Raw genomic sequence first — 144,179 nt, 5'->3', positions numbered from 1 at the left:
ATAAATCAAAATGTTTCCAGTGTTATCTCTGGATGATGGTATTTTAAATATTTGTTTTCCTTTGCTGCATTTTCTAGAATGAACATGTATTCTGCATTTATAAGCGTGCATTACTCATGTAATAAAAATCCCAGCAGAGCTAATCATGTATTTTCACCTTGGGTCTACAAAATTAGAGACCATTTATCCAAAGAAGACACACATGGCTCCAAACCTTCTAAAACTGCTCTTATACCGTTGGACAACATTTTATCACGATGATACTTCATGTCCCAGCTTTTACCCAGAAATGATTTTCCTGGGAAAAGTAGGGCTCCAGCCCTCTTTTGTGCTGTTCCGGCCTCAGTTTCATGTGGTGGGAAATTGCTTTTTACTCTTCACCTTAGGCTTTTTGCAATACAAATACCCTCTTAGGGTCATGATTAATGTGTTTTAATGGGCATCCATTTTAAAAATCAATGAAAAGAACTTACATTAAAAATAGAAGGCGATTAGATTGAGTTGGATGACCTATTTTTAATCCACCCCATTATTTATGGATCTGAAAAATTTCAGGACAACTTTCTCTGTAGCATTCAAGGATCAGCTCTTCTCTGTTCCTGTGTATGAATAACTTTAAAACAGGAGGCACCAGGATCATTGATAATTTGCTAAATACTTAAAAAAATTACCTACCTTAGAAATGTCCCAGGATTGCCTCCCCTTTCTTCTTTCATCAACCCATCACCCCATCACAGATCCTTCTTGCTTCCCATGGTTTACTGGAATATGCTTGAAAGGCACAGAAGACACTGTTCTGTTTTTTGAAAAGTTTTAGTGCATGCAGTCCTTACTCAAAATGAACTTTTTGTTAATAGTGTTACCTCTTTTCTCAACCATCCGTATCTCTTTATATTCAACCACTGACACCATTGCTTCTAAGGTTATTTCTTGCAAGAAATAAGAATTATTTCTGTCTGTCTCATTTATCACAATTATTTAGCATCGTTATAAAGCGCACAAAATTTAGATTCTTTTTAAAGATTTTTTTTTTGATGTGGACCATTTTTTTAAAAGTCTTTTGAAGTTGTTACAATATAGCTTCTGTTTCAGTTTTGGGTTTTTTTGCTTTGTTTTGTTTTGGTTTTTTGGCCACGAGGCATGTGGGATCTTAGCTCCCTGACCAGGAATCGAATCTGCACCCCCTGCATTGGAAGGCGAAGTCTTAACCACTGGACCGCCAGGAAAGTCACACAAAATTTAGATTTTTTTTAAAAAAGGAATTCTCACTTGTTTTCTCATTTCTGTATTTTAAATGTCTTGCTTATATCCCAATTTTTTTCTCTTGCTGAATGGGATATGCATTTTAGAACTCTATGAATTTTAAGTCTGTAGTTTTGCAAGTATTTGACAGAGAAAAATAATAACTCCCATTTCAATACCTATTCCTTTCTATGGTCTATTAGTAGTATTTTTACCACATATTGAATTTATTATGAAAATGTTATGTTTTTCATTTGCAGTCATTCTTCTGAAATTAGTAACATAATTTGCTGGTGTTCAGAGGGGAAGAAACTGCAGAAACCAATGTCTCCTTTACCTGGAACATTCTGTAGTCATTTGCAATATGTAAGTTCTATTGAACCTAATTGTCCCCCAAAGAACTGTGAACTCCTTACACTCTGAAGGGTCTTGGAGTTTAAGTTAGTGTGTTTAAGAATATGAACATCCAGCTATAACCGAGACAATGCCCATTATTAGGCAGTGTTGGTGATAGTTTCCCCTCCCATGTGGCCCCAGCTTATGTTTACTGTGGGTTTTTGATTCACCAGACTGGGGCATTGTGATGGTTAATTTCATGTATCAACTTGACTAGGCCACCAGATAACCAGATATCTGGTTAAACATTACTTGTGTGTCTGTGAAGGTGTTTCCAGAAGAGATTAGTATATGAACTGGTAGACTGAGTAAAGCCCCCAATGTGGGTGGGCCTCATCCAATCCATAGAGGGCCTGAATAGAGCAAAAAGCCATACCTTGAGTGGCAGCGAGAGGAGGATGTCTATCCAAGGTACACAGTTAGGAAAGAAAGCTGGTCGGAGATGTTTATTTCCAATTAACATCCCAAATTTCATTGTTTTGCTGAAGCCTGGAAAGAACTACCAACTTATTTTAGAAAATAACTCTTGGATCTAGCTTTATAGTTTTTTTTAAAAATAAATTTATTTGTTTTATTTATTTATTATCTTTGGCTGTGTTGGGTCTTTGTTGCTGCGTGCAGGCTTTCTCTAGTTGTGGCAAGCGGGGGCTACTCTTTGTTGCAATGCGCGGGCTTCTCATTGTGGTGGCTTCTCTTGTTGCAGAGCATGGGCTCTAGGCGCGCGGGCTTCAGTAGTTGTGGCGCACAGGCTCAGTAGTTGTGGTTCATGGGTTTAATTGCTCTGCAGCATGTGGGATCTTCCCGGACCAGGGATCGAATCCATGTCCCCTGCATTGGCAAGCGGGTTCTTAACCACTGCGCCACCAGAGAAGTCCCAGCTTTTTAAAAAGCCAAATGGAAACCAAATAAGTATTAGTGCAGGTAAGAGGGCAGAGATTTCTAAGTGGCTCTGGTACAGAGATGTTAGCTAAATTTCTTTCCTTCTCCTCTTTGTGGAGGGCAACACTTTTGTGTTTTCCAGGTGTCTGCTTCGTGCTTTCTTTCTTGGCTTTTACGGGACACCTACCATGTTGTAGATGGAGCCTAATGGACCAATTTGCCCCAGAGAGGTCTGACATTATCACACTTCTTTGCCACAAGTTTGAAAAGGCTGTGAGCAGGGAATATTGCCTCTCAGGCTGTGGCTTTCCTCCTTACTGTAGCGAAGCCTTTTTCTGACATTTCTGATGGCTTTGAGGATTATGGTGAGGACATTTCTAAGCCATGGTGTTGCTTCGGGTTACATTCCCTCAAGCAGCTCTTCTGTTGGAAAGAAGAGGTTCAGCTCCAGTCACATTGGCTGGAGATTATTATGTCTATGTTGATGTCTACTTGTTCTTTAACTGAATATAAGTTTCAGGAAGGGGAGAGTGTCTATTAATATCACAGAGAGGGTCATTTGATGTGAAACTGACCTTCTGGAAGTTGGGCTCATACATCCCATTGCTGAGAAAAGCAGGTCACAGGGGACCTGATTTCATCACCCATGGAAGCAATTAGACCTGCTGCAGGTCAAGAGGGGAGTCGTTTCATCAGAGCACCTGAGAAAGCCCTCATTGCTACTTACCTACACTGACCTTATCTACAATTCCATCTGTCGGGAAACGTGCGTGAGAACAGTTGGGGACATAGTTGCCTCACAGCTGCAGGGAAAACCTTTCCTTCTTCCTGGTTATTGGAGGGGACAATGGACAGTGATGCCACTGAAATAATAATAGTGACAATAGTGGTGACTTCTTTTGGTTAAATATTTTCCCTTTTAATGTGAGATGGATCACAGAGCGCTGTATAAAACATCCATGTACAGCTGAGAGAATACTCATAAGCAAACACCCCTGCCTATAGCCATGGTGGTAATAAAATTAAAATTTACATGAATTCAAATTAAATTAAATTAAAATTTCAGTTAGTCACACTAGCCACATTTCAAGTGCTCAATAGTCAAATGTGGACAGTGGGTACCGTACTAGACAGAGCAGATATGGGACAATCCGTTGCCATAGAACGTTCTAGGAGACAATGCTGTTCTAGATAGTTGATCACAGCACATAACAGAGGCATCTGTATTTTAAACAAAGACTCATAACTTGACTTGGAAGGGTATCTATTAGTGATCTTATATTATAACTAATAATTCAGCCTCATTTATTGTCATTTGTCTGAAGTGGGGTCTCCAGGTAGAAGCAGGCACTGTTGCTCCAGAGAGGACATGTTTTACATATGTCATAACGATGCTCGAGGTGGGCAGTTCGGACTCAGTAAGACTTTGCTTTCTAAATGCCTCAGTGTTAACTTTACTCTCCCCATGAGACTGTGAGTGCCTACGGACAAGGACCACATTTTTGTGCTCCAGAATGTGCTCCATGGTACTAATCCCAAGGCTCGGCATGAGATAGAAGCTTGCTACCCTAATGATTTATTTTCGGATGATGGACTTCAGAAAGCAAGTCATCTCGTTGGAACCAGAGACAACCTCTCACAATAGAGCTTCAAACAATACTTTAGTTAATGACTGTGTTAATGACAGCTCTGTTAATGTGCTGGCCCAAGTCACCATACAGACATGGTACAGTGCTTTGCTTTAGTGATCAAAAACCCCCAATCCTTGACATGGTCTATGAGACACTATGTGATTTCGATCTGCCTCATCTCACACCACTCTCTTCTCTTTCTAGAATGCTCCAGTGATACTGACCTTCTTCCGGGTCCTTGAATGCCTAGCTTCTCTCTCTGATCCTAGTGGACAAGCTCAGCATCCTGCCCCTTTAGAACAAAATGTCATTCTGATGGGGCTGTCAATCATATGGCCGCACTTTCCTTGCTGCAGAGGTGAGGGTATGACTTACGATGGACCAAGGAGAGTCCTTTCGGGGATTTTATCCAAAGGTAGTGGGAGAGAGAAGTCCTCTTTCTTCTGGATTTGCCAGTTCCAAAGACAAAAGCTGTCTGCAGCTCACTTGCCCCCAGGCTTCTCTCCTTATGGCATCTTGGAAGCCATACGCAGTAGGGGAGAATGAGGGCATCGCTCAGAGAGAAGCAAAGCTGAGTGGGGGGAGTGTGGTGGAGGAGCAGAAGGGTTTCTTAAGTCAAGCACAAAAAATATTAACTGTAAAAAGAAGTAGGGGCTTCCCTGGTGGTGCAGTGGTTAAGAATCTGCCTGCCAATGCAGGGGACACGGGTTCGATCCCTGGTCCAGGAAGATCCCACATGTCGCGGAGCAACTAAGCCTGTGTGCCACAACTACTGAGCCCGCGTGTCACAACTACTGAAGCCCACGTGCCTGCAGCCCATGCTCCGCAACAAGAGAAGCCACCGCAGTGAGAAGCCTGCGCACCGCAAGGAAGAGCAGCCCCCGCTCACCGCAACTAGAGAAAGCCCGCGCACAGCAACGAAGACCCAGTGCAGCCAAAAATAAATAAATAAATAAATTTATATAAAAAGAAAAGAAATGGATACATTTGACTACATTAAAAATTGAAAACTGTTCATTAAAAGACAACATGAAGTAAAGAAATAGAGTAAAGAAAGACATTTGTAACTAAAACAAAAGAATATAGTCTTTTGAATACATAATAATATAGATTAATAACACATATATATTCCAGGTCAATATGAATCCATCCATAAAACTAAGACAGACAACACAATAGAAAAACGGAGCGAAGATTGGAACACACCCCTCTCAGCAGTGGAACTCTGGCCAGTAAACATTACTAGTCAGGGAAATACAAATTAAAACCACAACAAGATACCATTTTGTACCATCTGATTGGTAAAAATTTTAAAGTCTGGTAATAATACCAAGTGTTGGTAAGGCTATGAAGCAACTGGAATTTACTGACAAGAATGTAAATTAGTTCAACCACTGTGGGAAACACTTGGGCATTATCTACACACTTTTAACCAACCACTTTCCTCCTACCTAAGGAGTCTATACCCCAGAGAAGTTCACATGCCCTAGAGAAGCCTAGGAACAGGTGCACCTAGGAACACAGATGAGCATGTCAGTAACAGCCCGAAAATAGAATCACACTGCAGTAGTCTGCAAAGGCTGCTGTAACACTGGAACACAGACTGGGTGGCCTAAACCACAGAAGTTTATTTCCTCCCAGGTCTGGAGCCTGGAAGTATGAGAACAAGGTGTCGGCAGAGTGTTTCTTCTGAGGGCTCTCACCTTGGCTTGTAGAAGGTGTCTCTCCCCTCTGTCTCCATAAGGTCTTCCCTGTGTGTCTGTGTCCTAATCTCCTAATCTCCTCTTATAAGGACCAAGTCATACGGGGTTAGGTCCCACCCCCATGACCTCATTTTCACATAGTTACCTTCTCAAAGTCCTTATCTCCAAATATCAGAGGTGCTGGGGGTTAGGAATTCAACCAATGAGTTTTGCGGGGAGACACAATTCATCTCATAACACAAACCTAATAATGTCAGTCAACAGGAGAATGGATAGATTGTGGCCTGTTCCTACAGTGGAATCGATTGCAGTGCAAACAGCTAAGCTATATGTAACGGAAACCATGGCTGAATCTTAACAAAAGCACCGTTGAGTCTCGGAAGCTGAGTTGGGCCCCTAGATGGACCACGTAGTCTTCTCCTCAAGGAAGGGCCTGGGGTCTCAGCTGCTGGAGTTGCTTCTAGCAGGTGCCTTCAGCCCTCAGCTCCTCCAGGAACTGCTTCAGTTACGGAAGCTGCCTCAGCCGAGGTCGCACCCAACCAGGACGGCCCACACCCAGGACGATCACTGCAGCCATCTTGGCCCAGCTCCAGGCAACTCTGAAGGACCCCGCATGTCAGCCAAGGCTGTCATTGGACCTGAATTGCAGCTCAGTCCTCTGCCCACTCTTGCTTCTGTCCCCCACCTTTCCTTGCACAGGTGTTAGTCCCCAGGGCAGTCTTTAATAAATATCTGGTGCTCTAACTTCCATCTCAGCATCTGTTTCCTGAGGAACCCCACTTGGGACAGCTGGTTCCAGGAGTGGTCCTAGAAAGGAGGTTGTATTCGTTTCCTGGGGCTGCCGTAACAAATTACCATGGACTGGGTGGATTAAAACAACAGATACGCATTCTCTCGCAGCTCTGGGAGCCAGAAGTCTAAAACCAAGATGTTGGCAGGGTTGGTTCCTTCTGTAGGCTCCCAGGGAGAATCTGGTGGCTTCTGGTGGTCCTTGATGTCCATGGCTTGTAGATGCCTCACTCTAATCTTTGACTCCGTCTTCACATCAACTTCTCCTCTGTGCCTTCTCTCCTTCTCTCTCCCTTTTTAATTTTTTGGCCACACCGCGCACCTCGTGGGATCTTAGTTCCCCCACCAGGGATCGAACCCGGACCCCCTGCAGTAGAAGTGCAGAGTCCTAACCACTGGACCACTAGGGAATTCCCCTCTTTTTTTTATAAATACACTTGTCATTGGATTTAGGGTCCACCCTAATCTAGGAGGATCTCGTCTTGAGATTTTTAACTTAACTACATTTTCAAACACCATTTTTCCAAATACAGGTACAGTCCGAGGTTCCAGGACACATACAGTTTTGTGGGGCCACAGTTCAACCTGCTACACAGGTGATAAGGTGGGGTTTTGAACCCTGTCCTGATGGAATCCAGACACAAAGTGGAGCTCTAATTGCTGCCACTTTCTCTGGCAGAGTGTTGGAAGGGAATGCATTAACTGGTGCAGCGTTTCAGGTAGTTGGGAAATACGGGTGAAGTAGCAGCTGTAGGAACAATGGGATTGGGCGGCTGTACTCAGCTGGACACAGACAACAAAGAGCTGAGAGCATAGAAAGAGGCTCATCTCCTGCAGGAAGGCCGAGGCCCAGGTCCAAGACTGAATGCTCAGCGTGGCCGAGCTCCAGAGAAGGCAAAATCGCCGAGCAAGACAGATCTGCTGTGCCAGGTCAGGGTCCTGGTTGGAAAAGAACAGGACCCCAACACACAGGATGGGGACAGCCAGTCTGGTGTCTCCAGCAACCTGGAACTCCCAGACCCTTCAGAAATAGCCCACTTCTCCTTACAAGAGTTTGCACACCCCCCTTTTACTCAGAGCCTATGCAGAGGTGTCATCCTCTCCAGGCAACACATGCTCTCCTAGCGTCTGCTTCCCTCCGCTCCCTCCACCCGTTGCCTATAACTAGAGCTAAGTCAAAACAGAACCCAGTGGGGTTGCCCTGGTGCTGCTAGAGAGCTGCAACACCAAGGCAGCACGTTCCAGAAGGACCTAGGAAACCTGCAGATGTGGTGAGGATGAAATAACCGGGGTATAACTGTTTATGTGGAGAACAAGAAAAGGATGCCTCTTAATATCATTATAATTCAGTATTAATAAAAGCCGTCCAGTGTATTAGGTGTAAAAAAGAAAAGAGTTTGAACATCAGGAAAGAAAAGACAGATGATTTGCAGATGATATGATTGTCTATCGGGAAAATTTAAGAGAGTAAATCCATTGGGAAACGTGCAATCAATACTAAAAAAAAAATTTTTTTTTTTTTTTTTTGCAGTACGCGGGCCTATCACTGTTGTGGCCTCTCCCGCTGCGGAGCACAGGCTCCGGACGCGCAGGCTCAGCAGCCATGGCCCACCGGCCCAGCCGCTCCGTGGAACATGGGATCCTCCCGGACCGGGGCACGAACCCGTGTCTCCTGCATCGGCAGGCGGACTCTCAACCACTGCGCCACCAGGGAAGCCCGGTGAGTTATTTTTTTTTTTACCAACTATGTAAATTTGAAATGAAATCACAATTTAGAATGTTTGTAAGGGGAATCTAATGTGTGAATCATTCGGAAGAAAAGAATTCAAATCTTGAGATTTGAAACTGATGAGGCATTTCTGAGCTTGTCAACAAGGAACAGGTTCCCCTAGGTATGCCCAAGGTTGGCTGCTTTGCCTGTTTTTTGTGAGGTTCATGAATTAATCAGCACAAACCTGACTGCCCTGAGAACACAAGAATGCCCTGAGAATGCCAGGATGCAGAAAGTATCATCTGCACCCCCTTGGAAGTCACAAGACAGGGGGGAACCTGACAAATGAAGTGGCAGTTATGGCCTTGTGATGTAAGATGCGGAGGAACAAAGGGCAGGAAGTGAATGGTGCCCCCTGAGAAAGGTTCTTGAAATAGGAAGTGCTTGACTTGGACCTTCAAGGCTGAGCGTAGAAGGTGGGAGAGAAAACATCGGGTGCCAGAGGAAGGCAACAGGCAAGGCATGGAGGAGAGAAGGCACATGAGGCGGTGGGGCACTGATGGTCGCTCAGCCTGCTGGGAGCATGAGATCAAAGGCAGGTGTGAAAGAGGAGAGGTGCACTGGCCAGCTCCCTGGTATGCAAATAACAGCCAGGAGGCTGAAGGCAACTAGTCTGAACTAGTCTGAGGCAACTGAGCTCATCCTGAAGTTAAAGCACTCTTCCCTAACGTCGCCAATGCTACTGCTTCTATCTTGGAGCCATCTTCACCATTTTTTCCTAATTCTTCTTCCCTGACACTCAGGAAGTTTCTGTTCTGTATACAGCAGGCACCTTTGTTATCATTAGAGAGCCAAGATCTGGAAACAGCACAAAAGTAAAAAGGAAAGAGAATAAAATATCATCAGCTGGACTTGAATTTTGAATTCGTGTTGCCTAGGGGGTTGACCAGATGTCATGAAGAAATCAAGAAAAGCTCTGATCTTTTAATTGTGTGTGTGGCCACAACACCCAATGCGTCACCTAATCAGGAACATATCCACGCTAGGACAATTCCTAAGAGGCCCATTGTGCCGGACCACCAAGGATATTCTTCTTAAGTATAGCATCATCTCTGTAATCAGAGAAGCTAATGGGAAAAAAAGTTGTAAAAATTCTCACCATAACTTTAGGAGTGGGGGGCAGAGGAAGTAACTTCATTGCAAGGACCAGGGGAGTTTTGATCCCAACAGCGTATTCCTCCTTTCCATGTCAGTCATAGGAAAAGAAACCCTTGAAGTGGAATCTATAATCTGTCCTTTTAAAGAACACATTAAAGCAGCCAGTCCTAAGTGGTTTCAAACACACAGCATCACAGGACTCGCTAAATAATTGATTTAAATTAATGGCCAATGAAAGAAACATATCCGCACTGATCTATAATTACTGGAAGCAACCTCATATATTTTTCATAAAAGTGTCTTTTCATTGCAGTTTTTTTTTTCTCTAAAATTCCATGTATTTAGAGTTTAAATTGCTTTCAATAACTGCTTTCAACTGCTTTCAGTGGTGGAGCTTCTCTGTCAATACGGACATCAGAGAAGCCTGTGATTTGGGTGTTCCTTTCTCACCTTCTGATTCTGCCTGACTGTCTGACCTGGAATGGCGACAGCAAAGAGGGAGCTTGGGATGGCTGGGAACACCTGCGGGCACACTTCAGCTGCTGGGTGTTCTGAGTATGGCTCCCCCAGAGCCTCAGGGGGAATGTCATGGCTTCAGAAGTTTGTAGGAGCAGAAGCCAGGTCCACGGTTGGCATGAGAGCAAGTTTACAGCCCAGCCAACTGAGGGTTCCATTGGATCCGGTGTAGACATATGATTCCACAATGAAATGAACCTTTTAGGCAGTGATTGAAGTTTCAGCTAGGGTTCTGAATTAACGTTGCCAAAACAATCATTCGGACAAAACAATAACAACAAAGACCCAGTTCTGATCTGGAAACTGACTTTTTGTTGTTAAGAGCATGGTTTCTGGAGTCGGACCGACTGGTTCGATTCCTGGCTCTGAAACTTGCTAGCTAACCTTGGGCAAGTTACTTCATACTTTTGAGCCTCAATTTCCTCATCTGTGAAATGGAATAATAATACCAATTCCAAAGGGTGATGTTGAGGATTAAATGAACGGAAATATCTAAAGCTTTTGGTATAATGGCTAAAAGTTACCATTTGAAAATCAGTGAAGACCATCGAAATTGGTAATGAGAAAGGATCTATTCCCAAAGTGTGCACGTGCCCACGGATCCAGATGTATCATATGAGGAGAGCAATAAAAGTCCAAAGGCCTCGGAAAGCTTGGCAAATCATGAAAGGACGAGAGTTTTAATAATCAAACTTACCAATGAAGAACCAGTTCATATAGCATTTTTCTTTTGATGTGCTTTTAAATATACCAATTCCGGGCTTCCCTGGTGGCGCAGTGGTTGAGAGTCTGCCTGCTGATGCAGGGGACGCGGGTTCGTGCCCCGGTCCGGGAAGATCCCACATGCCGCGGAGCGGCTGGGCCCGTGAGCCATGGCCGCTGAGCCTGCGTCCGGAGTCTGTGCTCTGCAACGGGAGAGGCCACAACAGTGAGAGGCCAGCATACGGAAAAAAAAAAAAAAAATATATATATATATATATATATATATATATATATATATATACAAATTCCAAATTTTCTGTTAAATATTACACATTGGAAAGTCCTATTTCCTATCATTAAAAATGATTCCCTACCAGTGAAGCCATGTGCTAGGCAACATCCAATAATTATAACCTACGCCTGAGGATTTGGCTAATGGTCAAACAAACAAGAATTCCAGAAAACAAGGGCTTGGGGTATAAACTCACTTTTCTTCCTTCTTTTCTTTCTTCTTCCACCACCTCTTCCTCCCTCCACCCCATTTTTCTTCTTTTGTTCCTGATTGGCCTGGGAAATTGAACCTTTTGTAGCTTAGGATGAAAAAGGGAATTTTTCTTATCTTGATTTTGCCATGAAGCAATAAATGTCATACTGAGGCCACTGAGATAAAGATCAAAGTAAATAAGACCCTTCATTTGCTTTATAGCTTCTGGTAGAAACTGGCTTATGGTTCGCAGACCTCATTTTCTTCTCTTCGTGGTCACACAGCTAGACCATACCTCCCAGCCTCTCTTCAAGGTAGGTGTGTCCACAAGGCTGTGTTCTGGCCGGTGCAATGTCGTTAGAAGTGATATTTGTCACTTCTAGGCACAGCCTCGTGATTTCCCACTTTCCTTCTTGTCTGCTGGATTGACAGGTGACCTTCAGAGGACTCCAAGGGGGTGCAGAGCCACAGAATGGAAGAGACCGGTCCTTGAACACCGTGTGGCTAGCTGCCTCTTGAAGACCAACATTCAACTTGGACGTGAGTAAAAAATAGACATTTTTTGGCATGAATCCTCAGAGAGAGGGTTTGCTTGTCATAGCAGTTAGCCTGCCCTGACTGTTCCAGAAATAGCCACTAGGCACTTTTGCACACACACACACACACACACACACACACACACACACACACATCCCCATTTTATCCTCCCTGTAGCCTGCTGAGGGATAGAGGTTTCCCTGAGGCCCATGCTTGATGTTTGATTCAGCTGGAACTAATCCCCATAGACTCTCCGATTAAGAAGGTACCTTTCGGGCTTCCCTGGTGGCGCAGTGGTTGAGAGTCCGCCTGCCGATGGAAGGGACATGGGTTCGTGCCCCCGTCCGCGAAGATCCCACATGCCGCAGAGCGGCTGGGCCCGTGAGCCACGGCCGCTGAGCCTGCGTGTCCGGAGCCTGTGCTCCGCAACGGGAGAGGCCACAACAGTGTAGAGGTCCGCGTACCACAAAAGAAAAAAAAAAGAAGGTACCTTTCATTTGTTGATTGGTAGATTGACGAGTATAATTCAGCAAGCATTTTGCATGGCCCTCTTTATATGAGGCACAGTGCTAAGTATTGGGAACATAAAAGAAATTGGCCCTCAAAATTTATTTAGTTCTGCTACACTGAATTCTTGAATTCCATCTAAAGTAGTGTCCAAAATCAACCATCTGCCAGGCCCAGGCCGTGATATCAGGCTGAGCAGAAAGTAGGAGGATCTATAGGAAATCGGCGTGTGGAGGCGTCAGACAATGGTGTTCAAATAAAGAATCTTAAAACACTGTGCCGCCCTAACAAAGTGTATATGTGGACGGTGTTCGGCCCACCAGCGCCCATTTGTGACCCCCGCTCTACACCATCCCCAGGGATGGCCTTGTGATGTGGGCTCAAGACGACCAGTGAGTTGTATTTGCTGATAACAGTAATTGCTTAGGGTAGACTCATGACCTCCGTCAGGCCAATCCGAAACCTGAAGATCCACTTCTGAGACTTCTGTTCGTGTGGTCTGGGAAGTGGACACTCTTTCCCCCATCTTCCTTGCTCATGAGATGATGTGAGACCGAGCTTCTCAGGCCATCCTGCAATCGTGAGTGGAAAAACATGTCTGAGAACAAAGCCCAGAGACAGAAGGCTGGACCCAAGAAATACAGAGACAGAGGCCAGGTCCCGGTGATGTCATCTGAGCTCCTGACCAAACTGCTCCTTAAGGCGATATGACCCTGTTACTTTTAGTTTTCTCAGCTAATAAATCCCTTATCAAGCTATCTTGTATTGGGGTGGGCTTTCATTTATCTGCAGCAGAAATTCAAACTGATACACAGATCTCTTTCAAAGGAGATCTGGTGAATAAAAGTTTTCCAAGTCTTTACTATAATAGATATGCCACAGAAGGTAGAGCGAGATCTAGCAACTTCCAAGTCTGAGTATCAGTGGTTGGGTTCAGTGATTATACTGGAATTACCGAGAATCCTGATCCATTGGTGAAAGAGAAAGTATAAAAGAAGGATTAGGAAAGAGAGAGACAGAGAGACAGATAGAGATAGAGACAGACACAGAGAGAAGGAAATCTCCTTCAAGGAAAAAGAATCACGCTGTGAAGAAAAGTACTCATGCATTCCATTCCATTCTGCAGCACGAATAGGATGGGGCCCGTTGTTTGGCCAACTTTGATGACTTTCTGTTACTTGAACCTAGAAATAGAGTTGTTTGTAGGCAAGAGTCTCCTGGTAAAGGAGACTTCTTACCTTCCAAGGTAGGAAAGGGCCTCAGGTTCTACAGGTGGTGGAAGCATAGGCAGAAAGCCTGGGTTTGCTCTCAGTTTCACATCACAGTGTGCGGCCTGGCCATCCGAAGCGGTCCTGGTCGTATGCAGATGACGGAATCAATCAATCAATCAATCAATCAACCAACATGTCTTGGGCACCGACTACGCCAGGAAGCATGGGAGGCACAGGGGTTATGTTGTCACCCTCTCTAAGGCCTAAGGTTGTTCGCACCTGAGATATCACATCACACAGGAACTAATTTTCCATTTGTTTGGGGTTCATGGGAAAATACACAAGAAGACTTCAAATGTATTTGAGCCTGGATTATTGATCCTATTCCAGGATTAGGAAAAAGTTAGTCGGGGGCCAGGACAGTTCAAAACACACACCAGTGCACCTACGGTTCCCAGAACTCCATGTTTATGTGCGTTCAGTCTTGCTTGTTGTCAGAGCTGTGACTTTTTGGGTAAAGGCTGAAGGGGTGTCCACTGGAGCTGATCCTTAACCCGCAGTCTCCAATTGATCAAAGACGATATATTCAAAAGAAAGTACAAGGCTTTCTTCTACTGTGTTTTGTGGCTCTAGCCTTCTCCGTCCCGAGGATCCTGGGTATGGATTTAGGTAGCACTGGGCCCCTCCTCGCGTCCCCTGATGCTCGCTGGGTGAGCTGCCTGCTGTGGCTTCAGCTAAGCCTGATTTAGCATCACTGCGAGCCGGGTGCTTTACTACATGAACTTGGGCAACAGCAGGACAACCCCAGGGAACAAAGAGAAACCAGGCGCAAATAGATGCCACTCCACACGTGGAAAATCGACTTCTGAGCCGCATCCAGGCCGGGAGGTATTACTGCTTTGCCCGCCGCTGAGAGCACTGAGGGCAGAGCAGGGCTGGGGGTTCCAGAGAAAGCACCAAAACTGGCGCTCGGCCCTCAGTTTCTGACCCATTCACTGGCATCTTTTGACAAAGTCATACTGTTGCCAACAAAACATAACCATGTTGCCTGGACTTCTACCACATTTTCTGTCTTTGTTATCATAATTAATGTAATAAAGACCAATAAAAGTAATAATAGCAGAGTCAATCAGTAAAAAGTACTGTGGAAATGTTCTTAATTGGTTTCCGCTTAGGTGAGTCACCAGATGTGAGCTGGTGCTGTTAATCTGCTTCGTAAAATCTGCCGGGTTTGGCCCAGGTCATAGCAAATCCTTGCTGCTCCTAAGTCACTTTTTAGAAGGACCTTGAACCTCTCCTTTCACCACTAAAGGAAGCTGATGAAACCAGCCTTGGACGTGTTTCTTCCCGAATACTGTTTCTGCCAGTTTTACTTGATGTTATAATGATGTAAATTAATTAAATACTCCATACATAGATGAGAAATAAATGTGAGAATTAAGAGTTGCTCTTTCTATGGAACTATATTTGTTTTCAATTGCTGCTGTGACAACTTACCACAAACTTCATGGCTTAAAACCACATAAATTTCATGTATGACGATTCTGTACTGTAGAAGTCCAACACGGGTCCCACGGGGCTAGCATCAAGATGTTGGCCAGGGTGTGTTCCTCTCTGGAGGTTCTAAGGGAGAATTGTTTCCTTGATTTTTCCAGCATCGAGAGGCTGCCCACATTTCTTGACTTGTGGTCTCTTCCTTGTACATCTCTCTGCCTGTTTCCATCATCACATCTCTTTCTCTGACACTGACTCTCCTTAAGAGGACCCTTGTGATTACATTGGCCCCCTGGGATAATCCAGGAAAATCTTCCTACTTTAAGGTCAGCTGACTAGCAACCTTAATTCCTCCTTGTCACGTGATCTAACGTATTCATAAGTTCTGTGCATTAGGACGTGGACATCTTTGGGGGTCGTGATTCTATTTACCATAGCATTTTCAATTGAATGCATCTCAAGTGTCTTTAAATTTTTGCTGCTCTTCAAAGAAACTATATCCTACTACTAGCTCTGATGGTGTTTGCAGGAGGGTTTCTACTGAAATTGCAAGGAGCACAGTGGTAGTGAATTAGAAGTAATTACGTGTAACTCCGCAAGCACGGCCTGTACAGCTTGGTTGATTCCTCCTCTTTCTTATATCCTACCTTCCAGAACTTCTAAGATTATAAAACCCATCCCTCCTCTTCATCACCTCTGTCAATCTCATCTCTTGTTGGGACCAAATTGCTTCTTTGTTTTCATTCTTCGCTTGACCACTGGGGAGACTCAAGGATGACCTTTGTAAAACACAATTCTGGAGATGACCCTGTGATAAAGCTCTTCAGTGCCTGCATGCTCGCAAGATAAATTCCAAACTTGTCTTCCAGGCTCACAAAAGGCCTGTTCAACCTCCTCTCCCTCAACCCAACTACCACCTTTAAACTCCAGCCACACCCATCTGTTTGTTGATGGGCATCCCGTGTTTGGTTCCTGCTCCTGTAGGAATGTGATGGAGAGGCAGTTCTTCTCATCCCCCCGGGCTATGTTGCTGCCCCTTTGGGTATTTCAGTTATCCATTTCTGCATCTTTGACCTCGGCCATGCTGCGATGCTTACAAGCAGGTACCAGGTTGTACTAGCCTAGGTGACCTCGGTGCTCAGCGTTAGGCCGGCATGGGGTTGGTGCTCAGTTATTGTCAAGCTGACGAATGAATCAAACGATGACTAAATAAATAAATTAGTGAGTAAAGAGAGAGGGGAGAGAGGGTAAATATGGGAGGGTGTGTCTGCGCTCAGGCACCAGGGTAGGCTTGCCATTGAACCACAGAGAGTTCTACTCGGTGGCAGCCACGTGAGAACTGCAGAACATACAACACGATGTCAAGACCTCCCGTTAAGGTTTGAGGTGCAGCGACGACTGGACACAAACTTGGGCAGCAGAGTAACAATCCCAGGGAACAAAGAGGGACCTCGCACAAAAGGAGCATTTCTGCACATGAAAAATTGACTTCTGTGAGTTACGTTGTTCTTTCGGCTTTTATCGAGTCCTACCACGTGCTAGGCTCTGCTCCAGGCCCTGGGGAAACCCTTGTGAAAAAGACAAGGCTGCTGCCTCCCTGGTGAAGCTGAATAAAGGCTGGAGGGAGAGAGAGGTGATCGATAACACACAGCAGCACAATCTAATAGCAAGTGGCGATCAATGTAGTGACAGAGAACAAGACAGGGCGATAGGACACAGAGTGATTGGTGTTGGGGCTCAGGGAGGGCTTCTCAGACTAGGGAGTGGTTGAACAGAGACCTGGGAGAGAATGCTATTAGGATTATAATGATGATGAGCATTTCTGTATGCTTACTGGGTGCCAAGTAGTATCCTGAGTGTGTGACATGTATTAACTAATAAAATCCTCACAGAATATCTATGAGGATGGTATAATTATTATCTCCATTTTACAAATGAGAAAACTGGGCACAGAGAAGTCAAGTAACTTGGCCAAGGTCACACAGCCAGTAGTGAGTGGTGGTCTGACTCTCCAGAGTGCAAGCTCACAACTGAGTTGCTATTAATGATGCTAATAATAATAACCACAGTGAACATTGCTTGAGAAAGTGCTTCACTTGGGTTAACAAGAACCCTGGGTAGATACTATGATTATCTTCACCATTTTCTAGGTGAAGAAACAGGTACAGAGAGGCTAAGAAACCTGCCCGAGCTCACACAGGTGCAAGAGTGGTGGCAGTGCCCTTCGGGAGCCTGAGCTCTTAACCTCCACCCCATGCATCCTCGAATTCCACATGCTGGAAGATCTGGGGAAGAGGGTTCTAGATGTGGCAGATGGAAAACACCAAGAGCCTGAGGGAGACAAGAAGGAGGAGGCTGGGGGCTGAGGCCGGCGGTTGCCCCAGGCCATCGCAGGGGCGTGGGTTTTATCCTGATTACGGCAGGAGGCCACCTGAAGGGTGTAAAGCGGGGACAGATACGATCTGACAAGGGCTTTGATGAGATGGCTTTGGAAGAGAGGTGGACAATGGATCCTGGGAGCAGAACGGGAAGCAGATCAGCTTCCAGGAGAGAGACGGCAGAGCCTTGGATGCAGAAATTAGCAGCAGGGATCAGAGAGGTGGCCGGGTTTGGGGTTCACAGGATTGGAATTAGAGGCAGTGCCGACAGGAATTATGGGTGGATTGGGTCACGGGGCAGGGGGGAAGAGAAGATCCGGGAATGACTCCAGGGTGAACACCAGGGTGGAGGAAAACTCCAGGGGACCATGAGCTCTCTGGGGAAGGCAGAGGTTAAGGGTTTGGTGGGAGTGGGTGGCTATGACTCAGACACTATGGTGGGGCCTCTGCTAAGTCTGCAGAACATACAACACAATGTCAAGACATCAAAGGACATCAAGGCGACATCAAGGACAATCCTTGGAAATTCCTGAAAACATAACTTGTCCCACAGAAATATGGCTGGGACAGTCTTGACCTTTCTTTGCATTTGATTAGGGCCAACCTGCCTCTCTGTGCCTCTGCGCTGAGTAACTCTGAGGGCGTGTGTGTGTGTACGTGTAGGTATGTGTTTGTATGTGTGCACGTATCTACGTGTGTGTAGGTATGTGTTTGCGAGTGTGTACACCTGCACGTGTGCCCGTAGCAGAAAAGTCAGACAGAAGAACTCTGGAAACACACAGCCTGGATTCCAAAGCTAGCTCCAGCACTTGCGGGTTACGTAACTCTTGGCAAGTTACTTAAGCTGTCTGTGCCCTAGTTGCATTACCTGTAAAATGGCGTTGGTGATAGTATAGAGAAATATACTTGGTACCTGGTACCTCCTTGCAGGTTTGCTGGGCCGTTCCATGAGTCAGCACACGTAAAGCACCACATGCCTGCCACAGAACAGGCTCTCCACAAATGTTAGCCATTGTCACGGCGAGTGTGTACCCATGCCCCTAACTGGAGAGAGAGTTTATGATGGTAAACTTGTTCAAAATTAGGAATTCTTTATTGGGCGAATGGTCCAGTACTTTCCTACCTGAGATGTCATTGTTACAGAATGGATAAAAGGAGAAAAGCGTAACAGAAATCCTGTCCTTGGTCGTTGGATGGACCGCCTCGCGGCAACTGGCCAGAATCCCACATCAGACACCGGTTTCTTCTGCACAATTCTTACTGACTGAATTTCTCATGTTCAGTCTTTTCCTTCAGTGTGTTTGAATTTGCAGCCCCTAGCCCGGGTCCTGGCGGCCAGCCAATCCTGGTTTGATGGATGTGGGGCTTCTAGGGGTCAGCAAACTGTGGTGCTCACTCTGACCTTGGAAACATGTCTTTCCCGTCAGGTTACTTTTGGGACAAATATTCAGGTATCATTTGGGGTCGCCTGGCTATTTTTGTTTCTGACATTTGAACCATTTTCCACTCAGGGACCACTCTGTGTGATGGTAATACTTATAATAATCCTAATTGTCCACTGTTTTCATGTTTTTTCTTTCCATTACATTTCATCACCCGTGGCCATCATGCTTTTAAGTAACAATCAATCATCCTTTCTGTCTTGGGATGGGTTTCTCATCCCCCAAAGCAGAAAGAAGACAGAGCAGTTCTGCTAATCCAGGTGGGCCTGGAATGTATTTTCATTCTCATGACCATATAATAGTGGTCAGAAATCACTCAGAACTTATTTTGTCTCCTCAAGCAAAGTTTCGGTAATTTGGGTAAAAGGAAAGAGATGGCTTCTTATTGTTCCAGAGCTCTAAAATGGGATGGAGCAGGGTCATATGGGCCAAATGGACCACTGTGTGAATTTTCAGTATACAAGGTAGTTTCATTTCCTCTCGTACGCAGGAGCTGAAGCACACTTGGGCTGGAATCAGGGCAAAAACGTTTCCTCAGAAGACACCCTTCCATCTCACCATCCCATTTGCTTTATCTATTCGAATTGCAGATTTTAAAAGGCAGTTTCCTCTGTAGCTCTTTGAAACGATCTACGTTAAGTCTCATAATCCTGTTTCTAATTCCTGTACGTCACCATTGTTGACGAGCTTGTCCGATAGTCATGGAGTGCTTATGCACTACTGTCAGAGAGCACACCGTCCTGTGTAAGGAGCTTAACCCTCTCAGCACACTCTATACTCACTGATTCTTTACCCTGCATCATGGCATCTGAGCTGAGAGCTTTACAGGTGGTGCTAGAGGCGAGGACACTAGGTCAGGGAGGTCAGGGACCTTGCCCGAGTTTGCCCTGGAGCCTGAGCTTTAAGCCAGACTCATCTTCCAGAGGTGGAGTGCTTGATGGCTACAGTATTCTGCCTCACTCTGAGAGATTTCTTATAAGAGCATAAGGAAAATTGTCATTGTTTACATTTATGTTGGTGAATATCAAATACTTGATCTCTGGGTCTGAGTTATTCTTGGTCCTTTTCACTTTGGTACCTCTATCGTCGCTCTCTCTCTCTCTCTCTCCCTATCTCTATCTCTATCTCTCATCTCTATATCTCATCTCTATCTCCATCTCCATCTCTGTCTCTCTCTACTTTCATCCTCATCCCCATTCCCATCTCCGTCATCTTCATCCCTGTCTCCTTCCCCATCATCTCCATCTCCATCTCTTTACCTGTCTCTATCTCTATTTTTATCTCCATTTTTATTTTGTCTATAAAAACTACTGTTCAGGACTTCCCTGGTGGCGCAGTGGTTGGGAGTCCGCCTGCCGATGCAGGGGACACGGGTTCATGCCCCGGTCTGGGAAGATCCCACATGCCGCGGAGCGGCTGGGCCCGTGAGCCATGGCCGCTGAGCCTGCGTGTCCCGAGCCTGTGCTCCGCAACGGGAGAGGCCACAACAGTGAGAGGCCCGCGTACCGCAAAAACAAAAACAAAAACTACTGTTCATTCTTGTTTCCAGTCCCAGTTCACATGAAAAGCAACTTGGCTGACATAGAAAAATCATTGAGGAGTTTCATTTAGCCTCTTATGTCTGGCCTAACTGAAGAAGGCTATAGCCATGAGCATGAAAGCGTTTTAAGCTCCTACCTCTTATCAAATCACTCAACAAGACCCTGATCTCTAAAGAGGTGTCAAAAAAAAAAAACACACAAAAAATTAAAGAGGTGTCAAGCCCCACAGTTCCCTTGTCAGGTCACCTACAAGGGAATTGGGAAGACGTGAAGTTTAAGTGGCCCAGGGCACGTCAGGCTGAGGCTGGCCAGTGTTCAGATACCTTGAACACGGCTAGAACAGGAGCCTCTCACTTGAGACCAGAGGAGAGACTGGTGCCTTAGCGAGCCGGCTGCGTCTGATTCTGTCCGGGGGAGCAGAGTTCGGGGGGCTGGGGAGATGTCTGAAGTGTGCCAAACCCAGAGGCGTCCCTTCTCCCCTAGACAGACACGGTTCCTGGCTTCACCTGGTGGATCATGTTCAGGTGGGTGGCACTTTATCTGGACCGCTTTTCTGGTTCCTACCTTTCTCATTGCTGCTTGTCTTGAAGCTGACCCTGGTGCTGGCAGAAATCTGGTTCTTTCTGCTAAAGATGTAGCATCCCAGGTCCTGCCCTATCTGTGTGAACCAGAATCTGCCTTTAACAAGATCCTCAGGCGGTTCATGTGTACATAAAAGTTTGAGGCAGGGCCAGGGCCTACCTGGGACTCCAGCTTCCTGCAGGTGGTCAGGGGAGGAGGCAGGTTCGTGGAACTTCACAAGCGCAGCCGCTGCATGTAACGCCCACGTGGGCCCTCCTGCGCTAGGCCAGAGGCCGTGTCCTTCCAACCAGCTCAAGGGGAGCAAACTCAGTCGGAGGGCGTGGCTGCCACGCACAGCTGTGCCCAGTCTTCAGGGGAGGGGGGAGACGGCCCAAGCGCCTGGAGAGGAGGTGGCCCCAGGGGACAAGGAAGTTGGGAGTTTAGAGAAGGAGCATGCTGGGGAGATGGAGGGGAACCAGGGCGAGGCCCTTGAACACCTGCTGACGGCTGGGCTCCAGTTCATGGCCCCTGTGTGTCTCCTACAGGGAACCTGTGTGCTGGAGAGGGCAGGACAACCCTGCTTTCAAGAGGGGTTCTTTGGGGGCACAAATGGCCAAGAGATCTCTCCCATGACCCATGGGGTCTGCAGTAGCTCAGAGCCAGTATATAGTATATACTGTGTATATACTGTATATAGTCTATATGGGCTATTTACTATACTATACTGTACACATATATGCTATACATATATATATGCTACACACATATATATGTGTATACTATATATACATATATATAGTATACTATACAATGTATAGTAAGTAGACAGCCAGTAGAGCAGAAAGAATCCAAGCTCTGGGTGGAAAGTGCACGTGTTGACCTTTTCCTTCCCTTGTAGACAATGAGCTTTGGGGGTCCCCCACAGAGCGTGACCACTTCTCTGTGTGGTTGCCCAGCTCCCGCCGGCTGTCCCTGTCCCCAGGGCAGCACACTCACCACCACCCAGCTGGCTGTGTTTTTGCCTTGTTCTTGCCGGGTGACAGCATTTTTTCAGTTGACACTTGTTTCTTCAGAGCTGAGGTTGTCTAACTCCGCCGAACTTGAGAAACATCAGATTCCTGGTCCAACATGTCTAGGTTGGGGCCTGGCCATCCTTTTCAACCTGTGGCCCTGAAAGGCCGATGTAGGCGGTCATGGGTCACGAAGGGAAACGCCGGTGGAAGCACGCGGTGGCTCATCTTCCTGTTTCAGTGGGCGCTGGGCGACAGAAAGAAAGGCACCCTCTCCCTGCCCCATTTGCAAAGTGGAACCCCAGACACAGGGATGCTGAGCTGGGGGGACAAAAGCAGCCGGAGGAGGATGCTAACACGGTTGGTGCATCTGCCACGGTTGTCCTTTCAGTATTCCCCCCAAATCCTGACACAGCCTGAGACATAGGCACTAGGACCCCACATGGCTGAGAAGGAGCTGGGGTTCGGGGGTTGAGTAGCTTTTTCGAGCTCCCACAGTTAGCAAAAGCTCAGAGCCAATTTCATTCAATTATTTATTTATTTATTTTGTGCGGTACGCGGGCCTCTCACTGTTGTGGCCTCTCCCGTTGCGGAGCACAGGCTCCGGACGCGCAGGCTCAGCGGCCATGGCTCACGGGCCCAGCCGCTCCACGGCATGTGGCATCTTCCCGGACCGGGGCACGAACCCGTGTCCCCTGCATCGGCAGGCGGACTCTCAACCACTGCGCCACCAGGGAAGCCCCATTCGATATTTTTTAAACTATTTTTCGTTGTGGCAAAATACACATAACGTAGAATCTACCGTCTTGCCCATTTTTAAGCATCCGGTTTAGCAGCATCCATTACTTGCATCCACGTTGTTACTCAATCGCCACCACCCGTCCACTTCCAGTTCATTCAATTTTGACATGTTTTCTCACAGCACAAAAAATAGGGAAGCAAAGCTGAGAATCCAGGCTACACATGGAGCTGACGGACTCTGCTTACTGTTTTGGGGCCAAGAGGGCGCTGAAGGGGCAGGCCAGGCCGACGTCATTGTTCACCTGTCAAACCTGCTTTAGGGATAAAGATGGTTGAAAATGTCTCTCCTGCAGCCACTGAATTTGCTCAGAGAAGCCACCTGCTGGCACTGAAAGAGAATGCAACAAGCTCGTATTTAAGCATTCTTTAAAAAATCACGTTTGCCTCCGTAGAGGAATTTGGTCATTTTGTTACGTCTTGGATAAAATGGCAAAGCTGTAGGTTATATACCTGTGCATCTATACCTATACATACAAATCTATGCTATATCTATCTCTGTACTTCTATATCTACACCTATACATCTATATCTGTAACTATACCTATATCTCTACCTATACACCTCTGTTTCCATCTCCACTTCTATCTTCTCCACCTCACTTGGTTAGATGTATTTCGTTGTTGTTGTTGCGGTACACGGGGCTCTCACCGTTGTGGCCTCTCCCATGGCGGAACACAGGCTCCGGACGCGCGGGCTCAGCGGCCATGGCTCATGGGCCCAGTCGCTCCGCGGCATGTGGGATCTTCCCGGACCAGGGCACGAACCCGTGTCCCCTGCATCGGAAGGCGGACTCTCAACCACTGCACCACCAGGGAAGCCCGGTCAGATGTATTTTGAATCTTTCCCTTGTAAACACGGTTCTAAATCACCACGTGCAATGGCTCTACGATGGTGCACCTGATGAGGTCATCCTCCTTCTTCCCGTCTCTCTCATCCCCACCTCTGTGCTCATCCCTCTTCTGCTCTCAGCTTTCCTTCTGCCAGCCTGGGATCGCTCACTGCTCTGCCACCTTCCACAAGGAGTATTCCTCCATAGCAGATCAGTGTGCAGTTGGTACTTCAGTGTCTATAATTTTCTAGCCTTCTGGTCTTTTGCAGTTCACATTTTGGTTTTCAAACTAAACTTTAGGTTCTGCTTTTCAATACCTTTGCATCTCTGAAAATACCTGGAAGGATGCTGTGTAGACTGCAGGCTGAGGACGAAGAGGACCAGATCCACAGCCTGTGTATGTGCATGCATGGGGTGGGGGGCCAGGAAGGAAATTGCAGCAGGTAAGGGTATGGGAGTTTTTAGTCCTACAATCCACATTCAGGGCAATTTTGAGATTTCTCTGATCCTCTCTCTGTTTCTGGCTAGATCTCTTCTCGCATGGGTCCTCATTGAGATGCGGCCCCTGATGTTTCCAACATTCCACAGTCCTTACCCTTCCCTATTGCCTCACACTTGGTCACTCCATTCATTTTCACTACCTGTCTGACTCTTGGAGTATTTGAGTTTGTGATCTTACCTCAAGTTTTTTCTTAAAGATTTTCTTTGTCGAAGGGGTTTTCTCCCTGAATTGAACATGTTTTCTGTAGGAGTAACTATCATTAATGACATCTTATCTCTCCTTACAGATCTTGACCAAATCCCTCTGCCTTTACAACATTGCCCCTGACTCTCATTATGTTTAATCTCTAACCTCTTTGCATTTGTTTGACTGTATAATCAAATTTTAAATTACACGATCTTATTTCTACTTGCCTGAGACATATACTTCATATATGAATACATATTAGAAATAATAGCCAATACTTAAGGAACATTAACTGTAACAAAACTATTTAAATGATGCTTGTGGTACATCATTTAAATAAAATGACTAAAAATTGCCCACTAGGGATTATTATTTTATCTCTCCTAGTGGGATTTTCACAGAGACAAAGTGTAGTTTAAAGGGAGCATGGAAATAACTATAATTTAATAAAGCCAGCCTTGCTGAGTTTTCAGGTCACCCCCCTCAGCCCTGCCTAGCTAGCCCAATGCTGAATATATGTTGGTGTGGATAAAGTTAACAAAATCGACCAAAAAGCAATGTTTGTTAAATTTCCTCTACTTAACAACTTTTTCCTAATCTTAATTAAAAGCTTTTAATCTATTAATTAATTTTATCATGACTTTCCATAATGAGCATTTCCCATTTCATTTGTGGTTTTTAAAATGTGCCACAAATTGTAGAAATTCATCTTTAGTTTGTTTCATACTCTGATACAATTGGCAAGCCAAGAGTGGGGATTTTGTATTCTTACTTTATGAGCATTTAAAATACCCTGTTCTATGAATATGCGTTCTTTACTCATATTCAATTGCTACACTGCTATGGTATCCCATGGTGTTAACTGTCTTTTTTCAGTGGCTTGAGTTTTTTTTTTTCTCCTCCTCTTAAGAGAACCTCAGAGAAGAAGGCGGGGCTGAGAAATCTCAAGTTATAAAAGCCTCTTCCTTTTGCAAGTAGATCAGAGGAGCAGGATCTTTGGAGTGAAAGCAAGTCCTGTCTGTAACCTCCACAGGTACGTTATCAACTTTTGCTTTTCATCTTTCCATAAATGTTGCAGTTGTGTAACTTGTAGAATTGATGTTAGTGTAGTGAATCTGAGGAGGGCATCATTTGTTTTTTTCTATGAAGATAAGAAACTAAAGGAAGACAAAATTTGAAATCTCTCCAGGATCTGCGTGGATAAGCAAAATGCTAGTGCACAGGTATCTTCGGTACTCATTCGGATTTATTTAGGAATGTAGAAATCTGTGCTCGATTTTTGAGCGATTTAAGATATATCTGTAGTTTTTTCTCTTTTCTTCTTTTTTCCTGATTGCCAGAGTCAGACATGTCCTCAAATGAACTTTACTAAAAAAGTCACTGGGATCTTAAGTCTGCAACTGACTATCTTACCCAGTCCTATGGTCTCAAACCTACTGGAAACAGAATAAAACAGGTTGTTCTTAAATCAAGACTATGGTGAAACATAAATTAACATCAAGAAAGGATGCATTCAAATGGTCAATATTCTTTGATAATAAAAGGAGAAAGGTATATTTGACTTATTTTTACATACTGTGGTTCCCTTAGTTTTTTTCAGCTTCTGAAACATGCTCGTTGGTTGTATTATTTAGAAGAAACAGAGAAACGCTGAGGAGTTGGATGAATAATTAAAGGTTTTATTTCTATTTAATTTTGAAGCCATTATTGCTAAAGCTGACTTTTTCAGTGTGAAGATTCTTAAGCTGAAAGTAAGAAAATGGTTATTGCTTAATCTAGTCTATATATGTGCTCCGACAAATATGCTTATCACGATAGGAGTTTTAGCTCATTAGTACCTTAGAGTGTAAAGAACTTTCTTCCAAGGTTATGACATTGGGTTTATAATCCTTTCGAACTTGGAACCAAGTTGTTATCCTCCATTATTAATTTTTAAAGAACTGATGTGACTCTTGGCACCTATAAAGATAATAGGGTTCCAGGCACCATAGGGACTCCCCACTTTTCTCCTTCCAGACAGTACCTTTGAGCATCGTCTCCTGCCCCAGTTCTACCTCCGGTCTCTTGCCTCTACTCTTTGGGATAGGATATATGGGATTGATGACCTCAGGAGCCTCCATTGGCTTTTGCCATTTTCCTGTTTTTTACCCATCTATGCAAATCTCAAAAAATGTGGTCGACAGAGGCAATTAGAAAAACAGGATGATTCTGATAACAAAACAAACCTCATTTCTTCTCTACGGTTGAAAGACATGTGGAGGCAATGGTGTACATTAACCCTTGCAGGTCACTGTAACTCTTGCAGGTACCGCTCTAGCACTTTTGCCAAAATGAGAATTGAGAAGATTTCTCCGGATGGTGTCATTTATATCTGAAGCCTCTGCAAGTGTCACACTCATCATTACAATGAATAATTGATGGAAGCCAAGAGTGGAGATGGCTGGGGTTTGGTACGGGGCCTTTTGGAACATTCTCATCAGAGCATATGAACAATTTAGTTCCTCTCTCATTAAGTGTTAATAAGGAGAGCTTCTTATTTCTTCTTATTTAAAAAAAATTTTTAAACACAGAGAGACTTAGAACTTGAAAATGACATCGTAGGGCTGATTTGAACATGGTGATAGGCAGGCTGAAACACAATTTTGCAAACATGCCAAATGTCATTCTCGTGTTAGGACAATAACATAGCAGATGGATTTTTGCTTTTGTTTTTGTTTTGGGCTCACAGGATGCAAGAGTATTCTGTTGTTGATGGGTGACTTCTAGACCATTTGAAATTATTCATGAGCATCAATGATAAAAATAACACCAGGTCAGCCTCTCCCCCAGCCAACAAAACAAGGTTTCTAATTATTTAAATGTTGATAGTGTATTAATATAGTAAAAATGACAATCTATCCTTTCACAAGGACGTATTAAAGCGGCACAAAGGAACTTAAATTTTAAGGATTGGGCTCTCGGGCCAGCCTGCCTGAGTTTGAACGCCGTATCCTCTACTTATCAGCTGTGTGACTTTCGGGGAAGTTACTTAACCTCTCTGTGCCTTGGTTTCCTCAACAGTTTTAGTGGGAAAATAATAATCCCTATAATTCATGAGAAGATTCAAGGAGCTGACACATGTAAAGAGTGTAGCACAGTGCCTGGCACATAATAGGCGTTATATGAGACAAAGCTGTTATTAGTTATTCTTGGCCTGATGAAGATGTATGTCTCATATGCTATCAGGACAAATCGTGTTGTTCATAAACACAAGTTGCAACCACAGAAGAGCACTCAGCCAAAGTTATGTGATGCCGCCTCTTAAGCCTCTTGTCGATTCCATGCTTGTGTTTGAAGAAGATTTGTGTACAAGCTTTGAAAAAGTCTAACTGGTGTTATGTGTAGCATCCTGGTTTAGCTCAGTGGTTCTCCAGTGTGGGACCCTCACCAGTAGCATCCGCAGCATCTGGAAACTTGTTAGAGATGCAGAATCTGGGTCCCACCCCAGATCTGTGGAGTCCTTGAGGTGGGACCCAGCGGTCTGAGTTTGAGCGAAGTCCCCAGTGATTCGGCCTGCCCAGCCATCATGTGTTTCCCTGAGTGGGAAACTGCAGAAGCTGGGCAGCTGTTAGCATGGAGCAGCTGTCCTGATGTGGATGGTAGTCAATATCCTCACGATCTACAGTGAAGTCTGAAAATGTGAGTGCTGGTTAAGAATCCACTGTGGTTTTAATTTTCACCGAGGTAACCTTCATGATGGGTATTAGGACTCCATTAATTTCGTCAGACCCATCTGCAGTCTGAGGATAAGGACCGTAAGTAAAAATAATTGAGATCTTGATGAAAATATGAAAGCAAAGACTTTGCATCATTCAGCAAGTAAGTTGAACTAAATCTGACCAAACTCTCAGACATTTCTATACCGGGGCCCATCATTTGTCCCTGCTATGGAATTGCCTGCATTGAATTTTACCTTAGTGATGCATCTTCCACTTGCATTCAGGACTTTATAAGAAATAGCCACACAGTTTTGTGCTGTAGGCATTGCAGGGTTATGTCAAGATGTTTCCTATTGTGTGGCCCGGAGTTCTTTTTACATAGAAGTTTATTCCTTCTAACTTATTATTTTGAGATAATAACAGATTCACAGGAAGTTGAAAAAATAGTACAGAGAGGTCCTGGGTAACCTTCACCTGGTTTCCCCCAAAGATAACATCCCACATAACCATAGTATAATATCAAAACCAGGAAACTGACACTGGTATACTCCATAGACTTCATTCAGATTTTACTCACTTGCATGTGTAGACTTTTATGCAATTTTAGCATGAGTAGATTTGTGTAATCACCACAACAATCAAGTTGTTGAACTATTCCATCACTAGAAAAATCACCCACGTGCTGCCCCTTTACATTCTCACTGTCATTCCCCCACCCCCACCACCTACAGGAGCTCTTTGTACATTGGACTCTGGATCGGGGCAGTTGGGTTTGATCTTGCTTTATGGACGCCGTGAAGCTTGCAGTTGACCATGTTTGTTCCCTTGCTTTGGTCCCTTGTAATTAGGTTGCAGCTTCTAACAATGCCCCACAAGCAGGCTTTCCATGTGCTGGATGAGCCCATCACGTTACCAGTTTCTCTCGTTTTACTCTCTGCTCACTTCTTTCTCTTTGGTTCCTTTGTATTCAGTAATATCTTAGGAGGTATCTTCAAATCCTTGTGCACTGAGATGAAATATAAAAAAGAAAAAAAAATTAAAGTCAAGGGACTTCCTTGGCAGTACAGTGGTTAAGACTTTGCCTTCCAGTGCAGGAGATGCGGGTTCGATCCCTGGTCAGGGAGCTAAGATCCCACATGCCCTGTGGCCAAACAACCAAAACTTAAAAAAAATTAGAAGCAATATTGTAACCTATTCAATAAAGACTTTAAAAATAGTCCACATCAAAAAAATCTTTAAAAAAATTAAAGTAAAAAAAAAAGTTCCACCATGTCTTCTCCATTTATTATTTAAAGGCATCGCCCCCTTCAAATTCCTGAACTGCTGGAAGTTGTGTGGGTGCCTTTCTACCACCTCCTCAAACTCCTGAGGGTGCTTTCTGCTGCATTCACATTTGTATTGGCTGAGGATGCAATTCCTAGGTCACAATCTTTGCCTCCAAAAATTGCAAATATTGCCACATCTTCTAGCTTACAGTCCTTCTAGAAGAGAAGTCTGATGTCAGCCTGATTTCCCCCCTTCTGTAATTTACCTTTTTTCTACTATGTGGTTTGTATGGTTTTATGTTTATTCTTACCCTTAAATAATTTCACTGGGTACCTCTAAGCCTATTAATTTGCCTGGTATGAGGCTCTGGGACTTCTTTGTATTGAAGACCCAATTCTTCCCTTAGCCCAGGGAAGAAGATTTCTCCTGTTGACTTTTTTGACTGCTACGTCTCCTGTGTGGAAACTTTTCTTCTTCTGGAAGTCCCTTTGCTTACGTGACGCATCTCCTATACTCTAATACATGTTCCCACGGCTCCACAGAAAGGGGCGAAGCTTCCTGAGGAGCTCCCATCCCCTTGGACAGGTGAAAGCTGGTGCGTGGAGCCTTGTGACAACTCCACCCATGCTGTCGTTACCTAGCAAGCTGCCTGTGTCAGGGGTCCCCGTGAAGGACGCTGTGGGCTGGCATCCCCTGCACATCCGAGCACATCTTCTGGTGTGACATTGGGTCACATGATGATGCCAGTTTTTGCCACCCCTGAGTAGGGTGCCAGCTCCATGCAGAAATAAGGACAGTAGTCCATTCTGGAAGGCAGCACTGTCCTTCTCTCTTTGTCACAACTGCCTTCATTAGACAGTTACTGAACTGGGGAGGCCACAACCTCCCCGGGGTGCTGTCCATGCCCCCGGGAGGCTGTAATCAGAAAACAATAATGAAATAGCAAACTTTCTAGAGCTGAAAACAACAAAACCAAAACTCGAATTTGCATGTAAAAAAGAGCACATAGTGTAAAAAATTTAGACCAATATCTAGTCAGAGTCAATGAAATATTAGAATTTAAGGAAAAGAGGAAGAAGCATATAAATGTTGGACAGAAGGAATAAAAGTGAGGCTGCCTCACTTTTCCTTTACAAGATCAAAACCCTAAAAAGAATGGAACTGTTCTTATGGTGTCAGGGGGGAAAAGTGTTGGTCAAATTATCCATGTGTGAATGCAGTAAAAAGGCATTTGCACGGTAAAAAAAAAAAATAAACAGAAACAGAAGGAATTTCCTGGAGGTCCAGTAGTTGGGACTCCACGCTTTCAATGCCGAGGGCCTGGGTTCAATCTCTGGTTGGGGAACCAAGATCCCTCAAGCCCGGGGGTGAGGTGGAAAGAAAAAAGAAAAAAAATGAAAAAAAACCACATAGAGTTGAGGGACCACAAGGGGGGAGCTCTCACACCCTGTGATGACAACAGAGCCCAATAGGAAGAAGAAGGACTCTTCCTCCCCCCTCTCCCCGAGGGGGCTAAGCCAGTGAAAAGCCAGGGACTCTGTTTACTACAGCCCTCCCTCCCTTTTCCCTCTATATAGGAGTCTCCTTCCCTTGCTGTGCAGGAACTTGCAAGTGGTTCACCATGGTTGCTGACCCTGAATAGCGATTCTCTGCTGGTTCTGAATAAACCCATCTTTGCTGGAGAAATACCTGGCGGTCTATTTGTTTTAGGTCAACAACATGGATAAGAAGCTCCTAACACACACACCTCACTAAAATCATCCCCAGGGACCCTCTGATGCCGACAGAGGAGTCCAATGTGGACAAGTCGGATATGGAAGGACTCACACTGGACTCGTGGACACCAGTGACACTTGCAGGGCTCAGTCTAAATAAGTGTTGAAAATACAGAATAAAAATTAATATGAAGATAGAAATTATTCTCAAAGGGGAAATCTAGAATCTAAAAAGAATAGCTTACTCGTAACAGCATGGATCTAGATCCCAGATTGAGTGGACCACCGTAGTGAGGTTGGGCGATCAATGCTCAGATGGCAGGCCGTCAGTGGATTAAGAAAAAGCAAACTTTTACCCATACCGACTTAGCGTATGGTCATAGGGGGTGTGCAGTTAGAAGGGAGGCTCGTTGCGGGTTCTGTGCCACCATTTATCCTAAAGTTACTCTGATTTCTTCCTCAGGGTTTCTGCTCAGTCAGATACCTTAGGAGTCCTGCTTTGAATTTTACATTTATAAGACCCCCCAAATTGATGAGTCGTACGGCCAGTCTTGGCACAATGCTATATTCAAAAGATATTCAGGTCCAACAAAGCAAGAACACTGGAAATAAATGTGAGTTAAAGGTGCCACGGTAGGTGGGCTTCTAAGATGGGCCCCCCACCTGTGGAATTCATGGCTATTCACGCCCTCGTGTGGTCCCCTCCCCTTGCGTGTAAGTAAGACCTCGTGATTTGCTTCTAACCAACAGAATGTGGCAAAGGTGATATGCAATGTCACTTGCATGATTAGGTTACGAAAGATTGTGACTGTGTCTCGCTGGCAGACTCCGTCTAATGCCTTGTCAGCTTATATGCTTTGATACAGAAGCCGCCACGTTAGAGAGGCCCTGGCAGCCAGACACTGAGGGTGACCTCCCGCCAACAGCCAGTGAGGTACGGGGGCCCCTGGTCCAACAGCCCTCAAGGAGACGTATCCTGTTAACAGCCACGTGAGCTGGGAAGCAGGTCCCCCCAACCCCCACCCCACCAACCCCAGCCCCAGGCTTGAGACAAGACCCCAGCCCCTGCTGGCATCTGAGTGCAGCCTGTGAGAGCCCCCGAGCAGAGAATCCAGCTCCACGGAGCCCAGATGCCTGACCACAGAAACTGCGGGCTCATAAGTGTGTGTCATTGTAAGTAGTCACATTTTGGGATAACTTCTTACACAGCGATAGCAGCTGATACTAATGGCTGGACTCTAAAAAAATCCAAAAGATGCCGTCCACCCGTCTTGCTAAAGCCTTACTCACCGTGGCAGTCGCCTTCCCCATAGAGTCTGTATATATTCTAGCCTCTTCCTCTCCACTCGCCGAGCTCTTCCTGTCTCCCCACCTCTCCCCACATTCTACCTGTGTTCCCTGTGACTGTCTCTGCATCCTTTTGAATGTAAACCTATTTAGCTCCCCTAGGCCACTTCCAAGTTTTCACCCTGCAAGGGCCTCAGGAGCTGAGCAGATAAAACACAAGTTTCCTGGTGACACGGGAGGGAGTGGTCACGACACTTGTGAGTCCCCGTTCCTGACTCTTCCTGCCACAGCGATTTTCCTCCCGCTCCTTCCTGACTCTTCTCGTGGAGCCCCGACGCTAGTAATAGGAGTATTGATAAAAGCACCGATGTCTACATTACTCAAGCACGTGCCAAGCTTGCTGTAGGAGCATCCTCTTCAGTCCTGTCACAACCAAGCCATGGGGCAGGGAGACACATTTTTAGAGATCAACGAGCTGAGACCCAAAGGGGCTAAGTGAGCTGCTAGTCAGTGGTGGAGCTCAGTCCCACGCTTGGATTTTCCTGACTCCCAAACCCAGGCTTTTGTTTTGTTTTGTCTTCTGTATCTCTACAGTCCTCATTGTCCTCCGAGTTTGATTGTATTAATAATAGATGTCTCTTGGTGTGTTTATCTGAATTCCTCTTGACATTGTACTCTTCATTATTGAAGAAAAGTACATGTTTCATTTTTGCCTGAACTTTTGAATCTCTGGCCCGTGTTATGACACTAGCGCTTTCCTGATGCATTGACCTACCCTACGATCTTTTAGAAGTAGAATAACAGGGTGAACTGGGTTTGATTTACATGAAATTCTCATCAGACCTCATATACACGTTGCGGGGCATGCTTGGTGTTGTTTTACTGGTGGATTCTACTTGGGGAGGTCCCCTCGGTGGGGTTAGTCCACATCCAGTGCCACCATTTTCCTGACTCCATTTTCCCACTCCTCAGTGAGAATTTCATTAATTTATAGAAATACATTCAGATACAGTTAAAGGTGAAGCGAGAAGATGGTCTAGCCTTGAAGTTCATGCTCGTCAGCATTATACTCCACTGCCCTCCAAATGGGTGGAACATCAGTGCCAAATACCCCGTTTCCGATCCAGAGAAAGACATAATATCCGAGAGAGAACTTTGGTGAGGTTTTAGGACCATAACAATTATGTATCATGCTTATATCATGTCATGTTACGTTGTGTTATAGTTTGGGAGCTATGAAATCACATATTCCAAGATGTATGTGAAATGCCAACCCCTAATTGTTGGGGTTATTGGGAATAAGTCCATCACCTTTAGCTTCTGGAGCTTGCCAAACCACCTATAAACTTACTTTTCCTCAAGTAAAGTAGTGCTTTCTTACCAATTCCAAGAGACGGAAGCTGCAGATGTCCCCTGGCTGCCTGTGCAGTTAAGGTGACCCGGAGCAAACCTGCAGCAGAGCTCCAGAGCAGATGTGTCCAGCTGCTCTTCAGCAGCAGAAACCTTTCCTCAGGGGGAATCTGCTAGGACCCTGGAGATGTAAGTCTGATGAAGCAGCACTGCTCCCACTGATGTGGGGAGGCATCCCTGAGCCCCTCACAGACGCAAAGCCCTAAGCCCCGCCTTTGAAACCACTACTCTAGACTCAGATTTTTCAACAACTATTTAGTTTTTTTTATTTTTACATCTTTATTGGAGTATAATTGCTTTACAATGGTGTGTTAGTTTCTGCTTTACAACAAAGTGAATCAGTTATACATATACATATGTTCCCATATCTCTTCCCTCTTGCGTCTCCCTCCCTCCCACCCTCCCTATCCCACCCCTCTAGGTGGTCACAAAGCACCGAGCTGATCTCCGTGTGCTATGTGGCTGCTTCCCACTAGCTATCTATTTTACGTTTGGTAGTGTATATATGTCCATGCCACTCTCTCACCTTATCACAGCTTATCCTTCCCCCTCCTCATATCCTCAAGTCCATTCTCTAGTAGGTCTGTGTCTTTATTCCTGTCTTACCCCTAGGTTCTTCATGACATTTTTTTTTCTTAGATTCCATATATTTGTGTTAGCATACGGTATTTGTCTTTCTCTTTCTGACTTACTTCACTCTGTATGACAGACTCTAGGTCCATCCACCTCACTACAAATAACTCAGTTTTGTTTCTTTTTATGGCTGAGTAATATTCCATTGTATATTTAGAGTTTCAGAGCCCTGAAAATGTATGCAGTGTCCCCAGCCAATCTCCTCTCTGGGGCAGACTTGGCATTTTTTCTCTGGAGTACAAGTCAGACAGCCCAGATAAGACCAAGGGCCTGTGGCTGGTGGGATGTCAGTTTCATGTTCGGAAATGATTTCAAAGATATGATGTGAGAGAACAAAAATGCCCCGATTGTCATCAGTATTTATTATGTTATTGTTGACTCTCTTTTCCTTTTACCTTCAATTTATCGTTTATCCTCAATCGATCATTTTAGTGCTGATGGCTTCACCGCTCCTGCCTACCTCCACAAAGTCCTACTCCATGCTCTGCAGTCAACAGAATTATTACATTATTATATTTTCCCTGTGGTTTAATCTCTCCCTCTCTGCTAGTTTTCCTCTGCCAAGATTTAAACATGATCCCACCTCTTGGGAGGAAACAAGTCAGCCACGGACCCTCCCCTCCCTTCTAGCTACCCACCCGCCACGTGCTCTTGTGGATGGAGATGCCGTCTCTGGTGGTCCTCACTCGCTCATCCCACTTACTGAAATGTTCTCACTAAGGTCACTGGTTCTCTTAGCCTTGCCCAGCCTCTAGACACTTTTCCTATTTATTAAATATATTTTCCAGATTATTTAAGAAATATATTTAATTTGGGCAAATATAAAAAGTGAAAGAATAAAATTAAAATCACTCACAGTCCCAGCCCCACATATGGCAATGGTGAACACCTTGGTGTATTTACTTCTGTGTGCCTTATACACATTATACCTAATGCATTTACATCCCTTACTTCGATAGCTGCCCTTCCTGAAGGTGGGTCATATGTCAGCTGCTGAACCACCTTTATAGGGAAGCTGAGAGGGTGAAAGACCCACTCAAGGTCACAGGGTGAGTGACTGAACGCGAGCTGACCATCTCTAAAGCCAGAGCTCCTGACCATGGTGATTTCTTGCCTCCGGCTTTTTTTCTACTCACGATAAATCCTATGACATTTTCCATGTCATTAAAATGCACCCACTTCATGGTATCATCCTCTTACTTCTTCTGGGTGTAATGTGCTCCTACTGATGGAAGTTTAAGTCATTTCTAATTTTTCCTATGAAATGAATATCTTTTGGGTATACCCTTTGATGTGTTTCTGATGATTTCTTTTATCTAGAATTCTCCAAAGCCAATTCACTGGGTCAACGATGATAATACTTGCATGTCTGGCTACCTTATTGCCACATTCTTTTGCAGAGGCAGGAAGATGATTTTACCCCCCCTGCAATGATACGAGAGTGTCTGTCCCACTAAGCTCTTCCCAACATCAAATGCTGTCATCCGAAATATTTCCCCTGGGTGTTTCATCGCCGTTGGACTTTTATTGTTTTTATTACTAGGAAGGCTTAGCATGTTTCTGTGTTTATCAGTGACTCATGTTCCCTTGTTTGGTGGCTTTGGACTCTTTGGCCCATCTTCTCCACTGGATTTTGTGTGGTTCAACCCAGTGGTGTGATTTTATGACTTTTCCTTAGCGTGGGATGCATCGACTGGTTTCTCCCTGGTGTGGCTTTCATTCCCTCCTCCTTCTACTTTTCCAGTTCACTCCCTTTCAGGGGCGGGCCACCCTCTTTCCCAAGGTTCCTGGGGGGGCCCTCTGGACCCTCTCCTCTCCTCTCCAGACCCCCCTGGAAGCCCTTGGTCCTTGGCCTATGTCCCTCCTCCTGGAAACCCCTTTCACACCGAACCCTTAGCTCCTGCCTGTGTTTAGGAGCTGGATAAACAGTACACCTGGAACACCTGGTGTGTGGGATGGGATGAAGAACGCCTGGACTCATAATTCCACACCTTGAACATCCCCTGGCCTCAGAAAACCAGTTCGAAACGAACATCGAATAAAGACATGTGAAATGTCAGAAAAGGGCAGATTCTGCATTTCTCACACAGCTTTCCCATTTCTTATTTGACTGAACTGTGATGAAGAAGCAAAAATACACTTTTCTCCATTGCAACGAAATAAGCAGTTTTTTCACCGTGAGCAAATGAAATCATTTCCTGACTGTCGGTGCCCTACTTAGAAGCCATTTGCTGTATGGGGATCATAGGAAATACCTTGCAGGACTGATTTGCGGTTTTGCCATAATGTATGTAAAGTACCAATTAATACTCTGAGCCTCTCCGTGAAATGCCTGGGGCGAGAAGTAAAAGAAGCGCTCCTTGCTTTAAACAGCCTGGCCTGAGGGTTCTGAGTGGGCTTTGAAGAAGCGTCGGTGTCTGTGGCCTGGGAGGGTTTTGAGGCTGGGACAGGCGACCTGGAGGAGGAGACAGGCTGAGGGCTCAGGAGTCGTGTGGCTGAGGCTTGGGTCTCAGGCCTTTCCTCGTGCAGGGGGTATGGGAGGCGAGTTGGAAGTAATTTGCAAAACTGAAAGAGGATTTTGAGGGTAGGAGGGAGTGTTATGTAATCACTTAGATTATTCGCTCAATCAATATTGGTACAATTCTACTCTCTGCTCTGTGCCAGGCTCTGGGAATACAGTGCTGAACAGATAGATCTGTTTTTGTTTTTGTTTTTTGCGGTACGCGGGCCTCTCACTGTTGTGGCCTCTCCTGTTGCGGAGTACGGGCTCTGGACGCACAGGCCCAGCGGCCATGGCTCACGGGCCCAGCCGCTCCGCGGCATGTGGGATCTTCCCGGACCGGGGCACGAACCCGCGTCCCCTGCATCGGCAGGTGGACTCTTCAACCACTGCGCCACCAGGGAAGCCCCTAGATCTGGTTTTTGACTTAAGTAGGCAGACAGGGGCCAAACAGATCATGTAACAAATCAGGATGCACACGGCTTGGTGGAAGGGATATGGTGCTTCCAGAACAGGCCACCAGGCACCTGCGCCAGCCTGGGCGTCAGAGGTACCTCCCTGAAGAGATGGTGTATAAGGCCCGTAGGATGAGCGGGAGATAAGCAGCTGGGCAGGGTTTGAGGAAGAGGGTTCCAGACAGACGGTGGGACCTAGACGGGAAAAGCGGGGCCCCGTGAGGAACCTGGCCCAGAAGGAGAGGGAGGTGGGTGCAGTCATGCGGGGGAGGCAAGCAGGGCCCAAGTGGCAGCTGCGGGCCACTGGAGGGGCTGGAGAGGGGCGAGGGGGTGCGACTGCCACTTGGATGTGGTGATGATGGAGGCGAGGGTGGGGGCAGAGGTCACAGGCAGCTGGGGGAGCTTGGTCCCAGGAGGAGACACAGGGAGGCGGGGTGTAGGAGAAGGATGATGCTCTTGTTCTAGAAACGTCTTGTTTGCTGTGTCTGCCGGACAGCCTGGGGATGTGGAGTAGCTCTCTGTGGATACAGGTCTGAGATAGTGTTTGGGAAACAGGAAGGATGGGTGGCTCCTGCAGCTGGGATGGAGGGTCTGAGCCCTAGAAGAGCAGGGGGCAGCCCGGAGGCATCGCCGTGGCAACTGAGGCTTCTGGGATGCCCGGGCTAATGGCCTGCTCTCCAGGCTGGGAGGGAATTGTTGCCGGGTGTCCTTGGGAACCACGTGCCGGCTCCGAGTCTCAGGGTGACCTGGAGCACACTGGCCCTCAGGCCCTACCGCCCCTGTGGGTCAAGGTCCTTCTCCCACTTCACTTGACCGCATCAGGGCAGAACTCCTCTCTGCTGCCAGCCAGCCGGTCCTCTAGCTGCCACAGCTGCTAGCTGCAGTTCTGCAAGTTCCTTCACTACAAATCCATTAACTTCGAAGGAGCTATGATGCACCTCCTATGCGTAGTGGTCTGGGATGCGGGATCCCACCTCCCATAGGAGAGGGGAGCGCACCCAGGAGGGCCCTGCCCAGACGGGAGCGGTCAGGCAAGGGGTATGGAAGGACTGAACTCAAGCTGGGTCCTGGAGGACGAGAAGGAATGAAGCAAGGAGAGCAGAGGCAGGGGGACCAATGTCCTTTGGTGGTGGGGGGCGGGGCGGGGCTGGGGCATGGCAGACAGCGAGAGGGGGAGGGTATGGCGGTAAAGCTTTCAGTGAAGCCCGTCCACCGTTTGTGACCCCATCTTACCCTCCCTGCCCTTTCTCCACAGGGGAACAGATGTCCTTCAAGGGCGCCCGGCTTAGCATGAGAAGCAGAAGGAACGGCACGCCGGACAGCACCCGGACCCTGTACTCCAGTGCGTCTCGCAGCACAGACGTGTCCTACAGCGAGAGCGTGAGTTGAGCCACGCCCCACCAACCCGCTGATATGTCAGAAAGCAGCCCTTTGCAGCTAGGATTCTTTGGGGACCAATACTCCTTCTTTAAAAAGATCATATCTCAACGTATGGCATTTCGTTCTGTGGATTATTTTTGTCGAATGTAGAGGCCTTTTCTTATCTGTGTAGTTTTTCAGGCATCCCTGTTTTGAAGATTGTGACCGCAACCTTGAGTTGCTAAAGAATGTACTTATTTGGGGCCTTTTTAAAAAAATAGCAGTGTTCATTTCTGCTGTAGAGCAAAGTGGTTCAGTTACACATATATATACCTGCTTTTTCACATGTTTTTCCATTGCGGTTTACTACAGGAGACTGGATCTAGTTCCCTGTGCTGTACAGTAGGACCTTGCTTATCCATTCAAGAATGCACTTGTTAAGTGACTTTTATGAAATCCTAAATACTGCACTTTTAATATTCCTTTTACTAGCTAATGCTTGGTGTCCTTGCTTCCAGCCCTGTGGGTTCACCTCGGAAGTGATTCTTGAGGTCCTTTTCTTCAACTCTATGGCCGGGGGCTCATTCTGGGTCTGCATTTGTTCTTGCCGTAGCTTCTAGCTGTTCTCCACAGCATCTCTCTCCTCCTTCCAAGCCCGTGTCCACACTGCTTTCATAGAGGCGCACTGAGCTGTTGCTTAGGGGTGAGCGGACTCAGGGTGGGGCGCCCGGCAGGAGGCTCCCCGCTGGGCTGCGCTGCCCCTTCCGTCCCTCAGCCACCTCTAGTGGTTCCCGCAGGCTTTCTGTTCACTCTCACGTCCTAGTGAATACTCTCATTTGTCAGGAAATAAAGACAACGTTCCAGTCTGGTACCAAGCTTCCGCCGACTAGAGTGTTAAAAGTCGGGGTGGTGGCTAACTTTGGAAAAAGGAAGGAGGAGGGACTGGGTGGGGGCTTCTGGGGTGCTGGGCATGTCAGTATTTTGATCTGCTGGGTGGGGTTCTTGGGGGCGCCCGTGCACTTGCCACTCCCAACACCCAGCGCCTCCTTAGATTTTGCACCTGCCGTCACCTTGACCCTGGTCCGGTGAGAATTACACAGTGGGCAGAGGGCGCTGGTGGCCTCTCCAATGCCCCCTCCTCCAGCCTCCAGCAGTGACGGACCTCTGGGAGGGCAGAAAAGGCCTTTCCGGATCATACTTGGACGCAGGCATGGGTGTCTCTGGGAGACAAAGGCTGACTCTCCCGTGCCATTCTCCTTTGGGCTCCCATGGGATTTCTGGATGGATTTCCTGCTCCCCTCAGAGATGCCAGCTGCCCTGTGGGTAGAATTTCTGAGACCACCTAAGTACATCCCAGTTATGGGGGGGGGGTCCTGTTTGCCCCTGAGACTACACACCTTTGCAAAGTACATTTTTCAGAGGGAACTTTTTTTTCTTTAAAGGCCTTTATTTTTTAATTAAAAAAAAATTGTTTTGGCCACACATCATGGCATGTGGGATCTTAGTTCCCTGACCAGAGATCGAACCCATGCCCCCTGCGGTGGAAGCGTGAGTCTTAACCACTGGACCGCCAGGGAAGTCCCCAGAGGGAACTTTCAGCAACAAGGCAGTTTTTATCACCACCCCTCCTCCACCATCATCGATTTCACAAGCTTATACACATAAGCTTATACTGTTGAGTTTTCTTCATCTGTGTTAAGTAGACTTAAAATTAGTGAAGAGCTAGAAAATATTCTGAGGAAGAAAGGGCATCACAGGTTTTCAAAATTTTTCACGTTCAGATGAGTGTAGGATTTATTTTTGCTCTCTACATTTTTATTATTTGTAGAAAAGAACATGCAAATATAAATTCCCAGCCTAAGGAAGAATAATAAAATGAACACGCTTGCACCCACCATCAGCCCTTTTCAGGAGTCCCCCACGTGCCCTCCGTGCCAAAGGCGACAGCTATCCTGAATTTTGTGTTCCCTGGTCCTGCTTTTATTTATAAGCTTATGATTTGAATATATGTCCCTAAACAATACATGGCTTTGTTTTGATATTTGTGGAATTACACAGTAAGTATTCCTTTGTGAATTCACTTCTTTTTTCTTTCCTTTTTTTTTTTTTACATCTTTATTGGAGTATAATTGCTTTACAATGGTGTGTTAGTTTCTGCTTTATAACAAAGTGAATCAGTTATACATATACATATGTTCCCATATCTCTTCCCTCTTGTGTCTCCCTCCCTCCCACTCTCCCTATCCCACCCCTCCAGGTGGTCACAAAGCACCAAGCTGATCTCCCTGTGCTATGCGGCTGCTTCCCACTAGCTATCTATTTTACGTTTGGTAGTGTATATATGTCCATGCCACTCTCTCGCTTTGTCATAGCTTACCCTTCTGTCTCCCCATATCCTCAAGTCCATTCTCTAGTAGGTCTGTGTCTTTATTCCTGTCTTACCCCTAGGTTCTTCATGACATTTTTTTCCTTAAATTCCATATATGTGTGTTAGCATACGGTATTTGTCTTTCTCTTTCTGAATTACTTCACTCTGTATGACACACTCTAGCTCTATCCACCTCATTACAAATAGCTCAATTTCGTTTCTTTTTATGGCTGAGTAATATTCCATTGTATATATGTGCCACATCTTCTTTATCCATTCATCCGATGATGGACACTTAGGTTGTTTCCATCTCTGGGCTATTGGAAATAGAGCTGCAATGAACATTTTGGTACATGACTCTTTTTGAATTATGGTTTTCTCAGGGTATATGCCCAGTAGTGGGATTGTTGGGTCATATGGTAGTTCTATTTGTAGTTTTTTAAGGAACCTCCATACTGTTCTCCATAGTGGCTGTATTAATTTATATTCCCACCAACAGTGTAAGAGGGTTCCCTTTTCTCCACACCCTCTCCAGCATTTATTGTTTCTAGATTTTTTGATGATGGCCATTCTGACTGGTGTGAGATGATATCTCATTGTAGTTTTGATTTGCATTTCTCTAATGATTAATGATGTTGAGCATTCTTTCATGTGTTTGTTGGCAGTCTGTATATCTTCTTTGGAGAAATGTCTATTTAGGTCTTCTGCCCATTTTTGGATTGGGTTGTTTGCTTTTTTGTTATTGAGCTGCATGAGCTGCTTATAAATTTTGGAGATTAATCCTTTGTCAGTTGCTTCATTTGCAAATATTTTCTCCCATTCTGAGTGTTGTCTTTTGGTCTTGTTTATGGTTTCCTTTGCTGTGCAAAAGCTTTGAAGTTTCATTAGGTCCCATTTGTTTATTTTTATTTCCATTTCTCTAGGAGGTGGGTCAAAAAGGATCTTGCTGTGATTTATGTCATAGAGTGTTCTGCCTATGTTTTCCTCTAAAAGTTTTATAGTTTCTGGCCTTACATTTAGGTCTTTAATCCATTTTGAGCTTATTTTTCTGTATGGTGTTAGGGAGTGATCTAATCTCATACTTTTACATGTACCTGTCCAGTGTTCCCAGCACCACTTATTGAAGAGGCTGTCCTTTCTCCACTGTATATTCCTGCCTCCTTTATCAAAGATAAGGTGACCATATGTGTGTGGGTTTATCTCTGGGATTTCTATCCTGTTCTATTGATCTTTCTGTTTTTGTGCCAGTACCATACTGTCTTGATTACTGTAGCTTTGTAGTATAGTCTGAAGTCAGGGAGCCTGATTCCTCCAGCTCCATTTTTCGTTCTCAAGATTGCTTTGGCTATTCGGCGTCTTTTGTGTTTCCATACAAATTGTGAAATATTTTGTTCTAGTTCTGTGAAAAATGCCAGTGGTAGTTTGATAGGGATTGCATTGAATCTGTAGATTGCTTTGCGTAGTAGAGTCATTTTCACAATGTTGATTCTTCCAATCCAAGAACACGGTATATCTTTCCATCTATTTGTATCACCTTTAATTTCTTTCATCAGTGTCTTATAATTTTCTGCATACAGGTCTTTTGTCTCCTTAGGTAGGTTTATTCCTAGATATTTTATTCTTTTTGTTGCAGTGGTAAATGGGAGTGTTTTCTTGATTTCACTTTCAGATTTTTCATCATTAGTGTATAGGAATGCCAGAGATTTCTGTGCATTAATTTTGTATCCTGCTACTTTACCAAATTCATTGATTAGCTCTAGTAGTTTTCTGGTAGCATCTTTAGGATTCTCTATGTATAGTATCATGTCATCTGCAAACAGTGACAGCTTTACTTCTTCTTTTCCAATTTGGATTCCTTTTATTTCCTTTTCTTCTCTGATTGCTGTGGCTAAAACTTCCAAAACTATGTTGAATAAGAGTGGTGAGAGTGGGCAAACTTGTCTTGTTCCTGATCTTAGTGGAAATGCTTTCAGTTTTTCACCATTGAGGATGATGTTCGCTGTGGGTCTGTCATATATGGCCTTTATTATGTTGAGGAAAGTTCCCTCTATGCCTACTTTCTGTAGGGTTTTTATCATAAATGGATGTTGAATTTTGTTGAAAGCTTTCTCTGCATCTATTGAGATGATCATATGGTTTTTCTCCTTCAATTTGTTAATATGGTGTATCACGTTGATTGATTTGCGTATATTGAAGAATCCTTGCATTACTGGAATAAACCCCACTTGATCATGGTGCATGATCCGTTTAATGTGCTGTTGGATTCTGTTTGCTAGTATTTTGTTGAGGATTTTTGCATCTATGTTCATCAGTGATATTGGCCTGTAGTTTTCTTTCTTTGTGACATCCTTGTCTGGTTTTGGTATCAGGGTGATGGTGGCCTCGTAGAATGAGTTTGGGAGTGTTCCTCCCTCTGCTATATTTTGGAAGAGTTTCAGAAGGATAGGTGTTAGCTCTTCTCTAAATGCTTGATAGAATTCGCCTGTGAAGCCATCTGGTCCTGGGCTTTTGTTTGTTGGAAAATTTTTAATCACAGTTTCAATTTCATTACTTGTGATTGGTCTGTTCATATTTTCTATTTCTTCCTGATTCAGTCTTGGCAGGTTGTGCATTTCTAAGAATTTCTCCATTTCTTCCAGGTTGTCCATTTTATTGGCATAGAGTTGTTTGTAGTAATCTCTCATGATCCTTTGTATTTCTGCAGTGTCCGTTGTTACTTCTCCTTTTTCATTTCTAATTCTATTGATTTGAGTCTTCTTCCTTTTTTTCTTGATGAGTCTGGCTAATGGTTTATCAATTTTGTTTATCTTCTCGAAGAACCAGCTTTTAGTTTTATTGATCTTTGCTATCGTTTGCTTCATTTCTTTTTCATTTATTTCTGATCTGATTTTTATGATTTCTTTCCTTCTGCTAACTTTGGGTTTTTTTTGTTCTTCTTTCTCTAATTGCTTTAGGTGCAAGGATAGGTTGTTTATTCGAGATGTTTCCTGTTTCTTAAGATAGGATTGTATTGCTATAAACTTCTCTCTTAGAACTGCTTTTGCTGCATCCCATAGATTTTGGGTCGTCGTGTCTCCATTGTCATTTGTTTCTAGGTATTTTTTGATTTCCTCTTTGATTTCTTCAGTGATCACTTCGTTATTAAGTAGTGTATTGTTTAGCCTCCGTGTGTTTGTATTTTTTACAGATCTTTTCCTGTAATTGATATCTAGTCTCGTAGCGTTGTGGTTGGAAAAGATACTTGATCCAATTTCAATTTTCTTAAATTTACCAAGGCTTGATTTGTGACCCAAGATATGATCTATCCTGGAGAATGTTCCATGAGCACTTGAGAAAAATGTGTATTCTGTTGTTTTTGGATGGAATGTCCTATAAATATCAATTAAGTCCATCTTGTTTAATGTATCATTTAAAGCTTGTGTTTCCTTATTTATTTTCATTTTGGATGATCTGTCCATTGGTGAAAGTGGGGTGTTAAAGTCCCCTACTATGAATGTGTTACTGTCAATTTCCCCTTTTATGGCTATTAATATTTGCCTTATGTATTGAGGTGCTCCTATGTTAAGTGCATAAATATTTACAACTGTTATATCTTCTTCTTGGATCGATCCCTTGATCATTATGTAGTGTCCTTCTTTGTCTCTTCTAATAGTCTTTATTTTAAAGTCTATTTTGCCTGATATGAGAATTGGTACTCCAGCTTTCTTTTGGTTTCCATTTGCATGAAACGTCTTTTTCCATCCCCTTACTTTCAGTGTGCATGTGTCTCTAGGTCTGAAGTGGGTCTCTTGTAGGCAGCAAATATATGGGTCTTGTTTTTGTATCCATTCAGCCAATCTGTGTCTTTTGGTGGGAGCATGTAGTCCATTTACATTTAAGGTAATTATCGATATGTATGTTCCTATTCCCATTTTCTTTATTGTTTTGGGTTTGTTATTGTAGGTCTTTTCCTTCTCTTGTGTTTCTTGCCTAGACAAGTTCCTTTAGCAGTTGTTGTAAAGCTGGTTTGGTGGTGCTGAACTGTCTCAGCTCTTGCTTGTCTCTAAAGGTTTTAATTTCTCCATCAAATCTGAATGAGATCCTTGCTGGGTAGAGTAATCTTGGTTGCAGGTTTTTCTCCTTCATCACTTTAAATATGTCCTGCCAGTCCCTTCTGGCTTGCAGAGTTTCTGCTGAAAGATCAGCTGTTAACCTTATGGGGATTCCCTTGTGTGTTATTTGTTGTTTTTCCCTTGCTGCTTTTAATATGTTTTCTTTGTATTTAATTTTTGACAGTTTGATTAATATGTGTCTTGGCGTATTTCTCCTTGGATTTATCCTGTATGGGACTCTCTGTGCTTCCTGGACTTGATTAACTATTTCCTTTCCCATATTAGTGAAGTTTTCTACTATAATCTCTTCAAATATTTTCTCAGTCCCTTTCTTTTTCTCTTCTTCTTCTGGAACCCCTATAATTCAAATGTTGGTGCGTCTAATGTTGTCCCAGAGGTCTCTGAGACTTGTCCTCAGTTCTTTTCATTCTTTTTTCTTTATTCTGCTCTGCAGTAGTTATTTCCACTACTTTATCTTCCAGGTCACTTATCCATTCTTCTGCCTCAGTTATTCTGCTATTGATCCCATCTAGAGTATTTTTAATTTCATTTATTGTGCTGTTCATCATTGTTTGTTTCAACTTTAGTTCTCCTAGGTCCTTGTTAAATGTTTCTTGCATTTTCTCTATTCTATTTCCAAGATTTTGGATCATCTTTACTGTCATTACTCTGAATTATTTTTCAGGTAGACTGCCTATTTCCTCTTCATTTGTTAGGTCTGGTGCATTTTTATCTTGCTCCTTCATCTGCTGTGTGCTTTTCGGTCTTCTCATTTTGCTTATCTTACTGTTTGGGGTCTCCTTTTTGCAGGCTGCACGTTCGTAGTTCCCGTTGTTTTTGGTGTCTGTCCCCAGTGGCTAAGGTTGGTTCAGTGGGTTGTGTAGGCTTCCTGGTGGAGGGGACTAGTGCCTGTGTTCTGGTGGATGAGGCTGGATCTTGTCTTTCTGGTGGGCAGATCCACGTCTGGTGGTGTGTTTTGGGGTGTCTGTGGACTTATTATGATTTTAGGCAGCCTCTCTGCTAATGGGTGGGGTTGTGTTCCTGTCTTGCAGTTGTTTGGCATAGGATGTCCAGCACTGTAGCTTGTTGGTCGTTGAGTGAAGCTGGGTGCTGGTGTTGAGATGGAGATCTCTGGGAGATTTTCGCTGTTCGATATTATGTGGAGCTGGGAGGTCTCTTGTGGACCAGTGTCCTGAAGTTGGCTCTCCCACCTCAGAGGCACAGCACTGACTTCTGGCTGCAGCACCAAGAGCCTTCCATCCACACGGCTCAGAATAAAAGGGAGAAAAAGTAGAAAGAATTAGTAGAAGTAGAACGAAAGAAGGGAGGGAGGGAGGGAGGAAGGAAGAAAAAAAGGAAGAAGATAAAGTAAAATAAAGTAAGATAAAATATAATAAATTTATTAAAATAAAAAAATTATTAAGAGAAAAAAATAAAAAAATATTAAGAAACAAAAACAAACCAACAACAAAAACGGACGGATAGAACCGTAGGACAAATGGTGGAAGCAAAGCTATATAGACAAAATCTCACACAGACGCATACACATACATACACACTCACAAAAAGAGGAAAAGGGGAAAAAATCATAAATCTTGCTCTCAAAGTCCACCTCCTTAATTTGGGATGATTAGTTGTCTATTCATGTATTCCACAGATGCATCAAGTTGATTGTGGAGCTTCAATCCGCTGCTCCTGAGGCTGCTGGGAGAGATTTCCCTTTCTCTTCTTTGTTCTCATAGCTCCCGGGGCTCAGTTTTGGATTTGGCCCCGCCTCTGTGTGTAGGTCGCCGGAGGGCTTCTGTTCTTGCTCAGACAGGACTGGGTTAAAGGAGCCGCTGATTCGGGGGCTCTGGCTCACTCATGCCGGGGCGGGGGTGGGGGGGGAGGGCGGGGGTGGGGGGAGAGGGAGGGGCACGGAGTGCGGGGCGGGCCTGCGGCGGCAGAGGCCGGCGTGACGTTGCACCAGCGTGAGGCGCGCCGTGCATTCTTCCGGGGGAGTTGTCCCTGGTTCCCGGGACCCTGGCAGTGGCGGGCTGCACAGGCTCCCCGGAAGGGGGTTGTGGGGAGTGACCTGTGCTCGCACACAGGCTTCTTGGTGGCGGCAGCAGCAGCTTTAGCGTCTCCTGCCCGTCTGTGGGGTCCGCAATTTTAGCCGAGGCTCGCGCCCGTCTCTGGAGCTCCTTTAAGCAGCGCTCTTAATCCCCTCTCCTCGCACACCAGGAAACAAAGAGGTAAGAAGAAGTCTCTTGCCTCTTCGGCAGGTGCAGACTTTTCCCTGGACTCCCTCCCGGCCAGCCGTGGCGCACTAACCCCTGCAGGCTGTGTTCACGCCGCCAACCCCCGTCCTCTCCCTGCCTCCGACCAAAGCCCGAGCCTCAGCTCCCAGCCCCGCCCGCCCCCGCGGGTGAGCAGACAAGCCTCTCGGGCGGTGAGTGCTGGTCGGCCCTGATCCTCTGTGCGGGAATCTCTCCGCTTTGCCCTCCGCACCCCTATGGCTGCGCTCTCCTCCGCGGCTCCGAAGCTTCCCCCTCCGCCACCCGCAATCTCCGCCCGCGAAGGGGCTTCCTAGTGTGTGGGAACCTTTCCTCCTTCACAGCTCCCTCCCACTGGTGCAGGTCCCGTCCCTATCCTTTTGTCTCTGTTTATTCTTTTTTCTTTTTCCCTACCCAGGTACGTGGGGGGTTTCTTGCCTTTTGGGAGGTCTTCTGCTTCTGCCAGCGTTCAGTAGGTGTTCTGTAGGAGTTGCTCCACGTGTAGATGTATTTCTGGTGTATCTGTGGGGAGGAAGGTGATCTCCGCGTCTTACTCTTCCGCCATCTTCCCGGAAGCTCCCGTGAATGCATTTCTTGCTCACCGTCCTGTGTTTGTGGTCCCTCTGTGTTGCCAGGTGTAATGGCTGTCGATTCACTCCTGCTGGGCCACCCTCCATCCTGTGCACGTCTGTCCAGCCTAAGCGGGATGAACATTTGGGTTTCAGGTTTTGCTATTAGGAGCAGGGCCACTGTGAGCCTTCCTGGATGTGAGATGTTCTCTCTGGAGAAGGTTCTTCGGCTTGAGGCCGATGGGTAAAGGCGAACACCTCTCCCTCATGGGAATTGGGGTTAAGACACAGGACTTCTGGGGAAACTTGGGGCACGTGGTCCCCATGCTCTGATGTCTCAGGATGTACGTTGGTGGGGGTAGGGGCTAGCAAAGGGGGAGACTGCTGAAGGCGTGGTGGACCTTCTTCCAGGAGAGGGAGTGCCGTCTCCCTTTTCGTGGTGACCTCATTGTTGGGGGGTGACGAGTCAGGCCTGGCTTTGGTGCAAGGCCGGGGGGCAAACCCACATGACACTGTCTGAGAACTGCTGGCGCCCGGTGACCTGAGGGAAGTGGGTTTGGGCTGCCAGCCCCACCTCCACGGAACAAGACAAACCCCTAAAGCTGGCAGCGCGGTGCCAGGCATCTGAGCTTGCAGGTCATTCACAGGACACAGGGACTGTTTCTAGGGGACAGTGGTGGACAGTTTCCCAGGGTGGTCGAGCCAGTTCCCTCCCGGCCCGTAGCGGGCTGAGGCCCCCCCGCCTGGCTCTTCACTGGCATTTGGTGCCAATGGCTTCTCGATTTTTCTAGCCTGGTGGGTGTGTAATGGGATGTCATCGTGGTTTCACTTCACATTTGCCTCATTACTGACAAGGCTGAGCTCCTTTTCACACATCTGTGTGTCCTCTTTTATTTAATGCCTGCTCATGTCTTTTGCCTTTTTCCCACGAGGTTGTCTGTCTTATTCTTAGTGACTTACAGCCTTTTATATATTCCATTTACCAATCTTATGATGATTAATATATGTCGCAAATATCTTCTCCCACTTTGAGGAGTGTAAATATTTTCAAAGTATTCTTCAACTCCAAGGGGTTTGTTTCTGCCAACTAAAGGGAAGCGTTCCGTTGTTTGTCAGAATTAGGTCCCGGATATGCCTCACCACCTTGCCCATGGGGGGACAGATGCAACTCTGGAAGGAGCATTTGGAATATACCTTCTTTTGAAAAGCAAGCGTAAGAGGAACTAGAATCTGCAATAAAACATTATTTATGCTAAACTATCAATAAATGCTTATATTCCCCCGGTTGCCTTAGAGTCAGAAAAACATACTTTGTATGTATATAATGACATTTGTTACAAGATGATGCCAAGTAACTTTTAGAAAAATTTGCATTTAGTTATAAAAATGTAAACGTATGCCTCTTTTTACAAACTTTGTGTACTCTAAAAGCATGAATGGATGCTGGTTGCTATGATATGTGGTGAATCCTTAAAACCTTTGAAGTAGGTTTAAGTCATTCATGAAGAGCAGCAGGGGGTGAGAACAGATTAGTGACGTGTTGTTCCAATGTTCTTTCTCCAAAGGACTTGGTGAATTTCATTCAAGCAAATTTTAAGAAACGGGAGTGTGTCTTCTTTACCAAAGATTCCAAGGCCACGTAAGCAACTACTTTGCCTCCATTTTTTGCTACCATGTTCAAAAATAAATTATTGACCACCATGATGACAGACAAACAAATTGCTCACTAGTTCATTATTCAAGTTGTTTGCATCTTGCAATTCTCAGAAACGGTGTGTGAACAGGAAGAGTTTGGCAAGCAGCTTGTCCCTGGAGAGGTATCAACTCATTTCATATTTTAAGCTTTGTCAGTAGTTGGTAAAGGCTCCAAGACAGGCTGTCACTCTCTTTGATATTCCCACGAGCCTGGGAGCCCACCGGAGTGGCCATGGCAGTGAACCTTGTTGTTTCATAGCGGTTGGCAGGAGACACCAGGCATGCGCGCATGTGGCAATCTGACCGGCTCCTCTGCCAGGCTGTTGACTGTGGCCCTTCCCATCTGACCGGGTGTTCATCTTGTCTGAATCTCGTGTGTCTTGAAACATCGAGGCTGAGTCACAAAAGCCTTGGGGAGCACCTCCAGCAGCTCTGCCCACAGGGGGTCCTCAGCGAATGCTACCTAGTGGGCCAGTGATAAGTGGACTGACCTCTGATGTTTCCCACAGAAGGTGCCCTGGGATCTAACGAAGTGATTTTAGTCCTCCCTCCCTCTCACCTTTTTCCTCTCTGCCCCCTCTCTTTTGCTTACTGGTGATAGGAGAGAGTCTAGCTATTAATATTTTTTAATTGAAGTATAGTTGGTTTACAAAGTTGTGTTAATTTCAGCAAAGTGATTCAGTTATGAACATAGATACCTTCTTTTCAAAATATTCTTTTCCATGATGGTTTATCATAGGATACTGAGTATAGTTCCTGGTGCCATGCAGTACGACCTTGTTGTTTATCCACTCTATATGTAATAGTCCAGCTATTAATTGATTGTTTACCTGCTGCTGTAGTTTGTAATTAAAGCACTGACTCTGTTGAACAGAGGCAGTGCCCAGAGGAAGGCAGTAAGAGCAGGGGCCTAAGAACCAGCGTTGGATCCAACCTTGGCCTGGCTGCCTGCTCACTGCATGAACTTGAACCAATTATTCTCTTTTCTGAACTGAATCCTCTTATCCTAAACCGCTGGCAAAGTACACCTCCTGGGTTGTAGTAAGGGTGCAGTGGGACGATACATAAAATTCCTGCCGTAGAAAGTTCTCAGTCAGTGTGCTTTCCTACTTTGTACGAATTAGAAAGCGAACATTGGAAAAACTAAGAGATCTCTATTTTGTCATTGGTATAAACTTAGTCATTATGAGTCATTTTGACAGAGTATAAACTCTGTGAGTTGGTTATTTATTCCCCACATGTTTCCCTGAAAGATTTTGCCATTAATCTATTTGTTTGACTGGTAGAAAACACTGTTTGGATTTGTTCACTCATTCAACAAATATTTATTGGGCATTGACTCTGTCGTGGGGACTCATGTACTTGACTGCTAATTCTACAACTGCCCCGCAAGGTAGCTGTTATCATTTGACTGACAAGGCAAGTGAGGCCGGGAGGGGCTCAGTGTTTCACCCAGGGTCACATGGCTGGCAGGGGATAGATGAAGGATTGAACTCAGTTTTCTGATTCCTCCCTGTGCATTCCTTTTATGCCCAGCTCCTGCCCCTTCTAGGAACAATCCTGTCTTGAGCTGACTGTAGTCGTCAGCACCTTGTCAGTTGCAGATATCCAGTCTAATTGGCCTAAGTGAGTGGTGATTGTAATGGGACAGCCACATCCAGGGCTCAGTGTCACCAAGACCCTGCCTCTTTCTACCTGTGGTTCTGTCCTTCTCTGGGTGGGCAGGCTCCTTATTAGTGGTGGCAGAATGGACACCACCACTCTGGCTGACACCTTTTCAGCTTACCAGTGAGGGGAAGGAAGGCTTTGTTTCTAGCAATTCCACCCAAAGTCCTGGGCTCACGTTCATGGCTCTTATTGGCCTGGCATGGGTCAGGCACCCACTCTAATCCCTGCAACTGGGCAATGGAATATGTGACTGGCCAGCCTTGGGTGTTGTGTCCACATGGACCTGGTGTGGAAAGGATGATTCCTCAGAGGAAAATCAGGTGTTCCTACTAGCAGAAGGAGAAGTGGATGCAAGGTAGGGAAACCTATGGCTGTCCACCTTATGGTGCTTGACTACCACTCAAGTCTGGCCCCAAATAAAGGGAGATGTGGTGAGCAGTCCCTGCCCTCCACAACACCAGCACAGGACAGGAATACCTCAGGGTCTTCCAGTGCCCATGTCAGAGGGGACCCAAGGTTATACACCAGAGTCAAGACTCTACAAGATTTTAACTTCTTGTATTTACTATTTTCATCTCTCCATCGGCAGTGGGGATGCTCTGTGTAATCTGAATTACTCATTGGACAAGTGAATCAAGGGAAAGGACTAGTAATAGTGTTACGGTAATTTTGCAGCTACTTGCCACATCAGCTGACATAGGCTGCCCCAGATCTCCCCAGAGCTGCTTCACATGTGCTAAGCCCAGACCACTCATGTTTCTCTACTTTAAACCCTTCGGATGTCTGTTTCTTGCGTGGTCACTAGGGAGTGATGCCAGACCATGACTCCTATTGCCAGGTACCCTCTGAGACACTGCTCTCCAGCTTAGGGGCCACCCCCTGGCACTCCTGAGGCTGTAAGTCCCTGGATCTGGGTTTATTCTCTTCAGTTCTCACTGCCTTGGCCAGGCTGGGTTCTAGGTAGAAAAAGGAAGAACATTACTTTTGCTGTAATGGGCTCTGTGTAATGGAACTCTCCATTATTACTATGATGGGAATATTCTTTTTTTAAATAAAAAAAAACTTAAAAAAAACTTTATTTAATTTATTTTTGGCTGCATTGGAGCTTCGCTGCTGCACGCGGGCTTTCTTTAGTTGCGGCGAGTGGGGGCTACTTTTTGTTGTGGTGCGCGGGCTTCTCATTGTGGTGGCTTTTCTTGTTGCAGAGCATTGGCTCTAGGCACGCGGGCTTCAGTAGTTGCAGCATGCAGGTTCAGTAGTTGTGGCTCACGGGCTCTAGAGTGCAGGCTCAGTAATTGTGGTGCATGGGCTTAGCTGCTCCGCGGCGTGTGGGATCTTCCTGGACCAGGGCTCGAACCCGTGTCCCCTGCGTTGGCAGGCGGATTCTTAACCACTGCACCACCAGGGAAGTCCCAGAAATATTTGTTTATCTTCATCGTCCCGTATGGTAGCCACTAGCCACTTGTGACTAGTGAGCGTTTGAAATGTGGCTAGTGCAACCATGGCATTGAATTTTCAAATTAAGTTAAATTAAATTACATTTAAAGTCAGTTGCCACACATGGCTAGTGGCTACTATATTGACAGTGAGGCTCCAAAGGATTCAGACTTGTCCTGAGGGGTAGAACTAGCGTCCTGTCGCTCTCCCGTCCTCTCCGTCTCCCCTCTCTGTCACTCCTTTGCCTTCTCCATGTATCTGTGCTCCTGACGCCTTCCTGGCATTCTTCCTGCCTCTTCCCCATTTGTAAGCCAGTTCATGTAAATTGGTGCTTGGAGGGCTACCAGCCCCATCATCAAGATGGAGACAGGGGTCACCCGAGACACACCCCTACCCTTGGAAGGGAAAAGGGCTCGAGAGTTGGTCTTCAGTTGTAGCAAAGACAGGTGGGGCAGGGAATTCCCTCCCCAATCCTGCAATGAACTTGGGTGGGTGTGGACAGACCCCAAAGGATAGTGGGACAGTAACAGCTAAAGACAGAGGGGAGGAAGCCAACTTGGACCCTAGTGAGGAGGACCCTGAGACCAGTGGGAGCAGCCCCCAGGCTCAGTTGGAGAAAAGGCTAAGGCAACTGTTATCAATTCTGGTTGACTTTTCTTTTCTTGGCCAAACTGGGTGATGCCCCAGGCAACTGTTCCGGAAGAGGCAAGATTTCTGGTGGAGGAGTGGCTTTGGATCCAGGTTCTAGCTCAATTTTTATAGCTCTAGGAAATATTGAATGTTTTGACGTATATTTTTGAATACAGATAATTTCCATACTTATAGTAATTAAGACTTTCAGTTGCAAGGAACCCGAGCTAGCTTAACCTAAATGGGGAGGTTTACTCTAAGGAAATAGAAGTGCCATGCAGAACCTGAGAGAGAGAAGTGGCTGGGAGTCTAGAATTGTTAGGACTGTGGCTGGAGCAGGTGGAGGCTCAAGAGGTCTTCTCTGTTTGTCTTTTATCCCCTCCTCTCCCTGCATTCATGCTTTCTTCTTTCTCAGCGGAGATACAATCGTACTGTGTTGCCTGGATCTTCCATGTCACAGGGGTAAAACACCAAGATAGTTTTTTTTTTTTTTTTTTGCGGTACGCGTGCCTCTCACTGCCGTGGCCTCTCCCGTTGCAGAGCACAGGCTCCGGACCCACAGGCTCAGCGGCCATGGCTCACGGGCCCAGCCGCTCCTCGGCATGTGGGACCTTCCCAGACCAGGGCACAAACCCGTGTCCCCTGCATCGGCAGGCGGACTCTCAACCACTGCGCCACCAGGGAAGCCCCCGCAAGATAGTTTTTAAACAACCGAGATGATGAAAATAGTCTGAAAATTAGATGCGATGGTGAAATCTCTTTTTGTGTTTATTTAAGCTAATCGTGTGTGGTCTATTCTAAGAAACGTGATGAAATATTTAAGCAGGTTTAATGAAAGCTATTCTTCCCATCAATATCCTTCCGCTCAGGGAAAATGTGTGCAAGTGTGGCTATACCCAGAGCCAGCACATAGAAGGCACCCAGACCAACCAAAATGAGAAATGGAATTACAAGAAACACACCAAGGAATTCCCCACTGACGCTTTTGGGGATATTCAGTTTGAGACTCTGGGGAAGAAAGGGAAGGTAAGCAACGGTTTCCTACTTGCACTAGCTAATCCACATGCTAACATGGTGTGGGCTACCTGGGGTTACCTTGAATTGTCTAATAGTACGCATGGAGGTGGGAGAGGTGGGTAGTCAATCCAAAAATGATTGCAGAAGAAGATAAATCTTGTGAAAAATCAAAAGCCGTGATTAGATTATGTGCCATGGCAACACTCCATGGGTGAGGACTGGCTTGTCAGCCAGGGTCCTTTCTCTAGGCACAGGGCAGGGTCATGTGACATCACGTTGGCCCTCACTGCTACAAAAGGCCCGACAGATGTGCTTGTGAATCATCATCTGGTTTAGTTTGGCATGTGACATTCTTGAGAATAAATGTGGCCTTGAATAAGGTGACATTCTCCTCTACACGATCACACTGCAGGCTCTTACACAGGATTCTACAAAGATGTTCTTTTTTTTTTTTGTGGTACGTGGGCCTCTCACCGCTGCGGCCTCTCCCGTTGCGGAGCACAGGCTCCGGACGCGCAGGCCCAGCGGCCATGGCTCACGGGCCCAGCCGCCCCGCGGCACGTGGGATCCTCCCGGACCGGGGCACGAACCTGCGTCCCCTGCATCGGCAGGCGGACCCTCAACCACTGCACCACCAGGGAAGCCCTCTACAAAGATGTTTAATGATTATGTCAAATGAAAAAAAAAAAAAAAGCACAACATGAGAGTTGTGAGTTAAGTTTTATTTGGGGCAAAATGAGGACTGTAGCCCAGGAGACAGTGTCTCAGAGAGCTCTGAGGAACTGCTCCGAAGGGGGCGGGGGTGGTGTTATCTGTGATTTTAGAGAAGGGGGGACGTGCAGTCAAGCACACATGTTGGCAGAGGTTTCTTGCCCGTCACGAGGAGCAGATGTGTCTCCGTTAACGATTTTAGTGCTTTTCCAGATACGAGGAGATGCAAGAATTTGGGCTCATAAAATCTCCTGAAAAATCTCTAACTATCTGAAGGCCTGTTCTGCCAGTTTTTCCCAGAGCACAGAGGGCCTCATTCCTGATCTCCACCCTGCACTCCTTTCAGGGTGTGTTGAAGGTCAGCGACCGCAGTGGCTATTGATTTCATCCTTGTAGAGGCAGATGACAATGCCAATTTTCAGTAGGCAATGGTTAGCAGTCTCCTTAAATCCTCCTGTGTCCTCTGTCCCAGTGACACAGCCGTCCTCAGGCAGCTGGAAGCTGGGCCTTGACCCCTCACCTCCCCAGGCCCTGCCGCTGCAGCCCTGGAAGGTGACCCGGCTCTGTCCACTCTGTGTGTTGCCAAGGCCTCTGTCCCAGGATGGGCCACCACTATCTCACCTCCCTGCATCTCTCCCTACCTGTCTTGTCCCATAGTCAACACTGCCGCTGGAGGACTCTCTAAAATGTAAATCCCATCCGGCTTCTACTCTGCTTAGAACACCTCACAGGTGCTCTACTCCCTTTAGGATAAAGTCCCAAGTCCTCCAGCCATCTTGGGATGCGGGGGTCCCTGCAGGGGCACCCACACCCGCCTCCACTCCACTGCCTTCCTTCCACTTCCCCAAGGGGACGCTCCTCGGCTGCAATGCGCTCCCCTCTCCCCCTCCCTAAGGAGCAGGTAAACTGGGCTAAGCCCCACCATCAGGAGAACACCTGCGGATCCTGATGCTTCCCCTCTTCCCCACAGTATATCCGACTGTCCTGCGATACGGACGCGGAAACCCTCTACGAGCTGCTGACCCAGTACTGGCACCTGAAAACGCCCAACCTGGTCATCTCGGTGACCGGCGGCGCCAAAAACTTCGCCCTGAAGCCGCGCATGCGCAAGATCTTCAGCCGCCTGATCTACATCGCGCAGTCGAAAGGTGCGTCGGCCCCCGTTGCGTCCACGCGGCTGTCCCCGCTGCAGCCACGGGACCTTCCCTGCGGCGGCGGGGACCTTGCGCCCACGGGTTTGTCCATCCAGGCTGCGCAGCGTCTTCAGAGACGGAACGAAATTCTCCTTTGCAATCATGCTCAGACTCCAGATGCTCTAGAACTGTATGATTAATCATTATCTTAATTAAAAACAAGATCCTTCAATGAAGGGACAGACCGGGAGCTCTGGCCGATGGTGAGGGGGTAGGTGGAGGGTGGGGACACAGTAGCTCTTTAAACTCAGCGTTAAGGAACTTCCTTGTGGGTAATTTTATGTTTCCTTTAATCTAAATTTTTCATTTTGTTATTTTTACATGTGAACTTTTACCCAGAGTATTCTGGCGAATCAAAAAGGAAAGTTTCATTCGTCTGCTCTTTTTTTTTCTTGTGGTACGCGGGCCTCTCACTGTTGTGGCCTCTCCCGTTGCGGAGCACAGGCTCTGGACGCGCAGGCTCAGCGGCCATGGCTCACGGGCCCAGCCGCTCCGCGGCATGTGGAGTCCTCCCGTACCGGGGCACGAACCCACGTCCCCTGTATCGGCAGGCGGACTCTCAACCACTGCGCCACCAGGGAAGCCCTAACGTGTGAACTTTTACCCAGAGTATTCTGGCGAATCAAAAAGGAAAGTTTCATTCGTCTGCTCTTTAATTTTGGGATCAGTGGTGTGTTTTGGAAATCATGTTAGTGCCTGGCGGGTTGTAAGTACCATGTAACTGTCTGATGGAGATCAAAACAAATAACCGTGGCTTTGTTATTTGAAATATTCAGCTATTTTTTTCTTTTTAACTTTTTATTATGAAAAATGTCATACCTACAGAAGAGTTGGAAGAATAATACAAGGAATATCTGTACCCCCTTCACTTAGGCTCACCAATGGTTAACATTTTCCCATATTAATCTTCTCTCTCTCTGTAAATATCCACATATTATGGTTTTTAAAAAAAATCACTGAGAGTAAATTTTAGGTATCATAACCCTTAGTGCCTAAATATGTGAGCATCGCTGAAGAACAAGGGTGTTCTCTCAGATAACCCGATGCAACTATCAAACCTGAGAAAGTTAACCTTGACCTACACTGTTGTCTAACAAACAGTCCTTGGTTTCGTTTTGCTAATTATCCTAACAATGTCTTCAGAGAAAAAAATTTTGCTTTCTCCGTCTGGATTCCAATCCATTTAGCTTTTCGTATCATAGGAAACTGAAAACCTTTCTTTCATCTGGAACTACTCTTCAGCTTTTTTCAGTCTTTCAGGACATTTTTGAAGAGTATAGGCAAATTGTTTTTGCAGCCTTACTTTCATTTGAGTTTAACTAGAATGTTAAACTCTAATTTCAAGATTAGATTCTATTTATCAAACCCTAACCTTTATTTTATTAGTTTATCTAAGGCTAACATTTTAAAAACTTCTTTATTAAGCATATTAGTTGACAGAACTAAGGAAGCAGGTCTTGTTTTAGATACGTTTTTCCTTAATGTCAAGAAGAAACTGTGGCACCCCTCCCGCATTTATTCTTAAATTTCCTGACCAGTCAGAGGGGCCACACAGTAGGTAGTTACTTTGTTATGAAACCCAGCAACTCAACTTCCTTACTATGAGATCTGAACATACATAATTCATTCATTCAGCAAATACTTCTTAAATGCCTGCTATGTGTCAGGAATTGTTTTAGGTGCTGGGAATAGAGTAGAACAAAGCAGACAAATGTCCCCGGGCTGGGACATCTACATAGATGAAGTGAGGGGCCAGAGCAGGGAGGTTACTTGTCTCCTTGTGGAGAGCTACTATGCCTCCCATTGCCTCATTTGAAAGGGGGATGTTGACGACTGAAATCTGTCTGCAGGAAGGAGGCTGGCTGCCAAGGGGTCTGGGTTCACATCCAGTGAGAGTTGGCTGAAGGAATTGGGTCTGAAACTTCTAAGAACTACATCACATTTACCTTAAAATATTGGAAGGACTTTTATGTGGGAGAGGACTAAATTAGTTCATCATCAGGAAGACTGTAGCAAAAGTAGAGAATGGAGACAAAAATGAACAAAAGGACTTTCTGACAGCTGGGGGAGGGGGCTGCTTCGGGACCCCTGAGGCTTCCATTACCAGAGCTAATCAGGGGAGGCTGGTGACCCAGCCTCAGGCTGGATTCCTGTGTGGGTAACATATTAGACTAGGGGCATTTCCAACTTTAGATTCTATTATTATGTGAGATAATATTTTGTAGGTATTAGTTACTTCAATTTTGAAAACAAAAACAAAACTGTGCGACACCTTTGACACTGCAAAAATCATCAAATAAAAACCTTAAAATACCAGTGTGCAAAACTGTGTAATTGTAAAGTTAAGTCGTAGGCACCAGGGTCATGCCAGGAAGATCACCAGGATCCCTGAGGGGTATCTGGGCGCGCAGCGCTCCGCTTTCCATGATGACACTGCCTAACTTGCTCAGAGCCTCAGGCCAGGCATTCATTACTCATAAAAAGATCTACCCGAGAGGCTGGTTAAAGAGGCAGGTTCCCTGGTCCCACCTCCCAGAGAGTCTGATGATGTGGGTTAGAGTGCGGTCCAGAATCCGTATTGTTTTTAAACCAGAATCTCTTAGAAACTTGGAGATCTTCTTCTCCTTCCTTTTTATATGGTCAGAGGTCAAGCCCAGTGCAAAGTGTGGCCAGTAATGCTGAGTCCTAGTGCTCACGGGTGGGGCTTCTTTAGGGGTCGAGCAAAGGATGGGAAACTTATGCAGAGCCAGCTGAGCGTTTGTTCTTCTCTCTTGTTGACAGGTGCCTGGATTCTCACTGGAGGCACGCATTATGGGCTGATGAAGTACATTGGAGAGGTAGTGAGAGATAACACCATCAGCAGGAATTCAGAGGAGAACATAGTGGCCATCGGCATCGCGGCTTGGGGCATGGTCTCCAACAGGGACACCCTCATCAGGAGTTGTGATGTCGAGGTATGGGCTGGACATGAGGGGGTCTGCGGGGTCACGAGGCAGAAAGACCATGGCACAGGGCTCTGGCCTGAACACCGGGGCTCTGGGATGGAGTCAGCTCATAAGGAAGTCGACCTTACAAGGTTGCTTTGGAACCTCAGGATGACATAATCAAAGAACTCCTGGGAAGGAGTTACCAGTGGATGTGTTTTGCTCATTAAAATTTGTTCCCAGCGAATCCTGTTAGAGTCGGTTCTTTAGTTTTTTATTCTCTGGTATTAAGTGCGAGGACAAAGTATCTATTTAAATTGCCTCTTTTCATGGTCCCGTAACTATGTGCTCCTCAAGGGCTAGGACTCCATCTTATTCATTTTCTAATCTCTAGACGCTGTCATAGGTCTTGGCATATGATGGATTACAGACAAATATGTGTGTGTGTGTATCAATGTCTACCTCTACCTTATCCAGACACACACACATACAAATGTATGTGTCTGGATACACACACACACACACACACACACACACACACACACACTTTCCTGAACGCTATCAGTTTCAATGAATTTATACTAAAGAGCACAGGGCAATGGAACAAGAAATGGATTAGAATCTGATTCTTACACTGCCACCGGTCATTTATGTGACAATAAGAAAGTGATGCAACCATTTTGAACCTTCATTTCTTCATATTTAAAATGATGGCCTGTACTATAAGATCTCTAAGACCCTTCTGCACTTAGGAATCTGGGAAGAGCATCAGTTGAACCCAAAGGGTCAGCCTTAATATGAACCTGTGAAAATGTCGTCATGCATTTTGGCCAACAAATAAATCTCAAAGACAAGTTTCTCTGTGCTTTTCAGGGATATTTTTCAGCTCAGTACATTATGGATGACTTCAAGAGAGACCCTCTGTACATCCTGGACAACAATCACACCCACCTGCTGCTTGTGGACAACGGCTGCCATGGGCACCCCACAGTTGAGGCAAAGCTCCGTTACCAGCTGGAGAAGTACATCTCCGAGCGCACTATTCAAGGTCAGTGTTTAGGAGGTGGGACCTTAGACAGACATACTAACAAGAGTAGCAGCAGCGCCACCAACAATAGCTCTCAATTATTGAGTAAAGAATGGTGAACTCACCCAGTTAGATGTTGTATTGCCGAAGAAGAGCTGTTATATCTCTTCTTTAATATACTAGAGGTGCTCCTGCCAAGGTTACCCTGATATGTACCCTTCGACGTGCTGGAACACTGACAAAGGCTGCCTTGTCCTACCCTGGTTTGTCCCACCCAGTATAGAGAACCTGCTGTCCATTCTGCTCGACAACATTTAAGAACAAATTAAAATTCACAACGGCAAATTTGCGCTGACAAAGCAATGTGGTTAGCTAGGATAGAAGCGATAAAAACCAACCCACTAGCTTAACAGTAGGTGGTTTACTTCTTTGGTTATTGGCTACTTCTATATACTAGAACCACCTAAAACATTGGTTTCAAGGGGAGAATACAGCAGTTGCGTGAAAGCCTGTATTTGCTATGGCAAGTGATAAATAACTCTCTCTCTTCCTATTGTTGAGATGTGTCCTGTTGTGGAACCAGATTACCTCGTGATCTAGTGATAGACTCCATCACAGGGACTTGCTGGAGATAATCTCAATCTTTTTCCTTTCTCAATGGGATGTATACAAAGGAAGACATTGATATATGCAATACTCTCACTGGAAAGAACACATAGTTATGCAAATTTTTCACCCACTCAAGAAAGCATAGGATTATGCGAATGAGTGAAAGTGTAATTATTCTAAGGATAAACTTGAACCTGGCCTACAGACTTTGCATAAACTTGAACCTGGCCCACAGACTTTGCATTTTAAATATCAGTAAAAACTTGCAGTGTGACCCGTGTCATGCTGTTACTGGTTTGGAGCACAGGGACGCATCCATTGTGATCAGCTGGTAGATGGTCAAGTCTGTGAGATCTGCAGCCAGCACCCTACACCCTGGGCTCACGGGGTCCACCACTTCCTTGAGGTAGGTGAATATTTCTGATGTGCCCAGAATAAGGTTTACGTTTTCTATTTTACAGATTCCAACTACGGTGGCAAGATCCCCATTGTGTGTTTTGCCCAAGGAGGTGGGAAGGAGACTTTGAAAGTGAGTCTTGCTTTGGTTCTAGAAGATCAGTCAACGAGCTTGCTCCACAAATATGCATTTTCAGGGCTTGGGGGTTCACCTAATCTAACACGACTCATTTGTTTTCTACAGCAAGTAGGTAGCATTTTCCCAATCACACAGTGTTGCCCTAATAGGCTGAAATTGTTTCCTCAGCTGAGAAAATTTAGGAAGAGAGTTTGTAGCAACATGAATAGTCCGTGCACTTACTGCTCTCTTTGGCCATCAACCTGCCAAAGAGAAGGCTTGACATGAACTCACAGGACTTAGGGATCATAATCAGCACGTATGTTGGAAAACCATGGCCACCCCATGAGCATATACACCTGCAGTTACAGGAAATTTCTGGCAGAGTTATTTGGAATCATAATCTAATGCTTCTCTCTGTTTATTCTTTTCTATAACAATGATTCATTCATCCATCATTCATCAACGTGCATTCATTCATCAACAGGTATTTATTAAGCACCTAAAGACTTTTCAGAGAGAAATTAAAATAGAGATTTTTTTTCAGTGTGAAACAGTCAGTATGGAAACGCTTGAAGAAGCAGTCACATTACAGAGGAAGAGGGATGGAGAAAACGTAATCGAAGATGGTTCCATTTATTAACTCTCGGATTTTAGATTTAGAATGATGGTTTCCAGCAAGCTGGTCCTGGCCTAGAGTACTGCACGTCTATAGCATTTCCCACAAGGTCTGTCCAGCCAATTCACCACCCAGAACCCACAGGAGAGAGGAGCGAGGGAGGAGAGACCGCCTGCTGAACACTTCATCCTTCAGCTCACTCTCTCATCATCCCCACTTCCGCCCCAGCGCAGCCTCGACACCCACCTGGAGCACAGGTAGTGAGGTGAAGATGGATCTCACCCTGATTAGATGAAAGCACCACACTCTTTATGGCCAATGTCTTCTCTCAGGAAGACATCACTCCTGGCTAAAGGAAGGGGCTTCACAGTTTCTTCTGTACCCACGTGTACATCACTCTGTTTTGTTGTCAAGTGATTAAAATTTTTTGTACCTGGTTCTCCTATGCTGGTCTCTGTGATTTTTATCAAGGAAATAAAAATGTGGTAGGTGTTTATCCAGAAAGCAAATATATTTTTCTTTTCTTTCAATGGAAGGAGCAAGGGAAATTATTTGAGGACGGAAATACGTGAGTCAACATAACAAAAAATGTATGGCTGCTGCTGTGAAGGTATTTTCATACCTTAAAAGTACGAATATTGTTAACCTCCATCAGAAAAGCTATCAGCGACAATGTTGAGTACCATCTTAAGAGCTGTCACTCAAATCTACGATGTCAGTATTTGGAACGATCGATTTTGTATAGAGGGTTTTTTTTTTTTTTTTTTTTTGCATTACGCGGGCCTCTCACTGTTGTGGCCTCTCCCGTGGCGGAGCACAGGCTCCGGACGCGCAGGCTCAGCGGCCATGGCTCACGGGCCCAGCCGCTCCGCGGCATCGGCAGGTGGACTCTCAACCACTGCACTTATTTATGGAAAACTTGCCAGTCACACGTGTCCTCATTATGGAGTTTGGTATTAACATAGGATGTCAGACAACTAGCTTACATTTCTGATGCTTAATGTGGTTGCAAACATTTGGTTTGCTTCTGATTGAAAATAACGCCCCCCCCCCCACACACACACACTGCCCCGCCAAGTGATGAAGTGCAGAGATGTGTCGATGTGATTAGAACCTCGGTCCTGAGCTGGGTTCTGTTGATCACCCGGTCAACTCTATCTCCCTTCTCCCAGGCCATCAGTACCTCCGTTAAAAGTAAAATTCCCTGTGTGGTGGTGGAAGGCTCAGGGCAAATTGCCGATGTGATCGCCAGCCTGGTGGAGGTGGAGGATGCCCTGACGTCATCCATCATCAAGGAAAAGCTGGTGCGCTTCTTACCCCGCACAGTGTCCCGGCTGCCTGAGGAGGAGATCGAGAGTTGGATCAAATGGGTGAGTTGCAGGGAGTAAGTTCCTGGGAAGGGAGAGTGCCTTCAGTGCCCAACTCCACTTGCAGCTGGGGGTCTTTATACTTTCTCAGTAACTTTGAAACTGCACTCTGGCTCACACCAGGTTTTTTGCTGGAAATTGAAGCTCACTTAAGTTAAATAACTTGCCCTGTTTCCACACCTCACAAGGGGTAGCAGATGAGGCTTAAATTCCAGTCTGTCTGTTTGCAAAGCTGATAGTCCTTCTTTTACACCCTGTCAACAAGCGTTGAGCCTTCTGTGTTTTGTAGGTTATCAGCAGCGGGGAGGAAAAAACCCCCTGTGATGCTGTTTTAGAAATGCAGATTCTAAATGGAACGTATGTCTAGTGGAGAAGCTGTTACTACAGAATAATTGCCTTTCTAAGTTAACTGACCTGTGATTAATTCAGAATCTCTCACCTTTTCTATTGGATCATATAAGAAATAGGTACTAATCGAAATATCTCATGCTTCTTTTGCTAAGCCTATAAAGCACTTTAACATAGTGCTGTGCTTTCTCACCTTTCTCTCTTGTTTCGTGACTGGTGTTGACTTGAAATGACTTTCATTCTGTTGACTGTCCAGTTTGTGATAAAGCTCACATTAATACCCGTAGGTACGTTCACATCAGCTCATTCAAAAATGGCCTTTGCTGTTTGGATATTCTTAGGAGCACGTGCTGCCACTTGGAAATTTTCCCATAAAGGAAATGACAGGCTGTAGACAACAAGACTTACTTTAATCATACAGCCCATTTCATCATTAGAGTGAAAGGTTGAATTTAGTATAAATAATTTTAAAAGTTCTTTAATTAGCTTGGTATTTCAGCAGTGTTTAGTTGTGGAAGAGCCTCAAAGTGTCAAGTTTGGCAAACTGAAATCCTGGAGTAGTGAAGATTATTTTGCTCACGGTAGCCTTTGTCATTATTTTTTTCTTTTACTGAAGTATAGTTGATTTACAATATTGTGTTAGTTTCAGGTATACAGCAAAGTGATTCAGATACATATATATATATTCAGTCATATATATGTATGATATATAAAACTTTCTTTTCCAGATTCTTTTTCATTATAGATTATTACAAGATATTGAATATAGTTCCTGTGCTACATGGTAAATCCTTGTTGTTTATTTTATATAGAGTAGTGTGTATTGGCCTTTGTCGTTATTTAAAGCAAGCCCGGATAAATCAAATTCTTGTAAATAATGAGAAAAATCAACCCCGCCTTCTAGGCTGACAGGTACTCTGTACGAAATTAACACACAGTGAGACCCTATTGGTTTTGTTTAATTTCACATGAGTAGACAGTTGGGCGATAATCCCGGTAAGGTACAGCAGGGTCGAAGTGACCAGGAAACAAGTCCTTTCTGGATTAAGCCTCATCACTAAGGCTCAGGATTAAAAACTGCACCTGCACCTTCTGTCTGTAGCTGACAGTCAGTGCTGGTGCTCATCGATGCCCTGCCCGACAAATGCGTATATGATGTTCCTACTTGAGATGCTGCATTTTGCAGATTTGACTGAAAAAGGTGAAGCTGGTGGCTTTACATGAAAGTTTTTGCTGGGATTTTCTTGTATCTTGGCCAAGTCCAGTTGAGAGACAGACACAAGAATTAGGTAAATAGAGAGATCAAAATATCAGCTTCGTTGGTGATGAAAGCCAAGTTGAAAGATGTGGCTTAGGGGTGCAGCCACCACGGGCCTCCTTATGCTGAGCCCCAGAAAGAGACAGATGAACCCACCCGGACAGAGGCAGCCCTGGATGACTGCTGGCCCCCATCTGCCTAGCCCTAGCCTAGGCATGTGGCTGACAGTGGACGCCAGAGCACTAGCACCCTGCAAGGAGCAGATCCCAACGGAGAAGCAGGAAAGGACTGGCTGGGCAAGGCCAAAGTCATCAACTGGCTAGGTCACTCCCCTACCCGGAGTAGCAGTGCGGGGGGTACCTAGGGACCTGATTTGGATGGAGGTCCCTCTGCATGAAAATAATATGGGTGAGGAAAATATGTATCTCCCAAAGTAGTTATCTTCAATTCTCCATGTATTCAGACCTAAACAGTTTGAGTCATTCCAAACACATCAGGGGAGCAATCCCCAAGCATAGATATCAACCTGAGACCTTGTGTGTTGAGCAATGTCCTCAAGGTAGCTTCCTGTGATGGATGGAAGAAATTTGGTGGTCAGTTCAAGGATGCCCACAGAGAAAGGAATAGACCACTCTTAATTCACCCACCAAAGATGGCCCTGGGTCCATTCTAGTGACTTTTCTCCTACTCCTGCGAGTAGGCTTGTTTAGTCCAGACCAGGTCACACCCAGAGGGCCATGCCACCTTATGGGTCCCCACATCCTTTATGAAGGATTTTGATTTCTGCTTCAAGAAAACTGATACGGGAAAGTCGTCTGAAACAGGCTAAATGTCAGACACATTACACTTCCTGTGATTATATTATTCTTTCTGGGATTCACATCTTATTCATATGCTAATTATTTATCATAATTATAATCAAGTCAACCAGAAGACATACAACAATAATAAAAATTAGTCTGGCATTTTGATTATGCACTTGTATGGGGTTGGTAGAAATTTCCCAAAAGACCAAGCCCAAGAGTGGAATTATTAATTAATGAATGTATACATTCAGTCAAATTTTTTTTGAATTTTGTTTTATTTATTTTTTTATACAGCAGGTTCTTATTAGTTATCTATTTTATACATATTAGTGTATATATGTCAATCCCAATCTCCCAGTTCATCCCACCACCACCCCCACCCTGCCACTTTCCCCCCTTGGTGTCTATACATTTGTTCTCTACATCTGTGTCTCTATTTCTGCCCTGCAAACCGGTTCATCTGTACCATTTTTCTAGGTTCCACATATATGTGTTAATATACGATATTTGTTTTTCTCTTTCTGACTTACTTCACTCTGTATGACAGTCTCTAGATCCATCCACGTCTCTACAAATGACCCAATTTCATTCCCTTTTATGGCTTAGTAATATTCCGTCATATATATGTACCACATCTTCTTTATCCATTCGTCTGTCGATGAGCATTTAGGTTGCTTCCATGACCTGGCTATTGTAAATAGTGCTGCAATGAACATTGGGGTACATGTGTCATTTTGAATTATGGTTTTCTCTGGGTATATGCCCAGTAGTGGGATTGCTGGGTCATATGGTAATTCTAGTTTTAGTTTTTTAAGGAACCTCCATACTATTCTCCATAGTGGCTGTATCAATTTACATTCCCACCAACAGTGCAAGAGGGTTCCCTTTCTCCACACCCTCTCCAGCATTTGTTGTTTATAGATTTTCTGATGATGCCCATTCTGACTGGTGTGAGGTGATACCTCATGGTAGTTTTGATTTGCATTTCTCTAATAATTAGTGATGTTGAGCCGCTTTTCAGGTGCTTCTTGGCCATCTGTATGTCTTCTTTGGAGAAATATCTATTTAGTTATTCTGCCCATTTTTGGATTGGGTTGTTTGTTTTTTTAATATTGAGCTGCATGAGCTGTTTATATATTTTGGAGATTAATCATTTGTCTGTTGATTCACTTGCAAATATTTTCTCCCATTCTGAGGGTTGTCTTTTTGTCTTGTTTGTAGTTTCCTTCGCTGTGCAAAAGCTTCTGAGTTTCATTAGGTCACATGTATTTAGTTTTGTTTTTATTTCCATTACTCTAGGGGGTGGATCAAAAAAGATTTTGTTGTGAATCATGTCAAAGAGTGTTCTTCCTATGTTTTCCTCTAAGAGTTTTGTAGTGTCCTGTCTTACATTTAGGTCTCTAATCCATTTTGAGTTTATTTTTGTGTATGGTGTTAGGGAGTGTTCTAATTTCATTCTTTTACATGTAGCTGTCCAGTTTTCCCAGCACCACTTATTGAAGGGACTGTCTTTTCTCCATTGTATATCCTTGTGTCCTTTGTCATAGATTAGTTGACCATAGGTGCATGGGTTTATCTCTGGGCTTTCTATCCTGTTCCATTGATCTGTATTTCTGTTTTTGTGCCAATATCATGTTGTCTTGATTACTGTAGCTTTGTAGTATAGTCTAAAGTCAGGGAGTCTGATTCCTCCGTCTCCGTTTTTTTCCCTCAAGACCGCTTTGGCTATTTGGGGTCTTCTGTGTCTCCATACAAATTTTAAGATTTTTTGTTCTAGCTTTGTAAAAAATGCCATTGGTAATTTGATAGGGATTGCATTGAATCTGTAGATCGCTTTGGGTAGTATAGTCATTTTCACAATATTGATTCTTCCAATCCAAGAACATGGTATATCTCTCCATCTGTTTGTGTCATCTTTGATTTCTTTCATCAGTGTCTTATAGTTTTCTGAGTACAGGTCTTTTACCTCCTTAGGTAGGTTTATTCCAGGGTATTTTATTCTTTTTGTTGCAGTGGTGAATGGGGTTATTTCCTTAATTTCTCTTTCTGATATTTTGTTGCTAGTGTATAGGAATGCAAGAGATTTCTGTGCATTAATTTTGTATCCTGCAACTTTACCAGATTCATTGATTCACTCTAGTAGTTTTCTGGTGGCATCTTTAGGATTCTCTATGTGTAGTATCATGTCATCTGCAAACAGTGACAGTTTTACTTCTTTTCCAATTTGTATTCCTTTTATTTCTGTTTCTCCTCTGATTGCCATGGCTGCGACTTCCAAAACTATGTTGAATAATAGTGGTGAGAGTGGACATCCTTGTCTTGTTCCTGATCTTAGAGGAAATGCCTTCAGTTTTTCACCATTGAGAATGATGTTTGCTGGGGTTTTGTTATATATGGCCTTTATTATGTTGAGGTAGGTTCCCTCTACGCCCACTTTCTGGAGAGTGTTTATCATAAATCCGTGTTGAATCTTGTCGAAAGATTTTTCTGCATCTATTGAGATGATCATATGGTTTTTATTCTTCAGTTTGTTAATATGGTGTATCACATTGATTGATTTGCATATATTGAAGAATCCTTGCATCCCTGGGATAAATCCTACTTGATCATGGTGTATGATCCTTTTAATGTGTTGTTGGATTCGGTTTGCTAGTCTTTTGTTGAGGATTTTTGCACCTATATTCATCAGAGATATTGGTCTGTAATTTTCTTTTTTTGTAGTATCTTTGTCTGGTTTTGGTATCAGGGTGATGGTGGCCTCATAGAATGAGTTTGGGAGTGTTCCTTCCTCTGCAATTTTTTGGAAGAGTTTGAGAAGGATGGGTGTTAGCTCTTCTCTAAATGTTTGATAGAATTCACCTGTGAAGCCATCTGGTCCTGGACTTTGTTTGTTGGAAGATTTTTAATCATAGTTTCAGTTTCATTACTTGTGATTCGTCTGTTCCTGTTTTCTATTTCTTCCTGGTTCAGTCTTAGAAGGTTATACCTTTCTAAGAATGTGTCCATTTCTTCCAGGTTGTCCCTTTTATTGGCATAGAGTTGTCTGTAGTAGCCTCTTAGGATGCTTTGTATTTCTGCAGTGTCTGTTGTAACTTCTCCTTTTTCTTTTCTTCTCCATTTTTTTTTATTGATTTAAGTCCTCTCCCTCTTTTTCTTGATGAGTCTGGCTAAAGGTTTATCAATTTTGTTTATCTTCTCAAAGAACCAGATTTTAGTTTTATTGATCTTTGCTATTGTTTTCTTTGTTTCTATTTCATTTATTTCTGCTTTGATCTTTATGTTTTCTTTCCTTCTACTAACTTTGGGTTTTGTTTGTTCTTCTTTCTCTAGTTCCTTTAGGTGTAAGGTTAGATTGTTTACTTGAGATTTTTCTTGTTTCTTGAGGTAGGCTTGTATTGCTATAAAATTCCGTCTTAGAACTGCTTTTGCTGCATCCCATAGGTTTTGGATCATCATGTTTTCATCGTAATTTGTCTCTAGGTAGTTTTTGATTTCCTCTTTGATTTCTTCAGTGATCTCTTGGTTATTTAGTAACGTATTGTTCAGCCTCCATGTGTTTGTGTTTTTTACGTTTTTTTTCCGTAATTGATTTCTAATCTCATAGTGTTGTGGATGGAAAATATGCTTGTTATGATTTCAATTTTCTTAAATTTACCAAGGCTTGATTTGTGACCCAAGATGTGATCTATTCCTGAGAATGTTCTGTGTACACTTGAGAAGAAAGTGTAATCTACTGTTTTTGGATGGAATGTCCTATAAATATCAATTAAATCTATCTGGTTTATTATGTCATTTAAAGCTTGTGTTTCCTTATTTATTTTCATTTTGGATGATCTGTCCATTGGTGTAAGTGACGTGTTAAAGTCCCCCACTATTATTGTGTTACTGTGATTTCCTCTTTTATAGCTGTTAGCAGTTGCCTTATGTATTGAGGTGCTCCTGTGTTGGGTGCATATATATTTATAATTGTTATATCTTCTTGGATTGATCCCTTCATCATTATGTAGTGTCCTTCCTTGTCTCTTTTAACATTCTTTATTTTAAAGTCCATTTTATCTTATATGAGTATTGCTATTCCAGCTTTCTTTTGATTTCCGTTTGCATGGAATATCTTTTTCCATTCCCTCACTTTCAGTCTGTATGTGTCCCTAGGTCTGAAGTGGGTCTCCTGTAGACAGCATATATATGGGTCTTATTTTTGTAACCATTCAGCAAGCCTGTGTTTTTTGGTTGAAGCATTTAATCCATTCACATTTAAGGTAATTATCCATATGTATGTTCCTATTCCCATTTTCTTAATTGTTTTTGTAGTTCCTTTTCTTTTCTTGTGTTTCTCACTTAGAGAGGTTCCTTTAACATTTGTTGTAGGGCTGGTTTGGTGGTGCTGAATTCTCTTAGCTTTTGCTTGTCTGTAAAGCTTTTGATTTCTCCATCAAATCTGAATGAGATCCTTGCCAGGTAGAGTAATCTTGGTTGTAGGTTCTTCACTTTCATCACTTTAGATATATCATGCCACTTCCTTCTGACCTGTAGAGTTTCTGCTGAGAAATCAGCTGTTAACCTTATTGGAGTTCCCTTGTATGTTATTTGTCATTTTTCCCTTGTTGCTTTCAATAAGTTTTCTTTGTCTTTAATTTTTGTCAATTTCATTACTATGTGTCTCGGCATGTTTCTCCTTGGATTTATTCTGCCTGGGACTCTCTGCACTTCCTGGACTTGGGTGGCTATTTCCTTTCCCATGTTAGGGAAGTTTTCGACTACAATCTCTTCAGATATTTTCTCCGGTCCTTTTTCTCTCTCTTTTCCTTCTGAGACCTCTATAATGTGAATGTCGTTGCATTTAATGTTGTCCCAGAGTTCTCTTAGGCTGTCTTCATTTCTTTTCATTCTTTTTTCTCTATTCTATTCTGCAGCAGTGCATTCCACCATTCTGTCTTCCAGGTCACTTATCTGTTCTTCTGCCTCAGTTATTCTGCTATTGATTCCTTCTAGTGTATTTTTCATTTCAGTTATTGTATTGTTCATCTCTTTGTTTGTTCTTTAATTCTGTTAGGTGTTTGTTCTTTAACTCTTCTAGGTCTTTGTTAAACATTTCTTGCATCTTCTCGATCTTTGCCTCCATTCTTTTTCTGAGGTCCTGCATCATCTTCACTATCATTATTCTGAATTCTTTTTCTGGAAGGTTGCCTATCTCCACTTCATTTAGTTGTTTTTATGGGGTTTTATCTTGTTCCTTCATCTGGTACAAAGTCCTCTGCCTTTTCATTTTGTCTGTCTTTCTGTGAATGTGGTTTTCCTTCCACAGGCTGCAGAACTGTAGTTCTTCTTGCTTCTGCTGTCTGCCCTCTGGTGGATGAGGCTGTCTAAGAGGCTTGTGCAAGTTTCCTGATGGGAGGGACTGGTGCTTGGTAGAGCTGGGTGTTGCTCTGGTGGGTAGAGCTCAGTAAAACTTTAATCCGCTTATCTGCTTGTCTGGGTGGGGCTGGGTTCCCTCCCTGTTGGTTGTTTGGCCTCAGGCAACCCAGCACTGGAACCTACCTGCTCATTGGTGGGGCTAACGGTGGACTCTGGGAGGGCTCATGCCAAGCAGTACTTCCCAGACCTTCTGCTTCCAGTGTCCCTGTCCCCATGGTGAGCCACAGCCACCCCGTTCCCTCCACAGGAAACCCTCCAACACTAGCAGGTAGGTCTGGTTCAGTCTCCTGTGGGGTCACTGCTCCTTCCCCTGGGTCCCGATGCGCACACTGCTTTGTGTGTGCCCTCCAAGAGTGGAGTCTCTTTTTCCCCCAGTCCTGCCGAAGTCCTGCAGTCAAATCCCATTAGCCCTCAAAGTCAGACTCTCTAGGAATTCCTCCTCGCATTGCCAGACCCCCAGGTTGGGAAGCCTGACACGGGACTCAGAACCTTCACTCCAGTGGGTGGACTTCTGTGGTATAAGTGTTCTCCAGTTTTTGAGTCACCCACCCAGCAGTTATGGGATTTGATTTTATTGTGATAGCGCCCTTCCTACCATCTCATTGTGGCTTCTCCTTTGTTTTTGGTTGTGGGATATCTTTCTTGGTGAGTTCTAGTGTCTTCCTGTCGATGATTGTTCAACAGTTAGTTGTGATTCTGGTGCTCTCACGAGAGGGAGTGAGCGCACGTCCTTCTACTCTGCCATCTTGAACGAATCTCCAATCAAATATTGATTGAGCAACCTCCCAGGGTACTTGTGGGTGACCTTACTGATCATGTGGACAAAGAGCACCCTAACCTGACCTTATGGTTTCTCATCCTCTTCAAGAGACCCTGTATTCTTCCCCACTGGGACCAGGCCCTCCTCCCCTAGCAGTGCTCTCATAGTTATTCTGCTGTATCTACTCCCCACCTTCTCAATAACTTGACCCTTCAAGTCTTCCAGTCTGTCTACCAACCAAGGTATCATTCATTCATTCATTTATTTCAAACACCTGGATTTGTTTATTTGTTGTTTATTGAGCACATACTGTATGCCTGGTACTGGAACAGGCATTTCAGAAAGAACAGTATACGCAACAGGGAGTGCTTATCCTCAGAGAGAGCACAGAAATTGAAAAAAATTCATGTCGAGTGATTACAATACAATGTATTGTATAGTTTCAAAACAGAAAGCGTGTTCTGAAGAAAGGTAGCATGGATACACAGGGCTTGAGCCAAGGGAGCCTGGCCTGGTGTGGAAGGCCTTTCAAGGGAGGGCTTCTCAGGGGCAGTGGCGTGGGAGCCATGTCTGAATGATGGGTGGGGTTCAAGGGTGAGGGCTGGGGTTGTTTGGTGCAAAGTTCCTGAGATGTGAGGTAAGCATGGCTACCGAGGAGTTGAAAGATGGCAATGAGGGTGGATACTGTGGGTGGAAACTGGAGAACTTCTGAGGGTTTTGTTCTTGTTCAGGTGTAGTGGGAAGTCACTGAAGGGTTTGAGGCAGGATGAGGCGTGATCCAAGTGTATTCAGTTAAGGTCACACTGGCTGCAGTAGAGGGTTAGTATCCGAGGAGGTGAGAGTACGTGGGTGGGGAGGGGGGATGAGGTAGGCGCCCCTGCAGCATCTCTGGGTCCCATCAGTTTGCTCTATATCCATATTCACCTTCTCCTTCTTCCTTTTCATTTTGAAGGAAAAGATGTCTCACCCACTCTGTGCTGCTTACCCCCACTTGTGCCCCAGAATCTTGGGACCTAGACCCTTCCCTTCCTGTCATTTCTGGCTGGACCCCTTTCCTCTGCCTGAACAAAGGCTGCCAGCGTGATGAGAGGGCCCTTCCCCTCCTGCTGTCAGCCCCTCCTCCGCTCTCCATCAAACCCACTGCGACTTGTGTTTTCCTGCCGTTTTCATTTATTTCCTCGTCACCCTCAGGTGTCCTTTGAACTAGGGCCTCCGACACTATTTTTCCCAGGAAACTGCAGCCTTGAGGTCACCTCCTAAAGTCCAAATCCAAGGGCTTTTCTTTTTTTTTTTAATTGAACTATAGCTGAGTGACAGTATTGTGTTAGTGTCAGGTGTACAGCAAAGTGATTCAGTTCTATATACACACACACACACACACACACACACACACACACACACAGACACACACAGAGTCTTCCTTATCCATTCATCTGTTGATGGGCACTTGGGTTGCTTTCATGTCTTGGCTACTGTAAGTAGTGCTACCATGAACATTGGGGTGTAAATATCTTTTTGAATTAAGAGCTTTCATCTTTTCTAGATATATGCAAGGGCCCTTTTTAGTCCACATCTTCACCCTTCCAGCCTGACCTGAGGCTTCCCTCTCCACCCAGCTGAAACTCTCTGTAGTTTTAGGCCCTCATTTCCAAATGTTGCCAGGAAAACCCACCACCATCTTGAACTCAGTCTAACCACAGCCAGACTCGTTTCCTCCTCCAGAAGGAGCTCTTCCTTGCCAGGCTCCCACCAAGCTCGCCAATGCCTGAATCCTTGGAATCAAGGGCTCTGCCTCTCCCCCAGCTCTTGAATCTTAAAAAGTGTCTTAAAATTAAATTTTAAAGAAAAATCACAAAGGATAATATAGTGAATTCCTTGTCGCTTTCGTCAGTCACCAAGTTGTCTTGGCTTTTGTTCACACTGAAATTTCCTTCCTATAATCTAAGCCCTACGTCCACACTCGGATGCTTTCTGTGGTCTTCTGTTCTCTTTTCTGCATTTATTCACTCATTCCACAACTGAGCACCTACCATGTGTTACACACACAGACACACACACACACTCATCCCTAGTCAATGAGTCTCTCAGCTTTTTTTTTTTTTTTTGCGGTACGCGGGCCTCTCACTGTTGTGACCTCTCCCTTTGCGGAGCACAGGCTCCGGACGCGCAGGCCCAGCGTCCATGGCTCACGGGCCCAGCCGCTCCGCGGCATGAGGGATCCTCCCGGACCAGGACACAAACCCGTGTCCCCTGCATCGGCAGGCGGACTCTCAACCACTGCGCCATCAGAGGAGCCCTCAGCTTTTTTTAAAAAATTAATTTTTATTGGAGTATAGTTGATTTACAATGTTGTGTTGGTTTCTGCTATACAGCAAAGTGAATCAGTTATATATATACATAAATCCACTCTTTTTTAGATTCTATTACCATATAGATCATTATAGAGTACTGAGTAAAATTCCCTGTGCTACACAGTAGGTTCTTATTAGTTATCTATTTTTATGTATAGTAGTGTGTATATGCCAATCCCAATTTATCTTTCCTGCCCCTCCTTCCCCCCTTGGTAACCCTAATTTTTTTCTACATCTATGACTCTATTTCTGTTTTGTAAATAGGTTCATTTGTACCATTATTTCTTAGATTTCACATATAAGTGATATCATATGATATTTGTCTTTCCCTGTCTGACTTCACTCAGTATGACAATCTCTAGGTCCATCCGTGTCACTGCAAATGGCATTATTTTATTCCTTTTTTATGGCAGAGTAATATTCCATCGTATATATGTACCACATCTTCTTTATCCATTCTTCCATCGATGGACATTTAGGTTGCTTCCATGTCCTGGCTATTGTAAATAGTGCTGCAATTAACATTGGGGTGCATGTATCTTTTTGAAGTATGGTTTTCTCTGGATATATGCCCAGCAGTGGGGTGCCTGGATCATATGGTAGCTCTATTTTTAGTTTTTAAAGAAACTTCCATACCGTTCTCCATAGTGGCTGTACCAATTTACATTCCCACCAGCAATGTAGGAGGGTTCCTCTCTCAGCTTTTTGATAGGGTCTTGTTGATATATGTGCCCTTGTAGAGCCAGTACTTTATTCTCATGGTGGTCGAGGACTCACTATTCCAATTTAGAAATTAGATGCTGTGGGTACAGGTGCTGTAGAAGAGGGAAGGAGATTTGGAACGTTCCTATAGGTGGTCTTTAAAAAAATGGAATAAAATATTCCTCACCAAAAGAGACTTTATGCTCCTTGTGCCTGAAATCAGTTGGCTGACAACTCTGCTCTTTAAATCTTGCCAGCTCAAAGAAATTCTCGAAAGTTCTCACCTATTAACCGTTATTAAAATAGAAGAAGCTGGGGATGAAATTGTGAGCAATGCTATCTCCTATGCATTGTACAAAGGTGAGTAAAATTAGCTCCTTGTAGAAGTTTCAGCTTTGTGTTGCTTTCTGTGGCTTTTAATGGCTTCCATTTATTTTTTAAAACAGCTTTACTGAAATATAATCTTGCACTTAATTTTGATTAGCATATATTAGAAGTTGGAATAACTACTATTGACCTGCTGAGTTAAATCTCCTTGGTTGTAGATATTTAACAGAACAAGAATTTTTTTTTTTTTTTTTTTGCGGTATGCGGGCTTTTCACTGTTGTGGCCTCTCCCGTTGTGGAGCACAGGCTCCGGACGTGCAGGCTCAGCGGCCACGGCTCACGGGCCCAGCCACTCCGCGGCATGTGGGATCTTCCCAGACCTGGGCACGAACCCCTGTCCCCTGCATCGGCAGGCGGACTCTCAACCACTGAGCCACCAGGGAAGCCCCCAGAACAAGCATTTTTATTTCATCAAAATATCAGTTAAAGATGATCACAGTGCTTTCCAAAGAGCTGTCTCCAGCAGTGGTTTAGAATCTTTATCTGAGTCTCAGACACTTTGAGAATATGATAAAAGCTATGGACCTCTGTCCTAGATTCCACATCTGTGTACACAGGTGCATGCACACCTAGATAATTTTGCGTTCAGTTTCAGGGGTTAACACGTCTCCTATGCTTAGGAATGAACCTCGGTTTTAAAATCCTCATGTATGAACTTTGCTGTCTGAGAATCCCATCAAGGTGGAATTACCTGAAGTAAATAGACCCCTGGCAAAGGCCACGTAGAGTTGAGCCGTCTGATGAATATATTTAAGGCATGCAGAGCAGAGCAAGGCCCAAGAGAAGTACACTTTAAGCCTTAGCTGTTTATTAGAATCATTCTTACTGTGCTGGTCAGGAATTTGGTTGTAAGGATATTTATTAAAATGGGACTGTATCTGTAGAGATACATAGGTACAGAGATTATCAGCTCTGAAAAAGACAAGTGGAGTATTGTTATGATAGAGCTCATTATGTCATAGCTTTAGATATAGTAAAAGTCAGACGTGGTCCTGGAAATGTGACATTTATGGAATCTGAATCTATGGAAAAATATCAATATACCATAGTTAACTGTTAGGATATGAAATGGAAAGCTATTATCACCTAAATTGATCCACAGTACATACTTTGGGACATATAGAATATGGATAAGATGGAGTGAAAATAAACTGTCAGTGAAATGACAGCTCTGAGTGTCTGATTCTAAGATAACATGCTTAGAATCTCCTTTGATAAATGGCTCTGATAATTGGCCATATGTAATGGTTCTGACTCTCTTGTTTCTGGGTGTTTGGTGAGTTGATTTTTTTCCCTGTCCTCTTACAGCCTTTAGCACCAATGAACAAGATAAGGATAACTGGAATGGGCAGCTGAAGCTTCTGCTGGAGTGGAACCAGCTGGACCTAGCCAGTGATGAGATTTTCACCAATGACCGCCGGTGGGAGGTACATAGGAAGCCCTCCTGGGTTATCCAGCGACAGGTCTGGTCCATTTCTGACAGGGTCTTTGCCCTTGAATATTGTAAAAGATTGTCCTGTCCTGGTACATCAGTGTTGCCAAGGCTCTCTTTCCTCATCTGTAGTAGGGGATAATAACATTGACTTAGTAGGTTGCTTGCAAAGAGATAATAAAAATAAATACACTAACGTAAGGTAACATCAATCCACCATTACCATCCAAAGTTTATAGCTCTCCCGCCATGATATGAGAGGCGATTCTCCATTAAGGTGTTGAGGTGCAGATTTCCTCCTAGGAATTGATGGACAGAAATGTGGGGAAACTAAGTGCAGGATGATTGAAAGGGGTTTATCAGAAATAACTCAACTAAAAATCCAGACAGCGGTACTCATTTTGTGCCCTGCCCCACCTTCTTAGCCAAGTTCTCATAAGAGAATTGTCAGCAGTGAGACACGTAAGAGAAAAATAGAACAAGTTGATTAAAGACATACAATGAATATCTTAGAGTTAGAAAATCAGGACTCCCCCAGGCAAACGAGTACCTCCAATATGGAAGTTGTATGTCCAGAAAATCTGTATTTTTTTCCAGTAGAGTGACTTTTCTCACTTTGAATTTGATGAGAGTTGTAAGACTGCATTTTCCAGCAGCATCCTCTTGGGTACAACTAAAGTGAGATCCGCCTTAGGAGCTCTGTTTTGTAGGAACAATTATAAACCATCACACTTGGATCTGCAAGGTGGAGGCTTCTCTGTTTTAAGCTCTTCAGTCACTGGTGGGCAGTGAAAACACTTTGAGGCCTATCGTTGTATAATCAAAGATGCAGACTTCAGTTGTCCTTACATGTGATCAATTTTAAGAATAGAATCCAAATAAAATCATGGCTTATGGGTTTTTAAATTATTCATTCCTCTAGCAAACATTATCTTTGGTTTTTGCAGTATAATGAGCCCTATCTCACATGGCAAGCCTTTAGTTAGTTGAGGGAAAACAGAACTGTTTGTAAATCTAGGTAATTGATTCAGAAATGAACCCCTGTGTGTGAAATGTTCTATTTAAGTGACATCAGATGGTACAAATAAACATAAACTCAGGCATGCATTGAATAGTACATTTAATTTTATTAACTCAGCTAAAGGTAGTTGAGTGAAGGACACAATGGTTGAGAGGATGGACTCTGGAGCCAGCCCATCTGCATGACTTAACCTCTGCAAGTTCCTTAACCTTCCTCAGTTTCCTTGTACAGTGGTGAATTGGGGTCAGTTCATACTGGTTTTAGCAAGAGCTGACTGCTAAAATTTTTAGGGTTTTTTGAGTCTGTTGTTAAATACAGTCATTAAAAATCAAATACTATACTCTTAGAACTAAATAAATTTTATTAAAAACAAAGGCAATAAATAATCAAACTCGTCCCTTTCTAACTATTCTCCTACATTTACTCTGATCTATATCCTGGAGGTGTGTCTATCGTATCTGCATTCTGGAAACACCATACTTGCTACTCTGTGTTGGGTCCCAGTTGTGCATTCAATGATGTCACGTGGTAGCCGAAGACTGGCCCCGTTGGGAGCATTTACACTGTAGCAATCAATGGTCAAATACTACAAATCGGGGCTTATTATTTTCTTCCAGAATGTTGGTTGTAAAGTATTTACCAGCACACCGCTGCTCATTTGAAAACAGATGGTAATAATAGTGGTAGCTACCTCACTGGACTGTTACGATGATTAAATCAGATAATATTTCTGAAGTGCTTAGAACACTGGCACATATTAAGCCATATATAAGTCTTTGTTTAAAGATAACTAAAGATCTTTGCATAACCTTCTGTAGTGCACAAAGCAGCTTCACTGTGCTGGTTCACTTGGCCATCACGCCAGCCATCACAGGGATTATCTCATTTTGCTGGTTAATAAGCCAGGGCTCCATGGGTACCACAGGAGGGCCATTCTGATGGTTTTTTGAGGGCCTGCTCCGAACTTGAATCTCCGAAGGCATCTTGACCTGTGTTATCTCATTTCATCCCCACAAGCACCTATCTTACAGACGAGCAAACTGAGGTTGAGACACAGTCTTGTTCGAGGTCGCACATAAGGTAACGGTAGAACCAAGGTTTGGAAACAAACGTGTGTCTGACTGCAAAGCTCTTCTCTTCTCCACATGCCAGTGGCTCTCAAAGGGTGGTCCCTGAACCCGGGGCAGCATGAGTAACCTGGGAACTTCTTAGCAGTGCAGGGTATCAGGGCAGCCACCTCTTTTTGTCCCTGTCCCGCCTGGAGCCACAGTGGGGGGACTCAAGGGACCCTTGGCAGGTGGCTCTGCAGACAATGTGTGATCCCGGAGAGACCAACATCAGACAGAAACAGAAACCGCTAATGCTGCCCTTGGCAGGGATATTCCCCTGAACCAGGGCTCAGACAATTAAAGTGAGGACAGTGGGCTGGGTGAGCCGCCGCGAGGCTAGTGTGGGGTGCTCAGGGCTACAGCGCCCAGGCTCCTGGAGCTGCCCCTGTTGGCTCCAACTGACGGTTCTCTGTGTTGTCAGAGCTTCTGGTATTTACTTGTGAATCTGGATTTTAATGCTGGCAATGTGGATTTTTATGAACTGTCTAATTTTTAATGTTGGCAACGGAATCAAATTGTAAGAAATAGGGCTTCCCTGGTGGCGCAGTGATTGAGAGTCCGCCTGCTGATGCAGGGGACACGGGTTCGTACCCCGGTCCGGGAAGATCCCACGTGCTGCGGAGCGGCTGGGCCCGTGAGCCATGGCCACTGAGCCTGCACGTCCAGAGCCTGTGCTCCGCAACGGGAGAGGCCACAACAGTGAGAGGCCCGCGTACCGCAAAAAAAAAAAAAAAAAAAAAAAATTGTAAGAAATAGTATGGAGGACCATCAGAACATATCTGAGAGCTGGTGTGGCCCATGGACCACGGGTTTGTGTCTGAAGTACACGTTAATTATCTTTATTAAGATGCTTAATAAGCTTCTATGGGATAAGGATTACCAGGAGCCCAGACAGTAGAGGTACAGATAAATAATAACCAGGTATCACTGTCAAGTGTTCCAGTGACTCATGGTTATGTAACATGACCAGGCATTTGCCTCATGGCATGGGAAGGGCAGTGGGGCAACGCCATGGCACAGAAGGAAAAGTTGGCTGGTGGTTAGGTCACAATTGGTGTCCAGTGTAGACCTCAGAGAAATGGTGTGAGCTGTACCATGAGCCCCCTGCCCCCTGATGGAGCGAGTGCTTCCTTTATGCCAGGCACTGGGATCAATTCTTGATCAACATCATCCCTTTTTTTAATGTAATTTTTTCTTTTTTAGATTTTTATTCGACGTGGACCATTTTTAAAATCTTTATTGAATTTGTTACAATATTGTTTCTGTTTTATGTTTTTGTCTTTTGGCCACGAGGCAAGTGGGATCATATCTCCACAACCAGGAATCAAACACGCACCCCCTGTATTGGAAGGCAAAGTCTTAACCACTGGACCACCAGGGAAGTCCCTCAACATCATCCTTATGTGGGTGTCATTATCTCCACTTTACAACAGCAAGAGACCAGTTCCCATCCAAGCTCACATCTGGCTGATTTCAAAGATTCCACCTTGCTTCTTCCCCCATCTCGATGTTTGAGCTGTAATCTAATATTGTGTTACAACTGAAAAGATAAATTTTATTTACCTCATGGTTGAAAATGCGATGTGTCTGAGAAAGAAGGTGCCTTGTCTTCTTGATTGGATTTAGGCTGTGCGTTCTCTCTCTGCTCTTTCTCCTCAGTCTGCTGACCTTCAGGAAGTCATGTTTATGGCTCTCATAAAGGACAGACCCAAGTTTGTCCGCCTCTTTCTGGAGAATGGCTTGAACCTGCAGAAGTTCCTCACCAATGACGTCCTCACCGAGCTCTTCTCCAATCACTTCAGCACCCTGGTGTATCGGAACCTGCAGATTGCCAAGAATTCCTATAATGACACCCTCCTCACGTTCATCTGGAAACTGGTTGCTAACTTCCGAAGAGGCTTCCGGAAAGAAGACAGGAATAGCAGGGATGAGATAGACGTAGAGTTCCATGTGTGTACTGTCACAGCTGTCTGCTTGAATTCTTCGCTCTCTTGAGTCTTCCCTCAAAAAATCTCTCTACTTCCATCTTTCCTACTCCCTACCTCATTGCTGTCATGTAGTTCACATGTTGGGGTTGTTATTTTTTCCTCCTGCCTTTATTTAAGCTAGCGAGTCCTAGCGAGGTAACAAGTGGTGCATTTTCTTGCTTTATTCTTTGTGCTATCTTTACAACTAGTTATTGCAGTATTTCCTAATTGCAAAGCTTGGTGTGACACACTTTCTGAAGGCATCTAGCAGGGAACGGGGAAAAAGGACTGGCTGCCTGACCACGTCTTAGCCTTTTGGACATGATCTGCCTAAAATAGTTCTCTGCTACCTATGCAAAGAAAAGGAGAACTGCCGAGTTTCCTTTTGTGAATAAAAGGGGCAGTGAATCTTTGTAAAGAGATAGTCCAGGTTTCCATTTGAGAAGGTGTTGTGGATGTACCACTTATATTCTCTCAAGATTTCCTATTTTAAGCACAGGCAGGCCCAGTTTCTAGCACCTGCAACTCTTTGCTGAAGGTCTGCTCTGGTCAGAGCCCAGTGACTGCCAGAAGTTGGTGTATAAATACCTCAGCAACCCCCCTGCTCAGAGGAGATAATTCTGAGACCTGTGTCCTACACTGGCTCCAAGGGTTGCCTAGTGGGATTAATCTCTGGTTATTTACCATGACAACTTGTTGGTCTTTTCTTTTCCAATCTCATTTCCTCAATTTCCTAGTGGTTTTCCTGGAATCTTGTCCAAAATAAACTACCTGTCTCAAATGCTTGATCGCTTCTGGGAAAACTCAAACTAGGTCAGGATCTTTGATAGTTTTAGAATTTTATTACATGTGTGTTGCAAAAATCTAAATGAGCTAGGTGTTTGAAGGAATTGGAAATGTTTAAAAAGCTGTTTGATGCTATTTATGTTAAAACTCTCCACAGTATCCATAACGATGCCAGAAACATTTTGGATATTGGTAAAACCTTAGGGAAGATTAAAAGGAATATATACATAGAGTTCTGTTTGAAAAGGTTCCCTTGGAAGATACGGGAGGCTGAATGGGAGCTGGGATTCTTAGCTGATGTATTAGGAATTGTAACTTTGAATAACGCTCCAAAGAAATAACTTCAGTTTTCCATTGTGATAATTGAACTTCAACTATTGGAAAGTTAGAATTTAGTTAGGACGATTTTTCTAGATGAGAAAGAGATTTCTATGATGAGAAGAACTTCTCTTCAGCCTGTCAGAAGTCATTCAGTTTTTAAATTGCCGTCAGCCCATTTTTTCACCCTTTATACCTTTCCATCTACTTGTACGTTGTCTTTTATGATAGATCAGAGATTCTGTTGAAACTCACATCACGGTTCTGTGAGAATGGATTCAGACGCCAAGTTACAGAGCCCTTCAAACATGGGGCGCTCTCCTAGGGCCTCCTGACCCTGTTTTCATTCTTACACTAGTGTGTCTGCCAAAGTGATGCTCCGTCTGCATGTGCTGACCCCCTGCTCTCATCCCTCCCAGGACGTGTCTCCTATTACTCGGCACCCCCTGCAGGCACTCTTCATCTGGGCCATTCTTCAGAACAAGAAGGAACTTTCCAAAGCCATCTGGGAGCAGGTAAATGTCCAAGTCTGTGGCAGGTGTATGCTTGGTGGTGGTCGTTCTGACCCTTTCAAACCTCACATACCTAATCTAAAGCGTCCTCAGTAAAAGGGAATATTTGATGTCGGTAGATATGGTTGTGCCTGTTTCCATGTGAACAGGGGTGTGTTTGGGAGGGGAGGTCCCTGGAAAGTTCTGGGCTTGGTGGGTAATCCAGGAGGCACCTGCTTCTTAGGTTTGTGTGGATGTGTGATTGTCTTCCAAGTGGAGGAGGTTTTAAAGTTTAATTTAAAATTAATTTCTAACTTTCTTGCATTATAGGCAGGAAGTAGGGCCTGTACAAAGCCTGCTTTAGGAAATGACTGAGACTTTTCTTTGTGATTCCACACATAATGATTTTTATAAATGATTTATGAACAGTTGAAAAGAAGCTGCATTCTCTGTTTTTAGAGCCTAAGATTAGGTATTGAATATCGATTCACACACACACTCTCACTAACTATAATTGTCAGTCCTCGTGTCCTTGACCAATTTCCCCCTCTGAGCTGTTACAGCATGATGGTGGGTCATCAAGCTTCCCATTGCCACGTCTGACTATCAGCTTCTCCTGCATTTGTCTTGTTTTTCTTATTGGAGTATAATTGCTTTACAATGTTGTGTTAGTTTCTGCTGTACAATGAAGTGAATCAGCTATATGCATACCTGTATCCTCTCCCTCTTAGACCTCCCCCCCACCTTCCCCGCCTTCCCCCCCATTAGGTCATCACAGAGCACTGAGCTGAGCTCCCAGTGCTATACAGCAGGTTCCCACTAGCCATCTGTTTTACACATGGTAGTGTATTTATGTCAAACCTAGTCTCCCAATTTGTCCCACCCTCCCGTCCCACCCCTGTGTCCACATGTCTGTTCTCTACGTCTGTGTCCCTATTCCTGCCCTACAAATAGGTTCATCTGTACCATTTTTTCTAGATTCCACGTATATGCAGGTACAATATTTGTTTTTTTCTTTCTGGCTTACATCACTCTGTATGACCGACTCTATAGGTCCATCCACATCTCTACAAGTGATCCAGTTTTGTTCCTTTTTATGGCTGAGTAATATTCCATTGTATATATGTACCATATCTTCTTTATCCATTCATCTATCATTGGACATTTAGGTTGTTTCCATGTCCTGGCTATTGTAAATAGTGCTGCAATGAACATTGGGGTACATGTATCCTTTTGAATTATGGTTTTCTCAGGGTATATGCCCAGTAGCAGGATTGCTGTGTCATATGGTAGTTCTATTTTTAGTTTGTTAAGGAACCTCCATACAGTTCTCCATAGTGACTGTATCAATTTACATTCCCACCAACAGTGCAGGAGGGTTCCCTTTTCTCCACACCCTCTCCAGCATTTATGATTCGTAGATTTTTTGGAGATGGCCATTCTGACTGGTGTGAGGTGATACCTCATTGTAGTTTTGATTTGCATTTTTCTAATAATTAGTGATGCATTTATCTTGATTCTTTTTTGTATGTTAATTCCATGTTCAAGACTGTGAGTATATTCAGGTTCAAGACTTGGTGCACATTGCAAATTTTACTGGGAATCATTATGAACAGTTCAGATTTTTACCACTTCCTGCTTTTGCCATCAATCTGTGCTTGCCTGACTTTGATGTTGACTCGACTGCAAGGGCTTACGAATTAACTGTGACATTCTCACCCCTCTGGAAGACCAGGGGCTGTACTCTGGCAGCCCTGGGAGCCAGCAAGCTTCTGAAGACTCTGGCCAAGGTGAAGAACGACATCAATGCTGCAGGGGAGTCCGAGGAATTGGCAAACGAGTACGAGACCCGAGCAGTGGGTAAGCCTCTGGGAACGGGAGCCGTGGCCGGCACAGCCACACCGCGTGGCATTTACTGACTTTTCCAAGAATGAAGGTGGTGAAATATAGGCTCTCTCATCCCACAGCTGCCCAGGGCCACACTCAGGCCAGGTCTAAGTAACTCAGCACCATAGGGAAGCCTTGGGGTGTTTTGTTTTGGGGATGCTATTCAGAAACCTTGACACGTGTGAGGTTTCAGCTGATGTGCAAGCTAGCAGGTTAGCCTGCCAGCTTCCTATACATACACTGACAGAGGACCCCAGACCCCTGGGTTAGGGACACAGATGGTTTACTACTAATGGCAAAGGCAGCAGCCAGAGTGGCATCTTGGGTTGGTCCCCATGCCTCGATTCCCCACGAGGTCACGTGAATAAGGGCTGGTGTTGGTGGTCCCACATCTCCACAAACTTAGGAGGCTCAGAGCTTCTATAACCCAAGGCAACAGGCGAGCTGCCCAGCTCCCCTCCAGGGCGATGTTTCTCATCACCTGGAACAGAAGAGGGCAGAGGCCCCGCTGAGTGTGACACTCCTGAAACATCTGGCCTCTGTTCGCTGTTCACCTGCCCTTGACACGGCTTGCCATCGCCCCTGCTCAGAGGGCCCGGACCCCGCGGGACTGTGAGAAATCCAGGACCAGTTGCCTCGCAGCAACAGAGAATTTTAGGCCGGCTCAGTTTTCTTCTTTCCACTGGGGAGTTTTCAGTTTGCAAGGTGGCACGTTGCACAATGCAGGCATGTTTGTCTGTTGTCTGATCTAATGAAGAAATGTTCATGCATTTAGCCTCTCCGTGTTGGGAAAAAGGTGTCTGATTATTTCTTCTACTATATTAAAAATTTCAAGGTATTACATTGTTTTTGGACTGACTTCAGCTGGGCAATGGCTCCGAGCATTTCGACTTTTAAAGGATTTTCTCTGAGGAGCTACACACCAATCTGTTTGTCATAAGGTCTCAAAATATAAGCACACCCTCAATGCAGTAGGCCAGTGTTGCTGGGGTTTTTTTAAGTGTTTTTTTTAAAATTTTTATTTATTTTATTTTTGGCTGCGTTGGGTCTTCGTTGCTGTGCGTGGGCTTTCTCTAGTTGCGGCGAGCGGGGGCTACACTTCGTTGCGGTGTGTGGGCTTCTCATTGTGGTGGCTTCTCTTGCTGTGGAGCACAGGCTCTAGGCACGCGGGCTCAGTAGTTGTAGCACATGAGCTTCAGTAGTTGTGGCTCATGGGCTCTAGGCGTGCAGGCTTAGTAATTGTGACACACAGGCCTAGTTGCTCCGCGGCATGTGGGATCTTCCTGGACCAGGGCTCAGATCCTTGTCCTCTGCACTGGCAGGAGGCTTCTTAACCACTGCGCCACCAGGGAAGCCCTGGGCCAGTGATTTTTATTACGTCATTTTGGCTTTTTTTTTTTTTGCACTGTGCCTTAACCGCAAAGAACCTCACCAAAAAAGCACAGAGGCAAATGAGATGGAGGGGGGCTCAGGGTCTGAATCCCCTCCCCAGTGGCTGAACCCCACCAGAGAGGGCATTCCCCATGTTCACTGCAGCTCAATTCAGTGGGCATTTCTGGACACCTGCCGCCAGGAGGCGCTGTGCTGTATGCGGGGTGCCCAAAGAAGGTCCCTTTGTTCAGTAGAGAATTATATTGTACTGGTGTTCTCTTTGCCTTTTATAATCCAGGATGCTCACAGCCAGGCTTTCACGGAAGTCAGGGCTTGGCTGGTGGGCCAGGGTTGCGGGGGGGGGGAAGTTCGGTGTATTGGCCAGCCCTGCCTCCCGTTTCCCTCTCTCTGGGGACAATGTCACTTAGAGCTGTTCACGGAGTGTTACAGCAGCGACGAAGACTTGGCGGAACAGCTGCTGGTCTATTCCTGTGAAGCCTGGGGCGGAAGCAGCTGTTTGGAGCTTGCGGTGGAGGCCACGGACCAGCATTTCATCGCTCAGCCCGGGGTCCAGGTAAAGAACATGCAGTCACCGAACATCATGCCCAGAAATGGGCCTTTCCATCAGCTGGTCTCTGGATCCAGCATATCTCTAACTAGGTGTAGGGAGGGGCCAGGTTACATGAACTCTCTGAGCCTTAGTTTCCTTATCTGTAAAGTGGGCATACTAGGGGGTAAAGGAAGGGTTGCTGTGAGCATTCAATGAGATAATATGTGAGTGGGGCCAGCCCTTTATGGTAGCTGTTACTCTTAGAACTATTACTAGTAGTAATGGCAGCAGAGAAACTAGTATGAAGTGGGTTCAGCCAGTGTAGACGTTTCCTGCCCCAAATTACATTAACAGCAGTTTGCACCTGGTATCTCAGGTTTCGGAGGGGAGATTTTTTCCCACCCACCATCCCAGCTGGAGGGGTCTGGTGTGAAGGGGAGGAAGATGGGGGAGAGATGGAAGGACTGACACGCGTCTGCGTAGCCCTGGTACACGCGACCACGCTTCATCTTCACAGCACGTGTGCGGGTCGACATCATCCCATTTTACTGAGGAGGACTCAGGAGCTCGGAGAGGTTCTGGAACGTTCCCCAGGTTGCTAGGAAGTGGCAGGGCTGGGTTTTGATCCCATGATGATTGCCCGTCTTACGGACCTCCCATTATTCCATGCAGCCAATAACTGGCACAGTGTTTACAAAAGAATCCGTTTGCTACTGCAGCCAAGTGGATTCAGTGAGTGTGGTCATGGATGACAAGGGACACACAGGGAGCCTTGCTGTTGTTCTGGTGTAGCCTCTGTGTCGTAGTGGGCTGGAGGGAGGCCAGTGCTGGGGTCAGGGTTGCCTGGGAGACCCGGCCGGCTGCCACGGCTGCCTCGCTCTGCTCATGGCTCTGCTCACAGCTTCTTAGCCCCCAGACCCCTTCTTGCAGGTGTCCCAGAGCTTTGGGCCCTAGGGAGGTTGACTCATGCTCCCGTCCAAGTTCACCAGGCCCGACGGTTTCCACCAGATGCCGGTTCAGCGATGTTTATGGAAAGTCTCCCTGCCTGGCCCGTGGGACCAGGGAGTGTGGTTGCTCTGGGCAGGCTGACATGTGGGGTCAGATGTCGCTGGCGGCCATGGAAGCCGAGCTAGTGCGGGAGCTTTCTGTGACCGAGGGCCTCGTAGTGCCGTTTGGTGATGGCCTGGTGGGCTCATCACCCTGGAAGGGTCGGGACCTTACTTGTCTCGGTGTGCCCCGCAGAAGCAGACCGCCAGACAAGGATTTGACTGCAAGTAGTTTATGCTGGACGTGAGTCCAGGAGGTGCGTGAGGGGAGTGGAGGCCGAGAGGCTGGGAAGAGAAGGGAAGGAAGCAGACACAGGCATGCTAAGGAGAAGTTGCCTTCTGGGGGCTTCTGGGAGCTTCATGCCTCCTGCCCCAGTGGTGCCCATCTGAGCACCTACCCACCAACTGCAGTTTGCGGTTCCCTGGGGGCTGCCCCTCAAGAGCCAACTACACGCCCGGCCCCAGAAGCCCAGGCAGAGCGGGGCAGGGCTCTCGGGAGGAGCCGTCCTCTCCTGGAGGGATGCGCCGGGGTATGGATGGGGCCCCCGGGTCCCAGCCCTCCAGACAGTGCTGGGAAGGCCTCAGGTCCCCCCTGCTCTGCCACGGAGACACACCAGTCCCTTCTGATTGGCATAATATTTTTGTTCTTGTGGGGGTTTTTTTTGGCCGTGCTGTGCAGCTTGTGGGATCCTAGTTCCCTGACCAAGGATCGAACCCAGGCCCTTGGTAGTGAAAGTGTGGAGTCCTAACCACCAGATCACCAGGAAATACCCAATACGATCTTTTCTGAGAGCCGCGGGGTCCTTCCGTGTGACCCAGCCTATGCCCACCCCTTCTGTGTTGACTTTCAGTGCTGTTGTCAGAGACAAAACGAATTTCTAATTCCTGCCTTTGTGGGAGGCCCTGTTCCACCTTTCAGGGGCTGATACGTTCTGGGGAAAGCTTTTCCATGCCTTTTTAGCTCAAATGGGTGTTGAGACACCAGTGGTCTCTCTCTTGCCGACTTCCTTTCAGTGTCCTGACAGGTGTCACCTGTCTGCCTCCAGAAATGAATCCTTGGGGCCCCGCAGGCAGCACTGGGTGTCGTGTGAATTTGTGATCTTTCAGGGAAAAGGAGCTACAGAGGTGCTTGTTTAAACGTACACAGTAAGAATTAGAGTTGGTTAAAATTCATAGGTTTAGTGAATTTGGACTCATACAACCTCTGTTTTAAAGTTCACAGAACCCAACATAGAAAAGGACTGAAAATCAAACAGAATTTTATATGGTTGAATCATAGCCCCTTAAAATCCAGGTAACTAATATAAAAGAATAAAGATCTTAATTCAGAGAGTTATTTATTTGGAGAGGTTTGAGGGCTGGGAAGAAAGGTCGCACACCATCCAGCATGTCATTGCATTAATAAGGACCTGTGTCCTCTGTCTCTGTTCCCTGTAGAATTTTCTTTCCAAGCAATGGTACGGAGAGATTTCCCGAGACACCAAGAACTGGAAGATTATCCTGTGTCTGTTTATTATACCCTTGGTGGGCTGTGGCTTTGTATCATTTAGGTATGAAACCAAGGCACGTACTCGTGTATGAGTGTGTGTATACATACATCTGTGTGTGTACAAGCACCTGTGTGTGTGTACATGTGTCTGTGTGTGTGTACATGCATCTGTGTGCATGTATCTGTGTGTGTACAAGCATCTGTGTGTGTACAAGCATCTGTGTGTGTGTGCTCTTGTGCAAAGGATCACAAGGCCTGGAAATTACAATGTTCACTCTAGTCCCTGCACTTTAGGTCTGGGATCTCCGTGGGTTTCCCCCAGGTTTGATTTCAAAGAGGTAGAAGTGGGCTCATGTCTTCAATATCTGAGGCAGAATTTGGTGAAATGCCGAGGCTGAATTTTGGCTGGGTCAAACTTAGAGCCCAATTTGGACACCACCTGTCCCTGGCCCAGCTGTGGGTCTATGTTCATCGGTGTTCAGAGGAGAGGTGTAGCCCGTGCAGTGATGTTGGCCAGGATGGTGACAGTGCTGTCCCTCCTCGGTCCAGGAAGAAGCCCCTCGACAAGCACAGGAAGCTCCTGTGGTACTACGTGGCCTTCTTCACCTCCCCGTTTGTGGTCTTCTCCTGGAACGTGGTCTTCTATATCGCCTTCCTCCTGCTCTTTGCCTACGTGCTGCTCATGGATTTCCACCCTGTGCCGCAACCCCCGGAGCTGGTCCTCTACGCGCTGGTCTTTGTCCTGTTCTGTGATGAAGTGAGACAGGTAGGTCAGCCCCGACGTGGGGCCCCCCCTCCTTTCCTCAGTGAGCGGCATCTTCCTAATGCCAAAGGGGAGCAGAAGTTGCTCCTCAAGTTCCAAAGTCATTATTTCCCCCAAATAGATGTTCTCATTTGGTGGCCACCCATGAACATGAAGACGCTCTTCCATGAGATCTCCTAGCCCCAAGCCCAAGCTTTGCTCTCTAATTAATGTTAATTGGTGGAGATGAATTACTCGGGAATGTGTTCAAAGAGCAGGTTGACCTTGGACTTTTAAACCCACTCGCCTCATCAGGAGCCATTTGTGATCCTGTCATTACTGTCACTGGGGTAGGCAGCACCATGAGTGGCAGGGGGATTGGAAGGACTTTCCAGCTAAGAGCATCTCAATGCCCAGCATGTCAGATTGACAATGTCGGAAATTCATATTCGTCCTTGTGAATTTCAGGGAGTTCATGTCATTTATTCATGGTGTTTTCTCTAGTTTCTTGGGATCTGCATTGTTTGGCATCCTCTTCCCACCCTTAATCTGAACTTAGCCCAGGCCTGGCACGTAGCAGGTGCTCAGTTAATAATTGTTGAATGAATAAATGTTGATGGTGGAGGTCAGTGCTGTCCCTAAACCATCATGAAAAGTCATCCCAGAAAATCCTTTTAAGATGGTGGTTTACAAAATATTTGAGAACTGCTGTTGCTGTCACTCTTGTCCCATATGAGCCCAAACCGAAAAACATATCCATTCAACACGTATGGCCTAGGTGCTCACAGTGTACAAGGTACTGTGCCAAGTGATACCAGATATTTGGAGGGGCAAAGGATGCTGTTCTGGACCCCACAGAGTTGCTGCCTGGAATAGGATTCCTAAATTGTTTTGACTATCATGCTAACTCTAATAGATTCTTTTTTTTTTTTTTGGTGGCTTCTAGGAGCCCTGGGTTGAGAAAGATTCTGAGCCTCTATTTTCAGCAGGAGAACATCTTAATGAATTAGAAGTGTCTGCCATGGGCACAAGGGGTGGCAGGAGTCCTGGTACCAGTGCCCTGGATCTGCCTTTGCTTGCCTAGTAGGTGGGAGGTGCAGACGCAGGCTGGAGATGGAGTACAGGTAGAAGTGTGTTGAGCATGCAAGATTATCAGGCTTTCTGTCTACCAGCAAATCTCCCCCAGGACCTGGTCCTGCTGACGTGCAGAGGGTTTCTGTGACTTCAGATCAGCCTCGTGGGTGCCCCAGGCATTGGCTCAAGTGGTCACAGTTCAGTCCAGGGCACTTCTGTATTAGCTCGCTAGGGCTAGGGCTAGGGCTGCCATGATGAAGCACCACCAGCTGGGCGGCTTAAACAACACAAGTTCATCATCTCATTGTTCTGAAAGCCAGAAGTCTGAGATCAAGCTGTGGGCAAGGTTGGTTCCTTCTGAGGATGTGAGGGAGAACCTGTTCCAGGCCCGTCCCCAGTTTCTGGAGATTTGCTGGCCCTCTCTGCTGTCCCTTGGCTGTAGATGCATTGCTCAATCCCTGACCTCATGCTCACACCATATTCTCCCTGTGTGCATGTCTCTGTCCAAATCTCCCCTTGTCATAAGGACACTAATCACATTGGATCAGGGGCCCATCCTGCTCCAGTATGACCTCATCTTAACTAATTACATCTGCAAGGACCCTACTTCCAAACAAGATCACATCCTGATGTGCTGGGGGGTAGGACTTCAATGTATGAATCTGGAGGGGATGCAATTCAACCCACAGCCCCTTCCATATAGTCTCAGAGACCTTCTTTTACTTGCTAGTTCTCTCTCTTTTTTTTGGACTTCTGTGTATCAGCAGGCAGGGTGTGAAAATATCCTCCTGGAGAGAAGCAGAGAAAGGTGGAAGGAGAGTCAGCATTTAAAACGGGAATGGGCCCTGGCCATTGTGAGAAAGTTAACCAAGAGCTTTTAAATTAGGAAGCTCCCGAGTTACGTTGTCATGGGAGCTGGCGCTGCACGGGGTCGCACGTGTTCCCTCCTAGACCAGTCGGGTGCTGGGGCCCTGACTCCCTTCCTTTGCTGTGCTCCCGGGCGTGGTTGACCACCTTTCAAAGGCACATGAAAGAGAAAGTTTGGCTTTTGCAGAGGAAGAGGATGAAAGGGTGAGTTTGGAGGGGTTTGTCTGACTGCGGGGGGGAAAGCCCTGCGTCTCATCCTGTTTGAGAGACCAGCAGACCTCTCATCCTCTGTGGACGGGGAGGCCCAGTGGGGCAAATAAGTCATGAGCACAAATAAATGGAGAGAGAGAGAGAGAGAGAGAGAGAGAGATAGGGAGAGGGAGAGGGAGACGGAGAGGGAGAGGGAGAGGGAGAGGGAGAGAGAGAGAGAGATAGGGAGAGGGAGAGGGAGAGGGAGAGGGAGAGGGAGAGAGAGAGAGAGAGAGAGAGAGAGATAGGGAGAGGGAGAGGGAGAGGGAGAGGGAGAAAGGGAAAAACCAGCAGGAACTGCAAATAGCATGGTAGTAACTTACTTAATTTCTTTGACCTTCTGGTTCCCCATCCTTAAATGGGCATGTTTCCTACTGCAAGTGGTTATTTTTTTCAGCTTATTGAGATATTATTGACACACAGCACTGTATACTTTCAAGGTGTACAGCATAATGACTTGACCTACATATAACCATGAAGTTACCGAGGGGAGCAAGAGGACGGGGTGTCCTACCTGCAAGCCTTGCCCCTCTCGTCTGGCACCAGCTTCACTGGGGCGTTCCAGCTCCTCACACATACTCTGCTCTTGCCCAGAATTGGGTGGCATGGAAATGACTTCACGCAGATGTTTGTTTCTCATTCACATTTGATCCTCGGGGCCTAGCACAGGAGCGGGCGTTGTCACGTTTCTGGCAAGTGCGTGTATCTTTTTTTAAAAACCGAATTGACAAGGCGGGGTCTTCCTGATTCAACCCCAGAGATGTGCTGTGACCGAGAGTAAGGGGGGGAACCGTGACGCCAGCCCCGGGCACGTGGGGAGGAAGCTGGCAGGGGGGACTCAGATGTACCCTTTTGAGCAGAGGGTGCTGTTGGCAGCTTCTTGGAATGGTTGGTAAAAAGGAAAGTTCTTTTCCTGCTGCTGGCTGCCGCTCACTCACGCTCCCAGCATTTCTCTCCTCGTCCCGTTCCTGACCCTGCCTCCCGGCTGCATGAAAGTCACAGAGTCCAAACGTCGTTTGTGTCCTCCAGGAATCTAAAGGAGCATGAGGTCTAGAGAGACGACTTATCCTGGGTTGCTCTAGGGGCAGAGCTTGGCCCGGAAGGAGGATGCAGGGAGAGTCATCCCGGCTTAAGCCAAGCACTTCATTCACGCAGTCTTTCTTTCAACCAATATTTATTGAGCACCTACCTGGGGATACACAGACCCTGGGGATACAGCGGTGCCCCAAACAGGCAGATATCTCTGTCCTCATGGACTTTCTACCAGCTAGCGATGACCGGCAGGGTCTTTTCTGGGAGCTTTCAGGGAGAGGAGGTGAGCGCCGCCAGTAGCACTGAATGAGCGAGTCTTGAGTTGACGGGGAGGTTGGCCTAGAGGACTTGGGATTGTAAAATTTGGAGTCCTTACGTCACAAGCATCTCCCTTCAGATTCGCATGTACATTTAACTGCTCATCCCTTATTCGGGTCATGCGGGAAGGAGACTCGGGACAGGTGCATTTTTGCACGGAGAGGGGCCCCCGGCAGGTGGAGTGTGTGGAGCTTTGCTCAGGAGAGACACAGAGCAGGGACACTGAGTGGGGGCAGACGGTGGGCAGGAGCGTCAGGGGGAGGTTCTGGGTTTCTGATGTGCTTCCCAGTTACTCCCCAGGCCTGATGTGATGCCCACAGGGTCTGGCTGAGTCCCAGCTGTTCTGCCTTCATAATGGGTGGTATTAGGGATGTGTAGCTTTGTCCAAGTGTGTCCTCTGTTTCTTTGTAAAAGTGATTTTTGAAGGGGCAGTGTTTTTTTAACATCTTTATTGGGGTATAATTGCTTTACAATGGTGTGTTAGTTGCTGCTGTATAACAAAGTGAATGAGCTATACATATACATATATCCCCACATCTCCTCCCTCTTGTGTCTCCCTCCCACCCTCCCTATCGCACCCCTCTAGGTGCTCACAGAGCACCGACCTGATCTCCCTGTGCTATGCGGCTGCTTCCCACTAGCTAGCTGTTTTACATTTGGTAGGGCATATATGTCCATGCCACTCTCTCACTTCGTCCCAGCTTCCCCTTCCCCCTCCCCGTGTCCTCAAGTCCATTCTGTACGTCTGCGTCAGGGGCAGTTTGAATTCAGCAGTCCTGCATATTAAGGCGATGGTGAGGGACGTGCCTGTGCTTAAGGTCAGGAGCGTGGAGTCAAGGCCACCCCTGCTGGCAGGGAGCAGCTCCGCCTGTGTGGTCTGTGAGCCCCGTCTCCACAGCACAGCCTTGCTGGTTCCTGTCATTACAGGACTCTGACACTTGGGGTCGCTGTTTCCCTTTCGGGTCTGCAGACTCAGGCCTTTGGAATCCTTCATTGTGGTTGGTTTCCTCAATCAGCTCTGCCGGCCTGGTACTGTCTTAATTAACCTAATTCACATTTGTTAGCAAAAAGCAAAACCAGGCAGGATGTTACCTGCTTCAGATAGTGTCTGGGTGTCAAATGCATGCTTGTCAGTGTCTCCCTGTGTCCCCTTGCCCGGGAGGCAGAGGTTGCTATGTTAATTGGAATTTTTCACCAAGGCAATCAATAAGTGCAAACATAGTTGCTAAATAGCTCTTAGGTCTATTAAACAGACTGTGAATGTTTATTTAAAGTGAGGTAAGTCCCAGCGGCCCTTCATGGAGAGCACGTTCAGTCTTGAGGCCCTTGAATCCCCAAATCCTGAGAGATAGGATGAGCTACGCTCCCGGTATTTTATGAATATAGCCAATCGCTGGCATTCCATTCAGAAAAGAGGCGGCTATTCCTTTTTCAAAATGTCTTCTTACTGCAACCGTGCTTCCCAACCTCAGACTGGATCTACTTACGGTTCTTCCTGTCATGTGGCCCGAGGCTGAGCCAGGCTGGGGCTGCCCTGTTGCCCTGTGCCTACCTGCCCCTCAGGCCAGGGTTTCAAAGAGGGAAGCAGGTGGCAGGTAGAGCTTGTCCCAACTACCCTCATCTTGCAAATGGCTCTTGGTGGGTGGTGATCAGTTTCACTGGGACCACCCAAATGGGCAGTTAGGAATCCTGACTGGATTTCTGAGCCCAGGAGTTCAGCCATCCCACAGGAGAACATGGTCAAATTGGGCTGCTCACACCTGGGGGATTTTAATATTTCCTTGGTACTTGATTTCATAACACCCTCACCCCTTTGTCCACTAAAGTTGCTGTTTGCATTTATAAATGAGTGAAAAGAAATACTTGTTGAGAAACCGATGATGTTTCTTAAATCCAAGTCTAAGATTGTGGGATCTCTGTGTGTGGGGGGGGGTTCTAAAGAAGCAGGGTGATGCTGGAGAGAGGAAACCACATTTCAGAGCCCTAAGACCCATCACTTGCTGGCTTTCTGCCTAAGGGCAAGTTCCTTTGCTGCTTTTTCTTAGGCCTTGGTTTCAGGTGCAGAATAGGAAGTAAGATATCTTAACAGCAGGTGGACCCATGTTGGTGGTTCATTTAGTAGATTTGAAAAGTGCACGTTCCTTTGATGACACATCTTTGCTGTTGTTTTCCTGCCGTGCACAAGTCTGGTGGTTTCCTTATCTGAGCTCACTTGGACCTTTGATCTTACCTCCCTTCCAACCCTTATCACGTTTCATTTTAAACATGTTTAACGTCTGTCTTTGCTGTGGGCCAGTAGATTCCTTGAGTGTCGACATCACCCCCAATCCGATGGTGTCTCTGTGTCCCAGGAGCCCAGCACAGGTGTTTGCAATCCCGTGAATTCTCAGTAAATATGTTTTGAGTGGATGGATGAATGAAAGGGTTAGATGACCACCCTGGAATCCCTCAAATCCAGCGTATGCATTGCCAGAGAGGCTGTCCAGATGCAGCCTTCTAATGGTTAATCTTATCCCTCTTTCAGTGTTTTCCTGACATGCTTTCTTCTGAGAAATCATGACCGATATATACAAATCATGATGGAAGGATCACTCTTGATTTGTGGCACACTCTTCCTGTCGGTCATTTCTGTGACCAGGTCTGTCCTCCTAGCTGCCACACATAGCACCTGTGTGCAAAAAGCAAAAAAGTTTTTAAAACTTTTAAAAAAGTTTCTTTAATAAGATGCTTTATTGCCATGTGCCAGAAAATTTTTACAGTAAACACACAAATCTGTGATGACGGCAGTATGGATAACACCCTCTAGAGTTGTGCAGTGCACAGCCTACACCACTGTACGTGGCAGCCATGGGGAGGGGCGTTCCACCTTTGCCCACACAGGTTGTACTCACTGTCTGCAGGTTTCTCTTTAAAAACAGTTGGGGGCTTCCCTGGTGGCTCAGTGGTTGAGAGTCCGCCAGCCGATGCAGGGGATGCGGGTTCGTGCCCTGGTTCGGGAGGATCCCACATGCCGCGGAGCGGCTGGGCCCGTGAGCCATGGCCGCTGAGCCTGCGCGTCTGGAGCCTGTGCTTCGCAACGGGAGAGGCCACGACAGTGAGAGGCCCTCGTACCGCAAAAAAAAGAAGCATACATGTGGTTTGAAAAGGTTAATAAACATAAAAAAAAAAAAAAAACAGTTGGGATCCACGAGTCTTTTTATCTTGACTTTGTTAGCAACACATGAATAACAGCACAGCAAGCATGCAACCTACTTTCCAATCCCCCTGGAACAGCACAGGGCAGTTGCAGGGCGTACTTGGCACATCATGGGCTCAAAAAGGATATGGAAAGAAATCTGTGAGCAAGAATAAATCCGGAAGCAGTTGATGTTTCCAAGCTGCTGTGTCCTCTCTCTGTCCCTCTCTGTGCTGCAGTGGTACATGAATGGGGTGAATTATTTTACCGACCTGTGGAACATCATGGATACACTTGGGCTCTTTTATTTCATAGCAGGGATCGTATTTCGGTAAGTAGTCCTCACCATGTTTTCAAGTTTCAGGTGTTTTGGGATTCTCTTGGGTGGAAAGGCGGAGGAAAGACGTTTCAAGCCCAAGATAAGAGAGAGAGGATGAACTATGGTCCCGTTATTTTATGAATATAGCCTATCTCTGGAATTCCATTCAGAAAAGAGGCTGCTATTCCTTTTAAAAAATGTTTTCTTACTGCAACGGTGCCGGTTCTTCCCATCACATGGCCCGAGGCTGAGCCAGGCTGGGGCTGCCCTGTTGCCATGTGCCCTCCCTGCCCCCATTTAGAGATTATTACAAACGCCCATTGTCTCTGCCTCTTAGAGACACAGCTTGGTTGGCATAAAGCTGGGTCTCCTCTCTTCCCCCCTCCTGGTGATCTGTAATTGAAAAAGGGTTCTTCATGGTTTTTCTCTTTGTGCTTATAGAATTTGGGGAGAGAATTAGAAATCGAGGAGAGAACGATGAGGGTGTCAAATATAACACAGTGTTTTCGTTTGGGGCCATATAATCTTCTAACATACACTTAACTTCAACTTAAATGTTGGTTCTGGAGACTGCCCTCCCAGCTACAAGAGTTCCTCAATCCCTGAGGATTAGAAAAACCAGTTGAAAAGTACGGTTGAAGGCAAAAAGCAACATGACGCCCCGTGATAGGGGAATTGGGGTGCATACAGACCTTGGCCCACCTTGTCCAGCCATGCTCCTTTCCGGCCCGCCTTTCCCAAATAGCTTCAAGGTGAAGCTCGTGGTCTATTGGAGCAGAGAAGCCTGACCATTAATATTCACACCTCCCCAGAACGAGATGCTTTACAGTGAGTGCTCGCTCTACAGTAAGAACGGGGTAAGAGCTCAATTTCCTCCTCCAAAAAAACCCTCCCTTTCTGCTTGGGTTAAAGGCCCAGCATTATTTTTTTAAGTTTTTTAATTTTATATTGGAGTATAGCCGATTAACAATGTTGTGATAGTTTCAGGCGCCCAGCAGACCGACGCAGCCATACATATACATGTATCCATTCTCCCCCAAACTCCCCTCCCATCCAGGCTGCCACATAACATTGAGCAGAGTTTCCTGTGCTATGCAGTAGGTCTCTTTCAAAGGCCCAGCCTTTGAATCACGGTTGGATGTGATTGCTAGAGCATTCCAGTTAGAAAGCACATATGGCTTTCAATGAACGCGCCAGCAGGTGGTTAGCTAATCAGATGATCTGGTGCAAACGAGGTAAGTTTCACTGGGGGGAACCTGGCAGGGTCAAGTCCCACGTGGCCGGGGTCATCGTAGAGGCCCGTGAGCCAGGAAGTTAGCGATGTCGGGACTGGGTCCTGCAGGAGTATTTGGGATGAAGGACTAAAGTGTCCCGCCTCTCCTGGAGTCCACGAGGGCAGTAGACGTGGCCTTTGGTTTTCAGTGGCTGATGGGCCGGTGATGTCCCTGGTCTATTTCCACTTACTCTCAGTTCCCAGGCTTTTGGCTGTTTCTTCACGTTTGGTTATTTTTAAAAGCAAAACTTTGATTGTAAATCAACTGTACTTCAATAAAATTTAAAAAAATTAGCAAATACAATCCAGAAATAAATAAAAATGATAAAAAGCGAAACTTTGAAATCTTTTGTCAGCACCTCACAGCTCCTTTCCTCTTCTTTCCACAGGCTTTACCCTTCTAACAAAACCTCGCTGTACTCCGGACGAGTGATTTTTTGCCTGGATTACATTATATTCACGCTCAGGTTGATTCACATTTTCACGGTCAGCAGGAATCTAGGACCCAAGATTATCATGTTGCAGAGGATGGTAAGAATGAAGAATATTTGCAGTTAGTTGTCCTTCTTCTAACTGCATCCAGCGTTCCTTTCATCGTTGAGAGGAGGCTTTTGTGTATAGAGTGATGGCTGCATTTCACAATCAGTAGGGTTTACTTTCTTGATGTGTCTTCATCAGGGACCCCTCTTCCAGGTTAAAATTTAACAAAAGATGGCTGTTAGGAGCCAACAGTGTGACTCAGTGCGTTGCTAAGAAAGATCTCTAGATTTTACATGTTTCCAAGTGCTTTCACTTGAGTCTTACCAACTCACTAGGAGCCTAGGCGGGAGAGGGACTTTTATACCCATTTTACAGATGTGGACAGTCAGGTTCAAGAAGGTTAATATGTTTGTCTGGAGACATGCAGTGAGCTAGAAGCATAGCGTGGACTGGAACTTTAATCTTACAACCATGCGATACAGACTTCGGGAAAGCACTGCCAGCCCCGTTCCATGGGGACAAATAACAGAAAGATACACACTGACGATGTTGCTTCTCTCAGCTTGTTTTCCACGTGACCCAAACCTCCCGTGTTTCTGTCTTTAAATCAGATGGGCGTTTGGATGAGCTCATCTGGGGGTTCCTTTCCAATGCTGAGCTTCTTGAGTTTGTGGTTTTAATTCAAAGCATATCTGGGGCATCAAGTCACCATGAAGTCATGCTATGTGTGCAAAACATTAAAAAAGATAAAACGGTGCCTTCTTGTCTAAAAAGGAGAGCTTTTATTTTCCTTAAGAAAAAAAAAAAACTAAGGCAATAGCTTAGGGGTCTGCAGAACGTGAGCCGGAGAGGAGGAGGGGGGTCCAGAGTTGGATCCCTCTTCTGCTCCCAGGCTGGTCTCATTCAGAAAGTCTCTGCTGCTGCGCTGGTTTGGGGACCTGCAAGGAAAGATGCATCCATCAGTTTTAGTGCCGGGAAGGAGATGCCCCGAGCCCCAAGGGTGATGATGGCCATTTTTAAAAATCAGTGATCAAATGCTGGGCACCTTAGGTTCCAGGGTCCCAGAGCCTCTGTCCTTCTCCGTGGTCAGCGGAGGGGACAAGCCGCCCTGGTGCAGTCCTGACTCCACTCTCGTGTCCTCCCGTGACAGCTGATAGACGTGTTCTTCTTCCTGTTCCTCTTTGCCGTGTGGATGGTGGCCTTCGGCGTGGCCAGGCAAGGGATCCTCAGGCAGAATGAGCATCGCTGGAGGTGGATCTTCCGCTCGGTCATCTATGAGCCCTACCTGGCCATGTTCGGCCAAGTGCCCAGCGACGTGGACAGTAAGCCTGACGTGGCCCGGGCGGGGGACAGCTGGGAGGCGGCAGATGCTTCTAGAACCAGCCTCTGAGGCTCCCCACTCTGACCCTGGGGACTGTCTTAGGAGCAGAGGCGGCTGGGATCTGGCCAACACCAGGCAGGGGACGCTAACCCTCAAAGCCATTTCTTTCTCCTGAGCGGGATCTTACGTCCACCTTGTAAGCTTGTTCCCAACATGTCAGCCTGCAATTTTTAAACCTTTTTAAAAAGAGTGTTTCTCATATTTCCAACAGCAACGTGGCCGATGAAAGCAAGGAGCCTCACTGGTTTAGAAACGAGTGTTGCGAGTCTGTCCTATACAACAGTGACGGGGTGCTCATTTATTTCAAAAAGTGCAATATTGAAAAATGTTGCACTGCAACCTGGAATTTAAACTTCCAGCATTAGCCTTCTGCCAGCTGTCTTTCGGAGGCAGGTTAATGGTGGCAGAGATGGCATGGATTTGGCCACACCCAGTTGACATAAGGAAAGTGTCGGGCATGTGCAAACTGGTGTGCGTTTTGGATAAACTGTCTAAAGCATCTCTGTGATGCTGACAGTAGCCTGAGCTTGTCATGTTGTGCCTGCCACGGGAAACCCACCCCGATGTTTGCCTGGCCCTGTGCTCTTGTTTCGCAGCTCCTTGGTGTTTCCTCAATTAGCTCCGTGGCCTCGTGTGGTCCTTCTGGCCTCTTTTGCTGCAGCCTCTTCCAAGACCTTAGAAACAGCTCTTTTCCGTGCAATGATGGGAAGGCACCTTGTTGTTATGATTTCCCGTCTGCACACTGTACTTACCATTTTACATAAAAGGGAGTGTGTGTTGTCCTCACGGCAACCTTACGTGTCCGTGGTTTTAGTCCTGTGAGGGACAGCTCACAGTAACTAACCTAAAGAGCCAGTGGCAGGTGGGGTTCAAATCCTGGTCCAGCCACGTGTGTGCTGTGTGCCCTGGGACGCAGCTTCGCGTCTCTGCCTCTCAGCTCCATTGCAGGTAAAAATGGGTGTAGCACCGACTTTTCTGCTGGGCGTCTCACCGACCGGCAGGACTAAACTCAAACTCACACGCTCAGATGAGGGTCTGTAGCCCGGAGCGACTCCCAGAGGGCCAGCCACTCACGTCCATTGCCTTCTCTGAGATTCCCAGACACACCTCTCCATCCTCCCTTCCAGACTCAGAGCTTCTGCAAGTCCCCATTCTAGGATCTGTCACCACCGGTCGCACAGATGTGCAAAGCAGAAGCCTCGATGTCACGTCCTTGACGCCTCCTATGACTTCCTCCCCCACCTCCAGTTCATCAGCTAGTTTTGTTGATTTTATCCCCTAAAGGTCTTTGAAATCCAGCCACTTTTTACCATCCCCACCACCACTACCCTAAGCCATCCTCATCCCCTTCCCACGTGGCTCTTAGGCAGAACCTCCTCACGTCTCCCTCTGGCTCCTTGCGATCTGTGCTGCAGCCAGAGGGATCCTTGAATAAAGAGAATCTGATGTGTCACACCTCTGCGTCAAGCAGTCTAACGGCTATCTGTTGCTTTTAGTATAAAGATAAAAATGTTAACATGCTAACTGCACATCCTGTTCTCTCATTTCAACAGACCTTTCCAGTCCCCCTACCACAGGGCCTTTGCACGTGCTGTTCCCTCTCCAGATGCTCTGGGCACCCCATCTCTCCCCATTCATTTAGCTGGCTCCTACTCATCCTTCTGTCCTCAGTTCAGAGACGCTTCCTTCCTGTGGAACCGTTCTCAGATGAGGTGCCTCAGTTTGTGCCCACGGAGCACACTGTACGTGTCCTTCTTAGCACTTCTCAGGGGCTGAAATGTTCAACTTGTGTGATCAGTCATCTGCCTATTCTTCCAAAGGTGTTGGAAGCTCCCTGAGGGCAAAGACCATGTTTACCTTGCCTTCCTTTTTATCTTCCATCCTAGTGAAGTCCTGGCTTATAGTAGCTGCTCAATAAATACTTAAAAATTTTTTATTGAAGTCTAGTTGATTTACAATGTTATGTTAGTTTCAGGTGTACAGTAAAGTAAATCAGTTATACGTATGTTCACTCTTTTTTAGATTGGTCATTACATAGTATTGAGTAGAGTTCTCTGTGGTATACAGTAGGTCCTTATTAGTTAACTATTTTATATATAGTAGTGTGTATATGTCAGTCCTAAGGTATTCCTCCATTTCCCTCTGGTAACCATAAGTTTGTTTTCTACATCTGTGACTTTATTTCTGTTTTGTAAATAAGTTCATTTGTACCGTTATTTTTTGGTTCCAAGTATAAGCAATATCATATGATATTTGTCTTTCTCTTTTTAACTTACTTCACTCAGTATGACAATCTCTAGGTCCATCCCTATTGCTGCAAATGGCATTATTTCAATGCACTATTATTCAGTCAATACTTAGTGAGTAGATGGACGCCTGATTCTGAGGCTTACCCACGATAGAGTGCCTTGGAACAATGCCCAGCACGTTGCATGATCATCACACCTTTGTGGTGCCTTAGCGCTGCCCCCTCCAGAGGGTCCTCACATCGCCTGTCTGTTGTTACATCCTCAGGTACCACGTACGACTTCTCCCACTGCACCTTCACGGGGAATGAGTCCAAGCCCCTGTGCGTGGAGCTGGACGAGCACAACTTGCCCCGCTTCCCCGAGTGGATCACCATCCCCCTGGTGTGCATCTACATGCTCTCCACCAACATCCTGCTGGTCAACCTGCTGGTCGCCATGTTCGGGTATGTGCTTGGCCACGTGCCGGCTGGGGGTCCGCGCCGGGCCGGGCCCCGTGCCAGGCGGGGCTGGGGGAACCGGGAGTGAGGCCGCAAAGGTCCACCCTCGAGGAGCTTATGATAGAGGTCTTCTGATAGGGGATTGGTGGTCTGGGGCGGGGAGAGGTCTTGAAGGGACTATATGAAGATATAGCGAGTCCTATAAGCTGTAACATAAGTTTTTGGACCCCAAAGACAGGTGCCTGTAACCCCCTCCAGCACGTTCAGACTGCATGTTTAGTGTCCATTTAGCAACGTCCCCGGAGCGCCGAGATGCTGGCCTGGCAATGACTGTGGCTCAGCTCGGCTCCCAGGTTCTCGTTTTCCGTGGGATGGATTCTAGGGCTTAAGGGACTCAGCTTTTAGTTAGCTGCTGCTTTAAAATATTTAGTTTAAGTACAAATCAAGAGAGCAGAGTCAGGAGAGTGACCGTCCTTTGGGGCTCATGTCTAATGAGGTTGGCGTGAGAACACGATGGCGACTGACACATTTTTTTTTGCTTTTGGCCATTCTCTGTAATCCATTTAGAAAATCATGTTTATCTTGCCCCTTTGTCTTTCTTAGGAGCGTTTCAAAGAACCCCATGTGGTGGGTACAGTGGGGGTACCTTAATTTTATGCTGTTGATGTGAGGTTATTCTGGGTACATGAATCCTGGCATAGACAGGCAAGCAGTTTAGAAACAAAATACAAATTAAAAAAAATTACTTGTTAAACTTTGGAGTGAAAGAAAAACTGTAGTTGAAACCAGAAACTGAGAAACTGTGAAGGACAAGAAAAACACATTTAATTTCGTTAAACAGGATACCTCAGATGAAGTCATGTGATAAATGATAGACTGGGCGCAATGTTTGCCTAAGGTGAACAAAGGCTTCTCATTCTTACTATAGAAAGAGCTCCTGCAAATCGGTGAGAGAAAGATGAGCCAGTAGAAAATGGGCAGAGGAATGCAATTCAGAGAAATTCAAATGGCCACTAACTGTAGGGGAAGGGGCTCAACCTCATGGGTGGGAAAGGTCAGCTGAAACCAACAACGAGGTGTTGGTTTAGGATCCATCAGGTGAAGAGACATCATAAGAAGTGCTGGAGATGATGCTGGGAAATGGGCACTGCTCTGGGAATGTGAATTGTCTCCCACTTTTGGGAAAGTGATCTGAAAATAGCTATTAAAAAATATGCAAACCTTTGGCCCAACTCCTTCATGTCTGGGAATCTTTCCTAAAGATATCGAGGCAAAAAACATTTATTAGATCATTGTTTGATGCCTATCAATAAAGGGATGGTAAAGCAAGGCATGTCGTATCCGTACCATGGAACATTATGCAGCCCTTAAAAAGAAAAGCTGAGATTTATGTTTATTGACTTGGAAGGATGACGTTTTGTTAAATATAAGAAGCTCAGTGCAGCCTTATATTTATGGCAAAATCTTATTTTCGGACAGTAAAAAACAAGAAATTTTTAAAAGGCAAGTATATATTTCACTCAACACAATGATCATATATTACTTCCATAATTTAGAAAAAAAGAATCAGAAGATAGCTGACGTATAGAGTCCTGAGGGGCACCAGGATTGTAGACGAGGGTCATCTTTCTTTGTCGGTCAGTGGCCTCCCGTTGAGTGAGGCTGGGTGGGGGGACATGTGCCTTTGGGGACATCACGCATCCAAGGGGCTGAGCCATGAGTGGTCATCTGGTCTTCAGGTGTACAGCGACGTCCTCCTCTATACCAGCTTCTACACCGTGGCCATGGTGGTGTTTCTAAAATGTCACTTCTCTGCTTAAAATTCTGGAAGGATTTCAGTATTTCCCCATAGTGTTCAAGGTAAATTTCAGCCTCCTCAGCTTCCTCCAAGGCCATCGACCTGGGCTTTGAAAGCACCTTCAGGCTTCACCCCTGCTACCTGTCCCTGACAGGCATCCCACCTGTCCATCCCTAAACAGGGTGATCTGTCGTGCCTGACACTTTCGCAAATGTCACCCCTCTGTCGGCATTACCCGTTCTACCTTGACCGTCTCCTCCCCGTTCCTCTTGCTCTCTAAGGAGTCCAGCAGCATCCTTCGCCCGAGTGGTCCTCGTGCCCTCCCCACTGTGCATAGAGACCCCGTGGGCCCCCTTCACCGTGGTAGCTTCCTCTTCTTCCAGACCGTGGTAGCTTCCTCTTCTTCCTCTTCTTCCACTCTGGAGAGTGGAGATTGTGTCCGTCTCAGCACCTGGCCCTTTCCATGAATGAGAAGAACAGGATTCTTTCTGCTTTTAGTTCATTTTTCAGTTTTAGTTAGGGGGATAGCTTCCTGGTCTGTTATTCACCAAGTAGTGTCAATGGTGAATGTCAGACCAGTGAGGGGTTCATCACATACATGTATAACATCGGTTCTGTGCCAGGTGCCTGGGCCATGGAGATCATGTGGCCCTTTGTCCCACTCAGCCTTAAAGAGGGAATATGCACCCCACCCCCAACTCCATCACCGCCCCTAAAGTGGGGCCTGGGAAGGACTCAGGAATCCAGACGCCTATACTGCTTACGGGAGGCTGGACCATGTCAGAGGCTGCCAGAGGTCCCCGAGTCTGAGCTTGCAGAGAGAAGTGGCAGAGACGGGTGGTTGTGTATCCACGTGAGGGCAGAGAAGGGAGGACCGATTCCCAAACTCGAAGCAAGAGTGGGGAGGGAATGCGATGATTTGGGGTCCTATTTTATAGTGATAACCTATCCTGTCAACCTGTACATCAAACATTGGGTAGTCCCTGTAAAAACTGACCATTAATATAATATCTACAAAAATTAAACAGAAGGGCCGACAGCTCCCAATGCGATGGCCTTTGAGCTACACGAATTCAGTAGATCTCAGGAAGCGGAGTGCTTAGAGCTCTCCCGAGTCTGTGTGCTGTGAGCTGTTCACCAAAGCCCTTCTTAAGGACCATGCCAGTTTGTAATTCATTATCCCCATGACAATCATAAAATGATAGAATTTGGAGCTGAGAGGGACAGGAGTCCGGCCTGCAATTTTCAGGTTGAGGAAGTGGAAGTCGGGCAGCTCAGCGTCTGTGGCCCTGGCCGCACTGCCGTCTGTCTTGCCTGTGTGCACTTGAGGCTTGAACTTGAGTCTGTTCCCTGCGAGGCCCGAGCCGTTGGGCCACACCCCGCTGTTGCCTCATTCAGTGTGTAAGTGTGACTGCTGGGGAGCTCCCCTTCCCTTGGGGGATCCTTAGATTCCTCTTGGGCTAAGGGAGAGGCCCTTTATCTGTTAATACCGGTCTGAGCAGCTGGGGTAGCCCCCTTGCCATCCTTGAGCTGACTCGTCAGGACACTGTTTCTGATGGTTGTGATGGATCTTCCGGGTTCACTCCAAGCCGACAGCTCCGGGCTGTGACCCCCGTCTGGCACCGCATCAGAATGTTCATGTGAGAGCTTAACTGTGCACAGTGGCAACCTTTTGAACTGTAGCATAAATGTACACTTGGGAATTTTAAAGCAATATTGGAATGCTCTCTAGATGTTACTCAGCAGGGAAAATAAATGGGTGTAAACATCTGCAATGATTCCACATTAAAATTATCGATCACAGGCCCTATGTGGCTTATCAGAGGCACGAAGTGATCTTGAGGTCAGTAGATGACTCGGGGTCGTCTTAACACGGAGCTGTTAATGCTTTCAGGCACCGTGTCCCGAAGATAAATTCACCCACGGCATTTCTGCTGGAAAGGACTCATCAGACATGCCCCGTCTAAGATAATTTCTAAGAATAAAATATTTTTTTAATCTTAGGAATAATATATGTGCATTATGAATATGTAGAAAAGTAGACAAAAGAAAACATCTCCTGGTACAGATGAAACGTTCCGGTGACTTCACCAGTCCCAGGCAGGCTACTGAAATGGGATGAAAAGAAGAAAAAGAGAGCAGATAGTTGTAACAATAACAATAGCTAATATTGATACTTTCCTGTGCTAGGCACATCCAGGTGCTTCACATGTGCAGCCTCATTTAATTAGTCATCGTGTAGGTGTGGCTTTATAATCATTCATAAATGAGGAGTTGGAGGCAGAGAGAGGTTAAAGGCTCTGCTCTCTGAGCGGGAGATGGGCACATGGACAGTAATATAAGATGATGTGAAAAGATACAGTACGATACGAGCGGCACGAGAAACCTATTCACAAGGGACTCCGGTGCAGAGTCGGGGTTATTAATGGTGACAGATCTTGGGGGTGGGCAGCAGCGAATGGAGGAGACATTTGCTCAGAGGACCCTGTGAGCATTGTTTGGAGAGGGAGAGAAGCAGAGGAGATAAAGCTGTTCTGGGGAGAACTAGAGACTGCGGATGGGGGAAGGTCGGCAGGGGCTGGGTTATGGGGTGTCCCTTATGCCGTGTTAAAGAATGTGGACTTTTCCCTGCAGGTGAAGGGAGATTTCATGGGTCTTTACACAGGCAACGGCACAATCTTAGTTGTGTTACTTTGACAGAAACACGCTCAACAGTTAGCATTTCAAAACCAGTGCAGTGGAATCGCTGGCTGTCTCTTACTGTTAGCGTCGATGTTTTTTTGGTGCTGCAGAGCGCGAGGGGAGCCAGGATGTGCGGAACGTTTTAACGCGCCCGCTGGGGCACTGAGTGGGTGCAAAAAGTCAGGGTCATCAAGGTTCACTGGATACTGCTGCAGTGTCTGGGAAGGAATGGCAGATGGAAAAATGTATGAAATCTGTGGAAAGCTTGGAAGAGGGGTTTCCCTGATTGCATTCTAGCTGGCAAGTTTCTCGTATTTCAGTTTCTTCTAAAATTCTGCCGTTGTTTTAACATCGACTTTTCCTTTGTGAATTTTTTGCAGACTTTTCATTCTGTTCTGTTCATCAGTCTTTCTATTTTGGTTTTTACTACCAAATGGCTTTAATTACTGATTTTTCAAAATCATTTTAACATCTGTTGTATGGGTGCCCTTCATTATTCTTACTCAGAACTTCCCTGGCTTTTCTTATATATTTAATCATGTGGAGAGCCTAAGGCTCATCTTCTGCAATCCTTTTTTCTTCCCTCTTCCAAAAAATTTCTTTAATGAATTTTATTCTGATGATGTTAACTTTGTAGAGCCATTTAGGGGAAGCTGACGTCTTTAAAACATGCCAGAAAAAATGGCGTGATTCTCCATTTATTCAAATACGTATAGTTTCCCAGTAAACTTTTATGGCTGTATTCACGTGGATGTGGCCGATTTTTTGTTCCATTTTTTTTTTCTAGCTATTTGTGGTTGTGAGTGAGATAGTTTTTCTATTATGTTTTTGCAATAACTACTTTTTGATATGCAGGAAGGCTATGAAGTATTGCTCACTTATTTTGGAACAAGTCTCCTTCCTGAATTCTTTTTTTTTTTTCCCCCTCTCTTTTCCTTTTATCATATCATGGAAGTTTCCTCCTGTTTCTTATTTATTAAGCTCCTTCCTTTTTCTTCTTCTTTATTTCTTCTAATCAGAAATGGATGCTGCATGTTGCCAGGAGACTTTCTAGAAACAGTTTAAATGGTATTTGTCTTTTTGATCTATGATGTGTTATGAAAATGATGAATCACATAAATGCCCTTAATATGGAGTCATCCATCTGTTCTTTGGTCAGGCACTCTTTTAACGTACTGCCGGATTTCATCCACATACAAGGCTATGTGAATCCTAAACATTTATCTCTTGGTAACATTTTCACCGTCAGTGGGTGTCAGAGAGTTTGTCTCTCCTGCTTCCTCTTCCTCTCGTGCTTATCTGAGGTGCTCAGCTGCTCTTAGGGGACAGAGCTCCCACCAGCTGGGCAGCTGAGGGCACTAGATATCACGGGAGATGTCAAGTCAAAGGAGACCTTGCAGAATTCCTCTCAGGGAAGACACTAGATGGCCAGTGGCTGGCAGGGACAGTGAGAGCCATCAGAGCTGGGTGGGCGAGAGCCTGAACACGAGAGTTGGCCCGTGTGCTGCCCTGGATGTTTGGGTTTGCTGAGCGGGGTGGGGATGTCGTGGCCCCAGAGCTCAGCCTGTCTGCTATAGAAATGGAAAACCATGTCTCAAAAGCATTAAAATTATTTGAGCAGAGCAGCTGGAAGCCTTCCCTGGGGAACCCTCATGTCTTGTTGGCCGAGTCTGGACCTGACTCTAGAGAAAAAGAACGATTTGGAAGGTTTGGGGTTGGATTTCGCCTCCAGGTCACATTTTGCTCATTCCTGCTGCTCTGTGGGGCAGGTGGACGTAAGTAAAGAAACCTCAGCATGGCAGCCCCGGAAATGTGTTATTTGTGCAAAGTGGCTTTTGGGTATTAATGTCCAGTAATCAATCAGTTCACCCACACGCCCCCTGGGATGCGGATAAGGGCTTTTACCGTTTGCCCAGGAAAGGAGCTCTGCTCACTGGACCCTGAGGTGCAGAGGAAGCAGAGGTTCCAGCAGGAGGCGCCTCGGAGCCTGCTGGGTTGTCCAGAGGAGCACATGGGGCAGTGAGGGGAGGCGGAGTTCTTCAAAAGGAAGAATGATACAGGGCTTCCCTGGTGGAGCAATGATTGAGAGTCCGCCTGACGATGCAGGGTACACGGGTTCGTGCCCCGGTCCAGGAGGATCCCACATGCCACGGAGCAGCTGGGCCCGTGAGCCATGGCCGCTGAGCCTGCACGTCCGGAGCCTGTGCTCTGCAATGGGAGAGACCACAACAGTGAGAGGCCCGCGTACTGCAAAAAAAAAAAAAAAAAAAAAAAAAAAGAATGATACAAACACCAACCCCTGTTGTGGGCACTGGCCTAAGTGCATTCCAGACCAGGGCTTGGTGGCTTTTTCTGCAGGGGCCAGCCAGGGTCTTGGCTTTGGCCAGATGTGCAGAAAGAAGCAGTGCTCGGCGACCCCGCACCCATCCCTGCCTCTTTGCTCGTGGGCCCTACAGAACAGGTTGGGTGTTAGATTTGGCCCCTGGGTCACAGTTTACCAGTTCCTTTTCTAGATGACCTGGAAGACTTCAGATATTTTTCACTACCTCTGAGTAACCAGTTAAGCTAAAATGCGAATCTCTTCCCACTAGGACCCTTCTTGGCCACAGTTCCACTCGAAGCTCCCAAGGAAGGGAGGGAGAAGACACCTTCCCCAGCTCTAAGCATCTGAGTGTTCCTCCCTTCAACAGGAACTATTAATTCCTTCTGGATAAAACCTCAGCAAACAACATTCGATGCATTAAAATGGATGCAATTTGGGTGTCTGTTGAGTTTTAGGGGGCAGTCAGTAGGATCCACTTTTGGCTAAATACGTAAGATTTTAAGATGCTCCTAGGGGCTCATTTGAATGGTGATACTTGTTCTGGACCAAAGTATGTAGTAAAACGTGATTCCTGGCACGTTCTTTGCCTGGACTTCATTAACCTGGGCGTGCCTGCCGTCCTCTCTTATTGCAGTGACAGAAGCTTGTAGTGTCCTTTGCAGACACAGAATCAGCAGGGACTGGCGAGGACAGATAATGATGCTTGGTATTCGTCTTAGAGCAACCTGACCTACATTTGGAAGAAGCAGCAGGCTCACTGCCAGCTTCAGTTTGCTGCAGTCTCATGCATCACAGTCCTGTCTGCTTTTCAGCCAGAAAATCTACCACATAGAGTTGACACTTGACTCAGTCAAGAAGCAGTTTTAATGCCTAGTAAAGGAGTTTACGTATAGTAGATACTCAACAAACATGCCTAGTAAAGGAGTTTACGTATAGTAGATACTCAACAAACATGCCTAGTAAAGGAGTTTACGTATAGTAGATACTCAACAAACATGAATTCCCTTTGCTTTAAAGACCACACCCAGTTGAAGAGGCACCTTCTGGGAAAGCCTGCCCTGCCCTGCCCCCAGGACCTGGTGTAGAGCTCAGAGGGGTCTGATTCATCAGTAAACGCCAAGATAAGCAGAACCAAGCTTATAAGCAAAGCCACAACCGTGATCTGTGTAGGCTAGTGCTTTGCTCATGTATATGATCCCCACTTGGCTAAAGATATTTAAGTCTCAGGTTGCCGTGCACTGAGGGGTAAGCGTGAGGTCTCACGACGGATGTATCCCATGTCTCTGCCTGCAAGGTTTGGCCTCTGAAGTTCTGGCCTCTGATGTGTTTACCCAGAATTTGGAGAATTTAATCTATCTGCAGCCAGGATTTGCCGTTAGGCAATTTTAAGGGGTTTGTTGCTGCTTCTTTGGCTTTTGAAGGAGTGATCTGGTGTTAACGATAAAAGTGTCTCAGATGATTGAACTTCAACAAATGGTAAAATGCTTCACAGTTATCTTTCACTAAGTAGTCCAACCCGATCCTTTTGACATGGAGCACGGCTCAAAACATTCACGCTCCACGTCTTGAGGTGGCATCGTGTACTGACAGAGCAAATGGGCACTGGGCTGGATGTCGGGGTCCAAATTTTGGCTTCACCACCTGCCAGTCGGGGGACTCAGACAATTTACCTACCCCTGTTGTGCCTCAGTTTCTTGATCTGTTACTCACAGATGATAATAGCACTTAACGTTCTACAGAGAGCTGTTTGCAGATAAATCAGCTAATACAAGTAGACGGCTTAGAACAGTGTCTGGTATGTAACAAGTGTTAGCTACTCAACAATCTTGGTTTAATGTGTAACAGGTAAGTTAGTGGAATAGTCAGACGTTTTCCGGATAAATAGACATTTTCCTAGTTCTTTGTTATGGGATCCGTTTCTCCCTGTGAACTGTGGTTTACGTAGTGAGATTGTGTTGTGAGTACAAGTTTGAGCCTCACTATTTTCACTCACATGTAAGCATTTGCCCAAAATATAAAAGTTAGTCATAAACGTATTTTTTAACGGCAGCTGCATCGTGTAATCACATTGATTGGCCATAACTTGTGATATATTTTCTTAGTGTTGAACATTTTGGTTGTTCAATGCTGCTGGGTGGAAAGTGGGAGCGGCTATTACTCAATGCTGTGGCAGACACCCATGTGTGATATCCATTTCTATATTTTCTTTTCTCAGTATCTCCTTATTCTTAGGTTAGATTTCCAAGAAGGAAAATCAGTGGGTCAAATGGATAAATATTTTTAAGGTCCCTGATAAATATTAACGAACTGCTCTCCCAGGTTGTTTATAATTAAGCTCCCACAGTGACGTTGGCAACTTACTCCTCCGAGAGGCGCCACGTTGGGCCTCTGGGTATCGAACACAATACCGGACTAACGGAAAAAGGGAACCCTTGAAAGGTCTTGAAACACGCCTCTACCGTGTGGGCGCTTGGCGGGTCCTTCAGCCATGCCCTGCCTGCCCCCTCGCAGGCAGGAATCATTTTAAAGTTCATTGAACAGTCTTTTGTGATTAAAAAAAAAAAAAACAAAATAACAAAAGCCAGACCCAGTTTTGGCCCAGCATGAACGGAAGGGTGCCTGAGTTGCTCAGGCCCCGATACCACCATAGATTCTTCTCTCCTATGGCAGTGAGAGCTTGGTACCAATATCACCATATTTGGCAATGAAATGGCCAGGCCTATGGAAAGCTGAGGCTTGACCTTCTCTCCCCGCCCCACCCCCCGCCAGCTACACCGTGGGCACCGTCCAGGAGAACAACGACCAGGTCTGGAAGTTCCAGAGGTACTTCCTGGTGCAGGAATACTGCAACCGTCTCAACGTTCCCTTCCCGTTCGTGGTCTTCGCCTACTTCTACATGGTGGTCAAGAAATGCTTCCGTTGCTGCTGCAAAGAGAGGAGCGCAGAGTCTTCCGCCTGCTGTGAGTGGCTCATCCGTTGTGCTGGGGCTTAAAGGCAGGGATTCATTCTGGGGGAGCGTGTCGGGTCCACATCTCAACAGGAAGGGTTAGTCACAGTTATTTCAGTGCTCACAGGTGTCTGTCTGTAAAGTTCAGGCATCGAGCCCCCCAGTGACTTACTCGAGAGAAAGAGTAGTTTTGTTTTTTGAATTTACAGAGCACAATATTAATATTTTAGTAGACTTTACAATACTTAGAGCAGTTGTCCATGCCCACAGGTTTTTATTTCTTTTCTTTTTTTAATGGTAGTGTCATCATAGCTGTTTTATTTTATTTTTTTATTGAAGTATGGTTGATTTACAATGTTGTGTTAATTACTGCTAGACAGCAAAGTGATTCAGTGATACTTATATATGCATTGAAAGAGTAGATTAAGAAAGCCTTCTAGATCTGCCGGGACAGCCTTATTCCAGGGGGCTCACTTGTGGATGTACATGATAATGATGTAAATAGGATGTTCAGCGAGCAGGATTCATGGGATGCGTCAAAAGCTCTCTGTTGCTTGTGTGACATTTATTCTCTGGGAGATCTTAGCTTTTTTTTTTATTTTAACATCTTTATTGGGGTATAATTGCTTTACAATGGTGTGTTAGTTTCTGCTTTATAGCAAAGTGAATCAGTTATACATATACATATGTTCCCATATCTCTTCCCTCTTGCGTCTCCCTCCCACCCTCCCTATCCCACCCCTCCAGGCGGTCACAAAGCACCAAGCCGATATCCCTGTGCCATGCGGCTGCTTCCCACTAGCTATCTACCTTACGTTTGGTAGTGTATATATGTCCATGCCACTCTCTCACCCTGTCACAGCGTGAAGTAAGTCAGAAAGAGAAAGACAAATACCGTATGCTAACACATATATATGGAATTTAAGAAAAAATGTCATGAAGAACCTAGGGGTAAGACAGGAATAAAGACACAGACCTACTGGAGAACGGACTTGAGGATATGGGGAGGGGGAAGGGTGAGCTGTGACAGGGCGAGATCTTACCTTTGATTCCAGCAGGGGTCATGACTTTCCTGGTCGTTCTTAGAGAACTAGAAAAGCTTATGATGACTTTACTTGGTAAAACAGTCTCAATTTAGAAATTAGGACCTGCAGTCCAATAGATTAAGCAGTCCATTCATCGTCATTCAGAGGGGAGACTCCTCTTACCTGAGGCCGCTCTCAGCCGGTGGAGTTGTCGGGAAGGATGGGCTGCTGGCTTTTCTCTCTTTCTTATTCGCTTCCCTCCCACTCACTCACCAGCTGCTGTTCCTGACCTTCTCCGGGTTGGAGCACAGGGAGAAGGGAGGGGAAAGAGCAGAAATGCTGTTTAGCAACGGTGGCGCTGCCCTGGGCTGGCTCTGTGCTTCCTGGCCTGGTGCGAGCTTAAAACTGACCCTCTGCTGTGTGGGCGCTTGGCGGGTCCTTCAGCCATGCCCTGCCTGCCCCCTCGCACCAACCACAGCTCCCGGGACTTGGCGATGCTCTCTCTGGGGGCCGCTGCCCCACAGGAGCCTCTGGTTTCCAGGGGTGCACTCTGCACAGACTCTCCCTGCTGGGGACTGTGGAGTTTGTTCTCCCTCTCACGTGGTCACCCAGCTCCTCAGCCCCGACAAACTCCGGGCAGACGGATCCCCACCTAGCCCCTCTCCTTGCCCCTGCCGTGGGAGCCGGAATCTCTGACCCCTGACCCTCAGTCACACCTGGGTCCCCATCGTTTTGGCTGCAGGGAGCACACATCTGGCTCTCTTCCCCACGACCCGAGGTGTACTTAACGCCCCTTCCTGGAGCCACTGAGCTGCACAGATCTCCCTCACCCCAAACTTGTTTCAACCGAATTCAGCACAAGGGAGGGAGAGGCCTATTTTCATTCATCTGGATGTCTGGATGCAAAGGAAAAGATGGAAAGGGCACCACTGGCTTGTACACTTTGTCTTCTAGCCTCAGACTTAAGCTGGGCACTCCATCTCCCGGTGGGTGGATAGGCGTGCAGCCATAGGACTGACGTCTGCACAGCGACGGGGCCCAGGCACTTTGGGGTCCACACAGTTCTTTTCATTTCTTTTAAAAATCAGAAGAAAAAGAAAGAACTCTTAGGTGACAGAAAACCTATTGGTATATACTTGTCCTTATACCAACCCAGTCATATATCTTTTTCATATTTTCTTGATCCAGGAAGGGGCCCACAATGGCAAAAGTGCCGAGGGCCTAGGGTGGCTGACTTGTCCCGGTTTGCCCAGAACGTCCCCGTCTTAGCGCTGAGCGTCCTGCATTCTGTATGTCCACTTAGGGTGACCGACTTGTCTCAGTTTGCCGGGGACCATCCCTATTGTAAAACTACAAGTCCTGCATCTCAGGAACCCTGTCAGTTCAGGGGCTGCTGGTCACCCAGCAGTGTCCCCGTGTGCTGACTAGGGAGGCAGAGTTAGTGACGCAGGTTGGACCCAGCCCTGGTACCTGCGGGATTTCCATACCCAGTCCCATTCTTGAGAAAAACAAGTAGATCTGAGTCTCTAAGCAGATCTGTTGTGTCTTATTGTGAAACAACCCTTTGAAATCTGGTTCCCTAAAACTACCACTGTTTATCTGCCCCTGACTCCATGGGTCAGTCCTGGGCTGGTCTCTGCCCCTTGTGGTGTCTGGCTGTTGGCAGGTAGGCTATGGGCTGGCGGGTCCCAGTGTCCATGTGTGCTCACATGTGTGGGGTTGGCTGGGCTGTCATCAGGGAGCCTCAGTCTCCTCCAGCTCAGGCTCCCACAGTTGGAGCCTGGACTCCCACAAAAAGCAGAAGCTGCATAGCCTCTGAGGCCCTGGGCTCAGCAAGTCAGATGACATCACTTCTGCCACGTTCTATTGGTCAAAGCAAGTCACAGGCCCACCCACCTCAAGGGAGAGCAGCCTACACACGGGGTGGGCAGAATCTGTGGCCCTGTTTTGCCGTTTATCACACCAGGCATCCCCTGAACAAGCTGGAGGAGCTGCTCTCTGGAGAGTGCCCTCCCCCCACAAGCCCCCGCCCCCGCCCCCGCCCTGTCCCGCTCCCACGCTGGCCTATCGGGAGAAAGCAAGGTTCTCCCCGCCCTCCCCACCCAGGCATCACAGCTGAGCTGAGTCCTTGCCACTGGGGGCGGTGTGCATGCGGGCTTCTCTCTCATTAACTCACCTGACATGTTAAACCTAGATCTGACACACTAGAAATGAAAACATGTCTCAGTCCAGAATTATCTTTGATGCCTCGAACAGTTTAGAATAAAAATTTCTCAGCTATAATGGCTATAACTGCATTCACCATAGGGAAATGCTCGATACCTAGGCTGACCCTATGTACGTCTACAGCCCTATTTGCTGTGCTTTTCCGGAGCCTCAAAAGCGTAGACAGCTGAGCGTGGACCTTCAAGAAACAGCTTCTTGATCGTTCTCAGTCCTTTGCTGCTTTTTCTTTGCCACTTTCTAAAATGATACAGTTTCATGAGCAATTGGAATATCTGCTGTGTTTTCCTTCCTTGAAACAACCTTTCCTGAGCACTTCCTTTCTGAGCAGGATCTGTGATAGATGCGGATGGCCTAGGAAAGTACCAGCTTGCTTCCAGAAAATGACCTCCAGCAACGGGGATAGAAGTGGGTGCCTCAGTGTTTATGAACTATCCAGTTAGTCTGATCACTTAGATTCTAGACAACCACCAAGAACCAATGAAAACATTCTCATGAAATGTCTAAATAGAGTGATAAAAAAGGAAAATCACTGAGTTCTTATAAATTCCAAAAGCAAGAGCCTACCAACCTCATTTCCTGCCACCATTGTCTTTGGAAGATTTTTGTAAAACCCACCCCACATTTTCTGCAGATCTGGGTTTAAAAACGGAGGGAGTGCAGGGATGGATGGATACGGTGCATGGGAAAGACAAGCAAAGCATGAAGAGGGGCCTTCCCTACCTGTGCACATGAACGAGAAATAACTGTAAAAGTATTACAGGAGGCGTTCATTTCTTTACACACATCTACTCTCAGTTCTGTGAAAGGGGCCTGGGGATCATTAATTCAACAAATATGCCTCAGGCGCCCACCATGCGGCAGCCAGGCACTGTGGAAATGGTGCTAGCGGCTAACCTTGCCCTCAAACAGGGCTCATAATCTCAGGAGAAGAAAGAAAATGAGAAAGCCTTAACAGAGAAGTGTAGGAAGCATGAATTTAGAGAATGTGCAGGGTGCCATGATAGCCACATTGTGGACATTTACACCCCAGACTAGAGTGAGTCAGGGGAGACTTCCTGGAGGAAGGGGATATTGAAACTGAGACCTAAGAGGATGAGTTGGAATTAACCAGGCAAAGGCGTAGATGCTGGGAGGGGCCCAGAGAGTGAGGAGCGGTCAGAGAGAAAAGTTACAGAGGTCAGAGGACAGGTGGGAGGGGTCCAGGGGGCCAAGGGTTACAGGGAGACTAATGAAAGACCCTGGTCCATGTCCCACAGCCAGATTCTAGCCCCACACAGTCTCCTGCCTCCCGTCCTCTGCCTGCTGTGTCACAGTGTACATCCTGAGTCCCAGGGGAAGGAAAAAATGCAGACAGAAGACACGATAGTGCAAGAAATGGTCACATAAATCGTGAAACACCCTCTTGCTGATTGAACTTATTTCCCTCAAGATGGAAGTGAACAAAGAAACTCCCAGGGCCAAGCAGCAGACACCCTCAGCTCACTATGTAAAATGATGCTTCTCAGATCCTGACGTTCGTTCTCCTGACTCGGGGAAGAGCAGTCAGTTTAGGGTTTGGAGAGTGGGGCAGGATCTTGAGATGTGTCCCCCGAATGGATCACTATGGGTAAGAAGAAAAGTCTCCGTTAAATAGCAAAAAACTGGGTGTTGGGGGCAATTTGGGGAAGGGAGAATCTAAGGGAGAATCCAGTACAAACAATGAAAGGAACACCGTTGGGCTGGTCTTGTCTCCAGTTTACTGAATTGTGTCCGGATGCGTTAGAGCTTGTCTGCTTTGTCTGTGTCTTATTCCTACTGTTTACTGTGCTGTGTCTCCCTGGGGCTGCTGGCTGTGCGCTTATGTGTTGCCCTCTGGTCTTTTCTTTATTACACCTGGTAAAATGGTCAATGACTACCATCATGGGATTCACGTTCTGTATTGGGCCAATCATTCCTGTCCCTTTAGTGTATCCCCGATATTTTGATGATTCAGAAAGTAAAAAATACGAACTTTACTAACCTAGACATGATAATTGGTGGAACTTGCCAAGAACCATCATTTTTTGTGGGATTCCTTAACTACACAGAAAAATGGAGGAGAGATACTCAGGAACATGACCTTAAATATTAGTCATAACTTACTTCTGTGTTATCCCTGGAGCCATGATCTCCTAAAGTCTGGCTTTCAGAATGTAAATGTACCAACGACCCCCATCTCGTGTCACAGTTTAAAGAATCCTCATCGTCAACTCTTTTAACAGCATTATTTCAAGACGTTAAATGGCAGTTTGGGGAATGTCATTAGCTATCACACGTATGTAAATGGCTTTCCTAATGAAGAAAGGTGTTTTGACAATTTGGATAAGTTGCTGTCTTTCCCCTCATCATTTTGCCATGGAGGACAAAGTGAGTCACTTCTAACGAAAAGAATGAAAAGTCTTTATATCTGGGATGGGAACTGAAAGTTGAGACCTGGAATTGGTACTCAAAGGCCACACCCAAAGATCAGAGGTGCGTAATGAAGTGTCTCAGACTATCTTTGAGTCCGTTTTGAAGCCGTGTCATGGGTGAGTGTCTGCAGAACCTGAGGGAGAGCTCAGGGGACCAATCCATGCCACAGATTTGGAGACAAATGCAAAGGAAATTTAGGAAACGTATTGCTGACTAGAGGCTCCGGCAAAAAGTTTCATACTTCTTCCTGAATCGTTCCAGAGAACAAAAACAAACGATGGATAAAAGTTGTGGGGAGGCAGATTTGACGCAATATAAAGGCAAAGCAATGTCTAACCATTAGTGCCGTCTGGAAATGACGTGATACCCTGTGAGGTAGTGAATTCCCTATCACTAGTGGGATTCCAGTTGGGGGTGGGTAGGTAGAGGGGCCGTATGGGATGAAGGTCCACTCTCCAAAGTTACACTGTGTTCAGCCCAGGATCAATGGAACCAGGAAACTCGGTGTTATAGGTAAGGACGAATCAGTCCTCCAGATTCAGGATGGGTTGAGAAGGCAGAACGAAATGCATTACGTTCCCCCCAAACTTATTTAACGGTTAAGTACAAGAAAGAACATAAAAATGAAAACAAATCCCCCAACCTGGCCAGCAAGTGGACAAGAGCTTCAACTAGAGAAAGCAAACAGGTCAGAAATGGGCTGTGTTAATCTGCACCTGTGTCCCTGGTAGGCCCCTGGGAAAGTGATGCTCTCACAACAATCGGGGAAACAGACAGTGAGCCATGGATGTTCTCTTCTAACAGTTCTTAGTCTCAGGAAGGAATAAAGAAATAGGGAGAACGGGAGACCACAGGACAGGATCCTTTAGACTTCTGGGGGGACCTGGTCACCGCCTGCTCATTTGTTTCTCCTTAGGGATGCCTAGTTCCGGAACCACAGCATCCTGTGGTTGTCGAGTCTCCTCATGGTAATTCATTTCCTACCTTTACTTTGCATTTGCCTCCAGTGATAGGACAATCATGGGGTTTAAGCTTAAAATTGCTCTTCTTTAGAGGAAAATGCAAGATTTTTCAAATAACTTTCAGAAAAGGTAGAATCCAAACTTCCATTTTTGGTACTTTCTTGGTGACACCTTCAAGTAATGGTAAAAAATATGCTACCCAGTCATTGCATTTTTATAAAATTTGCTGTTTTTCATGATTGAAGAAGTAATCCAAGCTCATTTATAAAATGTTCAAAAAACACAGAAAAGCACATTTAAGAAAGAGCAAAGAGCAGATGTAACCCACCATCCAGAGATAGATATTGATAATGTATCGGTATTCATTGTATTATTCTTGTGTGGGTGTATGATAATTAGATTGCTCTGTGCGTACACATTCAAAATCTAATTTGTTCATTTGACTAATAATCTCCCAGAGAACCTCTCCCATAGCCATAAATAGACGTCTTTATAACAATTTTTAACTGTGGAATATTCCAGCCTATGGATATACCGTACCCAATTTAACCAACCCCTTGTTAAACACGTGGATTGTTTCTCCTCTTTTGTTACTATATAACACTATGAGAAACAGTTTTATGTATTCATTTTTGAGCATATCAGTGATATTTTCCTTTGAGTTCTTTCTAGAAGAGAAATTTCTAGATACAGTGTATGTACTTTTGATATGTCTGCCCCCCTTCCCATCCCTCATTCCCTGAGGCTGTAACAATTTACAGATTTTCCCATTATGTGGGAAACCTGTTTGTTTACATCTTCTCCAACAGAGAGTACAGTCATTATTTTAGCCTCTGCTAATTTTCCAGTTTGGTTGTCACAGTGCTCCGTCATCGTTTCAATCAGCATTTCCTTGACGGTGAGAGAGGCTGGACATTGGGTCATTGGTCCTTCTTCCTCTTTAGCCACCTGAATTCAGGAGCGCCTGTCCTTTCCATTGATTATTAAGTACTCCTATCGGGCTTCTACACACATTTAGTTTGAGGAAAAAACACTGGAGATGACTTTGCTAGGAAAAATCCACTTGAAAGAAATTCCGTTAGGAATTATTTTCTAAAGTGAATAACCACCGTTTAAAAATAAATCTTTATTTGCTATATAGGAGTTGCTTCCATCCTGCCACTTCTGTATGTCTTTGACTCCCAATTAATTCTTTTTATATCTAGGAAGATCTTAAAACAGTTCCTAAACTCTAACATGTAGATGAACACATTGAAAAGTAAACACGAGATACATTTATTCCAAGTGGACACTTGCATGAACGTATGTGCTTTTCTTTCCCCGTGAATTCATGTGGAGGACTGCTGTCCGTTGCACTAGTACCTGAAACACAGGTGACAGGTTGATTTGTTCCTTTGTCTGCTTGCCATCTGAAAGGTTAAGACACTGTAAAAAAAAAAAAAATTGAACTAAAAATCTTGCTGGAACATTCCCCAGGCTAATTTTGCAGCACACCTGGCTTAGGTGAGAGGAAAAAACTAAACATCAGAATTAGCCTTGAGGTCTACACCCAGACTGCCTATTTCAAGAGGGTAGGAATGAGGTCCAGGGATGATTTTCCTCTCCTCCAAACTTTCTACCCCCGTGTTAGGTTGAGAATAGACAATCCATCAGTAATTATCCACCTGAATGATCAGAGTAGTATTTTTTTTTTTTGCGGTACGCGGGCCTCTCGCTGCTGTGGCCTCTCCCGTTGCAGAGTACAGGCTCCGGACGTGCAGGCTCAGCGGCCATGGCTCACGGGCCCAGCTGCTCCGCGGCGTGTGGGATCTTCCCGGACCGGGGCACGAACCCGTGTCCCCTGCATCGGCAGGCGGACTCTAAACCACTGCGCCACCAGGGAAGCCCCCAGAGTAGTATTTTGATGTCATCAAAAAGGATCAGGAACACATAAGAAATGTGAGAACCAAATTCACTAGGGAAATGATTTTGTTGAGTCAAAGACACACAGACCGGCTGTGGATGGATCTCTGGTTGCAATGAAGATTGCGTTCCTATTTCATGCAAGCTCCCATTCTTCACTGTTGCCAAGACCTTCATTGATATTCCGTGGGTCTGCTGCTCTCACCAGTAAGTAGCATTAGTCATATCAGCCTGTGCAGGACAAATCTATTTCTCTTGGTGCCAGAGCATGGCAAAATGCCTAGCAGGTATCGATTTAGGCGGGAAAGGGGGCAAAGGAAGCAACTTGAATGTTTTTCTTTGTCTCATTATTCAAGGTTTCAAGAATGAAGACAACATGACTCTGGCATGGGAGGGTGTCATGAAAGAAAATTACCTTGTCAAGATCAACACGAAAGCCCACGACACATCAGAGGAGTATGTCAGTCAGTTATTCCTGCTCTGCGAGCCTCCCCTCGTGTACAGAAGCTGGCAGAACACAGGCAGCTTCTCTGAGCAAACTCTGTAACGGGAATTTGCGGCAGAGAGGAATGGCACCAAAAGGATATGGCCCAGGCAACTGAAGGTGACACACGTAAAAGGGTGTGTCAGCCTTTCAGGAAGGGCAAAAACCACCCACCTGCCATCGGATTGTCCTTCTGATTGAAGGGCAGGGCTGTGGGACCAGGTGACAAGAGCATGGGTCCCTATGCCACTGCTGCAGAGGTGGATTCTAGGAAGACCCAAGGATTGTGGGGAACAGAAGTTACCTTGCAGGGTCTGCATGTGTATCCCTGTGAGGAAGAAGCAAGCGATTAGAAGAGGGCCAAACCCTTTGGTTGATCTCTTACAGACAGTTGTCCCTGAGAAGTTCTGAACGCCCTTTATGAGTCGCATGGCGTTGTTGTAAACATCCCATAGAACTAGCTAAGTCACTGTCTCCCTAGATGGTCCATGAGGAATGTGGGATGCAGGGCATCCTGGAGCGTGCCCTTCATGTTTAAAGTGGGGTAACAGGGTTAATGGTCAGAAGTCACTCTTACAGAGAGCTCCAAACACACCTCAGAATTCAGTCTAACAAGGAAAGCGTAAACATAAGAACAACTAATCCCTTTGTTAGGTTCAACACAGCTATTGGGAGCAGGGGATGTGAGGCATGCTTTTTCTCTTTGAGTAACAAAGCAGATGCCCTCCATTCTCCTCCATCCCTAGACGTGGAGAGCTTAGTTTTGAAAGGAAGGAACGGACCTTACAGGTCATCTTCCACTGCCCCATCAACAAAGGTAGCATCTATTTGCTGTCCTTCCATCTGGGGTGAGAGTGGAATTCTGCTTCGCTTGGGTATTAGGAAGAAAGTAAAAGCGGTAAAAGCAGGTGACGTTGATTTAGTTGAAGATGAAAATGAACTGTATTTTATGCTTTAAAAGACGGCGAAATGGAGCCTAATAACCCGTTTTGTTTCTCTCTCTCTCTCTCTCTGTTCTCGCTCTCTCTTTTTTTTAACTTCCTTGAAGAATGAGACATCGTTTTAGACAGCTGGATACAAAGGTATAGTTCTGTTTATAGTTTGGGAATTATTTTTTTAAATCTCCATTATCTTTGAGCTTTCAGCTAGAGGCCAGTGACAAAAATAGATGAAGTTAATTGTTTTAAAAAAATAGATGTGACCCTGTTCTATACTCAGCTTTCTTTATTCACTGCACAAAGTCGGGCTGCTGGAATGGAATTGCTTCTCCGATACTCCCAGCCCGCACAGGAATAGTCCTGCAGTCCCATTTCCACGACTGTCTCTGTCTACCCCAGGACCCCTTCTTTTTCTGTCAGGTGTAAGATGCTTGCAGGGAGTACCAGAAAGGCTCAGAAAAGCAGGTTGGGAGCCTAGAGACCCTATGCCAGTCTTTGCTGCCACTCTAATTTGTCATCCACTTCATTTGAATTGCGACTGCGAGAATACACACGTGAATTAGACTTAGAGGGAGTATGCCCACCTCCACCCTGAGCTGGGTAGCTGGAAATTAGGATTTGGTTCAGCAGAAATGACAATCGATTCATAAATGTCGGCTCCCTGTTAGGGTCTGAGGAGGAGGTGATATCCATGGCATTTTGGGGATGGCGTCCTGGGTGACAGAGTCACATACCCTCCCCAGGGCTGTGCAGTTCCACGGCTTGACGATACGCCATCAGGGGTGGCAGGGTCTCCAGCACCCGATTCCTTGCCTATAGTAGGGCCTCAAGGAACATTGAATGAATGAACAAAAGGTGCTCTTCTCAGAGCTCTAAGATGATCATGTATTCGGTTCACAATTTCTCGTGTATGTATTTACGTGTTGGTTACCAGCAGCATTTAAAAGATCTGAGGCCGTGTTGCCATGGGCCTCCCTTCCTGAACTCTGGCCTCGTGCAGGGCGGTGGACTGCAGCCTGGTACCTTCCTACTTACCCCCACCCCGCCTCTGCCTTCCCTCTTCTCTTCCCTCCTCCCCTTGCCTCCCCTGGAGCTACTCGCTCCATATGTAGGACTCAACCACTCAGGGCAACGGTACATTCTGTGCTGACAGTCGAATGTTTCCATCACAGTTTGCTTTAGTTCCCTATTGCTGTGCAACAAACAACCCCACATTTTTTTATTTTTTAAATTTTATTATTATTATTTTTTTTTGCGGTATGCGGGCCTCTCACTGTTGTGGCCTCTCCCGTTGCGGAGCACAGGCTCCGGACGCGCAGGCTCAGCGGCCACGGCTCACGGGCCCAGCCGCTCCGCGGCATGTGGGATCTTCCCGGACCGGGGCACGAACCCGTGTCCCCTGCATCGGCAGGCGCACTCTCAACCACTGCGCCACCAAGGAAGCCCCTACAACCCCACGTTTTAGTGGCTTCAAACAACCATTTTATTTCACTCTTGCTTTTCTGGGTCAGGGGTTTCGGAAGGGCTCAGCCGGGCAGTTCTTCTGCTTCAGGTGGTCTCAGCTGGGTTTACGGGGCTGGATTCAGCTGGCGGTGAGGCCAGGATCTGGCACCTCAGTGGTCCTCCTCATGGCCTCTCTCTTCCACGTGATCTCTGATCCATGAGGCTTGGGGGTCTCGGGGCAGTTCCCCTTTTTCCATAGGGACTGGCTTCCAAGTGTGAAGAAGCAGAAGCCACCAGTGCTTCTAAAGGCGAGACCTGGACCTGGCATGACAGCACGTCCACCAGCATCTATTGATTAAAGCAGCCCCAGGCTGGCTGGGATCCAGGTGGGGGAGCAGTAGACTCTCCCTGTTCACGTTCCACCTCTTGATGTGGGAGTGACACGTGGACAGGGAGAAACGTGGCAGCCATCTTTGTAGACACGCCATCACGCGGGAGTATATCTCGTTACGGCTGCTCTCCTGATGTACTGGTACTGATTTTTAATTGAGGGGCGGGGAAGACTCCTGTGTTCTTAGAGTTGAGTATCTGGACAGAAACAGTCATGCCAGGATGTATATCATGATTATAATCAGTGAAGAGGGGAAAGAAAAATGCTGGATATTTTTAAAAATTTAAAAAATGTTAGAATGCATGAAAGGAAGCATAGGGGATAGTATTCTAACACTGAGTATGTATATTAGATGACTATAATATGTAATATAGAAGAAATATAAAGCCTTATAGGATTATTCACTTTCTCTACATCATATATTTATATTTAAATATATTGTCTGCTGCATCGGTACCTAAGCTACACAGCTCGTAATACTTATTGAGCACCTGCCATATGCCATGCATTGGGCTAAGTGCTGTCAAAGCAGACATGGGCCCCACATTTCATGAATGGACCCCTTGTTAAGTGGTTTGGGGGTAGGAGCATTTTCCAGCTGAATTATGTAGGAGTCAATAGCGGTAACCCTTTTCTTAGCCATATCAGGCATATGTCCCAGACTGCCTGTGTCTGCATTACCGGGGAGCAAGGTCGGCAGCTGGGAAGGCCCTAAGTCCAGAGATGCATGGAATGTTCTGGGCAGCTGGAGAGAGGTGGCGTGGACCAGGGGAACACCGAGTAGGAAGGAAGGGGGAGGCTGGGTCGTCCTTGGCAGGAACTTGCTGGCCTCTTTAGGGCTGGATTTTATTCCCGTGCAGGGCAAGCCTCTGGGGACACACCTGGGAACATTCCTTTCAAAGATCCCTCTGAGCGGTCAGAGTGGCCACATAAGAGGGGCTTAACAGTTTGGTTTGGGGCATAGAGGTGCCAGGGACTTGTCTAAGTGTGTGTGTAGAGAAAACAGTCTATTTTTGTTTGTTGTGTTGAGTTGTTTTACTTGTGGGTTCACTAAGGTGGCTTTGGAGGGAGCCGATGGAAAGTACACTTGGGGCTGGGCTCAAGCTTCTGCAAGACTTACCACTGCCCCTGCTCTGGGGCACGCAGGACATAGGCAGGATGGCAGCAAGGGGATGGGGCAGAGCGGGGCCTGGGTCGGAGGTCAGCCAGAGATCCAGGAACTGGGGCAGCTGAACTGACTCCCAGGGGCCAGGGGGGCCTCCCAGCCAGTGCGTGTCTGGGTGCGGCGGGGCGACCCTCTGGTGGGGACAGTGGACCTGAGCATGACGGTTGTGGGCGTGGTGCCAAGGGTGTCACAGATGACTGGAGTCCCAGTTGGTGGCTGTCCACACACACGTGTGAGCCAGGGCTCTGTGGGGTCCTCAGAGGAGTGCCTGTGGGTCCAGCCCCCTCTGCATCTCCCTGTCTGTGGAGCTCCACCCCTTTGTTGGTTCCTGCAAGAAGTCCACCTACACCATGCCTTTTGCAGGTTTTAGTTGAATTTGGGCAGATCCCAGGGAAACCTCAAACCACACAACACTGAGACATGGGCCACCACCCACAGGATTTCACTGCCTCTCTCCCTGCTTCTCTCCTGCTCCCCTGCCCTCTCTCCCCTTTTTATCCCCTCCCCCTTCCTCTACCCCTTCTCTTCTGAACAACAAAAAGTCTCTCCTTTCTATCCAAGGAGAATTTTAGGGTTGGCCACTTGTTTCTGGAGCAAGCTCTTGGTGTCTTAAATCCTACTAAACGTCACACTAAAGTCCTTTTACTGTCAACCAATACAGAAATCTCTCCAAAGCCCCTCCAGTGAAAAAAAATTTCTCCGTCTCATTCTTACACCAGAAAACAAAGTTATTCACATTGACCTTAAGTCTGTAAGTAGGAATCTTACTATGCCTTCTTTATTTTAGGCAGCCGTTAGCCCTTATGGTTTCTTTTTGTCCTTTTTAAAGAAAGAGTTAAATGAAGAGGTTAATACTGGAAATAAGCCTAAGTTAAACAGAAAGTTTTCCTTGAGTGAGTGATATAGCAAGTTGGAAACCAATCATACAGAGATTGTGTTATGTCTACAGCTTTTATTAAGTGTAAAAGTATAGCTTGTAATTTAAAGTGACCTTCATGCATCTTGTGTAAAAACTTGTGAAATATGCATGTATTGAAAATAATTTTATCCTGCTTTTTACTTAAATTGTTTTGCTTCTTATACTGTTTGTGTGTGTGTGTGTGTGTGTGTGTGTGAGGGGAGACACTTTACTTGCAAAAACTTGATTAGTATTGTATCACATTATTTTCATTATATTATACTTTTATCAAAGCAAAACTTTATTGGTACCTTATAACTTTATTAGTTACATATAACATTTTTATTTCTATATATTACTTCTCTGCGTTGTAATCTATCCTTTCTATGGAGGAATCACTAGTGATTTTTATTTGAGTAAAGCTAATCCTAATTGGTGCTAATGATTATTTGCTTGTGATATGATTTCAGAAAGTTAGTAATGGACAGAGTCTGAAATATCACCTGGAGCCTGCCATACTCCAGGCATGAACCATACTTCCTATTTTATATATAGTACATCTATTTCATAGAAGAGCCATAGAGTCATCATTTAAAATTTAAAGTTGGAAAATTGATCTTAAGACCAGTTTTATTTTTTCCCCTTTCAAGCTTAATGATCTCAAGGGTCTTCTAAAAGAGATTGCTAATAAAATCAAATAAAATTGCATGGACTCTAATGGAGAAAAGTCTAATTCTAGCAAGGTAAGTAATTTTAATGGCTTTTTTTTTTTTTGCTCTGAAAATTTACGTATTTTAAGACTAATTCAAAAATCATGATCTTTTCTCACTTTCACATATGATCAGATTTGAAAATAAGGCATGGTGTAAAAAATTCGAACAGTATAGGTATATAGAAAAGAACAGGTAGAAGCCGCCCTCACATTACTTTCCCTGTCTGCTCCCCGGCCTGAGGTTAACACTGCTGGCAGTAGGTTACAGTATCCTTTTGGGTCTTTAAAAAAAAACAAAACAAAAAACAAACTTCCAAACTATACAGCAGCTATTTTGGCATTGATTGGATCAAGGTCACACTATTCTAAGACTTGGTATTATTTTTTTTCTTACTTAACTCTAGATCATGGGTATCTTTACAGATCCACGCCTCAGACATGTACCTCATTCTCCTGATACATCATTTATGTTTACTGCTATAAGGAATGTACAGATGAATGGGTTCTTTGGTTAGTTTGTTTTAAATATTTGCTATCGTCAAATGCATGTTGATCACATTTTACTACCAGAAATGTTTTAGTAAGGCTTTCACGGTTTTTAGCAATAGCTCATTTGCACAATAAAAATGTAATACAGTTAACAGACAAAATTGAGGCCAAGGCTTTGCTCCATGATCTTACCATTTGCTTTAATTATGTTTTCCCATTACCTGTCCAAATGCTGAAACAAAATGTTGTTAGTGACTTGTAAAGCTAGGAGAAGACAGCAGTGAGCGATCCATTTGATTAGAATTTTTTGAGAAAGTGAATGGTAAGGAATGGAAACAATTAAGCCTCCCTCGTTTCGACCCTTCCCTTTGTGTTTACTGACTGCCTTCTGAGTGCTGAGAGTACTGTGCTCAGACCCTGATGAGGCTCAAACGCTGCTTTTTGCCTTTGCATAAATCCTCACACTGCAGAATTTCTATTCACAGGGTGACTGTGTTATAGGGGTAACTGTGATAGGGTCCTTTCAGTATATCTGGTAGCTCAATACTTTTCCTTGAGTTCTGACAATTATAGATCATGTTACAAGCCCTCTATCCTGGAAGACTTTGTAAGAGCAAGGGTGATGCATATTGCATTTGCATATTTATTTGCATATTTATTTTCTGGGAAGGCAGGTATAGTCTCCCAGGCTGCTGAAGAAAACAAACCTTGTATATGTAGGAAGAATGTATTTCAACTCTTCCATCACGGTGTTTCATGAACACAATAGTATACTTTAAATTATAATTCGAGTTTTGAAGCATTTATTTTGTTTGCTTAATGAACTGAAATATAGAAAAAACAACTAGGAAGAGACAAAACAATTTAAAATGATTTTTAAAACCCTTAGAGGTGTAATAATTAGAAAAGTTTCAAAATGAGCTCTACGCATCCATCTCTTAAAGCTCTAATCTCCTCATCTCTCCTTCTTTTTCCAAAAGTGTTGACTAGGAGGAAAATAAGCAGACAGACTGGTTTCTTAGCAACTTACTCTTTGCTTAAACTTAAATTGTTATTACTATATGGAGAGTTCATTAATTGGTGAATGAAGATGAATCGGGAGAAGGACGTTACTTCATGTGCAAGTGGGCACCTTTAGAAACAATGCATTTGGCATGTCCAATTTGTTGGTATACTTTTTACTTCTGGATATAAGATCCATTTTCTTTTTTTGATGTCATCTGTTTGGCATATCCTTAAGAGGTTCACTGAAAATGTAATTTTATAGGCAACCACCTACATGCTGCTAAAATATATTTTTTGATTTTTTAAATTGAAGTATAGTTGCTGTACGATATGATATAATATAGGTGTACAGTATGGTGATTTGCAATTTTTAAAGGTTATACTCTATTTATAGTTATTATAAAATATTGGCTATATTCCCTGTGTTGTACAATATATCCTTGTAGCTTATTTTCTACCTAATAGTTTGTACCTTTAATCCCTTATCCCTATGTTGCCCTCTCCCCTTACCTCTCCCCACTGGTACATGTTGCTGAAATATTATTCTTGTAGTGTCTCTCTGATACTTCTTTCTCTAGAAGGGTGAGTGTATCTTTCCTGGGGGTGGAGGCAAAGAAAGAGAATGCCAGCTTAAGTGGGTGTGAGCTGGCACCAGTGGAAGTAGGACAGGAGTGGACATCTGGGGACAGGTCTTTGCCAATTTGCCCATCTGGGTTTTCCATCTCAAGTCAGCCTTTGATCCAGTAACTTGGGATGGGACGTTTGTGTATATATTTTCTTTTCTCCCACACTAAATTTGAAAGGAAGTAAGAACCAGGGTGAGAGAAAGCTATTTGTTTTCTCATACCCTTATACCTTCCCTGAGAATGGGGGTGGGATGGGGGTGGGGGAGTACTTCCCTGAGGGCACTGGAAATTGTTCGATCCCTACATAATAATCCATTGATTCTTGTATTTGCTGCAGTTAAATTCTAGTTCATTTAGATAAATTATTGTAGTTCTTAACTTTCTTATCAACTCACCCTTTACTTATCAGCAATCGTTCAGCAAGTAAAGCACTTGGAAACTTTCTGGGTCTTTGAGGTGAGTCTTAACCATTCAGCCAGAGTCATTCCGTTCATACTGGCAAACTGGTCAGAACTCACATCTTTAAGAGAAAAAAATTGTCTTGGAATTACTTCAATACCAAAAGGCAATCTCAATTTTTGGTAGTACGTTTGGACCCGTTACCCGTATATCACCAATGTATTTTGAAGCACGTCGTATCCTGAGAATGAAAGTGGGAAATCACTCTTAACACAGGGCTCTTCCTTTGTTTTCACAGGTGGTATCAGACATCTAAATGGAAAAGATTCAAGTAGTTTTGTTCTCGTCTAAATGAGAATTGTTCAGGCCCCTGGGTGCACAGCGATGGTTTTAATCACCCCAGTGTGCTCAGTCTGAGGATAAAATGTGTTACTGATTTCACACGAAAGATGGATGTAAAGGAAGAGCACCTCCTACAGCTTGCTTCCGCTGAAGGCCGCGCTATTGCTTTCTGAGTCTCAGTGGCCAGAGCCTGCTGGTGATAGTTTAAACTGTACTGTGTCTTCCTGTTTCCTGCTCTCTTCCTCCTTTGACCCATGCATATTAGAGAATCTCTCTCCTAGGAGCTGGAACCTGGTCATGATTTCCCTCCTGTATTGTTATTTTGTTTATTTGCGATTGATTCTCCATTATTTCCTTTTTTTTTTTTTTTTTTTTTTGTATAGTGTGACTAATTAGCTGGCGTATTGTTAAAAGTCTCCCCAGTCAGGTCAGGTTCTAAAAACGTGCTGCAGCAAGAGGGCTCTCCTTTCATCAGGAGAAACTATTTTCATTTCTCATTATGCTTTTATTCATTAAAGCAGGTGATAAAACAGCATCTTCCTGTCTCACACTCACCAGGAGCTCCACTTGAAGGAAATATCCCCTTCCTAACCATGTGAAAAGGCACCTAAAAATGAAATCCTCAGAGGTGCATCTGATTTTGTTTTCACTGGGTGTTCCTCTTTCTCCTCCTAGTTATTATTTTCCTATTAAAAATAATTTGTGGATAGTATAGAAAATTCATGGGTATTATAGAAAACACAGACTACATGGAAAAGTAGAAAATATAGTCTCACTACCTAAAGATAATCACTGCTAACAAGTTAGGATGTTTTTCCAAGTCTGTTTTTTGTCTATGCATGTTTTATTTCTCTTTTAAAATTTTACATAATGTTATCATACCACGTATACAATTTTATATACACTTTTTCAGTTAGTATTTTATCGAAGATGTTTTCTTTATACTCACGGTCTTCTTAAACTTTACATTAACAGTTGCATGTTGCTCAGTCCCTAATGATTTCCACTGTGTTGGTCACTGAAGGTGGTTTCTCGTTGGCCAGTTGGATGAGCATCTCTGTGCCAGGATCTTTTTCCACAGTTGGGAAGATTTCCCATGGCTAGATTCCCAGGAATATGTATTGATTATCAAACTGTTTACAAGGCTTTTTCATAAATGTTTAGCAAATAGGAATTATTAACTTGATGTAAGATACGAGATACATGAACCTAGAACTCTTTAAGATAAAATATTATATCTAATCCTTAGCTTAGGAAGAAACCAATATACTTATTTCAGTATTATAGATGGTGAAGGCATTGGTATAGAATTGGAAAGATTGTATTATTGAACACTTGTAGTCCCAGCTTTGTCTGGAAGTGGTGTTATCTTTGCCCAAAAGAGATGCGCTTGGAAGTACGTAAAGTCATTTAAATGTCCATGATTAGTTTTTTCCACTTTGAATAGAATGTACTCAGTGGCTAAAGAAGAAAATCTTAGAAGGAAGCTGTTAAATGATTATCTAATTAGAAAAACTACAAAAGCATGAACCAAAGAAGCTTTTTCCGTTTTGTCTGGGCAGTAGTTAAAATGACTACTCACAATATTCATGATGTTTTCAGGGAATGAGCACAAATAAAAGGTGTCTTTTTACTTAGACCTCGTTAATGGTCTAACAGGGAATCTTATTCAGTAACAGGATTGATCAGTTCATGGTTTCGGTTGCTGAAAGTAGATGGGATAAAATCAATGACAAATGGTGTCAACGAAAGGGATTTTCAAGTTTTCTCTGTTGGTGAGAGAATTTCACGTTTGTTTCACCATGGCAACTAGAAGAGCTGCCTTTTCTGAAGCCACCAAGAAAAGGCTTGTGTTATCTCCACGGTGACTGGAAAAAACAAAGTATATGGCACTGAACATATTGTGCAGAGAGTGACCACTGTCCTAACCTCTTACCTTCAATTCAAGTGGTGAATTTGAATAAAATCAGTAAATGAAATTGAAAACCTCCCAGAAGACAAAACTTAGCATAACTGTTGGCTGACCCCCTTAATCGTGCTTGTCCCTATATTCACATTTCCATTGACGGTGTTTTTGTTAGTGTAAGAAATAGGCCATGTGCACATCCGTATCACGAGTGAAAGCAATTCTCCCATTGACGCCGATGACAGAGAACTTGAACAATACTCGGAATTCACTTGTATGGGAGAGGGAACTGCCCAGTGTTTCCAGCTCAGCTCATCTGGGGGGTGTTTTTGCACGGTGACTCCCCATGATTCTTGTGTAGCCAGTTCACTGTTTCAGGTGTAGCTCATGAAAAGAGCACACGTCTTGGATGTACCTCTCATGGAAGGTCCTCTGTCTTGTACATGGTACTAAGAGTGTCCTGTGCACGTGTGCATCACTGCTGATAGCCCTGCAGCTTGGCTTAAATGAGTGGGTCAATGAATTAACCAGGAGGAACTGTCATGAGTTGCCTTTGTCATTCTACTGAGAGTGAAAAAAAATCCAATTCCTTCCTTCATGCAGATGCATCTCTATGGGGATTTGATTCTCAGAGTTACGTGAACTGACTTCGCTAAGCAGATGACTAGAACATTCTGAGCGAATGCAAGCAGAAGAATGCCCCCCGTGGTTCTGGTTCTTGCCAGCAGGGCCAGATTTGGATCCCATGGTTAGGCACCCATCTGTAGCCCAAGGGTCTCCAGCTTCTGTGACTTGGAGCTAGCCTCCTATGTCACCAACCCTCAGACATGCATAGCAGTTTCTGAGATTACGGGGTCTCCTGTGGCCTCAGGATCTGTCTTGGGGCCAACATGGTGTCTTTTGTCCACAGCCCCATGTGGTGATGGAGCCTCAGGCCCAGACTGACGTACATGGCTTCCTTGCTGAAGGCAGGGTCCTCCAAAGCCACCTTGGTTCCGGACAGAACTGGGGAAGTGTGTCTCCCTCCCGCCGCCCCTTCCCCTTCTTGGTCCATGGGGGGGACTGAACTGTGTGGTTGTCATGGAGACGGCCTCTGCCCATGGTCTCCGTCTCAAAAGAAAAAGGCTGCGAAGTCGGGCCGTTGGCCGAGCTGGAGCTGGATATTGGAGACAAACGTCCCACTGCCCTTCCCGACCCCCATCCCATGCGTGCGTGGACTGGACGGGCCTTTATTCTCCTGAAGAGGAAAATCGTGAGGGGAAAAGCAGCCTGCGGTGGCCCACCCCATCCATCCATCAGACCTCAGCAGATGTTTCTGAACCATAGTTCATTTAGGATCAGGCTGGGGCTTCGGGACTGCACGCACACATTTATAGCCTCAAGTTTTTAATCAATGCTTTTTCCCCCGGCAGAAGTCCTGTTTGACTGGGAGAAATATCCCTCATTTTTTCATAATGTGCAATGTGTTGTCACTGTGTCCACTGTGAGCACTTCCTGGGGACCCAGAATAAAATAAGTAAAACATAAAAATTTAAAAAAATCAAAAAGCAGGAGGCTCTGCCCTCCACCGTCTTACAACCCATTCGAGGACATTGATTTAAGAAACAGGAACTTGACGCGACAGACAGCCTGCCGCGCGCAGAGGCAGTGGGCTGCAGCCCCAGGAGAGACCTGCATGGGTGGAAGGGTTCAAGAGGCATCTGCTTGTGCAGCAGAGGCAGGAGATGGGCTTCCCCCGAATTCCTCTGTGTCTGTAACTGATAAGTGCCTTGAGAAGTTCCCTGGGGTAGAGAGGGAGGCCCAAGTGTCTGAAGCGGGTCACTAATTGATGTGCACACGCAGGGCTGAGGTGTCTGAAGTTGCTCGGGGGAAAACTGAGGCAGATTTATTGAGATGGGACACAGCAAAAAGGTGCAGGCTAGGAGGGGCATGTTAAGGGGTGTGCAGGGCGCAGTTCTTGGGAGCCCCTCCCTGTGAGGGCACCAATCGTCAGGAAAGAAATATACAAACCAGGAAGCAATCACGGCAGCAGACAGAGCACACACGGTCATTGGGACTACGGAGCACGTCATGCCTCGGGCTCCTGTCACGCTGGACCACAGCAGTGCCCTTCCAACACCTGTCTCCATCACTGCCCTCACGTCTCCTCCTCATTCTCGGCACTGCCTGAGAGGTATCTTCTTGATCCTCCTCACGGAGCATCCTGTCCCCTGCTCATGAGTCTTCAGTGGCTCCCCATTTAATTTCTGCCCAAATCCCCAAAAGGGAGCTTATGACATGGGCAGCCTGCCCCTCATCCACCCCTGCAGACACATGACGTGACCTCCCTGCCTTGTCCCTAAAGTCCATGTGGCTGTCCTGTTCTGAGCTGAATGCTGTGTCCTCCTCCCAGCCCGTTTCTTACCACTGGCTGCCCAGCATTCTGCATCCCAGGAAAGCCACACTGCTTATGTGGTCCTGCCTTCCCCCTGGATTTTTTCACCTCTTTTGTCATGTGCCTTAATGGGTCTTCTAATGGGTAGCAGTGGAGTGCCATGGTTTGGAAATACAGGACACATTTACCTTGCTGTGAATCCCAGTTTCACTGCTTGCTGGCTGTGTGACTTTGGGAAGGTTATTAAACTCTCTGTGCCTCAATTTACTCATCTGTAAAATGACTCCTTCCCCTCAGAGGGGTGGGAGGATTAAATGAGACAACTGAAGAGGTGCTAAGGTCCTGGCTGGCACGTCCTAGCTGCTCAGTGAAGGTTAGCGCTCTTTATTGTCACCACTCTTAGCTGCTCCTTTGTTCAAAATCTCCTCCACCTTGCTTTCTGGTGAACTCTTACTCTATCATCAGGGCCCAGCTTGGGAATCCCCTTCTTCAGAAAGCCTGCCTGATCCTCCGCTCCCAGAGCAGCTCTGTCCTAAGAGAGCTTCCCAACTCTTCTACCTCCTGGCTGTGCAGAAGATGAGAACATCTGTGGGTCAGCTGTGTGCTAGAGAGGGACTTCTCAAGGCCACGGGCCCTGGCCAGCCCCAGCCCCTCCAGCAGCCCAGAGCTGGATGAAGAACACCTCCCTCACTGACCTCCTGCTTGTCTGGGCATCCTGGCTGGGCGTGTGTGGTTAACAGTTCCCGCCATGGTCTGTTTCGGGTCTCCCTCCCTCCCTCTCTCTGACATTCGGGGGGGAAGGGCTTTGTGTTCCCAGTTTGTTTGGCTCACTGCATCTAGATGATGCCTGGTCTATTGCTGGAGCTCAATCAGGCGCCTGTGTGGTTGGATTGAATTAGTCACCACTCTCCATGTGGTTTCCTCATTAGTGTTTCTCCTCCTCCCTTCTTGGCTGTTAAAATATGACTCATTCCCAATTAAGCACCATCCTGCCCTTTTCTTGCACCCCAGGCAGAGGTCACCAGTCCTTCCCCATGTGAGTTTGGAACCCGATTTATAAACTTGACGGCAGCCCTTGCAGCCTGTCCATAAGGTGTCATGGTCATCGTGTAGGGATCTGTCCTCCCACTGGATTGGAGCTCTTGTAGGGCAAAGACCAGGTCTTTTTCACCATTGCATTAATTTGTGCACTCAGACACATACACTGTGTGCCTTACCATGCTTGGATATCACCCTAACCCTGTCCCCGGGGATCTTACTGTCTGCAGGGAGTCCTGAGTCTTGGGTGATGACCGGGGCAGGGGGCAGATACGAGGGGCTCCCAACCTAGCTCTGGGGGAGGGAGCAGGAGGGACCCCCAGAACAAGCAGAGCGATAAAGAGGTTTGGTGCAGGACAGGTGGGGCTTGTTTGAGGCAGAGGGAACACATGCAGGGGCAGGCGAGTGGTTGAGAGCATAAACTTGAACCAGCTTGCCCGGGTTCATATCCTGACCCTGGAGTATACCTAGACCCGAGCCTGGCAAGCAGCCCCGGCCCACTGATGTTAGCCTCGTACCTGTGGGTCCCTCATTAACTTCCTTTAAGTTCTGAATTGTGTTCTCGGCACAATGTTTCACCATGTGGTGATCCTGTGAAATTTGCCCTCATGTGGCAGGAAAGTTTTTGCTGGGGAAAAATGAAAAGGAGCAAACACCTCCAGGGAACCACCCTCATAAGATAAAGAGAATGCGGGCTTCCTGCAGGGGTGCAGGGGACCCGGTGTAGGGGGAGCCAGGGCACACCCTCAACGGCTCCTTCCCACCCTCAACCCCAGGGTGAATTTTTCACACAGAAGAACACTTGTTTTTATTTTAAAAATAAGCAAAAAGGATATAGCTCCCAAATTAAGAGCGTTAGTATAATGTGTACACGCACACACATACATGTATATATACGCGCACACACGTACATGCATACACATGCATATACGCGCACACACGCACGCATATATACACATGCATGTATACGCACACGCATATACGCACACATACATGTGTATATACACACATGCATGCACACACATGCACACATACATGTATATACACACATACATGTATATAAGCACACACACACACAGTTATGAGGTGGGGGAATAGTGTTTGCAGTAATTTTGTGTGGATGAAAGCGAAACCTCATGTGCTCATTTGCCTTTCTGCTTTTAAGTGAGTACAAAAGAACAAATACCTAGTGTTACAGCCCTGCTGTGACTCCAGCTCAGCGGGGTTAAATAGCGATGGTCTCTGTCCTTGTTTCCTACCGCCCTTCATCCTCCCCCCAGGGCTCTACCATCCCCTCCCTTCCTCTTTGTCTCCCTTCTTTCAGTTCAGCGCTGGCAGATGGCTCTGACGTCTACTTAATTTTTCTCCGAGATGGGTGAAGAATAGAAGCAAGGCTGCCCTTCTAGGCTGACGGAGAGGGCTTTTGCCTCCAATTTCACCTCTCACATCCCCTGGTTCAACCTCCAGGCACAGACAACCCCCCACCCCCCGCTGCAAAGTGAAAATCCCCTGGGCGCCCTCGGCTTTGCCTTGAATCTGCTCAGTGGAAGCTGCAGCACTCTCTTATTATTCCAGAAATGGATTTTCTTTGAAGCCCCACTGTCAGTTTCTTTCAGGCAGATCAGGCGATTTGTGGACGCTTAAGGAGCCGTGTGCTTTCAGTGACCCAGAACTGAAGACACTCGGGTGTCCTGGCGCTGGTCGCAGCACCCCCGTGGGTTTCCCTAACAGCCCAGCTCCCCCGGGACAGCCCAGGCACAACCAGCACCCTCGCTCCCTGCGGGCCTCCCCCCACTCTCTACCCATCAAAGCCCCAGGCTCTGACCCCTGCTGTCCTTGGAGTGTCTGGAAGCAAGAGACTCTCATTCCAAGTGAGAGTTGTTTCCAGATCAGGAGAATAATTTCCTCCCACTCCTGAGAGCACTCGGCGTTCCAGCTCCAGAATCCTGGGCTGTGTCCCTTCTTCATGAGATTTCCTCTTCGGATCCTTCTGAAATGAAGTGACACGATTTCTCCCCCAGTTAAAAAGAGAGGCTTTCATATTCAGACTTGAGGTGCCTTTGACTTGGGTGCAAGCAGTTTTGAGTTCAGAGAAGGGAGATAATCCACTTTCATCAAGCGCTCAGGGTCTCTGTGTCCAGTGTGCTCAGATTAATCATCAAGGAATGCGGACACGCGCAGCTGAGATGCAGCCCTTAAACTTCCCTGCGCTTCGGCCTCCTTATGAGAAAAAGGAGGAGTTGAGCTAAACTCTTACCCAGGTTGTCCCCTCTCTGAAACACCAGCATTTGCTGCTCCCTGGACAGATGAGCAGAGCTTGGCTTTGGCCAGAACACTGAAGAGCTTCCTCTTCTTGGTCATTTCGATTGCTTCGAACTTATTTCTGTAAATGTGACGGGGACGAGAGGATGGGTATGAAATGTGGGGTGCTGGCAGCGTTCTTCCCTCTCACCATCCGCCCAGCCTTCAGAGGGCTCCTCAGGCCGCATCTTGTGGGAATGAGCCCAGGGATGGGAAAATGAGGGGACAGAGACCAGGCAGGCCAGAAGAAAGGAGGAGGGAGGCCTGGATGTGAGAGAGCGTTTACGGAGTGTGGAGAGACTTTGGGTCTTGGCCAGTGTGTGCATGCGTGTGTGCATGTGCATGCACATGTGTGCGTGTGCATGTATGTGCGTGTGTGTATGGGTGTGCATGTGTTCATGTGCATGTGTGCCTGTGTGCATGTACGTGTGTGCATGTGTATGGGTGTGTGTGCATGGGCGTGCATGTTACATGTGTGCACGTACATACAAACCACCTGGAACCCTCCTTGTTTTCCTCTGTCCCACCACTCTCTGCAGTGGCCACCTCAGACCACCGTGAAACCTCGGCTCCCCTTCTACCTCCATCCCCTTCTTTGCTCTTGGCAAACAGACTTCCTACTCCCCCCACCCTCACTCCCATGGGCGCTCACTCAGCTCCCTCTTCCAGATTTGCAGACACCCCCGCCCACTGGGCTGGCTTTTATCCTTCCTTCCCACTGCCCTTTGTCTTTTCCAAGTCGATTCCTTCCTCCTGCGCTTTGGACTCCTCCCCCCGGGCTTCTCAGGAACCTTCTAGGATTGCTTACTCCTCCTCCTTGCTTTTCCCTTCTCCCTGGAATATTTCCACTTGCTTCCACCTTTCCTACCCTCAGAATAGAGCAGCCCTGCCCTCCACCTTCCCCCGGGCCTCCTGTCCCCTCCCTCTCACAGTCTGAAACCTCACAGATGTTCCCGGACTTATGGCCTCCGTTTCCCTCCCTCTTGCGCACGGCTGAGCCTCCTGCAGCTGGCCCCACACCCCTCGTCTCCCGAGGGTCATCACTGGGCCCCGTGTCTTCCATCTGGCGGCGTTTTGCTGTGACCTCTCTTCTCTTGGCTTTCTGGAACCGCAGTCTCGGGTTTCTCCCTGCCTCTGTCAGCACTTTCTCAGTCGCCTTTGAAACTCGCCCTGCTCTACTCCTCTATTCACGTTGACTTTCCTAGGCTCCATCCGCAGCTCTCTCCTCATGTGCCCGGGTCCCCTCCTTCACACCCACAGCTTCAGCTACCATCCAGGTGACACTGATTCCCAGGTGTACAGCTGCAGCCCGTACTTCCCACCTGAGCTCATCCCAGCTCATCCCACTGCCTAGCTAGCATCTCTCCTTACCTTCACTGATGTTTCCTGCGATTGTGCCAGACAGAAGTCCTAGCATCACTACTGAGGCTCTCTTTCCCCCCACGTCATAGCCTGTCTTTGTACCCTCTGAGTATCTTGAGTCTAACCACGTCCCTTTCTCCACTTAAATCTAACTTTGTCTCACCTTACTACCCGCATCCAAGCCACTGTCTTCTCTGCCTGAACCACAGTCATAGATTCTGACCCCTCCCGGATCACCTGGTCACCTCCTCGAAATTCTTCTCTGTATCGAGACCGAAGTGATCTCTTCAAAATGAAAACCTGCTCATGTGATGCTCTTGTTCAAAACCCTCAAAGAGCTCCCCGTCGCTCTTGGGATAATGACCCAGGTTGTTAGCACAGACTGCAAGGCTAAAGCCTACTCTGGTCCCATTTATCTTTCTACAGCATCTTCTGATGCACGTTCCCTGAACTCTGACACTACTGAGAGGGAAGAGGGATGCTATTAATGATTAGTCTGTGACAACAAGCGTGAAACAGTCAACAGTCTTGGGAAAACTGTGTGATTTCCCCACTCAGGGCTGACATCCTCCCTCCGGCCCCAGGGCCTTTGCTCGTTCTGTCCCGTCTGCCTGGGAGTCTCTTCCTTGCCTCGTCACGCTCTTGTAGCTCCCACTATGATATGCATAACTCTGTGATGCCATCGAGCTCTCCTCTGAGGGTCTTCATCACTGTTGCCATTTTGCATATATTTATGTGATCTTGGATGTATACTGACATTCCTGGCTGACACTGTAAGCTATCTATTCACCTAGTTAATGGATTACATTTCCTAGCCTCCTTTGCAGCAGGTGGGCTCTGTAAATTATTTTTGGCCAAGGAGATGTAAGCCATAACGGATGTGACCTTTAGAAAGTGTTCTTAAAGAGAAGAGGCTCACCCATTTTTGTCTTTTTCTTCATCATGCTGCATGGAATAGAATGTGATGGCTGGAGCTCCAGCAGCCATTTTTTTAAACTTTTTATTTTATATTGGAGTATAGCTGATTAACAATGTTGTGATAGTCTCAGGTGCACAGTAAAGGGACTCAGCCATACATGCATGTGTATGTATCCATTCTCCCCCAAACTCCCCCAGCAGCCATACTGGATCATAATGACAAGGGCTTCCTGAAGGAGTCTAGGTCACTAATAATTAATTACAGAGCCACGAAACAAGCACTGGTCTGCTTATTGCCACACTTTTATTTATTTATTAATGTGAGAAATAAACGTCCATCTTATTTAATCTGGCATTAAATTTTTGGGCACACAAGAATGAAGCTGATTCAAACTGATCCTTCCTTTTGCTTAGTTAATTCCCTTGTTTTGGTGAAGCACATCCTCTTAGCCATGGCTTGGTCAAGAAATAGAAGTGATTTTGTATATTCCAGGTACAAAGAGTTTTAATACAATAAAGAAATTGTTAGATCATTACTTCACAACTTTTATCAAAATTCATTCTAAATGGATTAACTATTTAAATGTAAAAAGGGAAATCGTAACACATAGGTAAACATTTATGTGATTCTAAGCTGGAGGAAGACCTTCTAAAGATGACACTGGTAGAAACCAAGTTGAGTGGGTTTAAAATAAAAATAAAATCATCTGTAAGACACAAAACCCTGAAAACAAAATAAAATAATAGATGAAAATGAATAGGAAACTGTGATTAAAACTCAGGGTTGCTGATCAAGGTTCTTTCCTTCCACCAGGATTTCTCAACCTTGGAGCTACTGACATTTTGGACTTGGATCCTCTGTTATGGGGGAGTCTGGCCTGTGCCTTGTAGGGTGGCCAGCAGCGTCTTTTGCTTCTACCCACTAGATGCCCAGTGACACCCTCTCCCCTAGCTGTTGACAACTGAAAATGTTTCCAGACGTTGTCAAATGTCCTAGAGGGCAAACTCACCCCTGGCTGAGGACCATTGCTCTACACCAGTGGTTCTTACATTTGAGTGTGCATCAGAATCCCCTGGAGGATTTGTGAAACACCTATGGCTTGGTCTTCTCCTTAGGGTTTGTGTTATAGTAGGTCTGGGTTGGGGTTTGAGAATTTGCATTTTCAGTAAGTTCCCAGGTGTTACTGAAGCTGCTGGTCTGGGGACCACACTTTGAGAACTTCTGATTTCTACTACTTTGCTTGCAAATAAACATGCTGTCCCCTATAAAATAAAAGTAACAATACTATTCACATTTCCAGAACATGGAAAAGATGACTATCGGCCATCCTCTTGACAATGGAGTTCAGGAGTTTAGACACCAGGCTATTATAAGAAATTAGAAGATAGCTGCAAACTCTATGGTTTATGAATCAGATGAAGATTTGGTTTATACTTGCTCTAAATTTAGTGATTTTTTTTCTCAACTAATATTACTGTAGAGACGAGCAAGATGAAAAGAAACTATCTTAAGAGAAATGATCAAGATGATAGCAATGAACTGTATTAGTCTATGATACGGATGTCCACCCATCTTTATTCAACCTTTTTCTAATTGCTCATTGAGCTTCCTGTGATAAATTTTATATAAATTTCCAGAGGCTGCATGAGAAAATCTATACTCTACTCTTCACTTAGTGACACAGAATTTATTTTTTAACATCTTTATTGGAGTATAATTGCTTTACATTGCTGTGTTAGTTTCTGCTGTATAACAAAGTGAATCAGCTACACGTACACATATTTCCCCATATCCCCTCCCTCTTACAAATCCCTTCCACCCTCCCTATCCCACCCCTCCAGGTGGTCACAAAGCATGGAGCTGATCTCCCTGTGCTATGCGGCTGCTTCCCACTAGCTATTTTACATTTGGTAGTGTATATATGTCCATGCCACTCTCTCACTTCATCCCAGCTTACCCTTCCCCCTCCCCATGTCCTCAAGTCCATTCTCTACGTCTGTGTCTTTATTCCTGTCCTGCCCCTAGGTTCTTCAGAACATTTTTTTTTTTTTTTTTTTTTTTTAGATTCCATATATAAGTGTTAGCATACGGTGTTTGTTTTTCTCTTTCTGACTTACTTCACTCTGTATGACAGACTCTAGGTCCATCCACCTCACTACAAATAACTCAATTTCATTTCTTTTTATGGTTGAGTAATATTCCATTGTATATGTGTGCCACATTTCTTTATCCATCATCTGTCAATGGACACTTAGGTTGCTTCCATGTCCTGGCTATTGTAAATAGTGCTTCAATGAACATTGTGGGCCATGACTCCTTTTGAATTATGGCTTTTTCAAGGTATATGCCCAGTAGCGGGATTGCTGGGTCATATGGTAGTTCTATTTTTAGTTTTTTAAGGAACCTCCATACTGTTCTCCATAGTGGCTGTATCAATTTACATTCTCACCAACAGTGTAACAGGGTTCCCTTTTCTCCACACCCTCTCTAGCATTTATTGTATGTAGACCTTTTTGCTGATGGCCATTCTGACCAGTGTGAGATGATACCTCATTGTAGTTTTGACTTGCATTTCTCTAATGATTAGTGATATTGAGCGTCCTTTCATGTGTTTGTTGGCAATCTGTATATCTTCATTGAAGAAATGTCTATTTAGGTCTTCTGCCCATTTTTGGATTGGGTTGTTTGTTTTTTTGATATTGAGCTGCATGAGCTGCTTGTAAATTTTGGAGATTAATCCTTTTTAAGTTGCTTCATTTGCAAATATTTTCTCCCATTCTGAGTGCTGTCTTTTCGTCTTGTTTATGGTTTCCTTTGCTGTGCAAAAGCTTTTAAGTTTCTTTAGGTCCCATTTGTTTATTTTTGGTTTTATTTCCATTTCTTTAGGAGGTGGGTCAAAAAGGATCTTGCTGTGATTTATGTCATAGAGTGTTCTGCCTATGTTTTCCTCTAAGAGTTTTATAGTGTCTGGCCTTACATTTAGGTCTTTAATCCATTTTGAGTTTATTTCTGTTTATGGTGTTAGGGAGTGTTCTAATTTCATTCTTTTACACATAGCTGTCCAGTTTTCTCAGCACCAATTATTGAAGAGGCTGTCTTTTCTCCATTTTTATATTCTTGCCTCCTTTATCAAAGATAAGGTGACCATATGTGTGTGGGTTTATCTCAGGGCTTTCTATCCTGTTCCATTGATCTATATTTCTGTTTTTGTGCCAGTGCCATACTGTCTTGATTACTGTAGCTTTGTAGTATAGTCTGAAGTCAGGGAGTCTGATTCCTCCAGCTCCGTTTTTCTTTCTCAAGATTGCTTTGGCTATTCGGCGTCTTTTGTGTTTCCATACAAATTGTGCAATTTTCTGTTCTAGTTCTGTGAAAAATGTCAGTGGTAGTTGGATAGGGATTGCATTGAATCTGTAGATTGCTTTGGGTAGTAGAGTCATTTTCACAGTGTTGATTCTTCCAATCCAAGAACATGGTATATCTCTCCATCTGTTTGTATTATCTTTAATTTCTTTCATCAGTGTCTTATAGTTTTCTGCATACAGGTCTTTTGTCTCCCTAGGTAGGTTTATTCCTAGGTATTTTATTTTTTTGTTGCAGTGGTAAATGGGAGTGTTTCCTTAATTTCTCTTTCAGATTGTTCATCATTAGCATATAGGAATGCAAGAGATTTCTGTGCATTAATTTTGTATCCTGCTACTCTGCCAAATTCATTGATTAGCTCTAGTAGTTTTCTGGTAGCATCTTTAGGATTCTCTATGTATAGTATCATGTCATCTGCAAACAGTGACAGTTTTACTTTTTATTTTCTGATGTGGATTCCTTTTATTTCTTTTTCGTCTCTGATTGCTGTGGCTAAAACTTCCAAAACTAAGTTGAATAAGAGTGGTGAGAGTGGGCAACCTTGTCTTGTTCCTGATCTTAGTGGAAATGGTTTCAGTTTTTCACCATTGAGAACAATGTTGGCTATGGGTTTGCCATATATGGCCTTTATTATGTTGAGGTAAGTTCCCTCTGTGCCTACTCTCTGGAGAGTTTTTCTGATAAACAGGTGTTGAATTTTGTCGAAAGCTTTTTCTGCATCTATTGAGATGATCATATGGTTTTTACCCTTCAGTTTTTTAATATGGTGTATCACATTGATTGATTGGTGTATACTGAAGTATCCTTGCATTGCTGGGATAAACCCCACTTGATCATGGTATATGATCCTTTTAATGTGCTGTTGGATTCTGTTTGCTAGTGTTTTGTTGAGGATTTTTGCATCTATGTTCATCAGTGATATTGGCCTGCAGTATCCTTTTTTTGTGACGTCTTGGTCTGATTTTGGTATCAGGGTGATGGTGGCCTCGTAGAATGAGTTTGGAAGTATTCCTCCCTCTGCTATATTTTGGAAGAGTTTGAGAAGGATAAGTGTTCGCTCTTCTCTAAATGTTTGATAGAATTCGCCTGTGAATCCATCTGGTCCTGGGCTTTTGTTTGTTGCAAGATTTTTAACCACAGTTTCAATTTCAGTGCTTGTGATTGGTCTGATTATATTTTCTATTTCTTCCTGGTTCAGTCTCAGAAGGTTGTGCTTTTCTAAGAATTTGTCCATTTCTTCCAGGTTGTCCACTTTATTGGCATATAGTTGCTTGTAGTAATCTCTTATGATCCTTTGTATTTCTGCAGTGTCAGTTGTTACTTCTCCTTCTGCATTTTGAATTCTGTTGATTTGAGTCTTCTCCTTTTTTTTCTTGGTGAATATGGCTAATGGTTTATCAATTTTGTTTATC

The 144,179-nt window shown here is 45.5% G+C and overlaps 1 protein-coding gene and 1 non-coding gene across 3 annotated transcripts; one reads left to right on the top strand and one right to left on the bottom strand.

Annotated features, from left to right (window-relative positions):
- Positions 1 to 6,977: 6,977 nt before the first annotated feature.
- On the bottom strand, positions 6,978 to 7,050 carry TRNAR-UCU (transfer RNA arginine (anticodon UCU)). Its single transcript has one exon. It is a non-coding gene; the product is annotated as a tRNA-Arg (tRNA).
- Positions 7,051 to 38,437: 31,387 nt separating this feature from the next.
- TRPM8 (transient receptor potential cation channel subfamily M member 8) lies at positions 38,438 to 126,632 on the top strand. Of its 2 annotated transcripts, none has more exons than XM_060015472.1 (24): positions 38,438 to 38,554; positions 49,382 to 49,455; positions 54,116 to 54,272; positions 55,945 to 56,122; positions 58,949 to 59,121; positions 59,965 to 60,139; positions 61,189 to 61,256; positions 63,033 to 63,230; positions 75,125 to 75,227; positions 76,563 to 76,681; positions 80,476 to 80,754; positions 82,307 to 82,402; positions 84,109 to 84,238; positions 86,065 to 86,210; positions 88,670 to 88,782; positions 89,271 to 89,487; positions 96,418 to 96,509; positions 98,160 to 98,301; positions 99,401 to 99,572; positions 102,146 to 102,323; positions 111,890 to 112,080; positions 120,969 to 121,068; positions 122,145 to 122,178; positions 126,582 to 126,632. In XM_060015472.1, the coding sequence occupies exons 1-24, from the start codon at positions 38,438 to 38,440 to the stop codon at positions 126,630 to 126,632; spliced, it is 3,303 nt and encodes a 1,100-aa protein (XP_059871455.1). The 2 variants fall into 2 exon arrangements, with proteins under 2 accessions (XP_059871455.1, XP_059871454.1); XM_060015471.1 differs by having other exon boundaries at positions 80,476 to 80,766.
- The last annotated feature ends 17,547 nt before the right edge of the window (positions 126,633 to 144,179 follow it).

Source organism: Delphinus delphis, chromosome 7 (assembly GCF_949987515.2).
Source record: "Delphinus delphis chromosome 7, mDelDel1.2, whole genome shotgun sequence".
NCBI lineage: Eukaryota > Metazoa > Chordata > Mammalia > Artiodactyla > Delphinidae > Delphinus > Delphinus delphis.
Note: the sequence above shows the minus strand (reverse complement) of the source record. Positions and strands in the feature narration are given on the sequence as shown.

Excerpts from the sequence above, each read along its gene's own strand:
- TRPM8 (XM_060015471.1), top strand. The coding sequence starts at position 38,438 with ATGTCCTTCAAGGGCGCCCGGCTTAGCATGAGAAGCAGAAGGAACGGC. Across the intron at positions 63,231-75,124 it reads TCGAGAGTTGGATCAAATGG|CTCAAAGAAATTCTCGAAAG; the intron begins GTGAGTTGCAGG and ends AAATCTTGCCAG. Across the intron at positions 89,488-96,417 it reads TCTGTGATGAAGTGAGACAG|TGGTACATGAATGGGGTGAA; the intron begins GTAGGTCAGCCC and ends TCTGTGCTGCAG.